We start from the raw sequence: 118255 nt of genomic DNA, 5'->3' as shown, positions 1-118255 counted from the left end.
AAAGTTACACATAATAAAGGGCAGGCCGCTTTGAGTGACAGGCTGTCTGCCGATAGTGTCCTGGGCGTCTAAGTTGGTCACTTCTGGATCCAAAAAAACAAAGATGGCGACGGCGTGAGGCTTCAAAACAGGAGTCCACAGCCAATGGCCGACATCACGGTAACTACGTCCATTATTTTTACAGTCTATGGTGCCTACCAACCCTGCTGTGATGAGCTGATGAGTGCAGGTGAAGAAAGCAAACATTGTATCTTAAATTTTTGTCTCTGTGACTTTTAACAGACTGAAAAATAGCTGTGTGACAACCAACCCCGGTCTCCCCTACAAGTGGTCACTATGCAGAATGGAACCTTTATCAATGTACTATTGTTTGAGTAGCCTACTATTACTGAGACACTACTGTATGAGTAGCGTGTTTAATGTCAAGGCGAAGCTAATGTAACAACTTTACATATGGTTGAGTTATTAAAGCCACTATAATACATAATAAGTTATAAACTGCCATGTTTTCGATGTTAAATCCTAATCTACAGCTCGTAGTGGAGTACAAAGTGCAATTTCCATCTCAAATGTGGTGGAGTAGCAGTATAAAGTTACACTGAAATACAAAACAAAGCACTGTGAAGACATCATTCAATCTGAACACACAGATTCATCACAGATGGAGAGAAGAGAGGAATTAACAGAAAAGACAAACAGAGGACTGTTTTTTGTTTGCATTCTGTTTCTGTTTTTGGCGTTGTCTGTATATTGCACCTAATTTGCACCTCGCTGTTACCTGGGTTTATACTTTGCACCTGGTGCTATGTTCTTTCAGTCTCTGTATCTGCACTGTTCCAGCTTTGTGTTGCAACAGCTGCACAGCATCTTATCTTATCTTATCTTATCTTATCTTATCTTATCATGGCTTAGCTCGTCTCGTCTTGTCTCATCATTAAAGCAAAATTCAATTCAATTCATTTTAATTTATAAAGCCCAATATCTCAAATCACATTTTTCCCCAGAGGGCTTTATAGCATACGACACCCCTCTGTCCTTGGACCCTCACATATGGAAAAATTCCCCCAAAAACCCTTTAACAGGGATAAAAAGTGGTAGAAGTCTCAGAAAGAGCAACTGAGGAGGGATCCCTCTTCTAGGGCGGACAGAAATTTTCCAGTAGGCAATAATTAAATGTACACCTTTCACTTTTATTTGAATGCCAAGTTTATAATGTGGGTGATATGAAAGCTTTTGAGCAAAGTGTGTCAACATCGCCATCTTGTGGAGAAGGACACACACCTCTGGCCCTTCTGTGCGCTTCTTTTGTTGTAATCAAATCATTGTGTTTGTAATCTGATGTAACATTCCCATATTTCTGATGCATACACCCTCCTAAACATTCCCAAACAGTGCCTCATGCTATCTGCTTAAACAAGAGAAAAGAGAGACTCCATGACCTGTAATTTTAGAGCTCCAGCTGCCACACCCAGTCTCCTATGCACAATATAATTGGCATCTGTGTGACAGTGTGTAAATGAGTGAATTTAGGATGAAGCACCCAGGGACTCATGTGGTCAGTTGGTCCAGCAGCAGCAGCAGCAGCAGCAGGGTCTGGGCTGTTGTGTCACTGCACATTAGAGCAGTCTGCTGGGCTCTGTTGAGAGGGGGAGACAAGGTGTCTGAGCCACCCACCCATGTTCCTCTACAGCAGCTGTAATTATAAGCAGTGGTACAATGACAGCTGGGGAGGCAGATGTCAACAGCAACATTAGATTTCAATCAGCATGCACAGTGTCACCACCCCTGAGGAATGAGGAGGTGTAAAAACGACGCCGCGTGAAAAAAAATCTCTCAAAAACTGCAGAAAGCAGTGATCGTTCTCTGCACAACTTATTTTACAATTTGTGTTTCAGATGATGATGCAGCAGGCCGGATGTTGTCATGGTCATGGTGATGAGCGTCTGAGCACTGAGCAAAGCCAGGAGATGTTTTGGGATGAAGTCTTGTTGTCAGATTGTTTTTGATGCCCTCTCAGTTGGAGGGAGCAGGCCGGCTCCTTCGCTGCCCTCCAGGCGCAGGGGAGCAGTCTGGCTTTGGCATTTCACACTCGCTCAGCAGTCAAGGCCTGTGACCGTCCGCAGACTTTACAACCAACTGCTCCCTCAAACCCTCGCCCCTGTTGTAGGGCCAATTATGAATATTCAGTTGCTATGAAAGTAATTCTGTCAGACATGCGACTGTCCAGCCAGATAGTGTCAGTGGTGGTGTTTGTATGTTTGAAGGGAGGATCTCACAAGGACGTGACTCTTCTTTAGATTTAAGATATGTATGATGACAAAAACTGAGAGTGAGATGACCTAAATAATAAAAGTGTGATGAATCATTTGCCAATTTATTTATTTTTATGCTATATGCTCTACATACATATGCCCTGTTTTTCTGAATTAATTAAATTGTTGTGTCAGAGCTCATATTATATATTTATTATTTTTATTATTTCAGAATTCTGAGAAAAGTTTTTCTGAATTAACAAGATAATAATCTCATAGGTTTTATATAAATATTTTTCTGAACCAAAGATTATCTTGGTATTTCAAAAATTAAAATGATTATCTTGTTAATTAATGAAAACAAGGACATATTTTTTTCCATGAAAATAAAAGAAAATTCAGAAAAGATTCTTTTTTTAGGTTGTTTTTTTTTTTTTTTTAACAAGTGGAAAAAAATATGAGATAAATTCACTGAATGAACAAGATAATCATCTTGGAATTTTTTTTAATGTTTTATTTATTTTTAATTTTTTTCTCATTAATTTATAAAAATAAAGTCATATTTTTTCCATGAAAAAAAAACAAAATCAGAAAGAACTGAATTGTGGGTTTTTTGTTTTTCTTTTAAATGAAAACTATTCCCAGAATTCCGTGATAATAATCTTGTTAACTAAGAAAAATGGAGTAGAATTTTTTTGTGTGAACGCATTATGTTTTTATCAAATACATTGTGCTGGATATTTCTTTCTGTCCATCTTTCTTTGATGACCCAGGCTCATTTGAGTGGTATAAAAAACATTATGGCCATCTGTTTTATAAAATTAGTAAAGTGAAAAAAAAAATGCAACTATGAAATTGAGCATGGATGAATTATGAGACGATGGGCCCCTGGGCCACCATTCCCACAAAAGAGAAAGACTTTGTAGTGGTTTTGCCTCTTTTTTGTGTGTTTTTGTGTCTTTTTTGTGTCTCTTTGTAGTTCCTCTTACTCTCTTTGTAGTCTTTTTGTGTCTCTGTGGTCGTTTTGAGTCTCTTTCTGGTCAGTATGCTTTAATTTGAGTGACATTTTGCAGGTGAAGGCCCTGGGGGGCCCCTGATATTTTTGGGCCAGAGGCCTGCGTCTGGTCAGCCTGCTCAGTAATCCATCCATGTTTTTATAGAGACAGACTAACACACTTTTCATTTGGGTGTTTTTGTGGGATTTGTTGACAACACCATAAATATAGAACACAACCAGCCTTCTCCTTTAATTAAAATGAATGAAAGATGATATATTGCATCACTGTGGTCACATGTTGCTGCACGTATTGCTTTATAAAGATATTCAGAATGTAGAAAACAAAGGTTTTAAACAGGTTTGCTCCTGAAAGCTAAAAACACTACGAAGACACTTCTTTCTTTCTTTCTGATGTCTCACCACTGCTAAACTATTCAGTATACTCTATATGTGTGTCTCAGTACACTAACATGTTGGACAGGGGCCATAATGGAAGGCAGCAAACACGCAGCACCATAAAAGGCTTGATGTCTTCTGGCATTCACTAACCTTGGTTGACTTTCAGTCATCACAACAATGACTATGATTATCGTCTGATGCCTCCGTGTGATGCTGATCAACATGAAGAGACTTTGATCTCTTGTAAACGCCACAATAAAAAAAATGCTGATATATAATCTGGCTGTATTACATATCATTTTTAATGTGTTGAAAACCCTTTCCAACAAAGCAAGTCAAGCACAATGGTGCACATAAACACATGTTGAAAGTTCATGAGCTAATTCACGAGAGTAAGAAAGCAAAAAAACATAATAGCTGACATTAAGCATACCATAAAAAAACAAAAAAACAAAATAACAAATAGGCCACACAACATAAAAAGTGTCTATAAACAAAGTTAGACTGCTCAGAAAACACATTATTTGACATAATGACTTCGTCCCTTCTTTAGTGCTTAATGTTTAACATTTACAATGCTCATAAATGTTTGATACTGACAAAAAAAATCAGTTTGATAGTAGCATGAATTCAAATGTCTACATTTGTTTTGGTGTCAATTCTAGGGTTACTAAAGCAGAGTAATATATCGACTTGAATGCTTTATATGCAAATAAATGCCTAGAAGAGGACACCATTCATTAAAATGAGGATCGCAACATTATCTTCACATCAAAATGTCCTCGTTAGAGCTGAGCAGCAGTTCAGGTACGTCCAGATGCTTCTTTCATGGCAATGATCAGCGGCTCCGTGCTGAAGCATTTGTGGACCTGTGCTGTAGATTCAGGAGCAAAGATCCACCGTAAAACTCTATTAACATAATGACTTCCCTGTTTAAGTGGATTGTGGTTCATGTACTGAAAAACAAACTCAGTTACAGACGTTCTTGACAAACTTTGTCCTCCGTAGAAAGCAGTATTTCTTCTTGTGTTTCAGTGTTATTCACTTGATTGTAGCACCAGAGCTAAATGACAGGAGATGGTGATTTAAATGAGAAGTAAAGACATAATGCTGTATATATCTGATAAAATATCATAACTGACTCCATGATGACACACTTTTCTTGACAGTTTTGTTTTGGTTACATCAGCATTTTGGCATCGTCAGAAACTTTTATAAGAAATATCATGAAGGATTCAAGTAAATTAAAAAAAACACGTTTTCTCCTAGTCCAGCACAGATCAAGAGAAGAAGACAAAATTCCTGTTTTTCTCTTTGCGTCAGTGAATCCTGCATCCTGTGCCTGTCACTCTACCAATATGCTGCAGAACCAAAACCAACAGAGTGAGAAATAATTTGTTTTTAAGTTGATATGTCCTCCATCTTAATGAATGATGTCAAGCTTGTCCGATTTGATGACAAGTATTTATTTATTGTTTTACAGATAACATACTTCACAGGGTTACCTTAGAGGTAAAATCTCCTGACAGAACTCTGTTTTGACTCGTCGGAGACAGAGGGGGGGGAAGATGAACATACTTTTTTTTTATCAAGCACACATTGTAAACAACTGAGCAATATTTAAGTCTAAATGGCGTACCATAGAATAGGTGAGAGACAACAAAATGTAAGTAAGAAGATGTGCCTCTTGCTTGCAAAGACAAAAGTTTCATTTTTACAAAACAAATAATGGTCACTGACATATTTTTCTACTTTTTTTAGTGGCTGAGAGGTAGAATGAAGTATTTTCAGTTAAAACCAATGATTTGATTTATTTACTTTATCATATCATTTCATCATTATGAGTGAAAACATTACGAGTGAATAAGTAACCCCAGCCCTCTGAATATAATGTGAAATCTGTACAAACGTCTCCGTTGATTGCGGTATTGTTTTGACTTTTATTGTGAAACTTTGTTTGTATCCCAAATGTCCAACGTTATAAGCAGAGGAAATATTACTTATTTTTTTTCTGGTTAGGATTTCACAGCACCTCTCCAAACTGTGGGCAGTGAATTCCTTTTTGTTTAATACTGTGAATATCAAGGTCAGTCCATGTTTTTTGTAGATGAGGTGTAGAGATGGATGTATTCAGTTGGAAGTATCCGAATGAACGCTTCCGGGTCCTTCTGTGGGCGATGTCACTGACGAAGGAGTCGGAGCATCTTGCCAGCCACCATTTGTCTGCGCAGATAAAACAGGAAACAGTTAGCTTCATGGTCACACATTATATTGTACAATACAATAATAGCATAGAGGTGTCTTTTGGGTAAGGTTTGCACTATTCTGTATTTTTCCTGCTGGCAGCAAATCCCGTAAGAGACCAAACCAAACAATGAATTGATCCAGAGTATTGCCTGTGTGTGGACAAAGCCATGATATATCTTATTCCTCTGTGCCGTAGAGCTCCATTGTTGTCCAGAAACTATTAAAAACACATCAGTGAGTCACAATGTTGGGCTGGATGCCACGGCTCTTTATTACCATGAACATGGGGACTGCTGTTTATTTTGGTCACTGTCCTTCTGCTGTAAATATACACTAGAGCACCAAGAGCTTGATCTGACACACGGCGCAAAGCTGCGCACAGCCGAGCACAACTGTCACTACTAGTTTCAGACCAATGCTGTTGCCGTTTTTACAGCCAGTGCCAACATTGGGTGAGTAGCAAGTGCTCATGGGTGTGTAGGTCTGAAAATGAGGTGTGATCAGGGCCATTGTTGGTGTACTGCTATTTTGAGGGATCAGAAAGCGATTGATCAACAACCTAAACAAACCCTGCTATTTCAAGGGGGCATTATTTAGATAGTTCGATGCGTCTACACGGATAGGTTCACAACGTGCGTACACTCTGCTACTTACAAACACAGGCACACCTGGATGGACTGAGGGTGACTGAAATAACACATCATTAATGAGGAAAATATTAATGACGTTTTCTAAAATGTGAACATAGCAGAGACCACAGCTGCAACGCACATTTACGCAGTCTAACTTCATTATTTCAGGAGCTAAAAGTTTAGCTCTGTTTCCTCTGTCAAGTTTATAACTGCAATTCAGTCAGGACCACTTTAGTCAAAGAAAACTTTATTTCACTTTGCAATATTATATTTGGTTGTATGGCTCTGTTCTGGGGCCCCTCTGCCCTTCAGGCCTACGCAGAAACCCTGAGGCTGAGGGAGCACACCTCCCTGCCCTTCCATGCGCCTACATGGAAAGCCTAAGGCAGGGAGAGCAGCAGCAAAGACTCCCCGGGAACAGAACAGAGCAGCATCAATGACAAACAGAAATGACATTGATAATTCAGACACAGCATGAAAAGGAGGAGCTGGGGTGGAGGCAGGTTGCAAAGCGGCTTGCAGAGGAAGCAGCAACAGTAGGCAGGCCAGAGCAGTTTAAATAGGGCGCCCTGAATGAGATTCGCCAATTGGTTGCGTAGAAAGGAATCATGTGATCTATCAGCTGACTCCCTTCATCAATCAGCTGCTCCATCAATTGATTGGACTGTTTGAGATCAGCTGATGTAGCTGGGATGTGAACTGAGCTTGACATCTTGTCCTGCCTGAACTAACGCTATGCTCACTTTCTTAGCTTGCTGGTTAAATGTCCCACGATATTTTCTGCAGTGACATTACTGCTCTTACTGCATCACTCTCAAGTGAAAAATGCTTACTTCTCCATTATGCAAAACCTGCCATGTAAATAGCAGGGAATGGGAGATGATGCTGTGATTGGCTGAATTCAGGTTACGCCCAAAACACACCTAAGACAAATTAAGAGCATAAATATAACCCCTTTGCCCCTTGCACCTTACTTTGGGCTCATATTATGCACCGTTTAACTGGCAAAAGTGGTTCAGCATGCCCTAAATGCACTTTGGCCACAAATGTGTATCAATCCGCCACTGAAAATAGTCCCCAACAATTTCGACATTTATTTCTGTTTGGGTACTGTCTGTTAAAAACTACAGCGTCCAGCTGTTTTAGGACGATACAGTGCTGTTGGTGTTTTGAATGCACTACATATATTCATAAAATACAACCAGCCTTATCCTTCCATTAACGTAACGGTTTAATTTTCGGAAATACACTTTCTGGATGATTGACAGCACTGTGTAAAATAAATATAAAGCAGTAGCCAGATGTTAAGTCTAGCTGGCTCTGTCCAACGGTGTTTGAACTAGTAAGGTTTGAGTGGAAATGCATGTGTCTGGGAAGTACTGAGCAAGACTGGATAAATGAGACTTGGATTACACTGCATGACTTTGGGTGAGAGTTTGTGAGCAGATGTTTTTATATAGCTTTGCTGTTGTTAAATACGGACCCGTATGACTTCTATACATCAGAAATATATATTTAACTAGGAGCCAGTGAAGTTTCTGAGGAACAGGAGCGATATGATTTATGGAGGAAGTTCTGTTAATGATACGAGCAGCTCAAGTCTGGACCAACTGAAGTTTATGAAAACACGTCCTCTGTCCAGCTTCTACTTTACAGTTGGCACAAAAAACTGACAAACACTGTTTTTAAGAGACTCTTCATTAAAAATTTTATCGTGCCACTTCCCTCATTTTCCCTGCGAACGGCTGACATAATGTGAGATAAACAGAGGAGATGAAACACAGAAAACGCAGACCTTTCATATATCTCAGAATATACCCCTGAGAAGGTTGATAAAAGAATAAATTATCACAATAAAAAATAGCTCTTTAAAATGGAGGCCTTCTCAAATCATGATAAAAGGTTGACTAAAGACCATTAAGGACATTAATTGCAATTTCTACGCTATTAGTGAGAGCTGGGGACGTGCTTTGGCAGCCTCTTATTTCCAAACCCTGTTATTTCGCGTAAAGACTGTCTGTCATCTTATTCAGAAGCAAGAGAGGGAAAAAAAAGAAAGAATGGGGAAAAAAAAACATTTCCAGTCTCCGAGAGAGGCAACACCCACCAGCAATTTGAGGGGTGTAATTGCTGTTCAAGGATAAAGAAGGAGAGGTGAACCACGAGAGTTCAGTCAGTAGATCTTAGAGAGAAAAACATATTATCCTGGCTAAATAAATACAAGCGCCAACACATCATTCACTGAAATGTTTATTTACAGTGCATTTATTATAAAAGAACTATAGGAGACATCATCTTTAATATGCACTATAAATGTTCTCTTCTTTTGTGAGTCTTCAAAAATGTAAATCTATTTAACAATAAACTGTCACAAATAGTTTTAAAACTATAAATCCAAATGATTTTTTTTTAAATACATCACCACATGACGTTTTAATTTCAATTTTTTTAGCCTGATTATTATAGTATAATTACTTAGAGACCTGGACTCATTGGTTCGTAAAATTTCTGGTAATATCTTACTGGTTTTTGTAGCTATCCTCAGTTTAATTTAAAAAATTTCACAATTTATTATTGAAAAATAATTGGATTAGTCTCAGTTTTACCTGTCACAACATTAAACATCTGTTTCTCTGAAAAAGTAAACACCCAGCAATCTTTAAAGAACCCAGAAGGCTGTCAAACAACCAGCGTACCCTCATACAATGTTTTGGATGATATCTAATCAATCAGTGCCCCTATTGGGTCGGTTAGATTCAGAAAAGAAGCACAGTTAGGTGTTGTCGCATGACATAGTTATGTAAGTTAAGTTTATGAAAGTAAGGTTATGTAGGCTAGATTTTGAAAAACAGAACATAAAGTTAGATACCTAATGTAATGTGCAACGAATCCTAAAATAACTTTTCACACAGGACACAAACCCCGGTCTCCTGGTGGAAAGTCCCGTGTCCTGTGTCCTGCCACTTCATGCAGACTTTCGGTTTTTACATAACTTCCTTCAGCGCTCATCACGTGATTGATAAGCTTTATATTATGATTATTGTTACCTGTTTCTTACAACTTAATTATGCACATAACTGTACACATTCCTTATGTTTACTTTTATTCTATTCTTGTTTATTCTATCGATATATTTATTATATCGATATATGGTAGTTAAATTTCACACTTACAGCCTCAGCACAGTGACAATATATATATTATTTTAAAAAAACTTTATATCATAACTACTGGTGTTAAACACTGTAGCATAGTGCACATTATATTTTTATTTTGTGTTAATGTACATTTTCATTTCTATTTTATGTAATATGATTTTATTGCTTTATATTATATACTTCTATTTCATACTCTTATTCTTACTTCTTGTAATTCCCCATTCTTAAAAATTGGAGTGACTGTGATGAATCCCAATTTAATTTTAGGGCTGCCAAACTCACACGTGGACAGGGACAAAAAAAATAAAATTAAAAAAAGAATGACAGCCTTCATGATTACATGGGTTATGCTTGTGTATGAATTACTGGCTCATGATTACGTGGGTTATATATGAATTCTGATACATTACTTTTCGTACGTATACTATGAATAGTGCATGTGAACAGCCTGATACAGCACAAACGGCTGTTCTGAGGGTATTTCCAGAAACCTAAAAGAGTCCTTTCACGAAAAACATATCACTGTTCTACAAGGAAAACTAACTAAATAAAATAAATAATACATAAAAATAAATAAATCAATAAAATAATAATAAGTAAAAATGTGAATAAATAAATAAATAATAATAATAAAAAATAATTATAAAAAAAATATGTGAATGCATTATTTTACTATGAAAAATTACAATACTGGAAAAAATATATATATCGCAATATAACTGATAATAAACATTTTAATTAAAAACAAAAATATTCCATTGTACAAATTGAGCAAGAAGATATGTAATTTCTGGCTATCATCTATGTTCAGATCAGGACAAAGTAAAATGATCTTTTGTATGATGGGGCAAACAAGATATTTTCTCATCCAACTGGTTTAAAGAGTCTTGGATTGTGGAAATACCTTCAGAGCAGTGCTAAGTTTTATCAAATGACCTTGTGGGGTGTTTATGTACTAGAAAATTAGATGCTTAGCTCTGTAACTTCAGTGTAACAGTAACACATGATGTTAGGCACATACTGGTGATCCATAATGTTGATAATTTAACAAAGTTTGTTTATAATCGAGCCCAAATTACTTGTTTGGAGGTTGATTTTGGTTTTGCACTTTTCATAAAAAAGGTTTTGTCTGCTTTGATCACCAGTAACAGTTCACTGAACACCTATTTCCAGTCAACCCTGTTGTATGTTGTAACTGGCTTGATGCATCCATGTTCTTATTTTAGCAGGAGGGGTGTTGCAGGCTTGGCTGTCAGTGCCGCTGTTCCTGTGGATGAATGATCTGGCCAATGTGCTTGGACTGTTAGCCCAAAGCTCCGCTCTGTCTGTCCCTGTGACTGTCGTATTGATTCTGTTCAGCCCGGCGCAGCCTGTCGCTATGGATCTACATGCTAACACACTGCCTCCAGTGTTGCCTGTCCCGCCCCGCCCAGCCCTACAAGGAGACCTAGAAAACGGGCCCAGCCGTTGACAGGCTAGTTAAAGAGTTATTTTAAGAATTAGCAACTGGGAAACTTTTTTTTTGTTTTTTTTGTTTTGTTTTTTTTTGGTGAGGCCAGTCTTGGGAGGTATGACTTGTCCTATGGTGCCATTGTGAGAGCAGCATTGGGAGGGGAGGATGACACCTGTGTCCTTGTTCCTGTCGACTGCAGGTGTCTCGCTAACGCTAATATCCTCCGACAGACCAGGAGCGTGTCCAGCTACTCAGCCTGGTAGCTGCCTCATTGCCTGCCACCTAGGGCACGACTGGAGCAAGGGGGCAACTGGCTGGACAACAGCCCAACCCCGGCAAGCTCTGCTAAGTGGCATCCCAGCGCACACACAGAATTACACAATATTACACACATCCTGCAACTGGGGAATCATTGCAAAGTAAGACAGCAGAGAAAACGTTGGGAAGGACAGAAGGAGATTGTTTACAGGTCTTACGTTGATGCCCTGTGGACTGTACATCTGGCTGGCTGCGAGGCTGTCACTGTATCCGCCGGTCTGGCTGATAACATGGCGAAGGGTATCCACCTGGAACAGCGGGGACACACAGACAAAAGGCCTGGTCAGACAAAAGCTCTGGATAACAGAGACAGCCATGCACAAGGAAAGGTCAGTCTGATAGTAAAAGGGTACCATAAACAGGAAAAGGTTACAAACAGCGAATCAGAATGATTTGGCTGCTATTACAAGCTCGATAACAGACGTCGCAAAAGGACGAAACACAAGAGAGACAACAAGAAGTAACTAATTATGAATGCATTTGTAGCTGGTGTAAATTAATACATCAAAATCGGACATTAAAATTACTTTGCAACTCGTTCTGCTACATGTGGATGCACCCAAATGACAACATTTCAATATTTCGTCAAATACCAAAGCTTTGTCATGTCCCTCGGCATCTCATAGTGATGTACCGGGTAACCTTTAGCATATCTGCATGACAGAAACACACTGTAACACGGGGTTAACATTGTGAAACAGTGACAGTTAGGTTTAAGCAACAAAACTACTTGGTTAGAGTTTAGAAAAAAGGTAAAATTTGAGTTCAAAGTTTCCTCGTATAAATATTTGGGCATCTATGTGGACACTGCCTTTACCCTGGAATGCACATGTAGATTATATCTGTAGCAAGGTACAACAACGCATTTACTTTCTTAGGAGATGGAGGTCATTTGGAGCAAACAAACAGATCTTGTTATTGATTTTACAAACTATAATACAGTCACAGAATGTTGTACAGTGCATGATACACTCTCTCTGTTCATCTCAAAGCCAGTCAGGCTCAACTGCTGTGTATGTGCTCGAAGACTGGTTCAAATGCTTGAGTCAAGTTTTCAAGCTGCACAAACTGAAAGAATGTTGTCTCAGGTAATATTACCTCCGACTCCTCTCACACTTTACTTGAAGGATATCAGCGTTTGCCATCACACAGAAGATTTAGAGTCTCAGGGTGGATTAAACTCTTGTTCCTTAACACTGACTTTCAGTTTTCAAAAGGGACATAAACTTTGATCTCCTGGATGAATGTCCGGTTTTATTTGACTCATCCATCTCCCCTTCCTCCCACTCTATGCGGATGTTCCCGCTCTTTATACCACAGCAGTTGCTTTCAGTGACAAGTGGTACGTCCCATGAAGACGCCAAAAGCTGCATTTGGCGCCCATGTCACACGCGAGGGGCAGGACAAAGCATTGGTGTTTGACGTCAGGCTACAAGATGAATTTTTAATTGTAGCTGACGAAAAAAATCTGGTGTAACCGAGGTAAGATCTTACATTTTTTTGTGACAAAAGTTTTTTAGAATACCGCCATTTCTGAGTTCTTCACAGATTCACTGGATGCTGCTTTGTATCTTTTGTCAGAGCAGCATGAAACACGCCTGCCATTTGGTTCTTACAACAAATCAGACGACTCCAGTCAGGAGGTCAATTTAGACAAAGTTGTACTTTCTCCTTTTTTGATTTCTTTTAATTGCACTGCCCTGAGAGAGAGGCCATTCTGACATGCTCAGAAAAATAACCCTTTTAAAGGAACATGAGTTTCAATAATTAAAGGCCAGCCCTGAAGAACTCTTTACCTCTTGTAAGGGTTGTCCCTTTTGCATATTCATGAACGACCTAAAGCGTGTGGAGAGCTGATCTGAATAGAAAAGGGGGGATGGAGGGATGGAGAAATGATGCCAAAAGCACTGAAACCAAATGAGAATATCACCACGAGTGGTGATTCCTTAATCTATGGTGAGAGTTGTAACGCTCTGAAACACAGTGCTGGTCATCACTGTCCACTGGGGCAAGGTCAGGGAGCCGCAGTGCACCAGTGGCTATGTGAACTCTTGTCAGGAGCGCTGATGAGAGTTGCACCATTTCCAAAACTGTCTGCAGTCGTCTACTCAACTGTGGGTTGACAATGGCTTCTACATTAATGTAAAGCTTCAGGCTATGTGTAACCTTTGTTCCGCTGTGTAGGTCAAGTCATTGTGGGTGTCTGTGCTCTCACACTGGACAGTGGTTGAACTGTTTACATGCCAAGAGTTTTGTCAGCTTTCGGTCACTACGCTTAGAGAGGCGCCTACCTGGGATTGTATGTTGGCCCCAACCTGCCCCCCTTGGTACGAGTCCCCATTGAGGGACTGCACACTCATGAACAAGTCTCCGGAGTTTGACATGTTAAAAGAGCCAGCAGAACCTGAGAATACAGAGGCAGAGAAGAAGAAAGAGAGCAGGAGAGGAGGACAAAGAAAAGGGAAGAAGAGAGGAACAGAATAAGGAGTTAAAATGATCATGCATAAGCAAAAGTGCATTAAGTGGGTTAGTTTGGGGGGGAGGGGGGGGGGGGTGCAGGCATCATGAAAAAGGCTTCCTCTACAAACCTGCATGCTGCAGACAGTATGTGCACATAAAGATATCACTGAGCCATAATTTACAAGGACAAATCAACCAGCAAGAAGCATAAGACAGATAATCATCATAAAACTGTTTAAGTCCAGTTAAAACAAGCCTTATGGATTGTATTGTTGTTAAGCGTCCGTGCTGCTGGTGTTTCATTAAGGAAGTAATAATTGATCTGCAGGAAGACCCAAAGAATCGTCTTCGTCCTTTAATGGACCCCAGCTCCCCAGATGTAAAGAGACCATCGCGTAACTTGATTTCAACACCCGGTGCTAATCCAATACAGTTGCGAAGTCTCTATATGACAAAAGACTCCGCTTGCCCTCTGAACAGCTTAATGGCATGCACAGGGTCAACCGGACAAGAGGCAGGAAAAAATTAACGTCCACAAGACCAAGAGGTCAATAACAGAGATGGAGAGAGAGAAAATGAGTGAGAGACAGACGGCAAAGGCGGAGAAGAAGAAGAAAAAATGGAACAAGAGGAGCAAGCATTGTATTACTGGGTTAGTTGAGGAGAACAGGGGCCTTCTGTTAGTCTGAATGAAACAGCACCAGAGACTCAATTCTTGAGCCAGGGCTCAGGTGAGAAGAATGAGAACATGATAGCGCTCTATCTTATGCATCTTAACTGCTCTGCTATAAAAAGAAAATTCTATCTACAGAGCTTATTTTAGGTCTGTCGTCAGTCTGTGACTCAGATCACCTGCTGAGTTGGGAGTTGATGGGGAGTTTGCCTGGCTGCCGTGAGCAGACACGCTGGTTGCATTGACTGCGGTCCTCGCTGCGTACATGTTGGCCTCTTCTTGGAACTTGCCGATGTTTTTCTTGTATCGGATTCTCTTGTTCCCAAACCAGTTTGATACCTGTCGAAATAGCAATGAAAAGATACAGTCACTGAGTTATAACAGATTTAAGCCATGTGGACAAACCAATGAATCCGTCAACATTTTATTTGCAGTGTTGAAAATGAATACTTAAAGCTGGGGTAGGCAGTTTGATTTTGCCATCACTGGGCACAAATCCCATAATAAACTTTGAGCATATCGTAATTTAAGTGGAGAACATTTAGCCTGTGATGGGAGACTTTGGCCAATCACAGGTCATTTAAAAAAAAGGACGTTCCTATAGTAAACGGTGTGTTGTTTTTTGGTGGGCGGAGCCTAGCTGGAGGCAAAACAGTTCTCCACAGGCATTAGCTAATGCTAGCAAGCAAGTTCTGTTGACTTGTTTTCGACGATGGAGGAAGACAAGTCTCTCTGAATAGGGTACATCCGGAAATACTCATCCCCAGTGCTGGAGTGCACTCTGGACCATGCACCATGTCAGGTCACATCACAGGTCACTACCTCCCCAATTTCTGATGAGGTGGACATGACAACCCTTAATACACATAACGTTTTTCATCCCTACAACAGGAAATACTTTCTCCGTAACCTTATATTAAGTGTGAGCTGCACATGTCAGCATTTTTGATAATTGCATCTGTCCAGTCCTTTTGTCTTATTGCATGTAACCATAGCTGTCTTCCTTTTTGTTGACAGGCCCTGGCGGCTTATATGCAATAAATTTTTAGTTTTGAGCTGCTATAGCCGCTGACTCAAAGTCTGGGTGGCTAGCTAGCTAATTCTTTTATCATGAGCGAATGCATGGCAGGCAACTGTTGAATAAATTAAGATTAAATAAACAAGTGTATGGGAAACACTGGGTTTCTGTATGAAGTGGGGCTGCCCCCTGAAAATCTGAGATTCAAATCATCAGTTGGAGACACCTCAGTCGACTGAGATTCTTTGAAACAGTCTTTTTTTTTTTGGTCACTTCTTGTGTCATTTCGGTCCCCAGATGTAGCTGTACAGTGAGCACTCCTCACTTTCACGCTGTCTGGACAAAGAGAGGCTTTGCCCGGTGAGGTTCTGAAATAATGTAATCTTCTGCCTTCTGCTTAGAAGTGGTGATTTTACAGCTCAAAGTAACTTAATATGATACAATGTCTGTCTTTTGTTTGATATCTAGTGTCAGCAAAAAATGTTGTAGCACAGTTCTGATCCAAATGCAGTTCGCTTGTTTAGGCAACTACATTACGTGAACATCAGTGTCACACTGAACGTCCTGCTGAACCCTCTTCAAACTCTAAAATTCTATATGGAAAAAAAGGGACATACTTGAGGAACATAATTCAGACTTAGGACAGAGAGGTAGGAGCTGCAGGAGGGGGGTGTATTTTCAAATTCTGCTGTTTTTATTTTCCTTTCCCAGTTCCTGACTACCCCGGCTTTAATGTCTAAGCCTGGATTATAGTTCCTGCACCAGTTACCACAGGACCTTTCAGCACCAGCTTTCACAGCTGCTATGACATAATTGGTTTTCACACGGACTTGCAACACACATGGCTGATTATTACTGGGTTTTGGTAAGTCTGTCTCCTTCAAAATAGAAAACACAACGCCAAAATACACACAGTTTTTTTATATAATAAAGTCCTGGATCAGATCTGTGGAGAAATATTACTCTAATATTCTTACAGGGCTGTTTTCCATTAAGCTATTATCACAAACTTACAGTAAACACCAGCTGCTGCTTGGAATGAACCCAAACTAAACATAGAAAACCAATGTTTGATAAAATGAAAAAGTAATTCACATAAAATTCCATTCATAAAATACACTGCATTTACTGATATTTGTGAAGGACAAGTCTGTGCATTTAGTATCAACCTACCTGCCCAGTGTGAATAATACTTTGCGCAAACTGATCATCACCACAGTGTTTTTAATCTCTAAAGTCATTGTACCCTAAAATAAGGTCAAGATTGCATCTTTAAAGCTCAGTTTATTGACTTGTGTATTACTAGTTGACTCCAATTAAAGTAAACTCTCAAATCCTGCAAAGCCATGGTTGAGGGCTCAGAGTGCCACAGGCTTTGATTATTTCTGACCAAACAATTGATCACACAATCTAAGTAGATCGATAAAGCTAAGTTCACACACTATAAGCTTGCTGTCTTTAAGTCGTTGTGGTTTTCAGAACGTATGACTGACTGGCAACAGGGGATCACATACTGCAAAGTCTTTCAGCAGGAGGAATCCTAGATGAGCTCGTCTGGTCTTCAAATTACATTTGTCACAAAAACACATGCGAGAATTGACACAGGAAATAAAATACCATGTGCAAGACATGATTTTGGTCTTTGTTGCAAATGCAGCACATACAGTAAAGTTCTTACTGTCTTGCACTCTCAATGGCTGTAACTACCAGACAGGTTCAGTTATTTAGCATGCTAGATATCTAAATGTACCAATCTGCAAGTGTCGGGCCAATGCTGATTCACCTCTAATCTAGGGCTTCTGTCAGGGAGCTCCAATAACTGTCAGCAGGTGGAAAATCATGGCTAAAGTTGTGTAGTTTGAACTCTGCATTAGTTTATTCTGATTACCTGTGACACTGTGATGCTGCATTTCTTGGCCAGCTCTTCTTTGGCCTCCTCGCTGGGGTAGGGGTTACTGAGGTGGGAGTAAAAGTACTCGTTTAGGATCTCTGTTGCCTGTTTGTTGAAGTTCCTCCTCTTTCGTCTGGACAGAAAGCAGAAAGAAATGGTCGTTAAACAAAATTTATCCCTCACTTGCACCTTCATTTAAACACGGATAGTTTAGTTTTTAATTAAAAGCTGTTAAAATGCATTTAGAATAAAAACTTAAGAGCACAACGTATTAAAACTAGAGGACAGTTTTGTTAGATTCTGTGCCCCACATGGACACACACAGACCTGGCGTCGAGGAAGCGCGAGCGCAGGATCATGACGGCCTCGCAGGTGCTCTGTTTCAGCTGCATCTGGATGGAGCTGAACTTGCGGTGGATGATGCTGACCATGCGCTCGATCTCTTTGGGCGAGATGGGTCGTGTGCGAGACTGCTCCCTCAGCAGGTTCATCACATGGGTGGTGAACTCATTGCACGCCTGGATGCACAGACAGACAGGATTCATAAAAAGAAGAACTATCATAGAGGCTCAACAGCTCCGCACAGAACAAAAGGGTGAAATTGGATTCTGGAGAGGCTGCACCTTCACTGGTAGGCCTCGGCCTCGCAGACGCAGGTCTGACAGTGTAACAGCACCACGCGTTAGAGGCAAGAAGAATAGTCTAAATTAAAGCAGCAGACACAGTGCGATGTTTCATGCCAAACAAATGTAGCGGTGGAGTCATACAGTGGAGGCAGCGAGACTTGCGGTGCACTGAATATTAAAAAGACTTCTCTTCAATGGAAGAGAAAATGTGACAAGTGAAGAGAAATCTAAAATGACAGCAGGCTTTCAGTCCCGTTAACGTTCAAGAGGTTTAAACTGTCTCCCTCTCTTTTTACTCCATCTTTCAGTCTACCTCGTTCTCTCTGTCTGAATCAGTCACTGGATATGACTGCATTCAGAGTCAAGGTGTCTGTTGCTTGTCAACACCAGGGTTACGTCAGTCAAAGTGATGCACCGAGCAGCCGTTCTGCTTGCACACACACGCCAGACACTACTCACTCATACACGCACGAGGTGTACGTAGCGTGGTGACACAGAAATGCTCAGGTGTGTATTGACTGTGACAGTTAGCGATGACTAGCCTTCCACGGGAGAAGATGACAAACCCAGGACGCTTTGACTTCCGAGGGAATGACAAGACGTTACAGTCTTTGGAAAAGAGCTGGTGTGTGACTGATATAATGGCTGCTTGCCTGCTGAAGATAACATCTCTGAAAGCATGGCTTGTCATGAGTTGGCCTGTGAGAGCTGATTTCAGGAGCATTATGCTTAGTTAAAAATTCTCAGGGAAATATCTCATCCATCGCTTATACAAAATGATTCCTATTTAGGTTCTCAGATGGAGCTTTTTCCAGCATGCACTGGACAATGGACAAGGAAAAAGACTCGGACACAATGCCAAAACTCTGAGCAATTTAGAGTCTTCAATTCACCTCAGCTGCATGTTTTTTCACCTTATTAGGAAACACAGAAACGTGATGGAGAACATGTTAAAAAAACGAAGGTCGAGTCTCCATCCCTCATTATTTTCTCGCATTTATTCATTTTATTTTTGTTATTCTAAAAGAGAACATTTTCTTTCTGCTTGCTCCTCTCAGCAGGGAGAGCTCAGAGGTCAGGCAAAGGTGTGACTCTGTGTAATATATCACCACTACATCTTTTGTCCCCTTGAAAAAGACAGTAAACATGTTTGCAATTTAATTAAGACACATATTTTGTGCATGTCAACAATGTAATAATTTATAAAGATTAAAATCACTGACTTTTGTATTTTTTAAGTTTTGCCTCTGTCCACCACCAGTCGACACGATGTCCAACTTTTTCAGTAGTTGCACATTTAAACAGAAAAGAGAAATTTAAAATTACAACACATCCTACAGTCGTCATCTGAGTAGTGGGAGGATTTTGGAAACATTGATATGTATCTATGTATGAAACAATGAAAGGAACTACTGCTTGAAAAGGTGGAAACAAAACACTGGACTGTGAGGGGAACATAACATCTAACAGTGCCTGACTCATTCCTATTATGGGGGTTGATTTTAAGGGACAGTTCACCCTAAAATCAAAACCTGTAGAGCTGTTTATCACTCTAGATTGTTTTGGTGTGAGTTGCAGAGTGCTGGAGATATCAGCTGTAGAGACATCTGCCTTCTCTCCAATATAATGGAACTAGATGGCACTCAGCTTGTGGCGCTCAGAGTGCCAAAAAATACATTTGAAAAACTCAACAGCAATGTCTCTTTCCAGAAATCATGACCTGGTTACTCAAGATAATCCACAGACCTTGTTGTGAGCAGTTTTATACAGGAACTATCTTCTGTCTATCGAACTACACCTACCAACTGAATCATCGTGTGGTAGGAAGGGTGCATCTACTCATTGACAAGAAGCTCATGAGTGTGCAACATGTAAACATTAATGGCGTCCTCCTTAGCTGAGCTGTAACGTTAGCTAGCTCAGTGGTTCTGCGCAGTTACACGGTTGGTGGTTGTAGTTCGCTATAGAGAAAACAGTTCCTACATTAAACTGCTCACAACAAGGTCTGAGGATTATCTTGAGTAACCAGATCATGATTTCTGGAAAGAGACATTGCTGAGTTTTTTTCAGATGTATTTTATGTGGGTTATGAGCACCACAAGCTGGCGGCACACTGGTGGTTAGCATTGTTGCCTCACAGCAAGAGGGTTCCTGGTTCGAAACTGGAGTAGGGGAGCCCGTCTGTGCAGAGTCTGTATATTCTCCCTGTGTCAGCGTGGGTTTTCTCCAGGTGCTCCAGCTTCCTCCCACAGTCCAAAGACATGCAGGTCAATTGGTAACTCTAAATTGCCCGTAGGTGTGAATGTGAGTGTGAATGGTTGTCTGTCTCTATGTGTCAGCCCTGTGATAGTCTGGTGACCTGTCCAGGGTGTACCCTGCCTCTCGCCCAATGTCAGCTGGGATAGGCTCCAGTGCCCCACGACCCCTAATGGGATAAGTGGTTACGCAAAATGAATGAATGCATGAATGAGCACCACAAGCCGAGTGCCATCTAGTTCTATTATATTTGAGTGAAGGCAGACATCTCTACAGCTGATATCTCCAACACCCTGCAACTCACACCAAAACAATCTAGACTGATAAATAGCTCTATAGGTAAGAGGAAAAATATGTAAGTTTGATTTTGGAGTGAACTGTCCCTTTAAGTTTTGAATGAAGTCTGAGGACCCCATTCATAGAACATGGGAATCCCATTGACAGTTATGTGCTACAAGAAGCTAAATAAACAAAAATCAAGAAACTTCTCTTCCTCCCCACCTGTTCATATTTCTCCAGCTCTGTGTGGTAAATTTGTCTGATCTGAGACAGCTTGGCCCGGTAGTCAGAGTGTTCCGCTGAGTTGTCTGCGCCGACCCCTCCAGTGGCTGCTGCGGCCGCTGCAGCAGCTGCCGACCCGCCGCCTTTCTCCGGGCCGGCCACACCCTCCGCCAGCAGCATGTTGTCCAATCGCATCAGCTGAGGATCTGGAGGCTCCTCCTCCTGGGCACCACGGATACTGAGCACTGCGAAGGACAGGAGAAGATGACGTGAGGGCTCTGATACTAAACAGTCCTGTTTACACGGATGTTCAAAATGACTGAGCAGCAAGAATTATACTACGACTGAGAAAGAGTCTTAACTCCAGCCTACTGAGCGAACTCCCTGAAATATGGCCATCGATTTAATAGTTCAAGTCTGTGCCATAAAATGCTGCAGCCTCACAGAGGCTGGCAGCTAGGCAGGACCATAAAACTATCATTTCATCGATTCTGACTATCATTTCATGTAGAAAAAAAAATTAACACAGCCTTTCACCAGAGTTCATCTTTCATTGCTCTCCTTATGCTCCTGCTAGGTTTTGTTTCTGGCTGATGGCTTTATTATCTTGTCAGATGCCATCTAAACAGAAAAACAAAGTAATAACACACGTTAGACACACTATATTAATGCAATGACACCTGGTTGAAATAAATCCGGAGAGGAGATTAGAGAATAGGAGCTAAATCAAATAGTTCCAACGCTAGATGAAGATACACGAACTGAAAACATGACGACTCATAAACAACAAAAAGTTGAGTAAAAGTGAAAGGGTCAAAACTCACAACCATTTTATTTGTGATTATTGAGGTTTATGATTTCAAAACTGACATCAGCAACAAGAAGATTTTTCCTCATCTTAATATCAAACCAGGGGTATTTAAGTTTGAATTATTTATTAGCTTTGATTTATTCATTTTCAATTTTCATTTTTGCTTTCAGTTCAGTCTGTAATAGTTTAGTTTTTATCAGTTTCACTATTACTTTTTTTTAATTACAGTTAGGGGGTATATGTCAGGGGCAAGATATAAGGAGTTCAGAAAAGGTGTTACAACACAAACGCAACACTTTGTGGAGGCAACTGACTCACAGTCATGCAGACATCATGGTCTCAGTGAACATATGCACCAGTGCCTCCTCATGCTCGTTGTGTTGATAAATTTGACCAAATTGACAAAGATTAAAGCTAAAAACACTTCTCGGTATAATTTCATTTTATTTTAGCTTTGTAAGGACACAATATATGCTAAGTTTTTAACTAAAATGGTTCTTCACACCTAGTTTCAGTTTCGCTTTAGTTAAATATAAAAACCCTGCATCAAACTGAATGCACAGTTATTTTGCTTCTCCTCACATCATACAAATACCCACTAAAATACCATTCTAACATCACAACTGGAACACCACTGCAGTACACATAGTTGGGATGATATACAATTTTAACATAGTTTACCAATCAAAAACACAATAAGTTGATCATGGTGAATTTCCATTACCTGGATAATCATGAATATCATGTCCATGCAGTCATTAAAAGAGACTGCTGGGCAACTGACAATAAAAGAGACTCAACCGACCTTTATCAAGCTTTGGCAATTTCATATTTTAAGATATGTTGCCATTTCAAAAAGCCTGGCTTTTCAAAGACATACTATGCAGGATTTTCCTTTAAAGGATGTATAAACTCATACAGAAGTAATCCCTCTAAATTGGTGGTTCCCAACTGGTGGGTCGCGGTGTAAAAGCGGGCTGTGAGTCCATTCTGAATTGACCGCAGGTGACTCGCGAATGTGTCCACGTTGTGAAAAACACACTTTATTTTTTAAGTACAGTGAATTCTGGGCACAGAGCTTTTATTCTGAAGTGCCGTTTCCTGCTGTAGAGTGAGTGACTACTTGACAGAGACAGCAAACTAGCTGGACAGCATGGCCAAACGGACGTATGACACTGAATATGTTAAACTGTGTGGACCTTTAACTAATGACTGAGGAGAAATCTGGACCTTGTGTCTGGACCAGTTGAGACCCACCACTCTATATCATCACTTATGACCTCGTAGTGTGTAGCGGTGTATTTATCTGTACAGACTCTGCCCTCTGACTGTTTTGTCTTATTTTCTGTGCTCGGGAAGTTTATGGGCATGTACCCCCAAAAAAGGCAGTGACCAGGTACCAAACTGTAAGCTGCAGGCATCACAGAGGCACAGCCATGAAAAAATGCAAATCTGTAAATCTCAGGTTGTCTTTTACTTTCTGACAATCCTGCATAGTAGACCTTGAAGACTGTTTTTCACTGTATGGCTGCAATAAAAAATATTTATTTATCCTACATTTGTTATTTGTAATGTAAGATAAACTGATTACGGTATTTTTTAGTGTCCCTTTAAAAGTTTTAAGCATATTTTGATAATTATTGGGATAGTATGGGAATTATTTTGGGCAGGATACTCATGACATGAAATTTTGATATTGTCTCACGCCTTATTCATGTTGTAATTTTCATCTGACCGAGGATGTTTTTAGGACTGTCTCTGAGGTCTGTTCACACACTTGTTTGGGGGTTTGAACCTGCACGTATTCACACACCTACAGGCGCTCAGCTCTCAACTGACACCCAGCTCCCATGGTGTGGAGACTGAAGTGTAAACACAGGAAAGACAGGCCTGCTGAGACAGACATGCACAAACAACATACACGATGTACATATAAATGAAGTCACACGGCCTGATGTTCTGAGACACGTATGTGACGCAGGCTCACGTGAAAACTATTTAAACACTGCTATTTTAACTACAGAGCAGAGAGTGAAAAACATGCAGGTGTTTCAGCATGGGTTTTTATTTTAGGATCAGCTGCACTGCCCTGCCTCTTTCTGCCACCAGAAGGCTCCCTCGGTAAAGCAGCAGAGTGTCCTGCTTTTCTCAGAGGTGCTGAAAACAGCCGACCAGGTGCAGCCCTCCATTCCATCCACTGTCTTCAAGGACAAAGACAAAGCTCAGGCTGCCACAACATTTTTCATACACACTTTAGTCTACGCATCTATCAAGACAGTTTCAGGAGGACGATCTAATACTCCACCCTGTATGTCTCGTCCATGATGACTGTAGACAGTGAGGGTAAATGACAGGTTGTGTGACAGAGCAGTAAAGTCACATTGTAGCCCACAGTCACCAGCGACGGCTCTTTTGTAATGACGATGTAAGGTTGAGTCGCCCTGTGACCTTTCTGGTGAGCAGGGGGTCCAGATGGATTCCCGAGGCCGCACGGGGAGCTCGTCTACCCCGGTCCTCCTCTTTTCAAGCTTTCAACCCCCCCTCCCCTCACTCCTCCTTTTTCCTTCCCTCTTTTTTCCTCCTCCAGCAATAACATCATCCATTCCCATCAGCTCCAACACGTGAGCAAGCTCAGCTCAAGAGGCAAATGTCAATGGCTATCAGACGGTTGGAAAAGGTCAGGAGTTCAGATGGGGAGCAGACGCATGTACATGTGTGTGTGGGTGCATGTGCACATGTGCTGGTAGATGAATATGTGGATATTTTTCATGTGAATCACACCAGCGGGAAATTATAACACTCGCCAATTTAATTCTGACAAAATAGTGGCACATCCCAACCAGAGGGGGAATCTAATGAGCCTAAGAGTGATTTATTCATTCCCTCCAAGTCCCCGAGTGCACAACTAAAAGCATGAAATGGATTAAATAAATACAATTAATAAGGAAAATCAAACAATTCACTGTGCTGTGGCATAATTACCCTAACCACAGCCATCAGCTTTATTTATTTCTGTTCAGTAATAGCAATGAAATCGATTAGACCTCAATGCCAGTCAGAGTGCTCGTTGTGAACTCTGCAACTATACATTAACATAATCACCTGACAGAGAGAAGGCCCCTCTTTTACAATCCATCTCATGCTCCCTACACTTGTGTTATACACCAAAAACCTTTTACACACACTTTGTAGTCTATTAGCAACAAAGGCATGGCGTCCATACTGCTCCGCGATTCCCTCATTCCACGGACAGTCACAGATTAGTATCTATAAAAGGAAGATGGCCATCATCTCATCTTGATCATTACCGACAGACTTAATTGAACAATGAGAGGACACAATTCCCCCTCTCTGTCGCTTCCTACCTCCCTCCCTCCCTCCTTCCTCCTCTCCTTTTGTGCATGCTCTTGTATAATTCCTTCCCTGAGATGTGGGGCACTAAAACCCAAAAAGGCAAGGCATAAAAAATGAATACGTATCATAAACAATTCCCGAGCCGTTTCCTGAATAATGAATGGAATTCTAAGAATAAGCCTTTGTTTTGGTTATTGACTAAATTAATTTCTGCTGTTTTACTTCCTTAAGGGCTGGCTCATACCCATCGCCACACTGCCTGCTGTTTGCAGACAACAGGAGTGTAAATAAACATGACGATTAAGCCACCCACTCATACGGGGGGAATCGAGGTGCACGCACACACACACGCAACACAAACATACACTTTGTCCATGTGCACACAGGAAAAACACAAAGCTATGCACATTGGCAGCCTACCCTGAGCACCCAGCCTGGCGCCCTGCAAGTGCTTTTAAATGAAAACATGTTTAATTAATGATGTTGAAGTATTCTGTCACAATTAGGAAGATTTACGGTCAAACAAGGCAGCAGTGATGTCCCTGACAGCCATGATGAAAGTTTACCCTTCTTGCCTCTGACTGGCAGCTAGCAGCCAACGCTGGACTGGATCCATTTCCCATCAATACAGTAATGCAATACACTTCGCAGCACTGTAGTGTATATGTGTGTGTTTGTGTGTGTGTGTCCTTCCTTGCCTAGCGCTTGTCCACATCACATGACCCCAGAGAGGGGCAGGCAGTGGCTGTGCTCTGTATTGATTGTGTGGGCACACGTCATCTAGGGTTTCAGCAGTTAATAAATCAGGCCTGCTCCTGACACAACCGTGTGTGCATGTGTGTGTGTGTGTGTATACATTCGTGTGTGTGTGGGCCTGTCACAGACCAGTCAGCAGGAGTGAAAGCGACAGCCACATGATAATGTAACATCACCACCATTCATCCCTGCCACACAGCATTCTGAGACAAAACAACAACAACCTAGGAACCTGAAAAAAAGCAGCGTGATTTACAGCAGACATGACAAGTATCACTAATACAAGTTCCTCCCCTCCCCGCTCCTTCAAGGAGTTCAGCATCCTGCTCTCATCTGCATGTGATGCAAGCCCAATAAAGCAGACTTCATAAGACGCAGCGCGTATTTCACACTGACCCACACACGAGAGGAACACTACAGTGCTATTATCATTAACACTAAATGAATATGATGTTACATTACATCTAATTTACTGTATATGTGGTCATTTCCACTGAATTGAATCTGAGCTTTATTAAAGAAAGGGCGACCGTTATGGATTTACTAATCAAACCTCACAATGAGGTCTATGCCATGAAAACAACATGATCTAAATGAACTATAACTACGTTGTCGGACGATATATTGTTGCAGAATTAATTGCGATAAAGGACCATTTTATGTCACGATAATATAACAGCTTAATAATGCAAATACACCCTTTTAAAGAACATGAACTTTTAATCATTAAAAATATTCAGACATAGGAATTATTAGTAGTATATTACCAAATAGTAAATAAATAAAACGTAAATAAAATAAAACCACGCAACGAAAACAACAGATAAATTTGACTCGTGAGCTCTGTTAATAAAAACTGCACTTAAATAAATATGAAACATTTTGGCACAGGGGTAAAAAGAGAGTCATTTATCCCTTAAAAAGAAATGTACAAGGTTAGGCTAGTTTTATTGCCACTGATTGTAAACAAGTCGAGATACACTCATTTATGTTGCTTTAATTCATCTAGACTTATTCTCCTAAACTTTCAGACTGGTTTGTAAACACCAAGAAAAACTCCTGTTAGCCTCTATGTTATTTTCTTTTTTCCAATTAAATCTTTATTAAAACAATTTTTGTGACAGTCACGTGTCAGTTACAACCGCAACAGTACAGAGCTAACGAAACAAAAACTGCTTGAGTAAATATACATATTACAGCCTGAAGGATTAATGTATCTATTGGTTATTATTCCAGTCCAGTGTCATCTTTTTGAGTCTTGTATAGAGTCAATTTCTCCCATTTCATTTCTAGTTGTGCTTCATGTAGTCTCAGTATGTGTCAATTTCTCCATTAAAAAGATTTGTTCTACAATTGTTAACCACTGGTCCTTAGCTGGTGGTGTTTCTTTACCCCAGCTCCTAGTGATAGCTTTCTTGCTTGCTGCTAACAATATTTTAGCACTAGCAAAAACATCTGCTTCAGATAATTTACACAGAGAAAGCTAACGTTTCTGGGATCTATGGAGATTTCATTTAGTTACTTTTCAGTTTTGGTGTAAGAAAGAAACAAATCAGATTCTCCCTGGTTCGTGAGTTAGTGGTTAAATGGTGTATCATCCACATATTAGCCTCGATGTTATTTCCACTTCACCTGGTTCACTGTTGCTCTGTCGGTGTGTGTGGAGGAGCTGCCTAAGCTTCGCCCACGGTGAAAGACTACAGAGCAGAAGCAGTGCGACCAAAATGTGTCACAGCTTAACACTTACGACCAACGCCCAAACCTTGTAATGGTCGGGAAAACCCTGCTGTTTATTCTGGCATCATGTTGGCAACACTGTAAACACACAGGCATGTACCATAATGTTAATAACAATATTAACTAGCTGTGCAATGAATGAACATGACCTTGATAGTGTCCAGTACACAATGTTCATTTATTGCACAGCTAGTTAATAATGTAATTATCATATCAGGTCTACTTGTGTTAATAACACTGTATTAAATGTTCATTTGTGTAATTTTAGCTGAAAGCTAGGTTTGTGTTTTATCCATGAATCTGTTGAAAGAGTGTCTCACCAACTCAGCAGCATTACACTCTGTTATATGGTCGGACTTATGACGGACAGTTAAAAAAAAAAAAAAGGATCTAAACTGATGCAATAAAATCAGAAGATGTCGTCTTTTTTTTATTTCATACCTTCTCCTTCCTGGTGAAGTCCTGGTGCCTAAACTACCCACAATGCAATTCAAACACTGACAGATTGGTTGAAGTTTCAGGTGCGTTATGCTAGGAGCTTTGAGCCACTGGCCCCAAGGAGAGATGAGGCGTTCAGGAGGTCTGTAGAGCTGAACCCGAATATTCAACTATTCGGATGTCCGTTCATTGGGTGGGAGTGCACTTTAAATTTTAAGATTCAGCCCTTTGTCTAACATTGTCTCAGATTAAGAGCCTATTATCATGAGCATTTTTGTAGGTCTTTAATTTATTCATGTTAACAAAAATTGTCACAAGCAGCTCTTATGACACAAAAAGTGGAGAGGTAGGACCCAACCAAACCCATGGGATTACAATCATGCAGAAAACACACCCAACTTTTGGATTTGTTTTAAAAAAACATGGATGTTAATTAAGACATGTGTTGCAGCACTATGTCGTCAATCTCAGCCGAGAACAGAGAAATGTCTGGCTTTTCAACTGTAACGTCTTCGGTCCCAACCGACACTGACTCGACTGACATCGCTCGGGTTGGGTTAGTGTAAAAATGTTGAATCCGGTCAGATATCAAAAGCTGGACTGGACTGGACTAGTATACCAAATTCTACGAGGTGGAACATAATGATACTGTGCCCCAACAGTAACCAGATATCCGAATATATTGCCACGTATTGTAACATCAAAACTCTCTGTCACTGAATCGATTAAATATGCACCTCTTGTAAAGGGTTTGTTTAGATAATTCCTCATTTCAACTATGTGAACTGTCCATTGCAAAGTGAGTGACTATTGCAAATAGAAACAGGGCGACTGGTAAAAGTTTAGCTCAAAATTGCGCTTCGCATCATATAAGATACCTTTTTATCGAAAATGTTGCCATAGTAGCGCAGTCTTCTTGAGAGACTAAGTACTATGTTTCGTCCAGTCACCCCAAAAAACACACAAACCTTCTACTCAACAAAGACAACATGGCCGCTTTTCCCCCCTCTCACTTCTACGGAAATATGATCCCTTCACGTTACTGTGCTCGGCTCACAGTCGGACACTAGAGGCTGTGATGTCCATTAACAAACATGTAAACATAATATTTCCTTAATCATGTTGTTAATCACGTTAATCGCACGGCATCAGCACAGTTTGCTAATGTAGGATACTTTTTAATTTACCAGAATGTATCATTATGTCAAATGCCGTTTCAGCCTCGTAAACCGGACCAGACAAAAACCAGGTATCAACCCCACTCCAGGCTTTGCCTAAATAAAATCGTCTGAAATCGGCTAAAGTAAGATTTCTTTCTAAACTTAGTGCTACAGACATATTAAGCAGAAAGTACTGAGATTCAAACTCCAGCCCTACCAATAAAGCAATCACCATAAAATGCAGCACTGTGCCATATTTCACACTCTGCCTCACATAGGAGAGGTAAACTACAGTGCTAAGCAATGCTATTATCATTACTGTGAACACTAAATGAATATTATGTTGCATTATATCCAATTTACTGTATATGTGGTCATTTCTACTGCATTGAATCTGAGCTGTAATAAAGAAGGACAATCATTATAAAATTAGTAATCATAGCTTAAGTCTATGCAATGGAAACTACTGTTATGAACTAAATATTGTGTTGTTTAAATGGTGTTAAAATGTTCTGTACTTTAAGCTGAAAGCTAGATTTGTGGTCTTTCCATGAACTCACGGGAAACTTTCTCAGGCCCAAAATGTTCTCTCCATCACCAGATAATGGGAAGCTGTACAACCTCAGTACACAAGGGCATAGTCATAAAGTACCTCTAAAACAGCTTTATGTTTTATCAGCCATCTCGAGTATCATGTGCAGAAAGGGGGCAGAGCTAGGGTGTTGTATCTGACACCGGGTGGGGGGATGGGGGATACCAAGGACAAGGAAAAATACCAAAGAAATACTGGAGGGACAGGCCGAGACGAGGAGATGTGGATGGTACAGGCAAGGAGGGAAGAGAGTGATGGAGGGAAAATGAAAGGCGAAAAATAGAAATGGAATAGGAAAGCGAGGTGTCAATTAAAAAAATGAACCCCAGTGCATTTGGGAGGTGACAGCTGGTGGGAGACGAGCTGACAGGCGTCACATTAGGCGGATTTGGTGGCCGCTCCCCTCATCCCCTCCTTTTTTTTTTCCCTCCTCTCCCTCTGTCTCTCTCGCTCTCTGGCTTTCTCCACTGGCGATCGGTAGTTTCTCATGCGGCAGTGGTGGCGGCAGCAAGCGAGGCAAGAACTCAGCTTGGTGTTTTTCAGAACAAGTTCCCCCTGCAGCTACTCCTAATAACGGTAATTATCGTCATCATCTGAGGCTTAAGCAGGCCAGTTTGAGGCCTGAGGGGCTGGCCTGATAATGAGGCAGCCAGCGCCAGAGGAGAAGACCATTCAGAGCGCCGCCCTGCCACCAACACAGAGCACCCCCATTTAAAAGCCTTCATTAAAATAATTCATTATTCAAAATAGGCAATACATTAGCCCCCTGGCTGTCAGTCTTTCTTAAGGTGTCTTAAAATATATATCTTCTTGATTGAATCAAACTCATGCTCAGCCCATGCAGTTTTAACAGCTCCAGGCTGCACTGGAAACCACGGTGACTGAATGGCTGAGGAGAAGTCACGAGCATGTGGAGCAGCGAGCTACACAGTCGGCCCTCAAACACAGAGACAAAGACATGTATGGAGAGGCGACCATGCACGGGAAAGTGTAGAAATTACTGGTCACACTAACTTTTTTCCTAAAGCTTTGACACGGCTTGGTATGGTCTCACATTTCCAATGTTTTTTAGGCAATAAAGGTCCTTGAATTTGAACCTGGGACGCTGCAATTTAAGATGACCTCCCAAGGAGAACAACAGCATCCAGTGCTCCAAAACAACATGTTTATACTCAAGTGACAAAGCCCTATATCAGCCACAGTAATTATGACAGGAGCAAAGGAGGAAGTCAGGTGATGCCGTTATAGGTCTGCATACAGATGAGGTCGGGGTGAACTGATGGGTCACAAAACACCAAACTTTAATGGGCTTTTTTAATGGCGAGTCAGCGCCGTTATTTTTAAGTATGAACATGATCTTTCCATAACTTTAATCACTTTATGACCACGAATCTGTATAACATTAGCAAAGTGCTCATTTTAACCAAAACCACGAACAAAGTCCTCATTTTATTTAATATTTCCCCGAACTTAACCAAGTCGTTTCGTGCCTGAACCTAACCAAACATTAACTGTAGCATTGTCGCATCATAAAACTGATTTAATTTTCAACAGCGATTTGTAACAGTTCTGGAGGCCACAGAGAAATGATGCCATTCTGCAGAATTTGGAGGACTTGTGTAACTACAAGGTCAGCATCTTAAAGGGGCCTTTATGCCTTAAGAGAACGGCTTGTCAGGTGGTAAAACAGGCCTAGAAGCTCACACAATTTCTGTTTTCAAAACTGACACTGACATTCACACCCACTTCACGCAACCATCAGCCACTTTTTCCTCTTTTTTTTATTTATAAAAATTTGTCACCTTTCCTCTGCATGAAAGCCAGCATTTCACTCAGCCATTCAGTGTCCCCACTGAAATTTTTACTAAAAGATAAACGTAACAAGGCTAGAAAGCACAGCTGGTACCGGTGTATCGATACTGAGGAAACTGAGTGTTGAAACCATTTCAAATAATCAGAATCAGTGTCAATGAATCACTTTGACACATAACTTTCTACATGATGGGACAACAGGTCATACAAACTAGTTCTTTCAATGCACAACCAGTCCTACGTTAACAAAGCAACAATTTAGATCAGGACGTATCTGATGAAAGAATAAGTAAACAAGACTAAGGGTGTTTTCACACCTGCCCTGTTTTGTTCGGTTCAATCAAATGTAAGTTTGTTTGCCCCCTAAGTGCGGTCCGTTGGGGCAGGTGTGAACACAGAAATCACACTCAGGTGTGCACCAAAACAACCAGACTGAGAATCTTCTTGGTGCAGTTCATTTGTGGTGAGAACGTATTCCGATATCGATCTGAACCAACTGCAGTCACATGACACATTGTTTGGGTTAAACATGAGCATGTTACAGTCCTGGAGGATTATTAATGTGCACCTCCTCCTGTACTGCCTTAATATGCACATTCAGCACATCCAATGCATCAAAACATTGTTTTCTAGTTGGAGCCGCGCCTCGTTTTCAAACTGTATGCTTTGACTAAAATGAACAATGACAGCAATATAGTCCACGATGAGCAGCGCTAAAATCAATCTGCGTAGTTGTCCCTCCATTGTGACATTAGAAAGTGTCACATTTATCTTGCAAGTGTACTCTTCTTCAACGTTTGCTTTACTTCCTGGATTTTCTGACCAATCAAGAGCAGCTATCTCACGCAAGGCATTTAATCTGGTCCACTTGTAAATGCTGCCATGAGAACATGAACCAACTCTAGGTAATTATACAACTTTGGAACAAAATTAGTCCCTCATTCAGACCAAAGCAAGACAACTCTAGGCCTGAAAGCACCCTAAGAATATGAAATTTGTTTCGATACTTGTCGGTTTTCGATATTAGATTCAACAGACCTATTTCATTTAGTACTCAAATCCTGCAGCCCAAAGTTAGGGACGTTAGTGTTAATATTTTTTTTAGTCTATATGCAATAAAAACACTTGAAAATGTCACAAATGACTGCAGACAGTCTTCTCAACATTTCCTTAATGCATCAAATTTGTCAGCAAAAAAATGCCAACTTCTGATAAAATGACAGCCAGCATAGTGAAGCTGTCCCGGGCAACAGTTGGTGAGAAGGTGACGTGCGAAGCGTTCAGTGCCAGGAAGAGACGGTCCATGACAGTTAGCATCCTGCCCTAACTGTTGCCCTACATGGCCTCCCAACGCACCAGGACAAGACATGAAACAAGAGGTCCAGTAACACAATCCTCCTCAAGTCCCCGTGGTGTGTGTTCCTGTGCATGGCACATTTCATAAGGCTCCGCTCTTTGACTGGTGATGAGTTTATGCGAAGGTAATTAACAGTAATTAATCCTTAATTACAGCAATTAGCAGAGTCGCAGTAAATTAAGCCACATCTGGAGGCATGCAGCAGGGCTAGACAAGTAGGGGTGGGCTTTTTGATGAGGGGGAGACGCAGAGACCACGTGACACAGATTGTTTAGGTCTACCTGGGATGTCCGGGTTGCCATCCGTGCTCCGGGCCGTCTGCTGGGACCTGCGATACACAGTGTGATCTCAGAGGTGGCTGATAGGGCAGGGTCTGATGAGCATGGAGGGCTGAGAGAGGAAGGTTCATTTCTGAGCAAAATTGCTTCATCTCAGGGAGAAAGGCTCCCTTAAGCTACCACGCAAGGACACCCACCATATGGCCGCTCATAGACAATAGTGCTGGTGGTTCTGCTTCGCTGTGCTCGACTTCACTCGACAACATGTGAACATGCATTTTACACAACGTCGCTGGATAGCAAACCTGGCTCGCAGTTTGAAGAACAAAATTACGCCCACCATGTACAGTTTAAAACACAGAGAAGGGAACAGAAATTTTGAAGCATCAAACACTTCATTTCCTGCATTTTAACTAATTTTGTTGCACCAATTTATTGTGGAAATCTCTTTATTACACAAAATATACAAAATATAAAACCATAATGGAGTATAATGCAGTGAGGCTCTCAGGCATTCTCTATTGCTTTCAAATATTTATTTTTCTGAATCAACTTTTCTTATTAATGTTATCCCTGCTGAGTAGACACACACGTTGGCATTATTTACTCTGCAGTCCTATTTTGTGTCTGCATGTGGAACTGATTCACATAAATGCTAAATTAATTCATTTTAATTAAATTACAACCCCGCTGGACTTTAATAGCTCATATATGTTTCAGGAAGATTTCTGCTCACGTTCAAAAGTTTCTGTACATTCAACAACTGGAGGCTCTTTTTCTTTACATTTCTTTCCTCTTATTACTGTTTGTGCTGTTTTGTTTTATTTTATTCTATTTTTTTCTTGTGCCTTTCCTATCTGATTTCCCCTCGTTAAATGTGTGTTAAATCTAAAAGAAGGAAATAACAATAAAACTGTTTGTCACAGAAAAACATCTGGAGGCTACAGTGGTGTATGGACTGTCAGGAAATGCTAAAACAGATTATTATTATCATTTTTTTTTTTTTAAAGTGACTCTAACGCTCTGTCGTATTTAACAGACTAGAGTTCCATCTTTAGGTTTATCTTATTCTCTCACTAACTTGCGGCTGTATTTCAGCAGCTTCTGCCGTGTTTACTGCAGTCCGTCCCTAAAACTCGTCCTGCAGCAGCAGCCAGCCGGTATACCAGGGTATGTAGAAATCACAACGGTAAGATTTTCAATACTGTCAGAAATGCTGATGTTCCTCTTTCTATTTAACCCACCGTATGTAGTGCACATCATGAGCCACCAGAGGTCAGTCTCTGCTGGTGGAACAGGCAGCTGAGCTAAAAGATAGGGCGACTGCAAACGGTAGGGATAATGTTACAGGACTGTAAGCTGCCGCAGTGACTGAGAGGAAAACATATTTTCACATCTAACTGGGGAATTAAGGGTTTATTTCGACCAAACCAGAGTTGGTGATTGTTGGAACAGTGGGCAAACTAACTAGACAACTAATAAGTCTGTCGAGTTTGAATAAGGTATACCAGTTAACACTATGCCTGCCATTGCCCAGATTTTCCATCATTTATGGCAGCACAATGCCCCGCTATTGACGAGATATTCCGGCAATCCATGATTTCACTATGATGAGATAGGGGGCGCTGTTACACATCTTGTGAAATAGAACAACACTGCCGTGTCCACAAACAAATGAAGATGATCTGCTGGAAATCGGAAGAAGATTTTTTTTGCAGAAATGTTGCAGCTTTTAAACCGCACAAAAATGCCGGCGATGGAAAAGTTTACGGTTGCGCAAGCCGTGGAGACGTTGATGGACTCAGACACTTCCTGTTTTGATTGACACTCTGAATCTGATTTGGACAAAGAAGCAAACAAGTTTACTGGGATGAAACGGGATCTCCATGACGGTGACAGCGACACACAGACAAGACGACCACAGAGGAGAGAATAATAAAAAAAATAATAATACTCTGGCGGAGAAAGTGTTAAGCTAGTCTTAGTTCAAAGAAAGAGAAACTTGAATTCAGAAGATCTACGGTTGTATGTCTCGGTTGAGTAAGATGTAATATGGGAAAGAATACTACCGTTCTTGAAATTTTGTGAGTTTATTTTATTGTTGAAAAAGCTATGAGAGCTTGCAGAATGTAGCGAACTCGGTCATACCCCATATACCACAGGGAGATTTCAGGAAGGTAAGAGAAAATAGATACCACCCAAGCCTACTCAAGATCGCTTCTTCTTTCCGTTTCATGGCAGGTTGCTACTGTGCTTTCAAGGTTTGCGCACTGCCACCAACTGTACTGTTGGCATTGTTGCGTCTATGAGTCGCATTCTAGCAGTCATTCAAAACTAAAGTCTTACGCTACTTTCATGTTTTCATTGCAGGGTCAAATGCATGTGTTCTACATATGAAGTGAAACATGTCCCCTGCGTCCTCCCTGAAATCTACACCTATGTGCTGGCCCATTTTTTTTTTAAATTCCATATGCAGTCACATGGTTCAGTCTGTAATACTCTACTATTAAAAAAGATTCTGAGTGGTTACTTAGATTATCCCATGATGCATTTTCATCTCCAGTGGGAGCGATGTCTTCCATGATGACAATGCTCCTCTCCATAAAGCACAAGTGGTCACTGAGTGCTTTGAATGGCATGATAATGCTGTTAGCCATATGCCAATGCCTCTTCTGTAAATAGATATGATCCGATTGTCTTTTCTATATTTAGATACGATCCAAACTGAGCACCTACGTATATATGCATCATCTGTGCATCTTAGGTCAAGTAAGTGTTGCATCATAAAGTAAATATCCTCCCAGATGAATAATAGGAATTGACAGGTAAGGTCAGCTGTGATATTCCTGCGCTGTATGTATTTCGGAGACTAACTCAGACATTGTATGGGTGAGATCACTGGCTCAGTCTTTAGCTTCCCTCATAGCTGTCATACAGCAGACGCCCTGAGGCCTTCCACAAGTTCAGATCACACTCCAACAGAACTACAAAGGACACTTCTGTTGTCCCATGACAAACCATGCAAAAGCTAAAAATATCAGCATACAGTCAGTTTGCTGCATCTTTGCAAAATGACTGAGAGATTCAGACTGCAGCTGCAAAATGTTTTTAATTATTGATTAATCTCACAATATTTTGTTTGATTATTCAATTTGGCTGTTTAGTCCAGGGCTGCAGCGAACATTTATTTCCATTATTGATCAATCAAGATTATTCTCTCAACGGATTGTTTTGTCTATATAATGTCAGAAAATAGCAAACGATGCTCATTTTAACTTAACCGTGATGCATTTAAATATTTAAATAGCTTGTTTTATCTGACGTAAAGTCCAAAACATAACGATATTAACTTTATGATCATGTTTGACACAGAAAAAAATCAAATCCTCACATTTCAGAAGCTGAAACCACCAAATGTTTGTCACTTTATCTTGAAAAAAAAAAAATTTGCTTCCTCAGATTTTATATATTTTATTGTAAAGTACTGTATGTATGGAAACATGAAGTAAAAATAAGAAATAAGTTAAAAAAAATTAATCTTTCAGTAGCTGTAGATTAATGTTCTTTCGACTGACTCGTCAATTAATTGACTAGCCCTATTTTAATCCAAAGATCTGTTCGTATAGAGAAAAGCTACAAATCCTCACGTTTCAGCAACTGTTTGTTTTTATTAGATCATTAAGTTGAATAATTTATCATTTAATCAAGTATCTGTATTTGCACATAAGTACTGCAATATGTTTTCAACAAGTGATTCACTAGTCAGGTGCAGCTGAAATGATTAATCAATAATCGATTAGTTGTCAACTGTTAAATTTATTGATTTAAGTAATTTTTTAAGACAAGAAATAAGCCAAAATTCTCTGATTCAAGCTTCTTACATTTTTAGGTTGTGGCAAAATAAGACATTTGAGGACCTCATCTTTGGCTTCGGGAAAGACTGATGTAAATATTCTACAATTTTCTGTCATAGATCAAACAGCCAATCAAGAAAATGATCCACAGATTGACTGACAATGAAAATAATTGTTAATTGCAGTCTTAGTCATGTACTGGTCACCAAAACACAAGTCAAAATTGCCCCTAACTGTAGCACCATGTTGCAGCGTAGAATCTGGCAGGTGGACCGATGCCATCCGAATGTTAGATCGGCTCTGAGAGCCCATTAATATTGTAACACTTGAGAGATTTGCTCCAGCAGGAAATATAGTCTCTCCCTGCATTTATCAGGGAGCTTCCCATCAAGGCAGACTAAGTCAAACCGGCTTTTGTTTTGCTGCGTGTGCAGTTTGTTTGGACGCTGTCACAGCCACGGAAATCCCTGTGAGGTTTACTGTTTGGCTGAAGCCTGGTGCTTAAAAGACGTGGTGATGCTTAGTCTGCCCCTAGCTGTCAGGAGAGAAAAACAATGTGAGGGATCACTGTCCGTTAGCGAGGCCAACTCCAACTCATACACACACAGATATTTCTTGGTTTCTTTCTTAACATCTGCTTTCAACCTGCTCAGAGAACAAAACAGGTGATGGTTGGTTAGGGATGAAAAACAGTTCCTGCAATTATATTTGCATAAACAAAACAGAGCACATACAAAATAAATTAATGTACGTCCCTGTGCATACTAGGTCACTCAACACTACCAAAACTGTCCTACCGCAGAAAAGATGCAAATAATATTTGACTGATTGCTATGAGAAGCTGCAGCGTCTGAGCTCATGAGGACAAAAGCAGAAAGTGTGAGTTCATGGCGACGCTGTATGAATGCATGTGTGTGCCACTGTGTGTGTGTGAGTGCTAAAGGGGGTCAACTTGGGACAGAGGTTTAGAGCTGTAACAATGAATATGACAATGCAGTGCCTGTAGGCAGAGAGGGAGAGGCATAGAGAAACACAGAGGCAGAGAGACTGTGTGTGTTTACAGCAGAGGTAGTGGTCCAGGCAGTCTAAGTGGCCTGGCTGGCAGGCTACCACACCACTAGCGGATAAAGCCTAGTCATTAATCACAGGCCTGTGGGATCGTCCCACTGTAGCAGAATACTGGGTCAGGGGGAGCTCCTGCTGTCAATCATGAGTGTGTGTGTGTGTGTGTCTGAGTGGAGTGGGACTGTAAGCGTGGGAGTGCGTTTTTGATGAGAATGTGTCATTTTGCCTCCAGCTATAAAAAAGCATATAGTACTGAGGAATTAATGCATTAATGCAAACACCAGCGTGCAAGTGCTAGACATCATTTACATGAAAAGCATATCGAGTCATCCGCTGGGAATGAAAGCAGCATTTTCTGCCCTAAAAGCTGAAGTTTGATTTTAAAAAATAAAGACAACACCGCTCTCTGTAACGCGGCACACTACTGTACTATGCAGACAGCCTTGTGGCATCAGCAGCACACGCCAGAAACACTAATATCCCATTCAAATAAGAGAGATGTGGGACTACTGAACGCATGTTCAAACAACATTTGACCCATTTTGTTGATGTTTCTGTCACAGGTGAATACACTGCCATCACTGTTCGCTTACAGTCTGCAGCTGTGGGTCCATAGATTCACAAAAGCACACGCTGACCCGTTCAGACCGATGTGGGTTTAACCCGGGTCACTGTGTCAGTCTGAACAGCCAGAGCACACTACACATGTGGTCATCACATCAATTCTTTGGCCTTTAAACACAAAAGCAAAGCTGCTGAAACTCAGGGCCAACAACACTGAACTGTCTTACATGTGTCTTTGTACTAAACATGAGAAATGACGGCTGGTTTCGTAAATCTGGGGACACTTGCTGTATATACTTTTTTGCAGCTGTTTAGTCTGACTGCTGGTGTAAACCTGCCATTAGCCGCCTATTTCCATTTTTTCTCCTCTTGCGCTTCCTGCAGGTCACTGTTTTCAAAATCCTTGCTGCTACATGAAACTAGTCTCACATTGATCTCCACATTTCGTTTAGCACTGTGCTCGAAACAACAACAGCCTTTGAGCTAGCAACCTGCACGCTAAAACATCTTTTAATGTTGTGTGCGCCATTTTCTCTTGCAGGAATTTACCCATTTTAATGCCAGGGCCAAAACAAGTTCCCTCCCGACACTATTTTGCAAGAGCACTGTTGCTGCATTTGGGCTTAGCGCCGCTAAAGACAGTTGTGATTGGTTTATTTCAGAATCCCAGGTGCTGCATGAAACTAGTCTCACATTGCTAAGCCTATCTCCTTCAGTTTAGCGCTCTGCATGAAACAACAACCTCTGAGCTAACAACCTGCACGCTAGAACATCTGTTAATGTTGTGTGCGCCATTTTCTTTCACAGGGATTTATCCATTTTAATGCCGGGGCCAAAACAAGGGCAAAGTGCTGCTCAAGACAGTTGTGATTTGTTTAAAGAAAATAATTTACCTTGGTGCAGAAATATGATGGGTTCAGCCTGAGTTTCTCCAGCACTGGTACAGCATGAGACAGGTCTATCTAGGACTGGCGACTGTTAGACATTTTGTTTATCCAACATTAAAGCCTGAGCTCATTCCTACCAATCAGAAGACATGCAGCACTTCATTGATGCTGTGGTCAGCTCTGTCAATACAGTGAAGTGCATAATGCAGACGTAAGGATGTACCTGTCCCGCTGTGTTGAAAGATCAATAACTATATACTCTGCGTTTATAAAGATATGTCAATGAAATGTAAAACCTCCCATCAGATCAAACCACAGCATTACCAAAATAATTCATGTTAAATGTTCTACAGTTTAAAAGCTGTTTTTAGTCTAACATGTTGAATATTTTTGCTCAGTTTGTTGTGTATGCTGAAATGTGAAATTTGCCCTCAGGGGTTGAACCTGTGCAGATGACACTGAGATACTGAGGAGAAGAAGAAGAAAGGAGGAGGAGGAGGACGCTTACAGATAGAGTCGCAGTCTGCAGCAGAACATTCAACAGTAAGACAACTGTAACCATGGAAACAGCGTCAAACGATCTATCAGGAATCCACTCAGTTCATTTTAACCACTTCACCAAACCGCTGCTGAGACACACATACAGAACTAAAGACTGCACAGCTGTGTCAAAAATAATGATCCACCAAACACCACCAACATGTTCCTGTATCTGCTCTTATTCAGGTGACACCATTTTGTTTTTGATATACCTCACTTCTTTACACTCTTTCACACTTCTTTAGGTAAAAAAAATGAAGGGAAAAACATATTGATATCTTGTCTTAGGAAATTTAAATAGCTATAAAAGCAGTTCTACTTTAGCACATTAGCACACAGGTACAACTCCAAGGCAAACTCACTGTAGGTTTTATTGGTCGCTTCGTTGCAAAACAAACGTGAAACTGAGCTGCATCTTGTCAAAATAAATCAAAACCTATATGACTGGACCATGTGGGAGTTTAATTTGAAAGGACAGACACAGGAAGTGTCCACGCTCAGCAGTCAGACAGGAGTCAGGTTAATTTCCAGGGCTGGTACCTGCGGTTATTCCACAGGCTAGTTAATAACATGTTGGGCAGGAAATCCAAAGTGTGGGATCATTTTGAGAAGGTGAAGGACGAACCCAAGGTGATATGTAAGCTCATCTTCATTGGTCGACTACAAACATGACGTATCATCTGAAACATGGAAGTAGCTACATGCCCATTAGCCCACAGCGTCATTAACAGGCGGCTCGCTCAGTGTGTGACGTGTTCTTGTAGATAAAATATATTAATATGTATCAATGAAGGTTCATCAGTACGGTTTTGTATTTCTCTGTAATGTAGCACAGTGTTAACAATGTTACTGATACTATTCTTTCTCACACCCAAAATATATCATTTAATAATTACATTAATATCGTGGCCCTAAATGATGACTACTGGTTGACTAGAAAAATTCTTAGTTGGGGGCAGCCCTAATCCTCACACCAGTGCCAGCGGTGCTCTCTCTTATTGTCAATATATAATATAGCAATTCTGCTGCTCTCTGTTAGTTACCAAGAACAGTCCTTGTTGTCATATCCTTAATAATAGAATGTTTTTCCAGGTGGTATCAAAAACGGTATTGAATATTAGTATTTTTCATGGTATTGTATCAAAGCTGGGAGTTCCAGTATTGTGACAACACTATATCATATCATCTTTGTAAACCTAACTCATTCCAAATAGCATATCCCCACTTAAATGTTACCATCTCTTTTAAAAACTGATGCATTTCCAAATAAATATAAATATTATTTAATGTTCATATTAATTTCTTTTCTGTATTGCACGAGCAGAAAAGGACAGTAGTTCTGGCAGCTTCCCTCCTCTACCTGAATGTATCTTGTAACCTGTAATGCTACGGATGGGTGGGCAGGGTGGATGGAAACAGGGATTCTGAGTTCAAGTTGTCAGTAAATATGATGAAGGGTGTTTCTCTAAATGGTCAGGGAAAGAAGGGCTGATGTCAAACATACATGTCTGGTATCTTTGTTGTGGGATTAAGACATTGAAAATCATATTTACACAAAAAAAAGGTTTCACATTCAGACTTGGAAGAAGAGCTTTCCTCTGAAACACTGGGCAGATCATTTTCTAACCGTACATCACTCTGTTTGTCTGTTTTCAATGTTTAATTTAAATGTTGGCACATTAGAGCACATTACACATTCAAATGTCTGGATCAGTCATGTGGGGATGGTTTTTAAATCTACAAAAATGACAGAAAACCTTGACAAACAAGTCACCATTATGATTAATTGTGACGCCCTTTAACTATTTTGTGCAATAACCTTACCCTATCAAACTCTTAAAGCTTGGTAACATTTTTTTTTCTAGTTTGCATTGGTACTTTAGTTTTTATTTTAGTATTGTCATATATATGAAGTTAACTTTATGTGATGTTGAAGCTCTCCACTTTCCGAACTGGCTGGACTTGCAGCTCCGCAGCCTCTCCTGCCTCCCGGCCCCCTGGGTGAGACAGCAGTCGTATTCTGTCGGTCAGCCTCTATACACACCTGCATACCCAGCTGGACCTCTAATCCCCCCCTCCTCTCCTCGCTCTCTCTCCCCCCCTTGCTCTACAGCGCTCTACTCCCAGCTGCCTGGGCTATTTATAGGCCCTGTTTCATTTCCACACCTGCAGGGAGGCAGAGTTGTCACAGTGGGCCCACAGAGCCTCTCTGGAATACTGCATGGGAATGAAAATGCACCTTGCTGATGCAGAAACTTATTCTTGTCACTCTCTCCCCGCGGACTTGCATGATACTATTTTGTTGTGGATGTGCGCTGCAGTATGTGGTGCAAAGATAACGTGTAAAAAGGAATCCGTGTAAATAAGATTCCCCTGTGAGGAGTGTGAGGTATATTGACATGGATTGCACTTTTTGAATAATCACGCGTGCAGTCACACACACATGCACACACACACACAGACAGATGAACAGCAGCAGGATATGCTATCAGTACATTTCCTACAACAGGCTGTGTGGACATTACTACTTCATAAACTTGATTAAGCAGAGCCAGCGAGGTAATGCTAACTAAGTGCAACGACACATGAAAGTTCCTGTTTTCCTCCTACATTTTCGTTTTTTCCTGTCATGCTTTTCTCTCTGGATGTAGTGGGCTGAGGATCCAGTCAGCGGATTACATTATCAGTCTGACCTAGTTGCCAGCTATCTCCTGAGACCTGAGGAGCCAGGCTTTCTGCACAGCCTTCCGCTGCTACAACACGCACACTGTGTAACTTTAATTTATCAGGGGGAAGAGGAGAGAGAAATGTGACAGGTTGACAGTTCTCTTTGCCTGCCACTCCGAGCACTCCCTCTCCCCACAGTGTGCCGGTTAAGGGTCCTCGCCATGGAACAGTGCATTACCAAGAGTGACTTTTATTCAGCGCGCTGGAAACTCATCAGCAAGGTTGGAACCCTCTTATTAACATGGACGTTTAAGGCGAGACCTGCAGAGAATTGTGTGATTCAGGATGTGGGCACAGAGCTGAGGTTCAGTCGTTTTTTTCCTTGATTAAAATACAGAAAAAGCAAATACACTGTTATTCATATTCAGCCACCTCCAGTAGTGGAGGACGCATTCAGGCCATTCACATAAATAAAAATAACAATACAACAATGTAAAAACACTCAATTACAAGCAAAAGAACGGAAGCATCAAGCATAACGAAACAAGGCAGATGCTTCTGTTAAATTTTATCCGGCTACTGACATAACCCTGACGGGCGTCATAATGGGAAACAACGTTTTCTAACACACGCTGCACTTGCAGGATTTCTGTCATTTGTAACTGCAGTTGTGGCATTACACTGATGTGGTGGCGCTGTCTCGTAATTAGCCCAGCGCAGTAGAAAAGACGCCGCCAAAATTACCAAAAAGGAAGAAAAGCATCGTCATTTTTTTGAACACAGCAAAGTTCCATTTCCCTGCCGTTTGATGCTAGCTTTACATCGCCAGGTGCAGTTTACACATGACGTTGCATACTGCAGTCGGACATTTTTTAACGCTACTCCGTATGCCTCTATATTGTCGTCTTGTACTGAGACTACAACGTCTGCACCAGCAAAATGTTCAGGAATAAAGTAGCTTTTTTGAATAAACTTTTTCCCACTTGATATTGATTCATTACAATACCTGAGAACATGACACACACCCAGCTGGCCACCACCGCTGATTTTTGTTTACATTTCGGTTAAATTTAGGTGACGTCCAGTGACCAAAATTCAGGGTCAGGACGATGTCTAATGCCAACGTCAATTTTATGTTGAACACTGTCGACAGATGACGTTGATATTTTGTTGGTTTTAAGTTGTGTTGTTAAGTAAGCAAAATAAATGTCTCATACCAGCGTCATCCTGATGGAGGATAATGACATTTAGTCCTGAGGTACGGAGAACAAAACCCAACGTCTGCAAAACATCATCATGTTACCGTCCACACACCATCGAACCAATTTTCATCCCAACCAAAATTTAACAGCTGTCCAACGTAAGAGTCCAACGACTTTCTGATTCTGACGTCCAGTGGCAGCTGGAACACATACTGATGAAAGCAAATAATTTAACATATGAAGTAAAATGATAAAAAATAAGTTGTATAAGAAAGGATAGACTGTCTTATAAAGTGTGTTGTGAAAGTGCGTGAGAGGGGATTACTGAAAATATGATTATTTTTTTAAATTTAGTTTGCTTCAAAAACAGGAGGAGATCTACATTTGTGTAAATGATATTTGGCAAACAAAATCTAATTTTTCTTACAAGATATTTAGTATATTCAGTCCCAAACGTAGCTTAACCAGGTCATGTGATCTGTTCATTTAACATGCTCTGAACATTTAATATCTGCGAATTCAAATTATAGACACCGGTGACTATCCACGTTACAATTTACCCACGGTTAAATGATAACTGAAGGTCTTCTTTCAATCTCCTAGAACTCCTAAAATATGTTGCTCGTAAAATGTGCATGGCACGATTTTTTGAGCCAGGACAAACCCTGGTATTAGCAACAAAATTTACCAAATGTAGAAGTACTCATGCAGACTGGCCTTGAACTGCGCTTTAATGTTGTAGCTGGTCGAGGTGGAGCTACATTTAACTGCTTCTTGTCCTGTTGATCCATGATTACATGTCAGATTTTATGAGCTGATTACAGGTTTTGCATGTAATATTTAATTCTGAAAAAAATATCTAAATGAAGAAATACAGTGGAGCAAACAGCACAATATGTCCCTCTGAAATGTTGAGTATAAAGTAAAATGAAGTGGAAGTACAACTACCTCAGGTACAGAACTTTATGAAATGTATTTTCCACCACTGGTCATCTGAAAAAGACAACATCAAGTCATACGAGCAGAATTCTATGTAAGTGTTTGACATAATGTAACATTGATCCAGCATGTACCAGTAGGAGTTTCTCATATTTCCTTAAGAATACGGCCTCCACACTGGGCAACTAGTGTTCAATTAATTTCATAAAATCAATCATGTAGCAATTAGTCAAGGAAAGGGATAATTTAGGCGTTCAATAGAAACTATTTGGAGCCGTGATTCGGAAAGCACAAAGGACTTAAAATCACAAAGCATTCTGCAGTGGCAGAATTAAAATCATGGCACACTCAAGTCGTGTGAAAGGCAGCACGATAGCAATATACTGCGAGAACAAAAGACCGGACTAATCAGCCTGTAGATTAAAAAAAATGAAAATGGAGCTTGCAACAAAGGGAGCACTGACGTCCGAGGAGGAAAGGAAAGGTGAGTGTAGAAGTGATTCTGTACAACTCCACGACAGAAAACCATGAAAGGAGAACATGCTCAGCAGAGGAAACAGTCTTTATGCTCCACGCTGAGGATGCGGTGATAGATGATCATCCAAAATAGCAAAACAAGCCGGACTAATTTTACACCTGTTAACACTGAGAATCTGAATGATCCAGATCCTGTAACTCACAGCACATCTGACATTTCACATAATATTTAGTCTGAGCAGAAGCATACATGCAAATGTGAGATATAGGCTGAAACACTTGAGTCTTTTTGGGTCATGACTGTTTCCCCCAGTTGGAGAAAGGAATGGCCAATATGGTTTTTCTGTGAAAATTTAGGGGGGGGTTGGAGGTGGGGAGCGATGTGCTGCTGCCAGATTAGGCTACAGCCTGTGCCAAGGTTATAAACAGGCTGTTATCAGGCCTCCAAACAGAATAATCCTCCCTGTATCAGCGCCCAAACATATGGGGCCACACAAAGCAGCAGCAGCCCCTGACAGACACCCCCTTTTAATTACACAGAGGAGGGGGGCAGGACCTTTCTCCTGGTGCATTTCCCTTTTCTGCCTCCGTTTCTCTCCGTCTGCCTGTCGAGGAAACACGTTTCATTTTGAAGGAGGAAGCTCACATGTAGCGCCAAATAAAGCTTATGGCTGAACTGCAGTGACCTTGTATCACATTTCAGATAGTGTAGATTAGAGCTGAAGCAATTTGTCTGTTAGTTAATTGACAAAAAAAAAAAACACTAATTCCAGCTTGTAACTGTGAGGATTTGCTGCTTTTCTTTGTGTTACACAATCTTAAACTGAATATTTTGGGGTTTTTGGAGTGCTTCTTTGAACAAAATGCAACATTTGAAGACGTCAGTTTGGGTTTTAGGAAATTCTGACGGACACTTTTCACTATTTTCTGACATTTTACAAACCAAAAGATGAAAATAACCAGTAGATTAATCAGGAATGACAATAACTGCTGGACTGTTTTAGACTGTTAGTAAGAATCCACAAGAGATCTGAAGATGTCACCTTGGATTCTGGATTAGGATGGGAATTGATAAGACTTTATTGATACCAAATGCCATTATCAGTTCTGCTTATCGGCCCGATTTTTTATTGATTCCTGATCGGACTCAGTAATAATTAGAGAATATTTGTACAGCATTCATTTTCATTTAGGTTTTCTTATGTGGCTGAACTACTTCACCCGAACTCTTCAGCTCAACCTCTTCGATCTCATACGCTAAATTTGTTGTCGGTCCCTCGCACTCGACTCAAGACCTGTGGTGATCGAGCCTTTGTGGCCGTAGCACCTAAATATTGGAATGCTTTGCCTGCTTCTTGACGATCTGCTGACTCTGTGGTTTCTTTTAAAAGCCAGCTAAAGACACACCTCAGGCGTTTGGGTATCTTGTCTGCACCAGAGCTGTAAGTTGTTGTGTTTTTTTCCTGTGTGCAAATAGTTTGCTCGTTGTGCACTTTTACCAAAATGGCTCTCATAGTCACTTTGTCTTAATGTTTATTTTCTTGTTGTACGATGCCCTTGTGATGCACTTTGTGACCTTTGTCTGTGAAAAGCATTACATAAATACATTTTACTTACTTACTTACTTACTTTCTAAGCCTGCCTGCATGGCGCTTATGTTATTTAACCATAGTGTAGATTTCAGGGTGCGCAGGAGACATGTGCAAGTCACTATTTAGAACAAATGTGTCACAGCCCAATCCCAATAGAAACATAAAAGTAGCAGAGGACTTTTACTTTGGCAAAAGACATTTACACCACACACTGATGCAGAAATGACCCAAATTGGTGCATAAAAAATTACCAATATGCAGGAAATTCAGGGTTTGACACTCAAAATTTTCTTGCAGAGAACCCCCAAACCCCCCAATGTTGAAACAAAACCTACGCCCTTGACATTAACGTAGGATATTCTCCCTTGGTAACGGTTGTGTTGCTCAACAGCAGTAAAATGTTGCTTTTGACCCTTTCGTTCTCTCTGCCATGACTCCTCCTGGCTGCACATTCCGAGCAGCGCAGACACATGAGTTTAAGGTTGTTTAACGTTTTGCAATGTGTCAAAAACATGCCAGCATCGATGAAAGGAACTGATAAGCTGGGATGATGGATCGAACAATTTGGAACCGGTTCTCAATTCCCATCCCTAGCTCTGGGAAATTAATTTGACAATTTATTGGAAAGAAATTGCAAGCTTAATTAATAATGAAAGAAGTTGTTTGTCCCTAATTTTAATCCTGGGATGTTCTTTTGTAAGAACACACCTATAGTATGTGATATTTCTTAAAATATTTTTAGGCAAAGTGTAAAAGGAACTTTCTTTTTTGATGTTTTTAACCTTTAATCAAGAAAATAATTGGCAGATTAATCAATAAAAAAATTGCTGTTGTTGCTGCCTTTTTATGAATTGGGGAAAATATATATCAAAAAGAGTCGAGACATTTATTCTAAAATCTACTTTCTTTCACAAATGATTTGATCCAACAAAACCACGTCAATCTGCTGCACTCAGGTCTCAACTGTTGGGGGACTCTCCTCCCATCTGAAAGAAATAAATTCCTCCGTCTTTTATATACTGCCTACAGATTTTAAAGTCTTGTTCAATAAAGTTTAAATGTCACAGAGGTGTAATAACGGGGATCATATAAACGCTGGGCTTGGAAAAGCTATGCAAAAATGACGGCGTCCCTTTCCGCTCGTGCAATAAAGTTTTATTTGGCTGAATCTGCCAATAAAAGTGGGCTTTGAAGGTTGTCAATGGGGAGTAATTGGTCCGTTTTAGAGGCCTGATCATATTTCTCCGAAGCTTTTTTTCATACGGCGTGAATGAGTCTTGACAGCGACACGAGGAGAATCTTCTTGTTAGGGATGTGACTTCCTCACCAACCTTCAACAATAACAGAAGGGCATATAAAAACAGAGAGGGGGGAAAAAAACATCTGGAAAAGCAGTACAGTGCAGGTAAATGACACCGCAAGATGAATATGCAGGTCTGTGCAGCGAGCCCGTCTTTGAGATTTCACATGGACGACGATGGAGATACACAATAACAGTCGGTGCTTTTGGCAGCAGCAGAGCCCATTTCACACACCCCCAGACAGCAGAAAGAGTGTAGACCTTAATGACGTCCAATCTTCTCTGTCACGCCGGGCTGGAGGCTCACCAGGGCAAAAATCGACCGACAGCTCAAAGTGCTGTTAACCGGTTTTGAGGACTCCTCGCTGATGCACAAAGCACACCTTTATTTCTAACATAGGTAGCAAAAAGCATGCCATCACTGTCTTTCCTTACAATTAAAGTCCAGACATCCACGCTGCATATAGGAAAACACATTCCCAAACACTCAGCGGTGTGAAGCTTGAAACACAAGCTTTTCAGAATAAGATGTTTGGTCTGAAGACAATTTTGCTTTTGATAAAAACATGCAGTGATAATGTGTTTCATCGTACCTGCTGTAGTGAGACATAAATGTCAACCACTGTAATGATTTGTAAACCAAACAAACACAGACCAAAGCTGACGATAACCTCGAAGAAAACAAAAGGAGGCATCTTTATTTTGCCACAGACATTCACTTTGAGACCTGAAGGCTTTTTGTCTGCACGCTTCTGCAAACTATCTGTGTGAAGTCAATTTCTCTTTTGATTAAGACTTGAGTTTTGAACTATAAAGATTCGTGTTACGTTGCAGCTTGTGACATAAAATTTATGACTACAACTGTGATCTTTTTAATTAATCAAAGTCACACCTCACCTTGATGAAACAAAGCAGAAATCACTTTGAATCACCTTTAAGATCTCAGCGATCTGTATTTTTATTTTTTTTTAAATGACCCAGTAACTTGAGGGAAATTGTAACTCGATTAAAAAAGCAAAGGAGAAGTCAAGGAGTTTTGTTTTTGTCATCAGGTCTTGCCTCGCTCTTTGATTTGATTTCACAGCTGGAGAAGCATTTGGTAAGGAAATATCTGAGCGCAGCTGTAAGCCAAAGTGTCAGTGTCTATCCATCCCCGGTAAGAAAGGCCCAAAATAATAATCAAACACTCTTGGCTCTTTGGAGCAATGCTGCCAGCGCCACAGAAAACAGACAGACAAACACAATGAGTGTCTCCACATCCCTGCTCTGACAGGAGACGCCGGCAGAGTCGGGGTAAACGGACGGCGCGGTGCGGCACGGCAGCCCCTAATGATCTCCCCTCTGTTTCAGCGGACTGAGAAAAGCCATTACCTCCCGCCACATTACCCTGCCATCCCTCACATGGTGGATGGCTCCTCTCTCCCATGAGCACCTTGCTCCAGTTATGGCTGGCAGTGCTCACCTCCTTACCGCCTCCTCCTCAACCCCGTCCACCCTCCTCCCTCTGAAACCCCCAGCTCTATACATCACATTTAACACTTTGACACTAACAGTCTATAATGTTTCTATTCTACAAAATCACTCTGCCAACTCCAGGATAGCAGAGCAGAGTCTGAGGAAAATAAATACCACTCTCAGCCGCTGGCATTAAATTCTAAAGGAAAAAAGAAAAGTACAAAAAGAGCCTCTTCCACGCTCTTCGCCCGGCACCTGAGAGGTCCTCTGGCTGCCGTGGAAGAGGATAATTTCAATCGATACACATTAACTGACAGCAACAGCTCACACTTTACGTGGAGGATTGTCCGCGTCGTATAAAGAGGCCATATAACCATATTTTCAGAGACGTCAACACTCCTCGCGAGCACTTTATAGCAGTATGAAAGAAACATTTCACTGCATTAAATTATTAAAATCAAAAAGTGGCATGAATAAATAAAACCAGTCTGAATAAGTGATGTGACAAGACAGACTTGAGGCATGACCTTTAGAAGTGTCTCAATGTGTCAGCAGACAAAAGGAAAGGGACATACGTTAAGTATGTGGCAAAAAAAAAAAAAAAAAAAGATGCTGAATTGTAGAAAAAGAGACAAAAAAACGAGAATTTATAAAAAGGGCCATAAATGAAACATGTCAGGAAAGATTACTCAGAAACAAAGACGAAACAATAAACATAGAAAGCGCCCACACCTCATTGCATCACAATTTGTTCCTTTTGTCTCTCTCTTTAATATAAGTGTTTACTTGGGCAAAATCCAATCATTTCATTCTCTCCGAGCGTATTTCATGTATATAAACAAACATTTGCTCAACCTCACTGGAGTATTAGCTTTAATGTATCGTCAGCAAGCCTGGCTTTGAGAGGGCATTAATTTCAATTCGCCGATTTAAACACTCCAGTTTGTCGCAATCCTTCATCGCAGTACGCCACCAAGTCAACACACACAATGGGCCTATTTTTCAATCTAATGGCGGAGCTTACTTGCCATTAGTGAAAAAAACAGCTTTTGCCTTTGAACAAGCCACTCAAAATGTAGCCCAGCATTTCAAAATGAATTTGAATAATTAATTGCAAGTTAAAACAGACGTGAACCCCAAGAAACGGGGCCGGGGATGGGAGCTGGAAATATATTTTTTTGCCCTGAGGCCAGAAGATCCCTCATCTTAGAAAGCTGGAAAATCTAGTCTTTGAGGATAGAGTGTGTAATCTCCAGTGAATCTAATGAAACAAAGTAAAAGATAACGCCACATTTCATCACGTCGGAGACAGAGTGCTTCCTCTGGCTTGCCCTTGAGGTGGCAGGAATCCATAATCTGAGGAAATCATTCTTTTTATGTAGTTGAGGTATCACAAGCCCCAGTTTGACCCGACTCTCAAGACAATTGATTTATGAGCAGATCCGGGACTTGAAGCCAAAAGTCTACACCTCTCCCTCAAATGATTTTTTTTTTAAAGGGCTTTCTGGAGAAAAAAAATCTCATGACCAACCACTATCACAAAGCTATTTAGATGGAGCATGGCCTCTTCTTTTGCTCCTCATTTAACAGATACAAAAATAGTTGCACAAAAAAATATGTGTATCCGGCAATGGATTTTTTATCTAAACAAATGTTAGTGCAGTATCACATATTTACAGCACTGCATCCTCATATATATCAAAATCAGACATTTAGAAAAGCCATCTCTCCTTTCTGACTTGTCCTTGGCCCATTCCTTTGCAGTGAGCTTGTCTTTATTATTTAATTAAGCCACTACGGCCGTTACATTAATAATTGAGTGTGAGAGGAGACCCAGGGCAGCCGCAGGCTCTGGCGCATTGGGCTTCCTGGTGAGGAGTGTATTAAAAATGTGTGTGTTTATGTCCCCAGGGCGTCTGTCCTGGCTGCATAAAATTGAATTGGTTATATCTAATATATCATCCCCTAAGGGTGGCTGGCTGGCTGGGTGGAGCAGAGGGAGAGCCGAGATGGTCACATCCTGCCAGCAGGGAATGAGTCCGGTCTTAGAGATTCAGAGAGACGCGCGAGGCCGTGACGTTAATGTCCCTCAGAATCAAATCGATGGCTGTCCGAATCCTCAGTGTGCATGGCCTTAAGCTAGGAGCACAAGACAAGCCCAGGACCAGATTAAACCCACTCGTTACCGCAGTCTTTGTTCACTTCTGGTGTCTGGTGATGCATTCACTGCATCACTGAGAATGGGTGGAGGATTTCTTATGAAAACGGATTACAACCAGATACCAAATACAGGCAAGGAGGGAAAAAAAAAAGCTTATGGCATTCATATAGATACTAAGAGGATGAATGTTGGTGACAATGTGAGTGTCTGAATGTAGAAGCAGGAAAAACATCACTCATGATCCCTCCTTTCACAGACCGAGGGGCTGACTGCAAATACACTCTCTGTCTTTCTCCACCTCTCCTCTTATCTGCTTCTCCCACCATCCCCCACTCCCACCTCCACATCCAGCCAGCGCCGAGGCTTTATCCAACTCTGCACCTTTAAGGCCTCCAGACTCCAGAGGAATGAGCGTTTTAACACCACCATTAAGGTCAGGGCCTAAATTATTGATCTGCCACCTCTATCAGCATAACGGTCACGTAGCCAGTATCACAATCTAACCCTGCCGCCCTCGGCCAGATCGCTGCAGCTCCCTCAATTAGGGAGAGATTCTCATTACAAAGAGAGACAGCAGAGAGCGAGAGTGAAAGAGAGCAAGGTAGAGGAGGAAAAAAAAAAGAGAAAGAGAGAGGTCCGTTTCAGGCGGGGAAAATAGGGGGACAGCAGGCATTCTTTACACCCACCCTCCTCCCTCCCATCCACCTCCTCCTCCCCCTTGAAGTCTCCCATCATCCCCCCAGACAAGACCCAAAGATGACAGGTCTTATCCTCACCAAAATGCGGGCGATAAGGCAGCTGTAAAAGAATAATAAAAGAATAATGCATGGAGGATGAAAGAGGAAGGCAGACAGGGAGTGAGGCAGAGAGAGAAGGAGAGAGAGAGGCAGGCCAGGGAGGGGGCAGCAACATAAATAAAGATGCAGCACAGTTGTGCTGGATCTCCTAATGAATTCGGAAGGTCCTGGATCAATAACATCAGCGCGCTGACGACACATCACAAATGCCAAAGGAGCTCTCCGCCTTGAGCCCAGCCCGAAGAAAAACAGACATTTACTGCATCCTTCTGCTGTGCGAAAATGACTGAAAAATGACCGAATGCATCAAAAAATCGTCTTTGCAGAACACAGAGAGAGGAGTGTGTTTGTGTGTTGCCACGAGGAGCATCAGGAAGCAGGAAGCAGCCTTGATGCTTGGTAATGGGGATGATTTCCACCTAGGAGATGCCGTGATAGTGGCCGTGCTATCAGTGCTATTAGCGATGCTGATGACAGATGGTTTCTTTGTCTCTATTCAGATTTATTTTCACAGCTGTCAAGAGAAAAACACACTGAGTACATCATTACCCAGTACAAATAGCCTGAAATGAAGCAACCCCTGACTTGACGGTCAAACTGTTTGCTGTACTGAAGATCTATGGAGTGAAAAACTGGAGAATATGTCGGAGAATGTTTTGGCAAAGAGTCTCCTCGAAGTGGATCAAAGCAGACATTGACTTGGGTCTCTGAAAACGTGCCCTCTCTCCCCATTCGCTCATACACAATCATGGCCTAATGGCATTCCATTAACATAATTGCCAACATAACTAGTGTTCCGTGTCTGAGAGCCATTCCCCAACTACAGGAAAAAAAAAAACCAGAAAGATGAGAGGAGATGAAATTGAGCCAAACTGGGACCATCCCCAAAAACATATTGTGGGTGTTCAAGCTGGACCCCCCCTCCTCTTCCTCACCCGCTTTTCAAAAGCTACAGCGCTTTGTGGAGACCCCCTGGGAAGGCTCTGGCATCTCAAGGAATGTGATGCCAGAGCGTGTGTGTGTGCGTGTGTGTGTTTGAGGGCACACGCGCACATGTTTGTATGCAGCACAGATAGCAGGGTGGAAGAGCAGAGCTTCCTTCACATGTTGGTAGCTGCCTCGCCGTTCAAAGATTGGGCCCCGACGCACGCTTCACACCAAACACAACCTGCCAGGCGAAATGAAATTCCCATTATTTTTAATTAATCCCTAATTAAAATATATTACTCCACAGATTCCACAAATCTCTCTTAATATGCAAATGTGGCCAATTCAAGGATATTTACATATCATTAATTAAGGCAGGCACATTCTCTTAGTCTAATGAGCTGTGGCCTGGGTCTGCCAAGGAAAACTAAACGCCGGGCTCAGGAGTGAGTAAGCACAGCCACGGGGGGATGTCGGCTCTCTGTTGAGTCAGGACTATCAACCGTTAACGCCAGGGTGAAGTAGACAACAACAACTCTGCTAAGACTCACAGGAAAAATCCACCCTGAAACACTTTAACATCGTTAAAAACTGCTGCCGGCGTCATAGCTTGCATCTTTGCGCCTGTTTGGTCGGGTGGTGTGTTTTTCTCATTCCTGACGGACCACGAAGAGGATGTGACATCATGCAGAGGTGTGTCCTGCGGAGGAGCTACAAAGAGTATGATATGTCATCACTGTCACTGCCACTATTGCTGCCAGCACCTACTGTGCATGCAGGGAATGCAACAAGTTCATGCCCTCCTCTCTGGGGACTATCAAAAAGAGTTGCATGTGGACAAAAGGAATCACGAACTGAAACAAATGTAGAGAGGACCTTTAACTCTGACAGCAGCATATATATTCTTAAATAGTAAGTTCCAGCTCTTAACTGAGGGTGAAATTCATAACTCACCTGCACTATTTCATCAGACTGAAATATCTTAAATGTCTTTTATGCATCTTTTTCTTTAACTATATTTTGGGCATTTTCAATGTTTTATTGACAGTGACAGACAGATATGACAGGGGGAAAGGGGAAAGTGCAGGAAGCACCTGTGGCAAAGAGCCCTGAGCCTGACTCAAACCCCGGCTGCTGCAGTAAAGACCAAGCCTCTTTTTTTCTTTTTTTTTTTGCATCATTTTAAACAGGTTTCCCCGAATTTAGCCTGACGTATTTTGTATCTTTGGAAACTTTGAGTCACCCACTAGAATTGAAAATAAAGCTCTGTGGGTAAACAATGAGACAGGGGCGCCGACTAGTCAAGAAATTACAAAATTATATCACAAAATGCAAATGTGCTGAAAAGTAATAACTCAAGTACTGTTCTCAGCCATTTCAGTTTAATATTACTTAATACTGCACTGCTTTTAAACATTTACTTACTACTTTATATGATGCACTCTTGCACAGTACAAACTCCCTAGCAGTATATAAAATAGATAAAACTAGCTCCAACTCAACCAGATGCAACATTAAAATGCCTCCAGCTTATTAATCCAGGAATAATAGTCAAAAAAATTATATTGTGCTGCAAATACCTCTGCTGTTTTACTTAAAATTTCAAGTGCATGCTTTTACTTGTAGTATTGGGACTATTGCTGAGAGGTATACTACTATATGCTAGCCTCTTAAGACCATCCTGATAACGTGAGGTCAACATTGTGTTTCGCTCTCTGTATCAGTCTGTTTCCGCTGCCGCCCCAAACACTTTCCAGAAATCAAAATCCAGTCAGGGATCTGCACTGTAGTTGACAACGTAAGCAGCCAATCAGGGCCTGCATTGTACTTGATGACGTAAAATTCAGGCCACAGTTTGCAGGACAGTAATGGCGGCCCATGATCCCTTGTAGAGTAAACACAGACTGATAGAAGTTGAGCTTGCCTCATCAGGATGGTGTTACCAGGCTAATACTACGCAGGACGTCCCTAAAAATCAATGTATAGACTCACAGAGAATTAATCCCTCTCAATCCTCACTTATGGCCCAGGAGAAGAGAGTAGCAGTGTATTTATCTGTACAGTAGTGTTCTGAAAAATACTGAATTATCGATACATAGAGCCTGAATATTTGAAACAGTTAATACTCATTTAACGCAGTATCTATACACACGCACCAGCTGTGCTTTTTCTTATTGTTAATGTTATATCCTTGTTACATTTACTCAGTTCAATTCAATTTTATTTATAAAGCCCAAATTTGCCTCAGAGGGCTTTACAGCATACGACATCCCTCTGTCCTTGGATCCTCACAGCAGATAAGGAAAAACTCCCCCAAAAAACCCGTCAATGGGGAAAAGAAATATGGTAGAAACCTCAGGAAGAGCAACTGAGGAGGGATCCCTCTTCCAGGACGGACAGATGTTTATCCACAATACAAATTTTAACTTGTGTGTCCTCAGTGTCAATTTGTCCCCATGTTTATGAGCGTGTAGCTCCAAGCCAGTAGCAGCAGGTGAGATCCAAGAGGAGACTTTGAAAATAGCAGATACAGCACCAAAAAAAAAAAACCCTGTAAATATAGTGAGGAGAAAAACCAAGCAGACAAAACTCGTTTCAAAATGAGAGTGAATCTGGGGCTGATTTTCACTTTCACTCACAAGCACTGAAGCAGAGAGTTGGTGTGCTTTCTGTTGGACAGGTAGGTGCAGGTGGTTAGCTCAGTTAACTAGTATCTGCTTTTACATTACGGCAAATGTAACGTCCCTACATTAGTAGCTTGCAGTGTACGTACAAGCAGTGTTGGGAGGAGGGGTCAAGTTTGAATGCTGTGTTTACAGTAACTAATAATTCCTGCACATCTTTAATCAAAGGATCTAAGCATCACAGCATATTTATGACACTATATGGAACAGAGTGAAAGTGCATGATGGTGAATTCCTCCTCTAACTGTGTTTCAGTGCGCATCACTGTATGAGTAACGTTTTATGAACTGCAGCACCAGCTTCTTAATCATTAAAGTGAACACGTGGAGTGCATCCAACCATCTTTGCATAGTTGTTCATGGCTGCTATTCATGAATATCGTGTTGTATTAGGTGATCTGAAGGAGAGTGAGGAAATGAGGTGGGGTGAGATGTACCTTGTCCATCTCCTTGTTCTCCCCTTTTCCAGCTGCTCTAATTTGACACCTTGAGCATTGGAGGGGGGTAGGGTTAACTAGGTGGGGGAGTGCAAAGACACAGCGGAATTCATTAAGAATAGCAACCCTTCTCTCCCTTCAACCTCCCTCCAACGCTAATGACATCAGAGGTTAGCAGGAGCGAGACGAGGAGAGACAGAGGGAGCAACCAAGAGAGAGGGGGAGAAACGCATGAAATTAGTGATATTTAAAGTAATACTTTTAACGGAGGCGAGTACTCGAGGGCGCTTTGCCTGAACGCCGAGGCCTTGTTTGCCTGGTTCGGTCCGAGTGTATTTCTGCATCCTTTTAACATTCACACGAAATGAAAGAGGTTTCAAAAACTGCCATTTTGCCTCTGACAGTCCTAATGCACTATGATGACATACCAACAACCGACTGCAGACCTTCGAAAAACCCATTTATGCCACACTTTGTAGGTTGGATGGAGTGCAATCAGACCTTTTTCAACATTGTGATTACCACGTAGTGGCACAGTAATCTGTGGCTGAGGAATTGGCTGGCTAATGGCAGTTTCACATCAGCCATCTATAGGGACCTTGCAGACAGGTAAAGTGGTAGTTGCAAGATATTGAAATGGCCAGTGCCACCTGGGATGAAAGGCCTTTAAAAAAAGTATTAAGAACTTATTTTTTTCTTCTCCTGAAGCAGCAGCACTGTGTGTAAGATGAGCAGCTTTATCTTTGCAGTCACTTAAAACATCAAACACCTTGCTTTTCCTCACAGCCACTCTGGAGCTGCTGCTTGATTTTAGACCCGCAGGGAAAATGATTGAGGGGCAAGATAAAAAAAATTCTAAGCTGAGCTGAAATCCTTGCTGAAACAGTGTCCCGAGACCTTTCAAACGCTCATTTCCATTCATCTACCAGTGACATTTTTCATGACGTACTCTCTGGCAAACTATCTGACTCATAAATCCAATTCAAGCCTATTACCGAAGAACTTTTAAAGCTATCCTTCATTAATGTTAATGGGGTTTTTTAGTGGAGGCCAGTGGTGGTTAGGACTACATGGCTGCTTTCCCAAGCTTGTTTAACAGGCTCCAGACAGAGATGGATGCTTCTTGCAGTCCGATAGGCTCTCTGAGCCATCTATCACCCAGAGGACCCACCCACAGAGCTGGCGTTCCATAACAAAGGGCAGGCAGGAAAGCTCCTGATTGACAGCTTTATGTGTGTGGTGGCTAGTCAGACAGCAGAGAGGAGACATGGTATCTGTTTCTGGCCTCAGTGCTGGCCCTCTTTCTGAAAATGAGTTGTGAAGAACAGAACAAAATAATGAGTGAGCGGGGGAATCAATCAATATGCCGACACATGAGATAAATGGGAGAATCAAACGCACACAGAGAAAAAACCATCCCTAATGCTGCTGAGTAGGTACAAAACTAATCAGGCAAATGAAGCTGCCCGAGCAACGTAAACTGTGAATGGAGAGCAGTGTTAAGGCATAAACAGTTATTATCATAAAGATTATTACCCTTACACCTCCAGACTCGCTAATTAGCGCAATAAACAGCCATATTCTAAAATGTATGGCTGTAGCATGCAATAAAACCTGCTGCAACATGTAAATACAGACACTGCACACACAAATACACAAATAAAGGGATAACACACTCTTCTGCAGTCACTAAATTCCAGCTTAAAAAAAACAACGTTTAAAATCTATAATAATGTAACACATGTACGAGCATAAACTGCTTTGCTGCTGCCACAGCTGTAATCATTTTACGAGAGGCCACAGTTCCTCTCAGGGCTGTATATATTCTTGAAATGCAGACAAAAAGGAAGAGGAGGGGGGAGGATGTTTCAGAAGAGACACACTAAATTTGGACAGTAAGTAGTATCACCCCGTTGGCGCGGTACACCGCACATTCGCAACGCCCCATTTAACCGCACACGGCGCTTCCCTCTACTGCCTTCATTTGCATACTTCAGCGGGGCCCTGACGGATGAAGACGGATGGGGCAAAATCAGCCTCACTGAAACAACTGTTTTATCAAGGTTAAACTATCCAAGAAGCTCTTAACCCCCGCGCCTTTATCACACTACAGCTCTCCCAATATCAATCTATCAATATGATCCTATCGGCAGCGAGGGGGGGGGCGCCGAAGACGCTCTTCATAAACTCAAGTAATAGGAACATAAAGGAATTTTATGTGTTTAGGGGAGGAGACAGCTAAACATGGTGCTGAAGGACATGTCCAATAAAGCAGGCTACAAGGTGGTGCCAGCAAGCCAAATAAAATATAATAGGAGAAGAAGAGCTACTCGCCCGGAGGCGCGAGAGGCATGTGCGGAGTCACGGGGTCGTCGGTTCAGATCTCGTGAACGGGTGGTGAAACCATGAATAAGGAACACTACAAGCCCCCTTTAACAACAAGGCTCTGGACTTGAACAAGGTACTGACACACACACACACACACACACACACACACACACACACACACACACACAGCTCCAGTGAAAGAGCCTTTTATGTAAAAGCACAAAACTACACAGGGCATCTGCCATTTTTAAAACAAGTATCTATAGCAGGGTGCTCCATGTGTGCTCCGTCAATCTTAATAAATGAGACATTAATAAAAATTCCGCGGAAAAACTTCAATAGAATATCACCAAATATTTATGAAAATAAAGCTGCTATTATTATTATAAAAATCTAAAATGATCCAAACCTGCTCACTTACTGCTACATATTTAATCTAAATTCCCCCAACATTTTCTGAACAGACACATGCAAATACATGTAAATAAATAGATGTAAAAATAAATGCTGTGTACTGGCAAGAATCTGGCGACACATATCACGATACAGGGTTACGATTCAATATACTGCGATATTTTGCATCTAATTTTAGGAAAACTGTCATTGTATTAAGAACACACCTTCATATGCCTTAAAACTGAGTATGTATGCAGTCAGAACAGTAAGATCTACATTTGTTTTTATCACAGTAACTCTGTAACACCCAACATCTTAGCACTACTTGTTGTACAGTTTGAGCGAATGAATTAATGTTTGCCTATATCAGTAAAAAAATAACATAGCAGTGCTGCAGGATCTTTGCAGGATTTAAACACAACACAAGATCGACACCGTCACGAATCTTTGCATGTACACTAAAAATCAAAAATCGAAACAGTATCGCAAAAATCTGTTCAATAAGTTGTCTTCTTGTCATGTGGTGTAGCTTAATGTAAAATTAAAAGTAAAATTAAAACTAGCACAGTTGCCTTCACATGGTGAGCACAGTTAACTGCAGCAGCGACTGCGAGAGGAGCATCAGTTAACCTACTGGTGCTTCAACAGACTCCAGAGTGCAGACGGCCACATACTGTACCACACGCTTATGTTTATATGTGTGTTTATATGTGTGTGATATTCCCATGTCACACCTGTCACTTCTCAGCGAGTTACTGTCTATTAACACACATGCAAACACAAACAAAAACACTAAGTGACTGATTTACAGGAGGATTTCCAGCATAAACTCAAGAGAAGAAATGAAAAAATACCTAAGCCAGAGTCTTTTTACAACGTGATCCAATTCTAGAAAGCAACGTCCTTTAAACTCAGAGAGCTTGGAGTCCCACCACCTACAGCACCGAACTTCCCATTGATAAAACACTGTGTTTTGGCTTTCACAGCTCTATTAGCGAGGTGCCTCTTGTTTTAGTGGAGGCACACTCTTCCACACTCAAACAATAGCTGGCTCGATCCTAAACCACCTCAAACTTGGAAAGACACTGGTAAATTCTTCAACAAGACCTGGAAGGCCTTTATAGAGGTTTTTTTTTATTATTTTTTTTTTACTTTTTATTTATTTTTATTTGTATTTTTTTAATTCATTCATTTATGTATTTATTTATTACTGTTTTAATATTCTCTTCTATTATTTATTTTATTTTATTTATTTATTTCCCTTACCGTATTACTGTTATCATTTTCTGTGTGTCTGATGCTTGATTTTAAATATTTATTTTATTATTATCACTTTGAGTAAGGGTGCGAGGGTTATATGGATATGGGAGATTAGGGTACAGATTAACAGCATGGGCTCAGTTCATGTTCTCAGTGTTGTAGGTTTTGTGTTTTAGAGACCAGCTAACTTTGACATCTTTAACATGTGCCTATAAATCTGGTAAAAAATTAACAAAAAGATTTGTGAAAGAAAGAAAACTCAAGAGGTAGGGCTCGGCAATAAAGAGAAAATCAAATATCAAAATATTTTCTGGCTGAATAGCTCAATATTTTGCAACCATATCACAGAGTTGACTATTGTTGCTTTCACAAAACACTAACACAATGAGATTTTTGATAAATAATCATCAGTAATGTGGATAACATGACTGAGTGGGTAAAGGCAAATAATAAAACAGTCAGGCAGATACAGAAAATTACATTAATTTACTGTAATGCAACCTTAAAACCAGGAAAAGACAAATCTAAGACGATATACAGTCTCATATCATGATATCAATATAATATCGATGAGCTCAGCTCTATTTTCAGGTGATAATGTTAAAGCATTAAAGTTGTGTGCAGTGTTAGCGATTACAAATGGATAATCACAGCATTGATATGCAAATTACAGTAGTTGCACTTTGTCATATAGCATTTTTGTTCTACACGCTCATCCACTCATCATTTCAGAGACTTTTTAAAGCACCATGCTGCTGCAGTAATGACAAATTGTTGATAGCACACATTTGCTCCCATAAACCCGCATGTATACGCACATCATAAGAGCAAACAACCTCCTAACTTTTGATCTTTGAAGGGTAAAAACTCTGTTAGAAGTGGCTTGGTAATAAATGAACAGAAGTATATAATTTGCTGATTATGCTCAAGTAGAAAAAAGAAAATGACAGCAATTAACATAATTTCAGTTGGAGTTAACTGTCCAGAACTAACACCGCCAAAGGCAAGCTGGCAGACAGAAGGCACAAAGGAAACCCACAGCTTTCACTCTTTGAGTTGGGACACTGATATCTACAGTACAGGCAACCAGCAAGGAGGCGTCACCGTATTATCAATCCTCATCGCTGTTACTGGGAAATATACTTTACATGTTTTACCTTGTTAAACATCAGAACTGAGGCGATAAATGTCAAGGTTTGGTTTGTTTTCCAGTAATGAGGTATTTAATGTATACGTACAGACGATTTTCTGTAAGTCAAAGCAGCTGGTGGTCGAGAAAATTGACACTGTTTCTGATGCAATTTGGTTTTAATGAGAATTTTCATTATGGAAGTTGCAATAATGTAAACTGATTGGAGGAAGCAAGTGAAATGATCTCATCCTAATGGCAGTTTTGACTTGCTAATTGTTTTTTTAACACTATATCACTGCAGACGAAGCACAAAAGAAGTGTTTTGATCCATGTTATACTGAGTTTAAGTCTGTTGAGGATCAGCGTTAGTTTTGCTAACAAAAACTATGACAATGTAATGTTCGTCAACAGCCTTTTTTTCATGACTAACACAAGACGTTGACGAGCTACAAATAGATCTTTGTTAATAAAACTATGACAAAATTATGTTTTTTGATCGATGAGACGGGACTAACATTTTAGTGGTTAACCATCGGACACTCAAAATGCACTTTTCCCCCAATTGTGCATCTTGTCATCTGTCGAAATGTAAGTATTGGTTAAACTGGTTGAGAGATAATATCCAAATATTCCCAAATATGACAGCTTCAACGTAAAAAGGGCTTGGTCAGTCGATCAATTGACACACTTCATTTATAATTTTGCATAAAGGAGAAGGTTAGAAGAATATGACCAACCTGAACGCGCACCATCCTGCTGTTTAAGCCACTGTAAGTTAAATTACCAACTTTAAATAAGTCCTGATGTTAACTAAGCATATAACGTCGACTAAAATGTAGCGACTTTTTGTCAACTAAAACCAGACTGAAATGTTTCGAGTAGTTGTCGACTGAAACTAGACTAAAACGATAAAAGGATAAAAGTCGTTTCACACAATTTTTTCGTCCAAAAAAATTTGCATGGATATTTCTGAAAACAGAATTTGTGGGTTCTTATGAATGCTCCCAGCAGATCTCCGCCTGTGAAAATATATGTTTGACCAATTACATCCTTCGTTCCAGCTGATACCAATCCAAACAGGTCATGGCGAGCTTGCCGCCAAAATGGTTTCTCCTTCGGCTGGGAAGATGAAGATGCTAATGCTGCCGATATGTACTTGCTAACATGATAAGTCGTTCAGGGGATAACATCATAACATCTGTCGGACCTTAAACAATCCTTCCGTGGTTGGCGCTCCAAGCGGCAGTGATAGGTGACAGGTACTCACGTTTCCTCATTGAGTGTTTGTCAGATTGGAAGTCCAATGTTTGGAGCAGCTGGTAAGTTACCGGTATCAACCATACAATATATAATATATAATATACAGATGCTCACAGTCAATCCAGAGAAAGCATGCAGGCAGGGACGACCGTTTGCAGGTGTATTTTTCGAAAAAAAAAAATTTAAAAAAAGACTTTGGAGCAGTGGTCAGATAGGTTATTGTCGTGTGGAGTGGACACGGGCACTATTAAGGAGGAAACTTTTTTTGATGAAAATGAAAACACAGAAACCCAGATTATAGGCACTGGACTCGATGTGTGTAGTTTGTTTCTGCACAACAATTTCACATCATACTGGTGAGAAACAGCTTCAAAAATAATTAAAATGTGACTAAAAGTAAAAAGTATTTCTGTCAAAAGACTGATAAATCTAAGATAGCTGCCAAAATCACCACTGCCGAGGGTTTCCTTATTTCCTCGAAAGAGCCAACACTACTTCAGAGGCAGATTTAAGGGCCCTTATCTGCCTCTCAGTGAGATGGTCTTCCCACTGCCAGGCGGCTAGGCCAAGTGCTGACCTCTGCTAACACTCATGCTCTCGCCCCACTGTGCTAAATGCTACCTGTGGTGTCACATCTGCCCCGGGAAGTGATCCAAAACTGCAGCACCCTGTGTCTCTATAGGCCCCACGGAATTAGCAGCAACAATCCCAAGAGACCGCCTGCCTGCCTGCCTGCCTATTTCTGCCCCTCCAACACACACTCTGACACACGCGCAGGAACAGTAGATACCACACAGCACACTGAAGATTGCCAGCATGAGGCTGTTTGATTTTGCAGCCACAAAAACAACTCTTTGTGTGGCTAAATTTATCATCGCTCTCCGCCACAGTATTTGTGTCTTTCTCTACAGTTCGATATCTCTCCTCTCTTTTTCCCTCTGAGTGTGTGTGTACGCGCGTCTGCATTGTTCTTTGTCTGCGCCTTTCCTTCCACTGAAGGTGCCGAGGTTACCAAGGCTCATCTGTGGCCCCTTTGTCTCTCACGGCAACAGCAAGGTTTATTAACATAAATTAGAATAGCTCACCGAGAGAGTACCTTGTCGCTATGCGTTACCCACGGCAACCTCTCCTCCACTCTCAATCCACCTGAGTGTGAGTGTGTGTGTGTGTCTGTGCGTGTGTGGGTTTGTGTGTGAAATAAAAAGAGAGAGAGAGAGAGAGAGAGAGAGCGCACTCCCCTGCATCTAAATGTGAAACTACTCTGAAACGAGGGAGACACATCCACACCCATCTCTCCCCTGTCCTGATTAAAATAAATGGTGCTATCTGCACTGCATGACTCACTACACCATGGCATTACTATCAGTAATTGAAACATCCAATCACTACTGAGCCATCAGCCTCACTGCTCTTCCCCATCTGACTTTGTGGCACCTGATTGAACATCCCACTGTATGGGAAGTAATACAGGATATGCCTGTGAGTTTATATGAAGAAATGCTGAGGAGAGGAGCAAAAATACTGCATCAACAAGGGTGCAATTCATGTTTTTTGCATGATATATGCGTAAGCGTGTACAGGATATATTTAAATGTGTGCGCATGTGTGTGTGTGTGTGTGTGTGTCCCACTCCTAAGCAGATATCGAGGGAGAGTCGGGTAGCCTCATTGATTGGTGTTGATTCCATCTGGGCAGCAAGCAGCGACTGACAGAGGATCTAAGCCGCTGCGAAAGGCAACCATTAATCTTGGTCCTGTTTAAGCAGCATGTATTAATTTATGTCATTTTTACTAAGTCAGCCAGGGAAGAGTGCTTGCCATTTTACGTTTGACTGTTCATCGAAGTCAGGAGTGGGGGGGGGGGTACCTTTGTACAACCCCAGCGTGCTGCCAACACGCCACTTACATCGCAGTGGCAGGGTGCCAGAGAAATGAGATCCCACACCTCGTATTAAAGGTTATCAACTGCCAGGGCAACCACCTCCATCAAAGCACCCAAGAAAATCTGAATGTATGAGTTACATTTTTGATATAAGAAAGGATACATCTCTTCAGTCAAACAGAGAGGGGGAGAGAGGTGACATGTAACCAAACAGATTTAACACTATGAAAAATGAGAAACTAAACTGTGTAATTCAGAGGTAGTTGGAGTACACAGTTGGAGCCCCCATGAACATATCGGTAATAAGATCTGCAGGTGTTTCAACGCCAACAATATGAGGATATACGCGTCCACCGGTCCTACTGCGTGAGGCAATTCCACCAGACTGTGGAAAATCCAATCATATCCAAACAGCACCAATAAGAAAAACAATGGCTGAGGCAATTGCAGCTGCAATAATGTCACCAGAGCTGTTTTGTAGACACTAAAAGCTGCTCCAGAGACAAACATCTGATAAAAAAGAAACTCCACTCCGCCATAGAGCAAATTTCCTCTCTAAAGCAATTTTATATTCGATAAGTGGGAAGGCATTCTTAGCGTAATGGATCTGAATATGATCTCTGTCAGAAAACTAAGAACACAGCCTTGTATAAAAGCCCGGTTTGCAAAATGGCCAGTGCTGCTGCATCAGATAACCAGATTGAGAAGTGCAGGAAACAAACTATAGATAGAGATGCAATGCATTCATATTTGTGTTGAGTAGGTCAACTGATGGATTTCTGTGACTCTGTCCTTCTTGCTGTTTCCATGAAGGTGAAATGTGAAAAATGCGCATGGAGGGGAAAATAGTTATCTGAAACATTAAACAGACATGGGCACACACCTGCATGCATGCATAGGTGTGGATTTTGGGGGAGATCCAGGAGAGACGCCCTGCTCAATATTTAGAACATGTGTATTTGTCTCACCCGACAAATAAATTAAAGTAGCAAAGGGCGTTTGTTTGGACAGGATTAAAGATATGTACACCATAAATTTGGGAAGAAACAGCAAAAATTGGTGCATAAAATTAACCAGGATGCAGAAAATGAAGTGTTTGATGCTAAAATTTTCTGCCAGAGGACCCCCAACCCCAAAAAACAAAACCTACGCCCTTACATGCATGCACAAACACAAAACTAATATACAAACTTCGATTTTTCATTTGTTTGACGGCGTAAAGAGTCAAAATATAGCTGCTGTAACTTTCAAAAACCACTGCAAAACACATACGCTCTCACAAACACACTCCCTCGACATACGATGACACACAGAATATGACCATTCTACAGCCAGATCTGTTATCACGGCTAATTACAACTCCCACCTCAGATATACAGGGCTGTAATTAGCCTCTTAAAACATGATTAACATGTCTCAATTAAGCCAGTCAACATTTGCATAATATATTAGCTGTCCTAATTGCGAGTGAGTTTATATCAGAGGACAGGGAACAGCAAAAAATACTCGCTGTTGCTTCTGAAGTGCACTGATAATGTGGAGAAAATAAATATGAATATAGAGGAAATGTCAGTGGGTGAAATGGAATCCAGTCTATTTATGTTTGACATAACTCACTTTAAAGGCAAAGATAAACTCACAATCAGCACATCCCCGCTCAGACTACTTAGAAAAATATATTACATGTTTATTATTATTCACTAAGAGGAACGTTTCTGGTTAAGTGGAGGAATAGTTTCCTATAAACTCGCAAATCAAAGCCCGGCAACATTTTCTAAAGGAAAACTTCGCACTCGTTTTGAAGTTATTTATTCGAAGTCATTTACGAGAGAACAGACAGAGTCCTGTTCAGCCTTATTTCCGTGGAAACTAAAACATGGGGGATAAACTGCTGCTTCGGCACTTCCAAGCCGGGGACAGATATACAGTCTCCCAGCTAGCGCGGGGAAACCAAGGACATAGCCATTAGTTTCAGGACAGCGCCACATTGGAGACTAATGCCTCCATCTGTCACTGGAGATGAGAGGAGAGTAACAAAGAGAGGCAACACTAACCCCTGAACTCATCATGGACAGCCATGTCAATTAAATACTGAAAAACAGCAGCACTGGGAGCCATAGTGACCAGTCTATCCACTGCTTCATGGGAGCTCAACTAGTACCTCCATCAACGTTTAACGGTAATGTTACAGGTTATACAGTAAATAGTAGTTTCACATTTTCTCACCATGCACCTTTATGTTTACTCTATCTGCTAGAGCTGAAACGATCCGTTGATTCAAGGTATACTTCACCCACAGAATGATCATTTGTACATCAATTACTCTCTCTGTGTGTTACATTGAATTCACACGTCTCAATGATGAACGGAGAATCCAAAAACGCAAAAATTCTTAGTGAAGTGAAGTAAACAGGGGCCGCATTTAACAACTGAAGTATATCAAAACATACATTTAGAAACTCTCACACAACTCGTGCAGTATAATCCAAGTCTCATTTATCCAGTAATATGCTCAGTACTTCCCAAACAGACGGCCCTTTCTGATGGAGAACTGAACTAAAAGTGAAACTTGTCTAAGCTATGCTCCAGACTCCATTGACAAAAGCTGTAATTTTACCTCGCTGAACACGGGAGCTGCTGGTCTACACTGCCTCAATCAGTTAGTTTGTGTTGTTGTGTGACTTGTGTTGTTGGGTTCGGATTCACCAAAGTCACGCAATTTCACAAGTTGTGTGAGAGTTTGTAAACTTTTACTTCAATTCATCAAGAATTTTCTGTTTTTGGTTTCTTCGTTCATCATGGAGAAATAAGTTTTTTTTTATTATTATTTTCAAATTCAGCGTAACACAGGGTGAGTAACTGATATACAATGATCATTTGGGGGGTGACGTATTCCTTTGATTTGTTTATTGTCAGAAAATTAATCTGAAACCTAACTGAATTATTACATCAGTCTTTTTCTGAGCAAAATACCAAATTTTTTGTTGTTTCCAGCCGCTCAGAAGTGAGGATTTGCTGCTTTTCTCTGTTTTATATTATTGTAAACTGAGTATCTTTAGGTTTTGGACTGCTGGTCAGACAAAACAAGAAATATAAATATGTCACCTTGGCCACTGTATTCAAGATTATAGCCTAAATTATTACTCATTTAAACAAGAAATCAGCAGCGGTGTTGTCGCAATACAGGAATTGCTAACTTTGATACAATACCTTAACAAACATGTATATTCAGTACCATTTTAGATAGCATGGGAAAATTCGACATTGAGGGCATAACATTTAAAATGTTTATTAAAAGATAAATACGACGAGGCTATCACATGACCACGACTTCTCTTTTCCTGATTTGCAGCAGAGAACAGCAGAATGACTGTAGTTAACATTGACAATAAGAGACAGCACAAAGGTACGGTTGGTACAGGTGTATCAATACTGTGGGAAGCTGACTGAAACTGTTTTAAATGTTCAAAATCAACGTGCATGAATAAATTAATACTTTTAACAACCCTACATCAGACTACTAAACAATGAAATTACTTGTTAGATGAACGACACAGAACTTTGAGGACAGTTCTCAAGAGAAACTTCTTCACGTCGTGCTAATGATGAAAACTACTTCTCCCAACATTCACGGCAGGAACCCTGAAAGTGACCAGACAAACACCACTGTGAATATCTAAAATGTGTGTACATGCCTAATTAGCAGGGAAGGGTGGCTGCAGTTAGCGGGAGCGACTGATTCAGCAGGTCTCCAGCTTTGATAAGTTCAAGCGGTGTAATGCATTATCCGTCTGATCACATTAGTCATGCAGGAGCTCTCCATCTGACCTGAGCCTGCATGGGGGTAATGTGAGGCTGCTGACACAGAGTGGCCTGACGAAACAGTCCCAGGCCCGCAGATAGAGAGACACAGAGAGGTGCAGAGCGGGAGAGAGAGTAGGCCTGAAATCTGACACCCAGAAACACTGACTTGGTGTCTGGCTTCTCTTACTTAGTCAACCTGTACGTGCCAGCTTTCCTCGCCGTAATGGTTCCACACAAACAAAGACGCTCTCCAACTCTCTTCACAGGACGTGAAGCAAGCACAGGGAAAACAAATTCTAAGTGCTTCTCAGGAACTGTAGAAACAATGATGATAGTTTAAAAAAAAAAATGCAGAGGGGCCGGTAGTCAGGGCAAACACGAAATACAACACTGGCGGCCAAAAGGAACGTCTGTAAGTGGTAACACAAACCCCTGTCGTTGGTTTTCCATAAGCCAGCATGCGAACCTGAGCTTGTTTAAGCTTGCTAAATACTCTCCGCCGTGACACTAGCCCGACCCCGGCACAAATATACAGGGAGTGGGGTGGGGTGGGGTGGGGTCATCAGTTAAGGCCTGCTCTGTCCGCTATTGGCATGCGCTCCCGCCTTGTTTGTCAGCTGCTTGCCAATGGACACCTCACTGCTGCAATGTCCCATACTGCTGCTGTCAACACTCACACGCCACTGATACACCGTAAAGAGGTGCATGCGACACACATGTGAATAACATGCAACAAATGATATATGATCTAAAGAAATGTCTCCTCTCCTCAGCAAAAGGTCGAGGAGAAGGGCTGCTGCGAATCTGAACCGCTGCACTCGTCTCCTCCTGCTCACACTTCTTCTCAAAGACGCTCTGACTGCAACAATGTAAAAAAGCGAGGAGAAGCTGACTCTTTATAAAGAATATAAAAAAGACCTGACAAATTACAGGCTGTACTCCACTCGCATACACTGCACTCAGCACATTTGGCTGTAAATGCCATGGTGAAGGTTTGAGTCATTTTCTCTGTCACTGCAGTGAAAGGATTTTCAGTTTCGTCTGCACAAACCTCCTATGGGCGAAGATGAGCCGCAGCTCAGCTCTTCAAATGTAGACAGGGAGGACACAGCGAGGCAGCCATTAAAGCTCGATTCTCTCGTAAATTGTTTGGGTTATTCTTAACTTTTAAACACTTTTCTGCCATCATCAAAACGACGTATTTATTTAGGGCTTGCTCATTTGTGGTCTGGAGCGTGTTTTTCAAAAACACTTTGAGTAAAAATAGCCGATTCGATACATAAAAGAAGGAGGAATATGAACTACGCTGAAATATGTTCATTTCCAAACTTGGTCCTAATTTGCAGGCCGAGGGGAGCCTCTCTCCCTCGTCAGAAGCTCTGTGAAATCCCGCTCTGCCAAGAACGGTGGGAAGAGAGGAGAGGCAGGGGGAAAAGCCAGGAAAAGGTCCAAGTCACTTTGTTCTTCTTTTTGGAAACGAACTCTGGTTGAACCCAGGGAGACGCCAGACAGTTTACAAAGAGCCAGGCATTACTCTCTCACTTTTCCGAGCCTTGCAATTTAGAAACAGGGCCCCAACCTACTGTAGCTTCCTCCTCACAGACAGCACTCTTTAACCTTTAAATCTGGTGAAAATCCCAAAGTGTCCGCTGGTTCCTTTTACCTTTTTTTTTTTTTTTTTTGCTGGAATAACCTGTGCCAAACTCTGACTCACACAAATGAAATGTCGGTGAGTAAGAGTTCATGTAAAATTAAGGAAAATGGTATTGCCTCCATATGAGCCTTGTGTTTATTTTTAACTGTCATGGCTGCGAATGCGACCGACCAGACTAAAAGTGACAAGGCGCTCTCAATAACCTCAAAGACAGCTTCAAAGTTGTGTTCCCAGATAAGCCTGTATTGGATATTTTGTTTTATTTCCTCCCTTGAAAAGCCGCCTCTTACACAGCGCCCTGCCACATCCCTTAGAGAATATTCACAGGCTTTCATCATGTGAGCCGCTCTTCTTTTAATCTGCTGTTAAGTGAGTAATAATTCACACATTCCTTTTCATGACTTTGACCCCCTCGTTGCAAACATAAACAGAAAATCCCTCCGACCTGCCTCTGCAATTTTTAGCTCACTTTGCAAACAACCGTCAAACTCGGCCAAGAAAAACAGACAGAGAGGGGTGAGAAAGCCCGGCCCCAGCCCAAATGTCGGCATGAAAACACTCCTGTCCAATGACAGCACCTCATCTGGGGCCAAGGCTGTTCACATGCACGGTGTGTGACATGTGTCAAGGAAAACGTGTCGTAAATCGTACGATTTTTTTTTAAATGCCAAATAAATTTAGAGGAATGTCACGATGATCATGACCTCCATATTTTTTTAATACTTTTTTTTTTTTTTAAATAAGGAAAAGACATGATGCTTAGACACTGTTACATCATGAAAATGACAAGTTCAAGCAAACAAAAAGACTAAAACCAAGCAAACAGGACAAACAACTTACCTGTTTTCTCCTTTATTTCACACAAGACGTTGAAGAGAGCAGGTTTCATTCTGTGGCAGTTCAGTGCATGTTTCCTAAAAAGAGGACAGGACATCCCTTTCCAGATCAATATTCAAACAAGTGGCAACAGTCACAAAGCCACTTATAAGAGAGGGGCGTACTTAAATCACAAAATGTCATCTTGAAGATAATTTTTTTCCCCAGATTCTCCTGCTGTTTCTACTGTAGGAAGCAGGCTCATTTATAAAACATTCAGGAGCCAAAGCAAAGAAAAATATTATTATATTTTACACTGATTCTATGGTATTTTAATTATTTTAGTCACATAAATACACAACTAGAGAATTAAAACCTCAACTTACAATATGCAACAAAATCCACCCAGTTGCACTACACCTGTGACATGCCTCCAAAGTGTTTGGCATTATATTTTTGATAATTACTGACAGTGCAATAGGTCAAAACTACAGGAGAGGATCTGCAACATGTTATCATAGCATAGGATTACAATGTAAGCTCCTTTGTAACACAAGTGTCCAGAAAAACTGAAGTGGCAACTGCTCCACAGTTTAAAGAAAAACTCCAAACAGATGATACTAATTTCTAATAATCATGCAATAATTAATAGTTTTAATAAAAAATATTAACGCAAAACTTGTTTCATGTAATCAAATATGAATCGTGACAAGTTTTTGAGGTGTTTTTTGTCGCTTTCGCGCAGTCACGGCACTTCAGTGGGCGTAATTGCTTTCATTTAGAGACATAAACCACAATGTTATTATCTCCCTCCATCCCCAACAACGTTGTCTAATATTTCCGCTCTCTGATTAATAATACAAGTGTTATTTGCGGAGCCTCACCTCGCCTGTGCTTCGTCTAAGCTTTGGTCTGTGATGGTCATTATTTGCTGTAATATGTCTCCGATGTCCTGCTTTCTTCCCTCTCCGTCCGTCCCCGCCGTGCCATCCTGCATATGCTGCGCCAGGCCGGGGTGTCCGGCCATGCCTACCCCGTGGGAGTGCATCAACCGAGGCTGCTCGTCCATCCTTGACCACGGTCCCTGCTGCCTCGCCTCCAACTTTTAAATTTTAATATCAAGAAGGGGGGAAAGAAGAAGAGAAAAATATCCTGTGGAAATTCCTCTGGATTCCTCTGCGTCTCTCTCAGCCCCGACACTCCTCCTTTTTCCTTGGTAAGCTTTTCTGGATTTGGGAGGAGGGAGACTGACAAACCCTCTCTCTGCTCTCTCTCTCGCTCTCGGTGTCTCTCCCAGCTGGTTTAGGTGAAATCTGATCTGAATCGCTGCTTTTGGCTTTGGCCACTCCTGCACCGCTACTGTAGGGAAGAAGGAAAAAAAAAACAGGATTGAACATTAAAGGCTCCTAATCTGATTAAAAGTGGAGCGCGCTCAGCTCCTCTTATCAAACCTCCGATATACTCGAGATCTTGATGCGCTAAAACGCGCTAAAGACTCAACTTGCCTGTGAAGGTTTTTGGATACAAAGTCACCACCAACTGTCTGTTATTGTTTCGCTTATGTCTGGTAACTGACTCATAATCAGAGTATGGATGGAAAGCCTCCGCCCCTCGAGCCACGATTGGAGAAGAAGGAGCGCGCAAGTCCCACCTCGGTCCTCTCCGAAAACGTCAATCATCCTCCTCGAGAAGGTGGGACACTGTAATAAACATAAAGAGATGTGACCGGACCGGGTGGCTATACGGTGATGGATAGAGAGTGAATATGTAGCCTAATAAATAATTGTGAGTGGCAGTGAAGCTCTGACCCAACAGGACAGCATGGTGGTGCTTGTAGAAGACACTCTGTCACCCTGACTATATATTCTCCAGCTGAATATTTACATCCTTGTAATCAGTCAAAGGAAAAATAAATCAAGATGAATTTATTAGTTTGGGGGAAGCACTTTTACAAGCCTTTTGTTGTAACAGGGGACCACAACAGTTGTTAGAGCAAATGTAACGATGCTCCAGTCAAACCAGCCTATTTTAAAAATTCATTAAAGGGGGACTCCGACAAATTTTACACATTAAAGTATCTTTTAAGATCTCCAAGAGCACTGATGCATATGTGGAGAAAAAATCACGTTAAGCCTTTTGGCAACACTATCAACGTTTGGTCATGGACTTCCCACGTCCAGATACAACGTGAAAGGTACCAGGTGCATTGGTTGTTGATGTTCTGGGATGCCGTGTCAAGTTCTGCCTGTTACATGCATTGTCTTCTTTTTCAAAATAAATGCACTTCGTCAGTACAGAGCCCGGTCTCAGTCTAAAGGTGGCGAAATCCGGTGCTCAGGCAGTGACTTGTGGCGTCAGAAACCAACAAAAAGAAAGGCTTCCTTTAACGTCGGCCTGATACATGGCCAGTTGCAGTTGTAGTTTAATCGCCCGGTGGCATCAGGGGGAAACGCAGCGGGACAAGGATGAAAGTTAAGGTGGCGAAAGTCCTAGTGGGACAGGTGGGAGGAGTGGTGGATGGGTCCAGCAAACCAAGTCCCGTAAGATTCTAAAGCCAAACCCTGTTCTTTTTTCCTAAACCTAACCATGGTTTTTTTGTTGTTGAAGTGTCAATTTGCGGTGTTGTACTGACATAGTGCTTTTATTTTGAAAGAGTCTGTATGTAAACAGTAAATTTCCTGTGAAAACGGAAGTGTATTTTGAAAGAAGACAATGCATGTAACAGGCAGAACTTGGTATGGCATAGAGAACGTCAACAACCGACGCACCCAGGATACCTTTCATGTCATATGTGGACGTGGAAACCAAGCGTCGTTATGATATTTATCATTTTTCTGCATCAATTTTGACCACTTTTGTTATTTTAATTGCATCGCGCCTAGGAAATCGACAACAAGTTCAAGAAGTGCCAGTGTTAAAGGAGTGCAACATTAAATTGGCAGAGTACTTTTTAAATTTTGTTTTTGAGCAAAAATGCCAAAAATGTCACCAGTTTAAGCTGATCAGATGTTAATATTTGCAGGTTTTCCTAGTCATCTATGTACAGTGGCCGAGAAGGGCAAGCATACTACAATGAACCAAAAGATTTACATTAGAAGACACGTGCTGCAGCTTCAAAAACAATGCCAGTTCAAACAAATATACAAAAAAAAATCATAAACAAATACAACAGAAGCTGCAAATGAAAATATGAGCTGCAGAAAGACAAAACAAATACACTGACAGCAAACAAGTGGCAAAAAGAAACAATGCAAAAGTAAGGAAGACACAAACCTCAAAAATGAATGAAACCACAAAACGCTGCATATCCAGTCAACACAAAGGAAGACCTCCAGGCCTCTAGGGGGAGCCACATAAATCTGTGGCTCTTTTATACTATTGTAAAACAGTAAGGCTGATATAAAAAAGAATAACAACCTTTTTCTGTTGCTTTACTCTACATTTCTTCCCGTTTCAAAAACAAACTCTCTCGTCTGGTTTCTCTCTTGGCTTGAAAATCAAGCTGTTCCACTCACAGCTCCCCCTAGAGGCCTGGAGAATGTCTGTTGTTGACCGGATACACAGCGTTTCTTGTTGCATTTGTTATCGTTGTATTTGTTTGGATTTTCGTGAGTGTTTTTGAAGCATCGTTTCTGAGGCTGCAGCACGTTTCTTGTAATGGAAATGTTATGTGCCTTTGTTTCAAGTTTACCCTTGTTGGCCACCAATTCTGTGGCGTTAATAAGAATATTTTGTTTGTTTTTCAACTGTTGGTCGATCACAACAAGCGACTTAAATGTCAACTAGGGCTTTGGGAACTTATCTTTCTTTGCCTTATAATTTTCTAACATGTTTATAGACCAAATCGTTAATCAATTTATCAAACAAACAGCTGGAAGATAAATCAATAATAAAAATAATTGTTAGTTGCAGCCTTAAACCAGACCTGTATTTAAATTGCTTTTTGCACCAAACATGTAAATTATCTCCCATTAACACTTAAGAAATCTAAATCATAATATGGATATGCTGCAGTTGTGTGCCTCTGAGAGTCTGGTCTCTGCTATATCCAAATGCTTCCTTCCCTTCTTTTCCTGGCCGGACAGAAATCGATCAGTCAGTTTTCTCATTACGCGCTGAATAGGGAGGTAGGGCAGTAATTGTCACAAGGGGCAGGGTGAGGTTGAGGGTAGTGGTGGTGATAATGTCTGACACTAAGGAGCTGCAAGACTGCACAGTACAGCCCTGAAATGGAAGTCTGCAGTCCAACAGCCATTCTGCTTTATTTTATACCCTATTTAACAGGGTCATAATGACAGAGGATTATCTCGGTGTTGTAGACCTTGCAAAGAAGATGGTGGTGCAGCTGAAAACATGCATACTCAAACATGTGGGGGAAAATTCATCAGACACGGCAAATATCAAGTTTTTCTTACATTTTTTGACCCAATCCTTCGTCTGCAAAACAGTAAATATAAAACCACAATCTGATGTCAGGCTGGTGCTTCAAATCCTGATCTATACCTCCCACACATCCGTCTTCATGGGTCCGATTTAAAAATCAAGGGCTGCATCGATTTGTGTAAAATATGATCTAAAGAGATCCTTCTTTTTGCTCTAAATTCAAATTTATTCCACTGTAAGCCAATAGACAGAAATGACCTTATTGCTCATGGATGCTTTTGGGAAAGTAAACTCTGAATAGAATAAATAAGACCTTGTTTGTGGCTCTGATTGCTGCATTTCAGAAAAAGCAGCATTTGCCGCCTTAATGAAAGCGAGAGGAAAAAAAAAAATCATCTGACATCGCATATTTTCGCTCCATTAAAACCAAATGTGTTGTTGCAGCATTAATAATCCCGCAAATAAAAAAGAAAAAGTGGGATTTGATTAGACTTGCAAATGAATTTTGGTATAAAAATATTCTTATAAATAGTAGATGTTTTCCTCCAGAAGTTGCCAAGTTGTTTTTCCGGGACTAAAAATGTTAATGCGGAGCATGTTAGAATTCCCAAAAGAAATGTGAACTAGTTGAGTTTGTTGAGTTGTGTTTACCATCATCCAGTGAGGCTGCTCTGATAAATATGGAGGAAGACAGAATGTACCATAGATTATAATACATTTGTGATGGAAGAATGGCTGCGTGTGTCCTTATGTTTTACATTAGCAGTGGTCGGATGTAAGTACATTTCCTCTAGTACTGTATTTAAGTACAATTTTGAGGTACTAGTACTTTACTTGAGCATTTCCTTTGAATGCTACTTTATATTTTACGCCACTATATTTTGGAGGGAAATATTCTAGTCTTTACTTCATTACTTTTTGTTTGATAACTTTAGTTACAATTTACTTTGCAGATTCAGATTATAAGTAAGTAAAACATCTGAATACTTCCTCTACCCATATACACAAGCCACTTTAACTAAAACAATGTAAGGTCGAATGTTACGTCTGTGGATGGTCGACCAAATCTGAAGAAAGACTGCACATCATTTTAACCGATTTACCTAATTTAACATCAATAAGCAGTACAAAAAAGACTTGATTAATGGTTTATAACACACTTTAATATGGTTGTAACCAAATATTAGGACATTATAGACTGTTAGATTTATTTTCTGTGTGTTTAATAATGTATTTGCATCTATTAATGTTTGATAGATCTGTATAAAATAGCTGCATAAAGCATTTATGATCAATATAAATATTTAAAACCATTGATAAATGGTAAATTATTACATACAATAACAACTGTGCTATCAAGGATTCAGTAACTGGTAACACTTTCTAATAACCATCATTGATAAATAGTAATTGATAGTTAATCAAACATTAGTTAGATATATCAGGTATTTGTTGATAGTTAATAATTGGTTTGTAAACTATCAATAAACATTGTTTGGATGCTAAAAAAAAAAAGTTATAATGAATTATGATATTAAATATTGTGTAGTGCATCTCTAAACATCATTCAGGTGGCCATTGTCAAGTTGCAGTTTTTATAGATGCACAACATAGTATTTATTAACCATTTAAAAAGGTATTATAATTATCATCTGCCACTTTGTAATAGCAACCAAGTGATGTACATAGAGGGTTTACAAACCAATTATTAACCATTAACAAATACTTTATATGTGTGCCCTAATAAACTGTTAAAATACCACAAATTACAACATTACACTATTATAATTCAATTGATTGTTTAATTAACTGTCAATTTACTTTTTATTAATGATAGTTTTACAAAGTGTTATCCATTTAAAGTTTATGGGTGCTTTGTGAGAGGAGTTATAGTTCACGGAATAGCATTAATAAATAAAAGTCCTTGTATTTGCTTACATCAACATCACAGTGTGTTATTAAGTATTTATTGATGTTTATTTACTGCTTATAAATGTTAAATTAGGGGAAGGTATCTTATAACCTCACCAAATCTCAATATTTCAAGCTTCATAACAAATAACGCAACATAAACAAATGCTGACTCCACAGCACACGCTCTGCTATCTGGACCAGGGTCAAACAACTCCTCCCAGAGAGAGCTGCAGGTCAGAGCAGGGTAAGTTATGTATGAGCTAGGAACACACCGAGGGAGAAAGCAGCAACTGCATGGCACATCTCTCCAGGAAGTAACCTTGATGAAAAATTCAGTTGTTTGCAGCTCTTGGCGTCCCTCAGGCATGAATAAAGTGAGGCCCAGACAGAGAGAAAAGACCTGGGCTCAGCTTGAAACTCCTCACCGACCCACTGCTGGAGAACACACACATCGGCCGGCATTAGGAGATGGGCACGAATTAAACTTTAATCACACCTCAAATAGATTAAGCGACAGGAGCCGAGTCAGCGTTTCCAAGCCCTTGCTCTGCCTCTGTTGACCATCCTCCTTTGAACTCTGGCTAAATTAAATACCCACAAGTTTCTTTGCACCTCAGATTAGCTTTTAAGCAAAAGAGGAGCTTGAAACAAACCTGAGGTGGAAAAGCAAAACCTGCACAGCTGTCCGGTCGTTAATGTGATGTTTTATATAAATCATCTCATTAAAGGGTTGCCTCAGAGATTCAATATCGCACCTCCATAACAACATATACTCACTCCCAACTTGTCAAATATTGATGCTAGGTAAGTGGTCCTATGCATCAAACTATGATGCTCTAGGAACCCCTTTAGCATCACGTTTGACGCTCAGAGACAGTAGCCATGTTTCCATCAGCCTGTTTAGATGCGCCTCTAGAAGTATTGCATCGGAAAATTATGATGGAAACGCCAAAATTCGAATTAAAATCCCCTGATTCGCACAAACTAAAATACGCTCGCTTTAACCGGGTTTTGGTTGATTCGAAAAAATGTTGATTCGCAAAAACGGGGGATGGAAACAGTTATGTTCAAATTAAGTCTGAGGTAGCGCACCTCTCTCCATGGTGAGATCCACACTCCAGGTTGGGAAGGCAGTAATGCATTTACAAGCTGCTTGCCAACCGCCAGAAAACGTAGAAGAAGAATGTAAGACTTGTTTTGTTTCCAGTTCTGCGGAAAACTCGTGCAAGTTCGTAGTTTTCACCAAAGTCTGTACATTTAATGGAAACACACAGGATTCGTATTTCTTTTAATGCGCATTTCCCAATGATTCAAATCACTTTTGGATGGAAACATAGCTAGTGTGACACTTTCTGCTCATAACACATATACTGTCTTTTTAAACTAAACTTCACAAGGTATGTGCAGTTTCAACCTGTAACAAAAAGTCTCTTTTCAAAATAAACGTGAACCAACTAAGGTTTACTTTGTAGGTTTATGCAACAAAGTTCTTAAGGTTAAGGTTAAGGAAAAAGATCACATTTTAGCTTAAAATTACTATGTTTGTCACATGGCATAGCTACATCACATAACACACTACATTGTACTTTCACACAGTACACAAATGGCGGTCTCCTGAGTGAAAGTCCTGTTTTGTTTTGTTTTTAAATCAAGATTCTGTTACAATATTACCTATTTCTTTCCTAAAATGTCTTTAGAAACTTATTTTAGTGCACTGTTTGGCTGTAACATGAGAATTTGTGTTCAGGAAGTGGCCATCATATTGTTTCCTGTATTGTATAAGCAGAAGTTGAAATTACTGAGATCAAATGGTAAAATTAGGCAGTGCAACTGCGTTGCCTATTACTCGCCTCGAATGTTTTCAGCCACCAGTGGAGCGTTTATTGGTCCGGTGCGGTTTAGTGCATTCTGGTAGCTGTAGGATTTTTACCTCTTGACCAAAAGCAAACACTACAGCCCTTTCCCTCTGTTTTCTCTGGTCATGTAGCACCCATTTAATAAGTATTTGAGTCTTGTTTTGTATAGACCCTTGTAGGGTTGAAGTCACAATGACGTCAGTTTGTTAGCTGGAGGCAGAACACGGCCCACCACCACAGGGCTGTAGGCTACATAGGAGTCTTAAAATGTCGTCTTTTTGTGTTATTGGGAGCCAGAATTGAAGGAGTCATGGCTCAAAACTTAAATTTTATCACATACCAGCCGCCACATCCCGTCAACTTAAACAAAGTCAACTGTGGTTCTATGCAATAAGACGGAAGGACTGGACGGAGGCGGTCGTCATAAATGCTTGCATGTGCAGCGCACACTTCATATCAGGTAAGGTAAATATTTCCTGTTGTAGGGATGAATAACATTATGTGCATTAAGGGTTATCATGTCCACCTAATCAGAAATTTGGGTGGTATTAAGATGAATATTGGACGTCTCCATAAGGCTAACTTTTAAGCGCATTAGCTAACATTAGCTTCAATAGCAAAGCAAACTATCCTTGAAGTGCTGTCCTCCTTTGTAAGTCCAGAGTGCGCTCTGCCACTCTGAGAGTGTGGTGCTAGATAACTTAGCTTAAGCTAGTGCTTTCCGACAGTGTTATGAATTTACGAACAGTCCAGTTTGTGCGCTCCAGCACCCGCGAATGATTATTTACAAACAAACCACTCGCAGCATCTTCCTCCATTGTCTAAAACAAAGCAACAGAACTTGCTAGCTAGCGCAAGCTAATGTCTGTGGAGAATTGTTTTGCCTCCAGCTAAGCCCTGCCCACCAAAAAACATCATACTGTTTATTAACAGTAAAAGGGTCTATAGAAACATAGTTTTATGAAAAGACTATTTTCATAGCAGTGAAATACTTCTGTCAGTACTTAATGTTACATAGGACGTGACAATGCCCAACCATGAAAATTTTCCTAACCCTAACCTAACTGGTGAGGGTGCTAATTTTGAAAACAATCCTGTGGATCAGATTAAAAGGTAGGAACAAATGACACGTGTGTTTGTATGAGTGAGGGACTTGTTGGAATCTTAAAGTGTTGGTGTATTGTCTCTTAAACTTAGTTCAGACAATGACCATGACGGCAGTTTTCTAAGTAAACACTTCAAAATGAAGCTTATTGTATTTTCTTTTTTTTCTTGATTTCAGATATCTTTTTAAAATAGGACATTTTCTTTTTGCCTTCATTTAAGGAAATTACTTTTTAGGACTGGAGAATAGTCTGCTAAAGATGGAGATTTTATGCTGTGTTTCGTTGTTATTTTGAGTAAACAACCCGGCAGAATTCGCCTGTATCTTGCAGCTCGTGATCATTTTTAGTGTGGATAAGCTGGATGTGTCTTTGTGCAGCTGAGGCTGGGTCAGGGTGAAGGATGACTGATATGAAGGGGTTGACCTGTCACATAGCATTTGACTTACCATCCTTGGAACAGGATAAAAGGGGAGCCAAATGTCAAGTGATACAAGTGACGCATCCTCACACACACATACACACACACTGAGGGTTGAGGAGATGAATGTTTTATAATAAAACCTAAAAACCCACCAGCCATTCTGTGGATGGCATGTAAAAACAGTAAGCTTATCATTTCCGTGAAAATAATAGTCACCGGTGGCACTCGCAGTGTGTGTCAGCCACAGGATTTCCATGCCCTTTTCCGTGAGTGTGTCTGTTCTTGCTGTAGGGCCCCTGTAAGCCCTTAGACCTCTTGGCAAAGCGTGGGCTGTGCCTGGTGGGGGGAGATGTGACGGATGCCGGAGCCTCGGAGCCCGCTAGCTGCTCTGTGAATTTTCCCAGACTCATTTGCATTCATAAAGAGCCTACTCCTTGTCACAGAGTGTTTTCTTTTTTAGTCTGCCTCCAAAAATCCTGTGCGACTCCTGGTGGGAGTGCGCCGGGAAAATCCGACTGTCAAAGACGACAAGATGAATGAATCCCTGTGTCAGACAAGTGTGGCTTCAACGATGACAGATGGAGGAGAGCTGTCCCTCCGTCGATCGGTAGGCTTCATTTTGGAATAAATAAATCTGAATTTCACCCCCTCCCATAATTACAAGTGTTGCTTTATTTGACAGCTCTCTGTGTTTGTTGATGGGAGTGTGTCTGTTGATGTGTGTGTGGTGGGTGGTGGCACTGACCAGGTGACAGCTTGATTTAATTCCACATGGGAGTGACTGCAGTGTGGTGCAGTGGTTTTCAATCCTGACTTCTCATCCTAGCTTTCTAATCAAGCAGCGATGCACACGTGGAACAGCAGGTGAACGTAAACATGCAATTAAATATAACTGATTTCTATAGCTCTCTTTTTTTAAAGGCAATGCAATTAAATATAACTGATTTCTATAGCTCTCTTTTTTTAAAGGCAATACCATGCCATAACTCCAACGGCCTAAAATTCTGAAGCCCTGTTAGTCTGAAAATACACACTCCCTGTGGTTATAGTGTTCTAGTGGTGTGAGCCGCCCATCCCTTGTGTTTTTACCGACCCTTTGCGGTGTTTCAGCCACCGATCCTTGGTGTTTTTACCGACAATTTGTGGTGTTTGAGCCATCAATCCCGGGTGTTTTTACAACCCCTGGTGCGTTTGAGCCACCAATCCCCCGTGTTTATACCGACACTTGGTGGCATTTGAGCAACTGATTCCGGATGTATTTACCAACAATATGTGGCGTTTGAGCCACTGATCCCAAATGTTTTTACGAACAATTTGTGGCGTTTGAGCAACTGATTCCGGGTGTATTTACCAAAAATATGTGGCGTTTGAGCCACTGATCCCGAATGTTTTTACGAACAATTTGTGGCGTTTGAGCAACTGATTCCGGGTGTATTTACCAACAATTTGTGGCGTTTGAGCCATTAATCCGAGTTGTTTTTACCTACTCTTAGTGGCGTTTGAGCCACTGATACCAAGTGTTTTTACTGATCCTTTGTGACGTTTGAGCCATTAATCCCTGTTGTTTTCACCGACAATTTGTGGCATTCGAACCACCGATCCCCGATGTTTTTACCGACCCTTTGTGGTGTTTGAGCCACAGATCCTGGGTGTTTTTACTGACACTTTGTGGCATTTGAGCAACTGATTCCGGATGTATTTACCAACAATTTGTGGTGTTTGAGCCACTGATCCCGAATGTTTTTACGAACAATTTGTGGCGTTTGAGCAACTGATTCTGGGTGTATTTACCAACAATTTGTGGCGTTTGAGCCATTAATCCGAGCTGTTTTTACCTACTCTTAGTGGCGTTTGAGCCACTGATACCAAGTGTTTTTACTGATCCTTTGTGACGTTTGAGCCATTAATCCCTATTGTTTTCACTGACAATTTGTGGCATTTGAACCACCGATCCCCAGTGTTTTTACCAACCCTTTGTGGTGTTTGAGCCACAGATCCTGGGTGTTTTTACCGACAATTTGTGGCATTTGAGCCATCGATCCCAGGTGTTTTTACCGACCCTTTGCAGTATTTGAGCAACTGATTCACAGAGTTTCTACCAACAATTTGTGACGTTCGAACCATCGATCCCCGGTGTTTTTACCAACCCTTTGTGGCCGTTGAACCACCATTCCTGGGTGTTTTAACCAACAATTTGTGGCGTTTGAGCCATCAATCCCGGGTGTTTTTACAGACCCTTTGAAGCATTTGAACAACTGATTCCTAGTGTTTTTACCGACAATTTGTGGCATTTGAGCCACCGATCCTGGGTGTTTTTTCCGAACCTTCGGGGTGTTTCCCAGCAGTATCTGAATCACTGATCCTGGGTGGATTTACCAACCCCTCATCATATTTCACAGCGTTGTTTGAGCTGTTGAACCAGTGTTTTTCACCGACCCTTCCCTGCTTTTCCAGTGGATTTTGTGCCACCAAATGTGAGTGTTTTAAGCCAATACATGATCTTTTTCAGCTCTTAACCATAACTAAGTGGTTTTTGTGCCTGAACCTAACCACATATTCACCCCAACATTGTTAAGAAAGATAAGGTTTCAATGCATTTGCTACAAAAGGAAAGTGTACAAAATGTACCATATTCATGTAAAAAGTAACTTATCTGTGGTTTGTAGAGACCTACAATGCAAACATTTTTTCTGGTGATTGGGTTGTCTAACTACACGGGGTTTGAATATTCTGAGAAATGGTCTCCGAGGCAATGGCCGTTTGTTTTTGGGATAACAGACTGTTGGAGAAATTGGCTTTTGGTTCAGAGGGACATTCTTCAGACTAACGGGGCTTCAGAATTTTGGGCCACTGGAACAATGTGCAGACATCCTTCCTGCTTAAGTGTCCTTGAGCAAAATGCTGCATCCCTTCCACCATTAGGGAATTGGTTCTCTTTGTTACCCTGCACTCTGACCTCTTGAAGAAGGGCAGGGGCATCATGTGGAAATCAGGGGCTCATTATCATTATCTTCTTTTAAGAAAACAAAATGAAATGAACTGTTGCTACTGGAGGACCAGAAACATTAAATTCACTGATTTTTTTCATGCAAAAATGAAAAAAAAGGAGCTCGCAGGCTTTGAAAAGCTTGTCGTTTTTCCACAAAACAGTAGAAAAACAACAGAGCAAGTTGAATGTGAGCGACACAGATTCCCTAAACCTCAAAGAACACGGCGCGAGTGGAGAATGATAAAAAAGGAGAACATCTGGTGAGTCGAGCACAGTGCCAGGACAAGACAAAGCCATGTGTCTGGCAAACACATACCTACACACATACCTAAACACACACACACACAAACATTTATTCATGCATACACACTCAAACCCGCCTGCCCCCGAACTTGCAAACAAGCAAAAAAAAAAAAAAAAATCCCCCCTACACGCACACTTACAATCACACACACACATGCACGTTGCATTCATTGTACCGGCACTCACGCACAGCAGGGTGCAGTTAGAGAGAAAGAAAAAAGAAAAAGCAAAAGTAGGATGTGATTGGAGAGTCCGCTGTTCAGACAAGACTAATCTGCATACTCAGAGGCTTAGAAGTGAATATGCATGAGAGAATAAAACGATATGCCTTCAAGCAGACCACCCGCTCTCTTTGGATTACTGTGCCCACCTCCAAGCCTTTTATCTTCTTGTTGGCATGCAATCAAGCTGATTTAGTGTGCACTGGCTGATGGTTTCATACAATAGATTGGACTTAAGAGATGTTAACCTGTTGAGAAAAAAAAACAACACTGTCACCAAAGCCAAAGGAAAATTCGAAAAACCGTTTAAAATTTGACCAAAACATGTACAAGAATTATCCCAGACCTCGAGCGTGCTTTTGTGCATATTTTTCAGGCCTGATTTGGTTTAAATGTGAGATAGAAAAGCAAAACAAGGAGGGAGTGAATATTTGGACGAACGGCGCAGTATTAGACACAGAGCTCTGATGACCCATCAAATATTGAAGAAATGTCTGCTGGAACCATGAATTCATATTTCAGACAGACTTCCTCTAAGACTGTCCTCGCCAATGAATGAATATTTCATTTCAGAAAATAGAGTGGCCCTGAAAGGCACCATTACCAAACCCTAATGTCAGGGGGAAAACATTCTCCACATTTAGTTGAAAGTTAGGGTGAAATGATAAGAGCCGTCCATGCGTAACACAATCTGATGGAGTAATGCATTGGCATCACATTAGCATGACTGTATTTGACTGCATGGCAGCGTGTGTGTGTGTGTGTGTGTGTGTGTGTGTGTGTTTTCCCAAATGACTCAAATGAGAAACTGGGGAACTCAGAGCACAGGGGTTTTTCAATTTATCTTCTCGCTCATCTGGTGGGAAGGAACAAAAGTCAGAAATGTTGAAAAACTCAGTGCGTTAACGTGTAGCGCAGTAATCAGATCCTGTAAGTACTGATCTAATTTTAGTAAAGGTAGGTCGCTTTTTCCTTTTTCAGGCTCAGAATATTCCAGTTAACAAATCTAGATTCCTGCTGGAGATACCTCATTGTTTGGCAAGTTATTTTTCAGGTATGGAGAAGGCTCTAGACCCACAAAACAACAACTATATTGCAACTAAAAAACAAGTGAAGGGTTAGCATTTTGAGATACCTGTACTTATTTGAGTATTTTTATTTGATGCTACTTTATATTAGTTATATACACGACTCCAATACATTTATTTGACAGCTATAGTTACTCATTTCTTGGCTGTGGTTTGCTGAGGTTTCACATATCAACCACAGGATCATCATATCAGATAGAGTAATGCACTGTAATAGAATAAACTACCTTACAGTATATAGAATGGTGCAGGGGTGACTTCTTTTTGTAGGCCGACCCGGAAGTTAACTTTGCCTGGTTACCTCGACAAGAAGCCAAAAAAAAAAACATTTTTCCATTGGATTTTGGATTATTAAACAAAATCTCTGTGGCTATCAAATGTTTATGATGCTAACATGTTTTTTTCCAGCAGGATAATCTTCACAAATGAAGATCAGATTAAGATTATTGAAGTGTAAATGCAATTGCCGGAAGTAAAAGCTAACATTAGGCTATAAACGTACTTCACCATGGTCACATGACCTCAACATCAGCACCACTAAAGGTGGACTAGAGAGAACATTACGTTTAATGTCCCCAACAACAGCTGTAGTTTCATTAAGCCACTTGCACTTAAGGTGCATTTTAAAGGCTTTTAAAAACTTTAACATTCTTGAGTAGGGTATTTACCGGCTTGTTTTATGTTGTGTAACAAAAGTGAAAATCTCTTTAGCTTGTGTTAACCACAGACCTCATTTCAGGCATCTATACACCCATTCAGAAAAAAATCATTGACTGAGAGTACAATTGGTGGGAACTGGAATGACAAACATGCTGACTCATTGTCAGATTTTAGGACTCTATGCTCCACTAACTACACCAGTGTCCTTACCAGTGAATGAAGTTTGCTAAGTTGTCGTGCAGATGGCTCAGTTGCCAGACATGCCTGTGCTAGCTAACGTTAGTTGACTCTGGATGAGCGAGGGAAAGCATCTTGGGAATGCTGATGGTAACTACAGTGTGTTTGACAAGTTAAAAAGAAGACATAAACACATGAACTAAATTCCTCTATGACTTTAACCACCGTCACTTTCAGAGAGAGTTGGCAGAAGTGCTTATAAGGTAAATGGAAGGACACAAGTCGATGCAAATTTACCCTAGGAGGCATGACTTAGAACAAAACTATTCATACTGGTAACGATGGCAATTTGCAACAGTTCCAGCACTTGTTCAATAAAAGGTTTGGATGGGAACAGATTCTCTGGCAATGACGCAAATATGCGACAACTACCAGGATCCTATTTACCCAGAGCAGCGCCTGACAGTCAGATGTAGGATGATTTTTATCCTACACTAACCTTCCTTGTGGGAAACAGTTACACAGTGTATGTAGTCTGAAAGGAGGTTGAAGGAATATTAAAGTTTACCATCTTGGTTTGGACTACAGAGCGTCTGTGTTCTGTTTTATAATCCTCAGAAGTAGACTGAAAATTGGAGTTCCGAAGAAAAATTAAGTTGCTTTATCACCATGTAATATTCAGATTCTGTGTGAAATTACTCAAGACAAAAACAACACTCTGGAAAAATATACTGACGTGCAAATTAATTGCGTTTAAAAAACACATCTCCACCAGTTAAAGGCCTGATGTTTACATGAGTGCTAAATTTAGCATTATGGCTGTTTTTCACGAATGTAGAGACAGAGCATATAGCGAACACACACACACCCCTCTTCACACACACAGCTTGTGTGAGTTGCTACCTGGCTAGAGATAGCATCTGCACAATCTGAGGGTGAATAAACAGCGACTCAAGAACGCAGCCAAATTTGTACAGAGCCTGAGAAGAAACACAGAGAACAATGATGTGATCGGAGGGAAAAAAACTGAAAGATAGACTTTGTGATATCCCGATAAGTAGATCCTTTTTGTCAGTCTCGTTGGAAATATTCTCCTGCCTCTTCCTGAGCTCTGTAAATTTATATATAAATGTTGGATATGCTAAGCTGTGTAGGAGAGAATCCATATCATGCCTTTGAAAATCTCCACTTATTTGCAGTGAAAATAAAATGTTGAAGTAATTTATTTTTTGAGGATGTAGGAGGAAATTTTGTTAGTGACCACAATGCAGTTAAACTGAGGTTTTAGAGACTAATGCAACACTTCATCTGACTTCCTGCATTCAATCAGTTTTTAACGTGTGCATTGAAACACTGCGACTCATGTCATACTGCAGGGCGTATACGAAGAGGAGCAGGAGAGGTCACTCCTGAGCAACAACACCTGCAAAGTCCCTGCTCTTGAATTTTCCCTGCACATACAGAAAGACAAAGAGAGGGCGAGAGGCACAGACAGAGATGTCCGTGGTGCGGAAATAGTTAAAGCCATAAAGACGTACAGTACCTCAGCCCTGACCCCGTGCCCTCCTAGGTATCCCCCTGCGCAGAATTCTTATTCCCTACCAAACTGACAAAGTGTTTTTAATCTTTTCTTCCCCTCTCTCCTGGAGATTGGGGAAACAAAAATCAATAGCTCCTGGCAGGCGATCTAGCAGGCTGGTGAATTACAGGGTCTGCGCTGCAACCAGAGCGCTGCATCATCGGGGCCTTGGAATGAGAGACCTTGGGAGAGGCATCAGAGACACGGAGGTTGCAGGGTCACTCTGGGTCCGCAGTCTGAGGAGCGGGGTATTTACTGCCTAGGCCAGCTTGCCGCGATGAAAAATAACTGCCACACAGCAGAGAGAGAGGGATGGCTGGGGTGAGAAAGATGGCGAGAGAGACAGATAAGACAGACAAAAAGGAGGAGAGGGAGAGAGAGAGAGAGGTTGGTGGTGCACATACCAGCAGCTGAAGTCTTGGGAGAGTTTGCCGTGATTTGTGTGTCCTCCCCTCATGTGCTGTGTGCAGTACAGGTATGATGTCAAGCACAAGACTAATGCTTTTTTCCCTCTCTCTCCCAAATGGGAAATGATTCATTAGCGTTTGGTTATTTAGAACGTGGCAGCGCTGGCCGATCAATATGCATGGGCCCATCTGTCAATACGTGATTTCTGCTGGTAATTAGCTGATGTGGGCCAGTGGTTGTGAATATTGCCTGGCAACTGACAGCCTGGTTGTTTCTGTCATCACTGGGGGGTGCACAGGTGGTAGTAGCTCACTGCCGATCGATAAAATACTGTGCTTCAAGGTCCAAACCAGGTTCATAAAGACATCCTCCATGATAATATATGGAGTAAAGAGGCATTTCTAAATTTTCATTCATTCCGGCATGAAGGAGGGTTCAGATTTATGCTCAAAAGCCAAAGTCATTCAATCATGAATCATGAATATTAACAATGAAAGTTGAAGTTTTACATCAACTTTGAGCAGCCATTTCTGTAAACATACATTTGCTCCAGAGGTGGAGGCTGCATCTCAGGCACTATGAAAATGTGTCAAATCACTCAATTATAACAACTCGAGACAGCTGGCAGCGAGACAATTAGGAGTGTGAAAATGATAATGATGATTATGATGAACAAAAATTTTAATTGCTTTGTTTTCAAAGCGAGGAGATATTTACAGGCTAGTGTGCAACCTCGAGTCTGTGTGATGCTAACGTGAATTTCCTGGTTCAGTTGTCTACCATCAACTGGAGTAACTCTGACCCCCTTTACACCTTGCATTAAAATACGTCCAGCATGTATCTAGATCAGTCCTGCAAACCACAAATACATTTCATCATGTCAGTGTTTTTAAAGTAACAAAATATTTAAGCTGACTTTGTCATTGAGAGGTGGAGGGGATGGTGGATGGCGAGACACCTGGGCAAGACGCCTGCCAAGCTGCAGACAACTGTTCGATGCTAACAAACAAAACTGGTTGTGAGGTATTGCTTTGTTTCCAGCGGCTTTTAGGCATGAAATGTGATTGTTTTTCCCTGCTTTTCCTGCCAGGATTGTGCTGCCCAAACCGGGTATTTTAAGCAACAACATGATCTTTTCCTGACCATAACCTAGTGGTTTTTGTGCCTAAACCTAACCACATGTTAACTACAGTGTTTAAATGTAAAGTTTCTTTGATCTGCTACACAATAAAGAAAAGTACGATACCAACATTTTTCTGGGTATTGGAATGATCTAGATACGATTTAACCAGATTACATTTACAATTGATATTAATGTGTGTCTCCAAATGGTTGTCGCTGTTGTCCACCATCTGCTTCAACATTGCTTTACAAATGGTTTGGTTGCAAAATGAATTGCAGTTTCACTTGTATACTTTCATCAGACCAAATTGAAAGCAGACACTTGGTCTCGTCTTGACTCCATCCACAAGTGTCTCCAATATCCATAAGTTTTCTTGCTGCTTTTTTTGCTAGTGTAGCTCGCTAAGTGGCTAATGGATGCTACCTTGCTGGTTGTGTATGTGAACTGAAAATGCAATTGTGTTAAATATGGTCACAGTGTGTCCCTGACCACCTCCTGAGGTGGTTTGGCCAATCAGATCACAACCTGTCCTCAATGCTTTGGGCGCATTCACATCTGTACTTTCATGTGGTCAAGCACTATCCAGTTACATCCCATCACCCAAAACACACCTTAATGGGAGGTGTGAAGTTGGTCTGTAACAAGGATCAAATCTTTGCTTTACAATTAAAAGCTGTATGTCTCCAGATTTGAAGAATTTGAATCTATCAGATAACTGAAAGATTAATTGTTCCTTTATGGACTGAGAAAATTCTCCTCTTTCTTTAGCAAAACAAACTGTTTAAAAACATATTGAATTATCTAGAAAATTAACTGTCACCATGGATGAATTATTAATTGGGCCTAGCAGGCACAGGCTCGGAGGCCCAAGGGGTCATGAGCCTGTGTTTGAACTGTTAACATTTCTTGTTGGAAAGTCAGAAAAATACAAAGAGACACAAGCAACCACATACTGATGCAAAATGGACACAAGAAGACACAACATAGTCACAAACAGATGCAAAACAGGCACAAAGTCACGCAAAATGGCCATGAAGAGACACAAAACAGCCACAGAATGATGTAAAATGGACACAAAGAGACACAAAACAGCCACAAAGAGATGCAAAACAACCACAGAGACACAAAATAGCCACAAAGAAACACGAACAACCACAAAGTTGTGTAGAATGGCCATGATGAGACGCAAATCAACCACAAAATGATGCAAAACGGCCACAAAGACACACAAAACAACCACAAAATCATGGAAAATGGACACAAAGTCATGCAAAATGGACGCAAAGAGCCACAAAACGGCCACAAAGTCGTGCAAAATGACCATAAAAAGACACAAATCAAAAACAAAATAATGCAAAATGGTCACAAAGAGACACAAAACGGCCACAAAGAAACACTAACAACCACAAAGTTGTGCAAAATGACCATAAAGAGACACAAATCAAAAACAAGATGATGCAAAAGGGCCATGAAGAGACACAAAACAACCACAAAATGATCGCAAAAAACCCCACAAAAGCTAATCAAAGACAACCAAAAATTAGTAATTTTATTCATATGTACAGACACCTTCACTCTTCAGTCATATCAGAGACATTTAAATCTTCTGAGCTTCTTACATTTAATCAACTGAGGCCAGATGCCAAATTAGATGTATTGACTTTGTCCTGGCTTCTATTTGCTTTCCATTACAGCGGTAGCAGCAGCACTATAAGGAGTTTATTGAACCGCACTTTCTCGTGTCAATAAAACGATGCCATTCATTGAACTCTAAACATTAAATCTGCTGGAATTTGCCTTTACTGCTAAACAATTTCTCCTCAGTGCTGTTACACCGGTTATATTCCTTCATTTTATCCTCACAATATATGTCCAAGTTCATAAGTTCACTCATAGAGAAAAGCCAACGAGCAGAGGTGGTGTAAACCGCTGCATAAGGATGCCTCTCTGTCTCTCATTGGCATTTGCATATTAGAGTGTTTTCTGGGGAAAATGAGCTGTAGAAATTAATTCAGGATTAATTGGTGCCTTTATCTCGTTAGGACAATCTAATTTAGGGGATGATGGAATTGTTTAGACTCCCTTTTGCATAATTGGATTGCGGTGAATGGCTGTCATTACCGTCTTTTTAGCATCGTCTGTGGGCCCCCTCTCTCTCATGCAGGCCCCAGCCTCATAAAGAGCGATGATGTGTTACGCCAGTGTTTTGCTAACCCCTGGAACACACCAAGCATGCTGCAAGAGGCAAGCATGTGGCTAACCGCGCAGCAGTGATTAACTCTCTTCTCAGAGCCATTAGCATTACAGCAAGCAGCACGCTGTTGAGGAGATTTCACATGAACACATAAGCATGTGGCTAACAACACGGCGATCATCGACTGTTAGAGACAGCAATTAGTTTTTAGTCTCAGCCGCTGTCATGCTTTGTGGTTTGTGGTTCTGACAGCAACACCTGACCCCCAGAGGAGCTGGACATGACATCTCAAAAATCTCTCAATGCTTTTTGAGAGGCTTTTATTTGCTTTGCTTTTCTTGTCCGGCACATTTCCGACACATTTCGCCCTTTCATTACTTCTACAATATCTCCGAGACAGTTTGCAGTGGGCTGTTTTTTTTTTTTCAACGTGGGATGAAAATCAATAGGAGAGGAGCAAAGCTCATGTAAAGGATCACTCACTGGAATACCTGATCTTCTCACTTCAACAACATTGATGTAACTATGGAAACAAGTTCCCAAGATGAACGGGGATATGCCTATCTCCTGACAAAAGGCTTTTTTATATCTCTCCCAGCCAGTTACCCTATACCACAACACAGGAGGAGCTTATATCTGCTGCTCCGCGCTATGATACCATCATCATTTTTCTGAAAGCACAAATTGTATAGATATTATTCTGCGGGCCGCTCTCTGGTAAACAAGGCAGAGTGAAATCTAATCTATGGTGCTGATACTCAGGCTGTACCAGGCTAATTGAGTTGATGTAGTCTGTCCCTGGAGGAGCTGGACATACAGTAAAGACGGACTCTATCAAGTCATATAGCTCATGTACTGTACTTACTGGAAGTGACTTGCGTTTATATTGTCACAGTTGTCAACGGTCACGGTGAAACTACTAAAGTACAATCTGATTACTCGCATGCTATTACGAGGAATAAACTGCAGAAAAGAAACAACACGCCACCCTGTCTTTCCTTATGTCCGCTGTCACTCTCGTAGCTGTCCCCCCCATGTTCGTGATGCATACTGTGTCATGCTTTTGATGCATTTTTAGCCCCCCTCTCCTCGTCTAGTGCCATTTTCCATTCTTTGCATAAATACAGTCTAACAGTATTAAGTATTCATGCGTGTTGGGGAAGGTGGTGCCTGTCCTTCAGGGTAAGTGTCAGGCCTGCGTGCGGCACAAGAAAAGCCCCGGGGAGAGGAGAACATTAGGATCCATCAGCCTGACAGACAAATCATTCTCTCATGTAAACATAAATATGAGGGTATGTTTCCACCGCCATCCCACTATCTGTTGCTAGGCTACCTTGCATTAAGCAGTGTAGCTGTCCCTGTTCATTTTGCTCCAGGGATTCCAGCAATACCATCATATAACCTGCTGAGTCTTAATGAGAAGGCCTGCTCATATGAGTGGATATGAACATGGTGAGATGTGAAATTTATTCAAAACACAGGAATTCAGCTGTCTGTCAGCGTCGTGGCGGCACGGAAATGTTTATGAATTTGAAGTGTTTTGGAAAAGGAGCTTTGAGGGAAATATTTCTCTGCCTCTGCACAAACACACCTGACACAAGAAAAGGTCACAATGGATCAACACACACACACACACGCATGCATGCACTGATGCAACACACACTGGCTCGCACACTTGCTCAGACGCACACACACACACACACACACACACACACAATAAACAATATGTGACGCTGAGCTCCATAAAGGTCATTTGTTGTTGAGAAATCACTGATCCCCAAAAGCATTAACAAAGTCAATTAACTATTCTCCCACAAAGAAGAAAGGAACCCATCTCCAATAAAAATAGAGCGCCGAGCGTCGTCCAAGCACCCCCACAATTATAACAACTCTGCGTCCCCAGATAATTATGTGAGCCATAAATGGGGGAGAGAAAGACAGTAGAAGGCAATGGTCACTGAGAAGAAAGAGCAGGGAGATGAGGGAAAGGAGCGCCAACAGCTGGTTTGAATAGATTGTGTGTGGGATGAATTAAAAAGTTGAACCTTTCCCTGGCCGTATTCAGATGTCTGCCTCTGGGTGATTAATCATGGCCGTCAGGACCTGTAATCCCTTTCAGTGGGAAACAAATGCAGCCACTGTCCTCTCTTCTCCAAAGCGCTCAGGGCCCAGGGCCACCAGCCCGCCTGCCTGGTCACAATACCTGAACCACAGAGAAGGCACCCTGGGGAGCAGGGATGTGTGGATGGACTGTAATCTGCTCCAAACATGATGGGATGAACAAAAACGGTGGATTTCAACAAAATTGTATGGCACCATTTATTGGTTTTGTACATCCTTTTTTTTTGCATCTCGCAGTCAATAGTTGAGGCAGGTGGCACGACTGCAGGTCCAAGTGGTGAAACGTAAAAAGGAGCAGCTATGAAAAAAACAAACACGCCCTCAGGGATTAAAAGAAGCCGGTGAATGGCTTTCAGATGACAGAGGAGTTTTCCCTCTGACTGATATCAAGCCTCTTTTGCTTGCAGCTGCTTTAGTCAGTGAACTTCATGTCACGTTCCTACACGGTGGTAAACAGCTGATCTAGTTTAGAAAAGACAGTGAGAAAGTCAAGAGCCAGCAACATTGAGAGCCCGGGAGAAGAAAGTGTGTCATCAGCATAAAAATAGAAGCCCTCTAACGAATTCCTAATCATATCCCCCATTTCCTCGAGGGGCTATGCTAAAGAGGTTAAAACACCAGCCGGTGGATGAGAATATGTGGCGCATTAGCTCTAGAGATTAATTCTTGGCATTCCAAAAGGTTTTTCAGTGTTATTGATTGTTAAATTCACCATTATCTCCTCAGGACTACAAAACATGACTATTCTCTGTGCAGCCATGTGTCCTTTCTGCAAATGTTAAAAGCTCAATAATGGGGAGTAATTTCTCCTCATTGTCTAACACCAGTGAGGGTATCGGGGATGCTTTGTGCCTACTTTGTCAATCAATCAAGTGAAAATAATATCTTAAAAGCAAAATGCACTACTTACACATCAAAGGCAAGGGAAAAGCATCAATCTTGACTTTAGCCTGACTGAATCAAGTAATGCCTGTGTGGCTTTTACGAGTGAATAAATTGAATGCCCTTCAAAAGAGCGCCCCCGTACTGATTCTAATGGTGTATATGGCCCCGGAGTAATCACCTAAAAAAAAAAACTTAGTATTAAAAAATCCTTTGTATCCGACAAAAGGCAAATGTCAGTGTTCCCACTGAGTGAAAGAGTGCTTTTATATGTGTGAAAGGTTGTGAGGGTAGTAATTCAGCGCGGCCGCAGAAGGTGGTGCATGTTGGCAGCATGGCAGACTGTGGAGAATGGGCCACGGCCAGCCGTTTCCAGAGCCTTTGTGTGTCTCTGTTTGACCAGGCGTCTCCTGGTCCACAGGAGCACAGCTTCAACACATCTAGCAAAGGAACAAAGCAGCCATTATCAGCCCTATCTCATCCCCACCCTGCCTCGACTCACTGACACGCAGGGACAAACAGTGGCAGGGCCCAGCCGCTCAGCTTTGCTGGGGGACTCTGAAGCGGACACTGAAGCGGACTGGGAGGTCCATTAAACACATAGGCGACACCTTAGCTGTGGACAAACATCAACACAATAGCATGCAGCGCTGGTTGCCACGGAGATGGGAGAAAACAGAGTACAGCGCCAGCGGTGACAAAGAAAGGGAGGGGTCAGGCATCATGGGCCACTGGCAACTGAAAAGCCTCTGCGAAGCACACAACACCCTTTTTACTTTGTGTCACACAGACACTGTATACTTAAAGCATCCATTCACTTACATGTGAAGGACGTCATTAACAACAAGTCAGCTGCGCACAGATGCGAAGAAATGATTCTGCAATAATGTGTTTGCATATGAAAACACAGTTTCCCCCCAAAAAAAGACTGGAGCATATGTGCAGTTTTAAGCTTGAAGTAACTCCACTCTTATTGTTGGTTATTATTCCTCTAAATGTCTGTGGATTTCCTGCTGGCTTATAAACACTGCACATTCCTTCAGTGAGTTAAAACATGCCATGCTTTGTGGCTGAGCTGCTGTAAACCCCGTGTGCTCTGAGGAAAGTAATGAACCCCAGTTTATCATTCAATACACATTTGCTGGTCAGCAGAAGTCAGAGTCTTCATTTCTTACATCGCTGATCAGAGGAAACAAATTTTCTCATATTATTAGCACATTCATTGTATATTATTCTTAATTTTTCAGATAAAGGATGAGAATGATTTTTAGAATTAAAGGAATACTTAACCTGCAAAATGACCATTTGTATCAGTTACTCGTCCTGTGTTAAGTTGAATTTCTGAAGGAGACTTTGTTTTTCTCGCATGCCGCTACAGTGAACGGAGTATTTAAAAAAAGGTGAAAATCCTTTGTGAATTGAAGTAAACAGGGTCCACATTTAACTACAACAAAACTATATCAAAACATCTGTTTACAAACTCTCATTTATCCAGTCATAGAGATTTTTTTGGACTGAAAAACAATGGGTTCTTTTTTTTTTTTACAAATTCAAGGTAACACACAGTGGGAAACTGATATACAAATACATTTTGTGGGTGAAATATTCCTTTAAGAATACTCATATGGGTTTAATTTCAAAACGACCACACACCACCACAGGACAAAAAGGCACTAGATGCAAAAAGTTGCAAATAAATAAATGTATTTCAGCTTTGGGTCACATGGACCATCCGAGCATGACGGCTGTGCTTTGACAAAAGACTATGTGATGAAAAGCTGAGACCAGGGGTGTCAAACATGCGGCCCGCAAGCCAGAACTGGTCCAATGGGGCCCACTCAATGACTTTGCTAAGTGTAAAAATGGCAGAGAAGTTGTTAATTCCACCTTTTCAATTAAATGCACTGCAGTTCCTATTCCTTCACAGAGGTAAACGGAATATTATATTCAGCATCACTATAAACTCATTATGGCGAAAAATACAACAGCTTGCAAGGTTTCAGTAAAACTTGGTTTCAGTTTAAGAGAGATCAGCACTGCAGCTGTGAAAGCTAGCTATTGCTAACAAAATAGCATCAGCCTTCATCTCAGGCTGTTCATCATTAACTGTGAGCATTTTCAGAATGTAAGCTGCTTCTAACGTTACTTCTCTACACTAAAAGAGAAGGACAAACTTGAAGGCTTTGTTATTTACAGGTTATTTTGCAATGGTTTTACTGGTGTGGCCTGCTTGAGATCAAAGTGGGCTGTTTGTGGCCCATGAACTAAAATGGGTTTGACACCTCTGGCTTAGACAGTAAATTAAGTGTTTCCAGGGAAGGTGAGCATGCAGATGTTTCGATTGTTTTCTTTCCTTTTGTAGCCTGAGGAGACTCAAGGCTAAACCTTAAATCCCCCCCAAAAATCCGAAGAAGTGCGTCGTTAAAAACCTTAAAATAAGGCTGTTTTCTAACTTCATAAAAGGCTAACATGTTTTTAAACACAAGGCGTTCACTAAACAGTGAGACTTTGTTAACACTGTGCTATCAATCTGTTAACAGGGGCTGTTTTGCCCATTAATGACGGATAACTCAGGTTGCCAAGTGCTCCGACTTTGTTACAACCACAAAAGCAGTTCAGTGTGTGACACAGAATATGTTTCTAATTTTGTCCATAAATCGTGAAAGTACAAATGAGTGTGGTGAAGAGAGCGAGATGGGAGAAAAAGTCAAAGCAATATTATCAAAATTAGTGAGCATACATGCACACAAAGAGGAGTTTACGTGTTTCTGTCAGTGTCTTTAGTGGCTGTTAATTTGAATAGTATGAATTCAGAACATTCTCACAAACCCACGCAGACTAAATTAAAGCCTGTTCATTGTCTTTTTAGATGGATGTTGTATTTTTATATCAGAGTAATGTGCTTAATACTGAGACGTTCACAACTGACCAGTTATATGTCGGGTATTTGCATTGTTTGCAGTTTCTGTGCACATTAAATTATAATATTTTCTTGCTGGGGTGCTGCAGTCAAGTGCTCTGTGCCTCAGTCTAGAAATGCCAATCATGGTATCCATAAATCATAACATATTTACAAATGAATGGAGTTGAGGTTTTGCCTTTAGATGATGATTCCAAGTGTAAATCCAATTCAAAAGCTGTGTGGGCCAAATGCAATTGGACATGTTAGCTGAGGAAGCAAATATGCTGGAATTTATAGAGGGTATTGTGAACATTTCTTGCTTTGATTCAGTTTTCATTCAGCACAAACTGCCTGTGGTGATTCATAGTGCTTTTCTGCATCACAAGCTTTTGCTGTTCGAGCCTGCTTTCTGTCTCTTTTTCACTTATGACCAGCGAATAAAACCCGTCGATACAATGATCCCCTCTGACCTCTGAATCTGACAGCATGTCTGCTAAACACTTGAGTATAAGACTCCGAGAAGCCAGTCAGTTTCTCTCTCTCTCTCTCTCTCTCTCTCTCTCTCTCTCTCTTTCGCTTTCTTTCCCTCTTCTCTCTTCCTGTGCTACTTGTGTGCACAGCTCTTCCTCCTCTCCACCTGCCTGAGCGGCTGTGGCCTTGTCTGAATCCTCTGAATTCCCACTCCACTGCAGTGTATCCGCCTGGAAACACCACAGATGCCAGCACTTGGTAAGTTGCACAAAAAACAAGGAAAGTGATGGGATGAAGATGTCAGTTATGGCAAATAGAACTCTGTCACACTCCTATAACATCTCTGTCACTGATTATCAGACCGGAGAGTCAAACACACACACGCACACACACTCACTCACAAACAATCTCGGGCTGATAAACAGAAGCACGAGGAGTGCTTTAATAAAACTGAAGGAACCAAATGACAAAGATTTGGGAATTAAATATGTACAATAAAGGGCACTGACAGATCGTTGACACTGGGAGGCAGCCAGCTTCAAAGTTTTTTTGAGTTTTCTCAACTTCAGGTTCAGCTAGCTGGGAAACAGTTTTAAAAAAGTTGCAGCAGAAACAGATATTTCTTATTACAGGCATTCTTCTTACTTGTCAAAATCTAGCGCCTACACTACCTACGATGCAACTTAGCTGCCCGCAGTTCTGTCAGAGATCCAAGAGTGTTGTGCTAGTAGAAGCTAGCTGATGCAGCCTCAAGCAGAGATGAGAGTGAGCAACACAGGTCTGGTAAGCTCACTTCTTTCTAACTCGGTAGAGTTCTTAAAGTTTCATTATGCCACCTCTATGTTGCAACAGACGAGGCCCATACATGTTGAAATCAAATTCGCCTTAGTTCTGCAAATAAAATGTGGCTCCACGTCCTGTTCTTTTAACTTAAGCCAAAAAGCTGCACTTCCTTAAATGGCCACTTGAGGCTGGCTCCAAGAGCGAGTCAACCCCCATAGCTTACATAGCCTACATCTATATATATATATTGGATGCTGAATCAATGCAATGAGTTCGGTAACGCAGAATTGAATACAGTTATTATTTGACTCAGGACGATACTTGGTACTAGGTAATTTAAGTTGATACCAAGCGGCAACGTCCGGGGCTGAAATTGGAGCCAACATGGAAGTGCAAAAAAAAAAACTGCAGTTCCTTGAATGGCCACTTGAGGCTGGCTCCAAGAGTGAGTCAATCCCCATAGACCCTGTTTTAAAATGCCCAACTTTACAGCAGATATAAACACATTTACAGTCTGGTACAAAAAAAAGGTTTTGGTCTAATTTTGTCATTCGTCATGACTGCAAAGGGGAGAAAGAAATTTTTAAATAACTCACCCATTTAAATGTTTTAGACTTGAAATTACGCGAAATTTAGGGTGTGGCCGCTTTGAGTGACAGGTGGTTGCTGTATGTTGACAAGACACTATCATAGCAACAACATTAGCTAAGTAATCAACCATGGCATAACCCCAGATTCAGAGTATAGGCGTGGTCGTCGCTGTTGCTACTTGAGTTTGTGTCAGTTCTTGAAAGTTAGCTGTAACATTTTGGTTGCTCAAAAAAGCTTTTCTAGTAAGTACATTTTGTCTCAATTGTTTTAGGCTTGGTTTTTGCCAGTGAAATTTAGCATTACCACAGTTAAACATCGACTGAGAATGCACTGTGCTAACCAAGCTAGAAGCTAGCATTAGGGTTAGCTCCATCCTCTTGTCCAAATATGGTCACTTCTCATCACTTCTGGCTCTGAAAAATCCAGTATGGTCGGTCAAAATGCCAAACTCGAAGCTTCGAAACAAGAGTCCACAAACCAATGTTGAAAACTAATTCATCTTAATTCTACAAATAAGATGTGGCTCTTAAAAAGTCTTGTTCTTTAATCATGAAAGGCCGTAATACAGTGATCTTATGCTCAGGGTATAATGAAGACCTAAGAAACTGTGATGGGAATAATGTTCTGTAATGTTCTTAAACTTACTGTATGTTGAAGAGGCTTTTTAAATGCCTCATGAACACTTCTTCACTGATTAACCCAAAAAAACATAATAATGCACATTGCTGAATCAGTTATTTGTACAGGAGTGCGCATGGATGTGTGAATAGGAGAAGGAGGCCCAGGTTTTTGTGCTACGCCACTGCGAAGACTCTGAGAAAACAACAACCTGAGGACCCAGCATTGATTTCATATCTAATTTATTTCAGAGCAGACAGGGGTCTGAGCGAAGGGAGGGTCTTAAGCACTTGGGTTGTTTTTCTTGAGTCCTTCGGGGTGGGATGGAAGGATCACGGGGTGAGGAGTCAAGGGGAGGACAAGGTGACTGATTGAGCTGAGGCATTAGGTCAGCGTCGGGCAGCTGAATCAAACCCAAGCAAGACCCTCCTCACAACTAACTATGATCAAATACATCATCCGGCTCTGTCAACACATGTGTCTAGCTGGACGCTATATCACTTCCACATGTGCGTATGGGCCAGGCTACACAGCAACACACATTAACGGCCTTATCAGCAAGCAGCTCAAAGCGGAGTGCTGACAAAAGCAGCGTTTTGGTGGAATAATGGATGCATGAAATCAATCTGTGAGTTTCAAAAGGTCATCATGTGCAAAGAAACCATATCATCTCGGAAAGAGTCCACAAAGAGAAATTCAACAACAGGACGTTAATTGGAAACGGGTGAACATGAGTTAAGTTGTTTTAAAATTCCAAACGTGTGTGCTTTATACATTAGCCAGATAATTAATGTGCTGCAATCATCACTAGTCGCTATTGGGACGAGAATTAATCTCCACCAATAGCTCCATTTCAAATAAAATGTATCACAAAGTACATGATTCTTTTCAGTATTCTTCCAACATTCATCCACAGTATTTTCAATACAGAATTCAATTATGCGGAACACCTGAACAAACAATATCTCACAGCCAATTATTCAGCGCCTTGGAGACCATTGGCAAACAAATTAGCAATGTTAATGTGAGAGAGTGTCTTGATATTTTTGGCTGTGTGTGCTTACAAAGGCAGCAGCACAGCTCCCCCCCCACTCTCCAGCTTTTTGGGCTATTGTTGACTGATGAATTAAACAGATTGGACGTGATTTGAGAATAAAAAAAGGAAACTTCAGGTGTCAGTCTGCCCGCTCTTCCTCAGACGAGAGTCATCTTCAGACTGCGATTGCGGCGTTCATTATTGTCAGAAGCTGCTAGATTATAAAAAAAATGATGTTTTCGACTACAGACAGTCGTATTTCAGCTCCAGTTTGAGCAGTGCTACTCTGCTTGACATTTCAGCTTCCAGACAGAACAATGAAAAGCTACCATGAGATATCTTGGCAAGGCTATTGCCCTGTGTATTGATTGGGCAAAGGCCCAACATCCCCTCACTAAAAAGAGATTAAAATATCAGACTTGTCTAAGACATTTATGGAGTGTGTGACCTCAGCCAATGCTAAAGTGGAGTACATACATCATAGTCCATCTCTGTGAGCTACACCGAGTCTTGAGTAGCACTGACAGAGAGAGAGGAAAGAGGCTGAACATTCAACTGCACCTCCATGGGCTCATGCAGACGGGTTTTGAGCTACAAATCGTAGGTGTAAATCAACTTAGTTGCTGTTTCATTAAAAATTCACACCACGTCGTTGCATGTAAATGTTTAACACTGTGAGCTGTTGTCTGGGATGCTTCTCTTACACCTTCTTTTTTTGGTTAAAATGGATGAGATAGATTCTGTGGGAAAGGCAGGGAGACAAAAGCGTGAAAGATGTGTGTATCCATTCACAGCTCCAGAGGACCTTCATTACAGAGCAAGCAGGTCCTGTCAACGTCTTTTCATTACATGGTCCCATATATCCAGCCCTGGTGTCCAAACGGTCCGCTCTGTCGCCTGTCAAGAAAAGGCACTCTCGGGGAAAGTCCTCCTATCTCCCCGATCCCCCTCACCACGCCTGATTCCAGACTGCGAGGCGGGAGAGGCCAGGCAGAAAGGGAGGAATCGTGTTTGCCATCAACAGCTCAAGAGAGTAGCATGGCAGCAAGATTGATGACACCCTCCCTGAAAGTAACAAAAGAACTCCTGTGCACGAGGGCCCGCTTATGGGGCTTGATAGAGTTGTCATCCTCTTAATAAACAGCTCTGATATGTCAGCGGCAGTGGCAGCAGGGACTACACCAAGCTCACCCACCAAGCCATGGGCAGGACCACCTACTGGCATCACGACACACATACATCCGGGGGGCAATCTCTCCATGTGGAGGCCCCTGTGGGCGTTAGCTGGGTGATTACTGGGGACGAATAAATAAACAACAAACACATTCCCGTCTCTTGATTTCATTGTTGCGCGAGAGATGCAATAACACGGCATTCATGGTGGTTTTGCTGTGTTTGTAATTTATCTGTGCAACATAAACAAGTGTCATTTTTTGATTTTGTACTTTATGAATATGGGAGAACCGGGTCAGCTAAGAACAAAGTGCGCTCACAATGCAAATAAAGCCCACTATTTTCTCAGTGTACAGCAGGTACATGCAAAAGTCAGGGTGCGACGTTAACCATGGCCCGTTAGCTTGTGGCCACAAAAACTATACTCTATAGCCACCAAATATCCTCTGTAAGCAGCTCCCCATGACCTCAAAGTTTTATCAGTACTCCCTTGCGGCTGTGTCTCAGTGAGATTAATTGTCTAAATAAAGCTTAAATTAAGCAAAAAGTCTTTGCGAGCCTTCACCAACACAACGTTACAGTTCCATAAACATGTGATTTATTTGTGCCTTTTAAGTCAATGAAGAGTCTTTGTCGCCAGCTAGCAACCAATGTGTCAATGTGCCTACTCAAACTGCTAATGCGACCCTTACAGAAGAACCAGAAACACAGAAGGTGGATTGTGATACCCCAGAACGGCAACAAAGTTCAGGAGAGAATGTAACTAAGAGACTGTGAGAGAACATAAGTACTGTATGTTTACATAGAACTTGAGTTTTCAATTTAAATCAGTAATTATGGATTTTCATTCAGTTAATGCCTTTTCATTTGTTTTAGTGTCACAGTCAATGACGGCAGTCTTAATTTGCGTTAAATTGCCTTTTCTATTTATACAGAAGTTTACATTTGAGCCACCTAAAATGGTGGTTCACAGTGCCAGTGCTTTTAATATTATTATAATAATATTAAATATTACCATCAGTCCCTGAGAGTGATACGACTTAACGCATGACAAGAACAAACAGGACATTAACCAACACAATTTATCATGTCCATTGTGATTAACTAACCAGTAAAAACATTGGGGATGGTTTATTTGAAAAGTCCTACAGATAGTTCATTGATTATTTGTCAGATTTAAATACTTATAGTTACTCTATTTTGTACATTAACAGATTATCTATGAGACAATTCATTAACAGAGCTACATATTCTCAGAATAATATTGAGCTTTTCATTCAACTTGTGCAGCGTAGGCTGAGGAGTATTTAAAGTTCAAATGAATTATTCTGAGAATATAAGTGAATTGTCACAAATTCTCTATGGGTAAATATTTACATATAGCAACTCAGTTGAATTGTTGAATCTCAACTAATAAGCTGTTGCCATGTTACAAATAAACAGTTTCTAAAACAGGAAGCAGAGAAAACCAAAGAGAACATTTTTAAAGGAATTGACATTTTAGGAAATACGCGTATTGAAAAAAAATTAGATGAGAGCTGAAGACAGGAGATGGTTAGCAAAAGGAAGGATGAATCACACAGCATCCTGCTGGCTTACCAGTAAAGCCAATTATTTGCGAGCTAAGCGACTCTCTTGACATAAAATATCTTGTATTAATCACATCATGGTGTCTAACTGAAAGATTTTGTTGAAATTTGTGGAACAATTTGTAATGATCTTGTTGAACTGAAAGTCACATGGACATTACAGAACAAAACTGACAGGAAACTGACTAAAGAAGCTGTAAATATATTTAAATTAAGGATGTATGCAAGTTAAAAACTACAATAAACCTACAGGATTGTCACAGTACATCATCAGCTGCCATAATAAAGCATGATAGTAGCATTTCCGTTTAAAGCTGTGGATCACAGGAGCATAAATTGTGTGTTTACTGTTCTCTGTTTTGATACAAATCTTAATCTAAAAACAAAACAAAAAAAAAAAATAAAGGCAGCAGATTTTATCAGCTGCAGACATCCCATATGAATTTGAGAGACCAGGATGACAAACACACAGATTCATGCCGAGAAAATGGAGCAAAAAATCATTTTATATAGTCTGCCACTTACAATATTCACTTATTTTTCACCAGAAACGCTGTTGTCTCTGTCACGATTCAATCTGCAGCACACTCCCCACACGCTGTATAATACCTAGTTAAAGCCAGCAGGGTGTGAAATGGTATTTGGAAGTAAATGAAACTGACTATGAAACAGTGGAGTTGGGAGATATTGCCATGTCAAGATGACAGACAAGTCCTGGAATGGAGCAAAAAAGTTATTATCCCAAAGAGGAGCAAGGCTGGATTAAATATAACCCATGATGCCTCACGCTGCTCTGCCTTCATCCTCGCTGATACCGGGGAGAGAATATAGACAAAAATCACGCACAGGCAACAATCCAAGCAGCAGCTCGGGCTCCTGCTGATTTTCATTTGAACAATCAATAGTATTTCACGCTGCCATGCCAATAAGTGTTATTGCAAAGTGTTTGGTTATTGATGCTCCATATAAAGTGTTCTGAAGGAGCTTTAGAGGAACACAATCCCTCGAGGCTCCTCCTGGCCTGATTTACAGCTGAACCGATGAGTCACAGAGGACATGCTGGGCATTGAAATAGCGACAAGTATGTTGTCAGCCTTATTAATTTTTAAGGTAGAGTGTTGTCCTGTGGTTTGTAGAGGACATGATGATATATGACGGCCGGGGGATCACAGAGGTTAGGGCCTAATTGTTATAAGGTTGAGTGGGGTGAAGGCGTAAGACGTGTGGAGGGTTATTCATCAACCTCTGCGCTGAGTGACGGAGCTGCGGATCAGGACGATCAGGTCTTTAAGTCTGGAGATAAAGTTTGATGTGCACTTTACGCAAAACACATATACAGATGCAGCTGCGTTGGGAGACACATGGTCAGAAACATCCTTCATTTGTATCTCTGACTTCAAAAATCTCTCCTCAATACATTATAATAATATCCACACCAAAAATAGCAGCACTCCACCCTGCCCTGTCTCTTCAGTTTCCTCTGTGGAGGCCTTCTATTATATTTTGGCAAACCAGCTTACATTATATCACGCAAGCTCTGACATGTAATGCTTCTCATTAAAGTGAATGGTGAATATTGTCTTTATAGTGACAGAATTACACTACACCCAGTAGACGAACGTCGACAGGTTAAAGGGGAAAATGGCACTTTAGTTGCTCGATGGTTCAAAATAAAAACTAGTGGCTCTGCTTGTGCCAGATGAAGTCCAGTGTTGGTAGCTGCTGCCCTCTGCTGGAAGATCAAGTGACTCTCCAGAACAAAGACACCTCTGTTATCTCACAATACCCTGCACTAATGTTGAAAAATATATAGCAATCTTTGTCTTTTTTTCTTTGATTAATTATGAGACTGAATCTAAAAAATTATGAAGCTGTGTGGGACATTTTCTGATCAACCTGTACTAGCGGGAAACCCAAAGACGCCGGTCTTGCATTAGAGAGTATTTCAGAACTGTGCAGTGGATTGATCAGTAGTTAGTGAATGTCTGATTTTGCTCCATGTTAGAATTTTCTCTTTAAAGTTTGTTAAATTAGTCACACACAGCTCAGTGATTAGCTTAACTTCCAACAGCTGCAACTAAAACTACTAAAACACAGCTTCTACTCACATTAAAGAGACAAACTATTGTTTTGTACTTTATCTTTTAGGCACATAACAACCAATTGAGTATACTTTACTTGTCATTTCTCTGTCATTTAAAACAGTGGTTCCCAACTGGTGGGTTGCAGGTCCATTCTGAATTGAACGCAGGTGACTCGCAAATGTGTCCAGTTTGTATAAAACAGACTTTATTATTAAGTAAAGTGAATTTTTGGCACTGAGCTTTTACTTAAAAGTGTTGTTTCTTGCTGTAGAGTGAGTGACTAACAGACAGCTTCAAAACAGAGACAGCAAACTAGCTCGAAGACATGGTCAAATGCAAGTATGATGCCAAATGTATTAAATTGTGTGGACTTTGAACTAATTACTAAGGAGAAATGTGGACCGTGTGGCCGGACCAGTTGGGAACCACTGATTTAAAGTGCAAATTTGTAAATTTGTTTTACATGGTTTTTCAACATCATACTTAAAAAAAGACATCAGAGTTTCAGCCGTACGTGTTTGAGCCTCAGTCAGACTCAGATGAAGAGTCTGTTGTGCACCAAAATCGGCGACTAGCAGACGAATCAAATGGTAAGTGTAGTTAGCATCTTTTATTTGTGTATATTGTTTGTTAGCATGTTAGCTTGTAACTGGCAGTGGCTGCACAGCGTCAGTGGTTGTGAAACATACAGTAATACCTGCTATGATGGGTTTTTGGGATGCAAACTCTGCTCTCTGTACTGACATGTCCAATCTGCACTGACAGTTTCAGGTTTCTTTGCCAGTGTCGTGTCAAAGTCTTCACCCCTGTTGATTTGTGTTTCCTGTATTAGACTTTATTAGTGACATACCTAATCTAGCTTGCTTGGCGTACGTTTAAATCTCTGATTTTAGAGAAATGTAGATCACCTCACCTCCTTTAGTAGCGGAATGTGGAAACACAGAACCCACCAAACCCACTTTTTAGAGGAGAGGTAGGCTCTCATTTGACATTCAGTTGCCTCAATAAAAAGTTTGGTTCTCTAGCAGTCGACTCAATCCTCAGGTCTCGTTTCCCACAAGTACATGAAAGCACCTCAGAGTAAATGTTCCCAGCACAGTTTATTTTTCTCTGCTATGGATGATTCTGTGTCTCGACCAAGTTTTAAGTTTCTGCATGTTGATTTTTATATTGTTAATTAATCAGGAATGACGTACTTCCTGGCACGAGGGCTTGCGTGTGCCGTGGACTAACTAATAACTTTAATGACTTTCTTTAAAATGTGTGTTTGAATCTATAAAGACAGTAAAATTAAGTAAAACTGCATTTAAATAATGCAACTGTTTCTAGATTCTATTTATTTCTTATTGCTTCAATTTTTCTCCCAAAAGTTTACCGTCTCTATTTGTCCATGCTTTAAACAGGCCCCCGACACAGAAGGTGTCACACTAAAACTGAATCAAGGTCCCACCCACAGAGATGTAGCAGGAGCTCTTTCCCTGCTCAGTCATCTCGTCCAGTGTCAGAGAGTACTGCATCATGCTGACATCAAAGAGGAGCTGTCTGTGCTCTCTGCCCTCAGAAAAAGACTCTCTCATAAAGTCACTCATTGCCTTTGATATATTTATCTGCATCTGGATAATAAGTTTGATAAAGTGAGATGTGGGGTAAATTCGTGAGATGTAAACACAGTAAAAACTCCTCCTAGTCACTGCAGTTGTATTATGAAATGAGTGTCATCGTATCAAAGCGACTGATAAGACTCGTACCGACAGTCACATCAGATTCCCACAGGATCAGCAAGTCTGCGCTCTGCACTGACGTATTCTGGTTGAAATGTCTACAGTGCAGCACATTACCCTGAGTCTGAGAGGTGTAAACATACTTTAGCTTTATGTTGAGGTTTTTGCCTGCTTACATGCATAATAAATTATCCTACTGATGCCATTTTAAAAATAAACAGCCACTAACAACATTTAAACACCACATCGTCTCACCACTGAAATAAATCTGTTAAATTAGGCACAAGAAATAAGTAACTGCAATCCTACATGTTGGAACAATAATAAAAAAAAGAACAATTATAGATTGCATTAGAAATTCTGGGATACCTTCTACCTTGTTTGTTCTATTTTTTTATTCTCCCCATGTCACATTAAGTGCTCAAACTTTATTGGGCGAATTAAATTACCCATAGTTCTGCTTTCTGTTGTGATGCAGATAAAGTGAAAGTTTTAGCCAAATGAAAAATAATGCTTGTTAGAGATAAGGTCAACACATTCACTCCGACCTCATCACATATCGATGTTTGGACCTTCCACGTCCAGATACGACGTGAAAGGTACCCTGGGTGCGTTGGTTGTAGACTTTCTGGGACGCCATGTCAAGTTCTGCCTGTTACACGCGTTGTGTGTTTTCAAAATACACTTACATTTTCACAAGGAAAGTATATTTTCCATACGGTATCTTTCAAAATAAAAGCACTACAGGGCGTCGGTGGCTTAGTGGTAGAGCAGGCGCCCCATGTACAAGGCTGTTACCGCAGCGGCCTGGGTTCGACTCCAGCCTGTGGCCCTTTGCTGCATGTCACTCCCTCCCTCTCTCTCCCCCTTTCACGCTTGTCTGTCCTATCAAATAAAGGCTAAAAATGCCCCCAAAAATATCTTTAAAAAATAAATAAAAGTACTATGTCAGTAAAACAATGCGAATTGACTTTTTTCCCCCTCCAACAACTAACGCACGTGGTTAGGTAAGGAACACTAACAGGGTTTGGCTTTATGATCTTACAGGGTGCGAACACTGCTCTCCCGGTGTGAAGGTTGGTGTTTGTTGAACCCATCCACCACATCTCTAATTCGCTCTACTTGGACTTTCACCACCTTAACTTTCGTTCTTGTCCCACTGTGTTTCCCCCACACGCCACCAAGAGCATTTAAACCATAACAGTGACTGGCCGCGTAACATGCCGACGTTAAAAGACGGCTTTTTTCATCATTTCTTCACTGCCCAAGTGCCGGATTTCGACAACATTGTAGTGGACTGGGTTGATAACATTTGATCATAAAGTTATGTTGGCCTGACAAAACGTCAAGCTGGCAGTGAAAACAAGCTGAAAGGTTAACTATTACTTTGTTTTTTTAAAACACAAACAAACCTTTTTGAACTGTGTGGCATAAAATTGCAATTATCTTAAATTAAACAAGGAAATCACACAAGAGTGAAATAAAAAGATACATTAAAAGACCCTCATGTAAAATATTTCAAACTCCCCACCCTTCAGCAAAAACAAAAATAGAATATCCTCCACCTTTTTCTGAGGACCCTCCACTTACAGTAATTTTCACAAAGTCCCTTAGTTCCTAATGTTTGTTATCAGCCAGGGACAATGATGGAGTCCAGAAATTCAGCTTTTTTCCCCTTACAGTCTCATATCTTGTATTTTAAGAATATATTAGAATATATAAAAATATATTCATCTGTCAAAAACTGAACCAAATTATAATAAAAAAGAGACCGTCTTGCAATAGGATCACTCAAGCCACAATACAGTGAACAGTGATTTAAAACAAGTGTGAGCCAGGGATGTAAAAATGGAGAGCCCCTTCCCTATTTCCTACTGCCCTACTTCCGGCCTCCTTGCTTTGACCACATTCATCTTCGAACTCAGCCTTCACTTAGATCTCAGCTACACACCTGCAAAAGTTTCATGACTGCATCTTGTATAGTCGGGACGCTAAAGGTGACAAAATCTTTCTGCGGACATGTAATGAAAAGTACTCAAAATGTAGTTCTTGCTACATTTGATGTCTCCAGATCACATTGTGCCACAATGACACACACACAGGCCCACAAGGTGAAAACAATACCAGCCGTCCTGACACTGGCACCGCTGGTAAAGAAAATCCCACGCCTGGTCAAGGACAGGTCATTGATAAGAAATTCAACTGTTATCACTTTGTCGTTGACCATCTTCTCATATGAGATGAGGTGCGTTTATCAGGACCCAAGTATCTCCCCAAAATACGTCTGGAGGAAACAGTCTGGTAGAACACTAAAGGTAAAACTGGTCAAGCTGGTGAGAACTCTCCACATACATGCACGTCCCTGTCACGACCCTTCTGTTACTCGTGGTGTCCTCTCTCTGCATTAGGCCACATTTCACAGACAGCTCACCACAGACTGGCGCAGCAGCTTGCGTGGTGCCTTCAGGCAAAAGTGACAATGACTAAGATGTGTAAAACTCAACATGTTTTTGTGTGAGAACGGCGAGTCACTTAACATGGGCTGTGATTTCATCATCCTCTGGGAACACAACCTGATACTTTGGGGAACTAAAGTTAATATTTGACCATTTTCCCCAATTAAGATGTGATCTAAGGTTTGCAGACTTGAACAAACGGAAGGCCATACGAAAATAAAACAATATATTCACTGTCAGGGCTCAGCTAAGAATTAATGTGTTCATTTGATGACTGTTTTTGCGTAATCATATGGTGATGATATGGTCATGTTGTTACCATTTAAAGCAAATTTTATATAAAAACAATGTAAAGAAAGAAGTGAGCCATTTAATTTTTAGTTTTGTGTGTATATAATCTTGACTCAAAGTGTACTTACTAGTTTTACCCAGAGCTTTCAATTGCATTTAACCTAAATATGGAAATATAATCACGCCATAGCAAGTGGTTTTAGATAACTAAGTGGGTAAAGGTTATTTCCAAAGCTGAAAATAAATGTTCAAGTATGTGGCTTGGCATGATATTAATAAATATTGAGGAAATATTCTCACTAATATTATGATTACATATTGTCAAACTTTGTGAAAAATAAATACAAATATGATTTCAACTGAAAACTGAAGCTACTGTAATTTGACTTTTTGGTCTTACTTGTGTTTGTATACATCAGGTTGAGGGACCCTTCCCTTCTCAGGTCCTCCAGGTGTAATAAAAGTCCGGTCTCCTGTACTGTTCAGTGTTAGTGTTGCCACAGCAAGCCTGAAGCAGAGCCTGCTCTTCCTCCTCATCTTCATCTGCTGGTCTGGAGCTGCTCCTGCTTCTACGTCCATCAGGTGGCGCTGTACATCCACTGAAAGGCAAAGGAGAGGGTAGCTCAGGAGGATCGTTTTGTGATGTAATACAGTGTTTTCAGTGTGTCAGTGATGCAGTTATAATTACCAGTTACAGTAGTGAGGACACTTTTGTCACCCTGATTTTTTTTTTAAAAAAAGGCAATCCAAACAAAACACAAAAGTTTCAAGAGCACAGCATTGGATATATTCACAGTGAATACCAATACCAGTAAATGCCAGAGGAGGACAATGCAGTTGTGTTTCAGTGTTTCATGCATGATACACTCTGTTAAACAAGTATTACTACAAATATTTTATTGCTGACCTCCCCTGGCACGCTTCCTGCTCACTAGTTTGAATCCAGGGCATAACATTGCCGGAGGGCCGCAGGCTGATGAGATACATGTTTGCAGTTGTGGTTAATTTCTGCCTCTAATGATTCACAACAAAACACAACAAGATACCCTGCAACAACATTCTTGTCCAGAGCCTGCTGCAGAGCTCTGGTGGGGACCCCCTCTGTCTGTAGAAGTAAGTTCAAAGACGTGTTCAGCTGCTTCCCACAGTCCCATATGGTGCAGCATGGTATTTCAGCCCGCGGCCCAAAGACGGTCATCATAAGAAGCGCCAGCCAGTGTATCAGCAGATGATCCTGGGAAGAATTTCTACAATGTCTCCTCATCTTTGCCCACGGAAACCCCAACAGCAGACCGGTTCATTCATGCCTCCCTACAGCACCATCTTTGCTTGAAGTTATCTAAAGGTTGAAGCAAGCTTAATGCCACGAGGTCAGTGGGTGTCTTGAGGAATAAAGCCTGAGGCGACGTCTTCATGCTCACTGGCCCTGAGGTCATTTCAGGTTGCTTTGCAGCCACAGGAGGTATCCAATAGGGACAGTGCTTTCCCAACTACATCAGTTTCCCTGCCAGCTGATACCATCAACTCACAATGCTTGCATGTAGGCACAGTAATCTTATGAAATGAACTAGAACAAGAATGTTTTCTTTGCATGTTGCATCACCTCTGAGAGCTGGGAAACTGAAAACACTTGTCCCCTTGGAGGGAAAGCTCACTGCAAACCCATGTGACATTATTCTGAGCAATCATAAGCATTTCTACCCTGGTGGAAGTCTATATCAGGGAATGTTGGGAATCATATGTTACGGCCTTCACGACCACATCTCAACCCAGCTGAACACCTATGAACAATTCTGGACCCATGTGTTAAACAGCACTCTTCATCACCAAATCATCAAAACACCAAATGAGGAAATGTCTCTCAGGAAAATGGTGTTCGTCCCTACAGCAGTGAAGCTGTTACGGAGGCTTGTTGTTCCCTTTAAAATGTCAACCATCTGAACTGCCCTACAAAGCCAAAAAGTAGTAGCATTACATACTGAGTAAAAATGGACATTTTAGCTTTGCTTTGTGACATTTAATTTACCATATACAATATTATTGTGCCATGTATGTGTATAGCTATATTGTTTACTGTACATTCAGATGAACATTTGTAACATTAAAGCTACAAAACAATCTAAAAGCTATACACTTAAACACAAGCTAGCATAGCAGCTGGGACAGCCACAGCTAGCTTTAGCTAAAGCTATATTCTCCTACTCCTCCTAGCTGTTCTCTGTAACTGAAAAATCAATTTTATTCATCCCATGTTTTCATAATTATGTAAGGCAGAAGCTAAATACAACCATGAAAAAAGTAATAGCAGTTAACATTAATTTACATGTACTCCTGCTAAAAGTTTACGAGCCTAGCCTAGCTTTAGCAAAGTATCATTAGCTGAGGTTAGCATATCTGCCATCTCAAAAGCCCCTTCAAGTTTTGAAAGCTCTTTTCCCACATCCTATAGAGCAGGGGTGTCAAACTCATTTTAGTTCATACTGTAGGCCACATACAGGTCAATTTGGTCACAAGTGGGCCAGACCAGTAAAACCATTGCAAAATTACCTGTAAATAACAAAGTCTTCAAATGTTTCCCTCACTTGAAGTGTAAAGAAGCAACGTTACAAGTAGTTTACACTCTGAAAACATTCACAGTTACTGAACAAAAGCTGCACAGCCTGAAATGAAGGTGGAAGGATGAAAGAAAAATAAGCGCTACTTCAACAATATGTCTGTTTTTCAGCTAACTCACCCTCAAAGTATGGCTTTGATGGGGGTGGAAGTAGCTCAGTCCATGGAGACTTGGCTTGGGAACAGGTACATCTTGCTAGTACCGGGTTGGACCCCTTTTGCCTTCAGAACTGCCTTAATTCTTGGTGGCACAGATTCAACAAGAAACATTCCTCAGAGATTTTGGTCCATACTGACATGATGACATCACACAGTCGCTGCAGATTTGTCAGCTGCACATCCATGAAGTGAATCTCCCGTTCCACCACATCCTAAAGGTGCTCTATTGGACTGAGATCTGGTGGCTGTGGAGGCCATTGGAGTACAGTGAACTCATTGTCATGTTCAAGAAACCAGTTTGAGATGATGTGAGCTTTGTGACATGGTGCGTTATCCTGCTGGAAGTAGCCATCAGCAGATGGGTACACTGTGGTCATAAAGGGATGGACACAGTCAGCAACAATACTCAGGTAGGCTGTGGTGTTGATACAAGGCAGGATGGATCCATGACACCAAATTCTGACCCTACCATCTGAATGTGGCAGCAGAAATCCAGACTCATCAGACCAGGCAACGTTTCTCCAATCTTCTATTGTCCAGTTTTGGTGAGCCTGTGTGAACTGTAGCCTCAGTTTCCTGTTGTTAGCTGACAGGAGTGGCACCTGGTGTGGTCTTCTGCTGCTGTAGCCCATCTGCTTCAAGGTTGGACAACGTGTTGTTGGTTCAGAGATGGTCTTCTGCACACCTTGGTTGGAACCAGTGGTTCTTTGAGTTACTGTTGCCTTTCTATCATCTTGAACCAGTCTGGCCATTCTCCTCTGACCCCTGACATCAACAAGGCAGTTTCACCCAGAGAACTGCCGCTCACTGGATATTTTCTCTTTTTGAGACCATCCTCTGTAAACCTTAGAGATGATTGTGCTTGAAAGACCAGCCCGTCTGGCACCAACAACCATGCCAAGCTCAAAGACACTTAAATCACCTGTTTTTCTCATTCTTATGCTCAGTTTGAACTCCAGCAGGTCATCTTCACCATGTCTACATGCCTAAATGCATTGTGTTGCTACCATGTGATTAGCTATGGAGCAGTTGAACAGGTGCACCTAATTAAGTGTCCATGAGTGTAAACACACTAGGAACACTAGGCAAATATATTAGAACAATAAAGTGTGGTGATTATGCTATTAATAGACCAAAGCATCTTATTTATGATGCACACTCAATAATCAATTCAGAGAAGAAGTGGAACAGACCTCTGCATTGTTATAGCGATTATTATGGATTCATTCTACACATAATTTGCTCACGTGGGCATCCAGGGCAAAACTGGTCTGAACCAGGCGGTATTTCTTGGTGGGATTACATAACCTCTCCCATTAAAACCAGTACACTCAGGCAGTACCCGAATTCTACCACACGGTGGCGCCTTGCAATAAGAACTACCTGTGTGTTTTGTACATTTAGTCCCACATGGTCGAGTCCGTCTCCCACAAGGAAAACACGTGATCCCAAAGGCCTCCATCACATCATCATTCACACTTTCCTGTTTTTGTGTTAATTGTATCTCCTCGGATTGAATCTGTGAGGATGAGGATGAGGATACACAAACACACACAGAGGAGTGCATGGGCACGCACACGCTGAGAAACACTCGGCTCAGCGCCTGCTAGAGGGCGGTGCGGCTCCGTGTGCAGCCTGTCCAATGATCGGGCTGCATGTGCCTTCAATCAGCCTTGGAGTAAACACACTTGCGTCCCTCCGACCAATCAAAGACGCGACGTCCCAGTTCCTGCTCTTATAAATGTGCACGGATCCCGGAGTCTCGGTACCGGAGAATGAGAGAGCCACTAGCGAAACATCTCACAAGAAGACATTGGACCTGCCAGTCCTTTAGTTTTTATTTCAATTTCCTCGTTGATCCAGGTAATTATAACTCTTATTCCTGACTTTTTTTTAACTTGATCTTAGTGAGGAAGGAGCTCAGCTGACTGTGCCAGACTTTTCATTGTTTCAGACTTTAGACACTGAACTCTTATTTTAATGGGCTTTGATCTCACTAGAGTGGCACCAGCTTTTAATTTAGTCTCTTACATGTATGAGTCTTGTGCTGAAATAAGGCTTAAGGTTGTAGATAGTAAGTGAGGGATCACAACGAGGAAGCCCATGATGTAATATTGCCTCACTGCGTGGCAGAAACTATTGTAACCATGGCTACAACAGACGTAACGGCAACAGGATGTACAGTAAACGATAGGTTTTTGCCCAATTTGTGTGCTTGTTGCTTTGTATTGTGGTTTCCTTTGAGAGCAGTCAGCCTGCCTCGTTAGATCCAGTCTTAATAGTCATGCACATGCGGTGCCAAGCGGCTTCTCCCTTTGTTTCCAAACTGGAGAGGGGTAGAAAAGACTGGAGATGTGGCTTCTTTTACATCCTCAGCGCGTTTTTGCATCCCTTCTCCTTTCTGGAAGAAAAAACAATGGTGCTGTTTTTGTGTCCTCCTATGCGCCCCTCACCCCCCCTCCCCAAACCCTGTTACGCAACATGTGATCCAGAGCGCACCGAGGTCTCATACCTGCTCTCCTCTCCTCTGCTCCTCTTATCCTCAGGTGTGTTATAGTAGGAAATAAGATGGCCACGTCCGCCAGCGCCACATTGAGTAAAGCTGTGAAGCAGCAGTACATGGAGCTCCCTCAGGGCGATAAAGTCCAAGCCATGTATATTTGGATTGATGGGACCGGAGAGGGGCTCCGCTGCAAAACCAGGACGCTGGATTTTGAGCCCAAAAGCATCGAAGGTAAGCAGCCTCCACAATCTGCACTCATAGTAATCATCCCTTAAACCTTTGCAGCGTGTTTAATCTAGCAGCCCTTCTCCTCTTCTTGCAGATCTACCTGAGTGGAACTTTGATGGCTCCAGTACCTACCAGTCTGAAGGCTCCAACAGCGACATGTATCTGATTCCTGCCGCCATGTTCCGGGATCCATTCCGCAAAGACCCCAACAAGCTGGTGCTGTGTGAAGTGCTCAAGTACAACCGCAAACCTGCAGGTAACAAAGCTCAGACTCTGCACATCTTATCTCGGAATGATTTGCATTAACGTAACAGACATGGCAACTAATTTAAACTCTGTAAAATAAATATAATGACAGAAAACCAAAAAATAAAATACTGTTAGAGTTGTAGGAGTATGCTGAATTAACTTGAGTTAGATTTGATTGGTCTGACAGTGCAGGGTGGGCGGGACATTACTTTATAGGGAGACTGGTGTGGGTTATGCCCAAGAAAAAATGTAGTTGCTATCACTTTATCTTAATATGCTGAATAAAACAAACATTTAATCTGACTTGAACGAGGCCACCCACTGTGGTTCCCATCAAACTATTTAAATGTGTAAAGATTAAACATGGCTGTGTTGATTTCCTTGTAGGGAGAAAAATATGGCATACAGTTGCATGCAAGCACAAATTAACATTGTGCATGCATTGACGTGCTTTGACACATATTTTGCACATGCATGCACTAATTTTTTTTATGTGCACACTGATGCATGCATTTAGAAGTTGAAGCTTGTATGTTTCGAAGTGATGGATGCATCAGTAAAGCAACTTGTAACCTAGCATTCATACAGTTTACAGTGTTATTCTTCACATCCCACACTTTCATAGCCCTAAAGCAACCCTTCATGTTGGATTCTAAATTACTGCTCCTATAATTTTCCTTGCTGTTTAGCTGACACTGAAGGTGCGTCGCAAAACCAGCCCAGGTAACCTGATTTGACTTCTCTTGCAGAAACCAACCTCCGAATCACATGCAATAAGGTGATGACCATGGTGGATGACCAGCATCCCTGGTTTGGCATGGAGCAGGAGTACACCATCCTGGGCACAGACGGACACCCCTTTGGCTGGCCATCTAACGGTTTCCCCGGGCCACAAGGTAAGCAGCTAGTTTGAAGTTTTCCTGCACAGAAACATGAATACGTGTCCAGATGGTTCGTTTAATAATCAACGTATTTACAGGTCCATACTACTGTGGCGTGGGAGCTGACAAAGCCTATGGCAGAGATATAGTGGAGGCCCATTACAGAGCTTGTCTGTATGCTGGAGTTGAGATCTGTGGTACAAACGCAGAAGTGATGCCTGCTCAGGTAACGACAAAATCCTAATCCATGTTTGGACTCTACAGATGGATGATTGATGGTGTAATCAGCCAGTTAAATATGTAATGTTTTTGTGTTTGCAGTGGGAGTTCCAGGTTGGACCTTGTGAGGGGATTAACATGGGTGATCATCTCTGGGTGGCGCGCTTCATCTTGCACCGGGTCTGTGAAGATTTTGGCGTTGTTGCCTCGTTTGACCCCAAGCCAATCCCTGGCAACTGGAACGGTGCTGGCTGCCATACAAACTTTAGCACAAAAGAGATGAGGGAAGACGGTGGATTAAAGTGAGTGTCAGAAGCATCAGGAGGTTGAATTGACTGATAATGTGGTGTTTTTCCATTAATGTGTTTTAAAATTTTCTGACAAGAATGGTGTCGTTTCTGCTTTCAGAGCTATTGAAGATTCCATCGAGAAGCTTGGGAAGAGGCACAGCTATCACATCCGTGCCTATGACCCCAAAGGGGGGCTCGACAACGCCCGCCGTCTCACCGGCCACCACGAAACCTCAAACATCAACGAATTCTCCGCAGGCGTGGCCAACCGTGGTGCCAGCATCCGCATTCCTCGTAACGTGGGCCAGGACAAGAAGGGCTACTTCGAGGACCGCCGCCCGTCGGCCAACTGCGACCCGTACGCCGTGACCGAGGCCCTGATCCGCACCTGTTTGCTGGGCGAGGAGGGAGATGAACCTACGGATTACTAAATCCACAACTCAATGACTGACTCCCACTGCCCTCCTGACTTTATCTTTTCTTTAAACTAGTACTGTGTTTTGTTTTGTTCTTTTTTTTTTTCTCTCTCTCCCACTGAGATGATTTTTAACCTGCATTTTAATGGCTTAAAGTTGGCTGGTCAACTTAAACATGACAAGGTAATGATATCCTTGGTAGTTATACGCTGGTAATGGCAGGGTACGTCTTTCCCCTCATCTTTAGAAGGGATCTGCTTTTGTAACTGTTTTATAGCCCATGTCATCTCTTTCCCTTTCTGT

At 41.2% G+C, this 118255-nt stretch overlaps 2 protein-coding genes across 3 annotated transcripts in view; one reads left to right on the top strand and one right to left on the bottom strand.

Annotated features, from left to right (window-relative positions):
• Nucleotides 1-3916: 3916 nt before the first annotated feature.
• Nucleotides 3917-113235, bottom strand: pbx1a (pre-B-cell leukemia homeobox 1a). Of its 2 annotated transcripts, XM_049598338.1 has the most exons (11): nucleotides 113129-113235; nucleotides 110795-110993; nucleotides 72139-72613; nucleotides 71279-71352; nucleotides 20882-21126; nucleotides 17826-18016; nucleotides 17496-17631; nucleotides 14769-14928; nucleotides 13748-13860; nucleotides 11615-11704; nucleotides 3917-5871 (listed from the first exon to the last, which is right to left on the bottom strand). In XM_049598338.1, exons 3-11 carry the CDS (start codon nucleotides 72321-72323, stop codon nucleotides 5779-5781), a joined length of 1287 nt encoding a protein of 428 aa, XP_049454295.1. In that variant the 5' UTR covers nucleotides 72324-72613; nucleotides 110795-110993; nucleotides 113129-113235; the 3' UTR covers nucleotides 3917-5778. The 2 variants fall into 2 exon arrangements, with proteins under 2 accessions (XP_049454295.1, XP_049454296.1); XM_049598339.1 differs by lacking the exons at nucleotides 13748-13860; nucleotides 113129-113235 and having other exon boundaries at nucleotides 3918-5871.
• Nucleotides 113236-114872: 1637 nt separating this feature from the next.
• Nucleotides 114873-118255, top strand: part of glula (glutamate-ammonia ligase (glutamine synthase) a) — a 3828-nt gene continuing 445 nt past the window's right edge. Inside the window, exons 1-7 of the mRNA XM_049598262.1 lie at nucleotides 114873-115029; nucleotides 115713-115900; nucleotides 115992-116153; nucleotides 116896-117042; nucleotides 117126-117253; nucleotides 117349-117548; nucleotides 117655-118255. The exon at nucleotides 117655-118255 is cut by the window's right edge and continues 445 nt beyond it. Of these exons, the coding sequence (XP_049454219.1) occupies nucleotides 115735-115900; nucleotides 115992-116153; nucleotides 116896-117042; nucleotides 117126-117253; nucleotides 117349-117548; nucleotides 117655-117967 (1116 nt within the window). The 5' untranslated portion in view covers nucleotides 114873-115029; nucleotides 115713-115734 and the 3' untranslated portion in view covers nucleotides 117968-118255. The remainder of the gene's footprint in view (nucleotides 115030-115712; nucleotides 115901-115991; nucleotides 116154-116895; nucleotides 117043-117125; nucleotides 117254-117348; nucleotides 117549-117654) is intronic.

This window comes from Epinephelus fuscoguttatus, linkage group LG15 (assembly GCF_011397635.1).
Source record: "Epinephelus fuscoguttatus linkage group LG15, E.fuscoguttatus.final_Chr_v1".
NCBI lineage: Eukaryota > Metazoa > Chordata > Actinopteri > Perciformes > Serranidae > Epinephelus > Epinephelus fuscoguttatus.
This window is presented reverse-complemented; position numbering and strand designations above follow the sequence as displayed.

Excerpts from the sequence above, each read along its gene's own strand:
- pbx1a (XM_049598338.1), bottom strand. The coding sequence starts at position 72,323 with ATGGACGAGCAGCCTCGGTTGATGCACTCCCACGGGGTAGGCATGGCC. Across the intron at positions 71,353-72,138 it reads TTAGACGAAGCACAGGCGAG|GAAACATGCACTGAACTGCC; the intron begins GTGAGGCTCCGC and ends TCCTCTTTTTAG. Across the intron at positions 21,127-71,278 it reads TGAAATAAAGGAGAAAACAG|TGCTCAGTATCCGTGGTGCC; the intron begins GTAAGTTGTTTG and ends TGTCCTTCGCAG.